At 41.5% G+C, this 144,179-nt stretch overlaps 3 protein-coding genes across 7 annotated transcripts; 2 read left to right on the plus strand and 1 right to left on the minus strand.

Annotated features, from left to right (window-relative positions):
- Window positions 1-8,806: 8,806 nt before the first annotated feature.
- SCAF4 (SR-related CTD associated factor 4) lies at window positions 8,807-69,304 on the plus strand. Of its 5 annotated transcripts, XM_060098563.1 has the most exons (21): window positions 8,807-9,291; window positions 29,627-29,710; window positions 30,616-30,660; window positions 32,182-32,343; window positions 33,476-33,611; window positions 33,936-34,075; window positions 34,700-34,876; window positions 39,245-39,441; window positions 39,797-39,905; window positions 41,677-41,841; window positions 42,376-42,461; window positions 43,143-43,333; window positions 44,270-44,370; window positions 44,819-44,932; window positions 45,781-45,937; window positions 47,522-47,679; window positions 49,008-49,173; window positions 49,263-49,349; window positions 49,506-49,697; window positions 63,525-63,989; window positions 68,013-69,304. In XM_060098563.1, the coding sequence occupies exons 1-21, from the start codon at window positions 9,262-9,264 to the stop codon at window positions 68,045-68,047; spliced, it is 2,997 nt and encodes a 998-aa protein (XP_059954546.1). In that variant the 5' UTR covers window positions 8,807-9,261; the 3' UTR covers window positions 68,048-69,304. The 5 variants fall into 5 exon arrangements, with proteins under 5 accessions (XP_059954546.1, XP_059954542.1, XP_059954545.1 ...); XM_060098559.1 differs by lacking the exon at window positions 68,013-69,304 and having other exon boundaries at window positions 63,525-64,816; XM_060098562.1 differs by lacking the exon at window positions 68,013-69,304 and having other exon boundaries at window positions 49,572-49,697; window positions 63,525-64,816.
- Window positions 67,055-74,699, minus strand: SOD1 (superoxide dismutase 1). Its single transcript, XM_060098564.1, has 5 exons — window positions 74,528-74,699; window positions 71,278-71,371; window positions 69,523-69,592; window positions 68,582-68,699; window positions 67,055-67,482 (listed from the first exon to the last, which is right to left on the minus strand). Exons 1-5 carry the CDS (start codon window positions 74,597-74,599, stop codon window positions 67,375-67,377), a joined length of 462 nt encoding a protein of 153 aa, XP_059954547.1. The 5' UTR covers window positions 74,600-74,699; the 3' UTR covers window positions 67,055-67,374.
- Window positions 72,408-103,667, plus strand: LOC132490399 (uncharacterized). The gene is made up of 4 exons (XM_060098776.1): window positions 72,408-72,439; window positions 74,344-74,982; window positions 95,018-95,128; window positions 103,369-103,667. Exons 1-4 carry the CDS (start codon window positions 72,408-72,410, stop codon window positions 103,388-103,390), a joined length of 804 nt encoding a protein of 267 aa, XP_059954759.1. The 3' UTR covers window positions 103,391-103,667.
- Window positions 103,668-144,179: the final 40,512 nt, after the last annotated feature.

Here is a 144,179-nt window from a genome sequence, read left to right on the forward strand (position 1 = left end):
GATCTTAGTTCTGGGATCAGGGATCAAACCCATGCCCCCTTCAGTGGAAGCACAGAGTCTTAACCATTGGACCACCAGGGAATTCCCTAGAGGGAAACTGAAAGTTTTAAATGCTTATACTACAAAAAAGTATGTCTCAAATCAGTGATCTAAGCTCCCACTTCGAAAAGCTAGAAGATGGGGCTTCCTTGGTGGTGCAGTGGTTGAGAGTCTGCCTGCCGATGCAGGGGACACGGGTTCGAGCCCTGGTCTGGGAGGACCCCACATGCCGTGGAGCAACTGGGCCCATAAGCCACAACTACTGAGCCTGCACGTCTGGAGCCTGTGCTCCGCAACGAGAGGCCCGCACACCGCGATGAAGAGTGGCCCCCGCTCGCCGCAACTGGAGAAAGCCCTCGCACAGAAACGAAGACCCAACACAGCCATAAATAAATAAATAAGAAGCTAGAAGAGCAAATTAAATACAAAGCTAGCAGAATAAAGAAAATAATAAAGATAAGAGTGAAAATCAATGAACAAGAAAGTATACAAACAATAGAGCTAATCAATAAAACCAAAGCTCTTTCTTCAAAAACATCAACAAGATAAGTAAACCTCTAACTACACTGAACAAGAAAATTCTAAAAAGAACATTCAAATGACCAACATCAGGATTGAAAGAGGCAATATCACCACAGGCATAAAAAGGATAATAAGAGAATATTATGAAAAACTTTATGCCAATAGATCATCAACCTTTAAATAGACCCATTTCTCAAAAAATACAAATGATCAAAACTGGCTCCAAAAAATAGAGCACACAAAGAGCCCTATATCAATTTTTAAAATTGAATTATTAATATAAAACCTTTCCATAAAGAAGACTTTAGGCCCAGATGGTTTCACTGGTGAATTCTAACAAAATCTTAAGGAAGAAATAATAGCAATTCTATGCAAACTCTTTCAGAAAATAGAGAAGGGAGGAACTACTTCTCAACACACTTGATGAGGACAGACTATTCGGACACCAAAACCATTACAAGAAAAAGAAACTATAGGGCTTCCCTGGTGGTGCAGTGGTTGAGAGTCCGCCTGCTGATGCAGGGGGACACAGGTTCGTGCCCTGATCCGGGAGGATCCCACGTGCCGTGGAGCGGCTGGGCCCGTGAGCCATGGCTGCTGAGCCTGTGCGTCCGGAGCCTGTGCTCCACAACGGGAGAGGCCACAACAGTACCGCAAAAAAAAAAAAAAGAAAAAGAAACTACAAACCAATATCACTCATAAACATAGAAGTTAATATTCTTGACGGAATATTTGCAGACTGAATCCAGCAATGTATAAAAAGGGTAATACCCCGTGACCAGTGGTATGTGTTCAGGAATGCCAGGTTGGTTTAACATTCAAAAACCAATCAATGTAATTCACCATTAAAACAGAATAAAATAGAAAAACCATACGAGCCTCTCAATAGACATGGAAACTGCATCTGACACAATATAACACCCACTCGATTTAAAAGATTTTTTTAAAAAACTCTCAAGAAACTAATAGAAAGGAACTTCCTCAACCTGTTATCTATGAAAAACCTACAGCTAACAATGTAATGGTGAAAGAATGTTTACCCCTGAGATAAGACACAGGATAAAGATGTCCACCTTTCCCTTCTTTTACTTAAAATTGCCTAGAGGGGTGGGATAGGGAGGGTGGGAGGGAGGCTCATGAGGGAGGGGATATGGGGATATATGTATACATATAGCTGTTTCACTTTTTTGTACAGCAGAAACTAACACAACATTGTAAAGCAATTATACTCCAATAAAGATGAAAAATAAAATACAATAAAATTGTACTGGAGGACTAAGTACAAACAAGAAAAATAAATAAAAGACATACAGAGTGGCTAGAAAAACATAAAACTGTCTTCCCGCAAGACATGATCATGTATAAATGGCCAATATGCATATGAAAAAATGCTCAACATCAGGGCCAGGTATTAGACTCTGGGGAAGTAGTCCATGAGGAAGGAATCTATCTGTTTGTGCACAGGCTTTCTCTAGTTACGTCGAGCGGGGGCTACGCTTCGTTGTGGTGCGCAGGCTTCTCATTGTGGTGGCTTCTCTTGTTGCAGAACACAGGCTCTAGGTGCACAGGCTTCAGTAGTTGTGGCACACGGGCTCAGTAGTTGCGGCATGCAGGCTCAGTAGTTGTGGCACACAGGCTCTAGAGAGCAGGCTCAGTAGTTATGGTGCACAGGCTTAGTTGCTCCGCGGCATGTGGGATTCTCCCAGACCAGGGATTGAACCCGTGTCCCCTGCATTGGCAGACGGATTCTTAACCACTGTGCCACCAGAGTAGTCCTGGAATGTATCCGTTTTTGCTTACTGCAGTATCCTAAATACCCAGTGCAGTGCCTGTCCATAGTAGGTGTTTGCCTTTATTTTGTGAATGAATGAATAAAAGGGCAAATGTTCGATTGGGGTAGTTCAGTCCTGAGAGGTGACATTTCACTTCAGTCAAGACAATTTTAATATTTCAATTTTGGAAAAAGAATCTTAGATCCCTATTCTTAAGTAAGACAGAATATGGCTAAAAGAAACTGTTTTCCTTTAGCAGTTACTTTTGATGGTTAATTTTCTGTGTCATCTGGCCTGGGCCACCAGATACCGAGATAAGTTATTACTGGGTGTGCCTGTGACGGTGTTTTGGATGAGATTAGCGTCTGAACTGATGGGACCACAAAAATAGAACGCCCTCTCCAATGCTGGTGGGCATCAGCCAATCCACTGAGGGTCTGAATAGAACAGAGGTGGAAAATGGAGGAATTAGCTCTTTTTTTTCCTGCCTCACTGCAAGAGGTGGGACATCTCATCTTCTCCTGCCCTTGCACTGGTTTTCAGGCCATGGCCTAGGACTGCCCACCAGTTTTCTTTCCTTTTTTTAAAAAAAATAATATTTTGTGTTTTTAAGGGCCTTAAGTTTTGTGGGGGTTTTTTTTTATGAGTTTATTTATTTTTGGCTGTGTTGGGTCTTCGTTGCTGTATGCAGGCTTTCTCTAGTTGCGGCGAGCGGGGGCAACTCTTCATTACGGTGCATGGGCTTCTCATTGTGGTGGTTTCTCTTGTTGCGGAGCACGGGCTCTAGGCGTGCAGGCTTCAGTAGTTGTGGCTCGCAGGCTCTAGAGCGCAGGCTCAGTAGCTGTGGCACACGGGCTTAGTTGCTCCGCAGCATGTGGGATCTTCCTGGACCAGGGTTTGAACCTGTGTCCCCTGCATTGGCAGGCAGATTCTTAACCACTGCACCACCAGGGAAGTTCCCCACCAGCTTTCTTGATACTCTAGATGGCAGATTTTATGTATATATGTATCTCCATATACAGTCATCCCTTGGTGTCTGAGGGAGATTAGTTCCAGGACCTGTTGTGGATACCAATACCTAGGGATGCTCAAGTCCCATAGTCTGCCGTCTGTATTCACCGATTCTGCATCCACAGATTCTACCAACTGTGGTTGATGTATTAAGTTTGCTATCCACATTTGGTTGAATTTGTGGATGCAGAACCTGAGGATATGTAGGGCCAACTATATATTTACTGAAAAAAATCTGCATATAAGGGGACCCACATAGTTCAAACCTGTATTTTTCAATGATCAACTCTATATAAAATATATATGGAGAAAAAAATATATATATTAATGGTATATATATGAGAATATATAGAGAGAATATATATTTTAATATATACGTATATATATTTATTCTAATGGTCTGTTTCTCTGGAGAACCCTAATACATTACTCATATGCTCATATGTTTACTATCATAACTAAGATTGTCTATTCAAAACACTTCAGGGTTGCTACACACTTATCTGTGTGATTTCTTTTTGTAAGGAGCTTACTCTTTATGATTACAGAGGTAATACATGCCTTCTGTACGGAGTCTAGAAAGTGCTGAAAAATTAAGAAGAAAGTGAAAATTCTCTAAAATCCCATCACCCCAACTGATATTGAGCTCTTCTTTCTTCCACTTCCTGTTTTCCTCATAGTTTGTTCCACTATTTTGGCACTAACAACATAAAGGGCATGGAGATAGAGATTGACACAAAAAGGAATCAGGTGGGTCCCTTGGGGACAGAGGGGGACGGACGTCCATGTGGAATTTTCTAGTGGGTAGCTGGAAATGCAGTTGTAAACCAGGAGGGATTTCAGATCTCTAAGTGGGGATGGAGAGGGGTCACAGAGGTGTCAGGTGAAATCTCAGGAAGGGGAGGAAGCTGGCCAGAGAAGGAAAGCAGACCAAGAAGAAAGGAAGAATCTTGTACAGTATCATTAGTTTATACTTGCTCCAGAAAGTATATGGGGTAACGCATTAGAAAGAATCTGTTTTCTCTTGGATTCTTATCTATGAATGTTCTTCTGGACTCTTCAGGAGTGAGATGCTTTCTTTCTGTATTCTCCACACCTGCAGACTGTAGCCAGCATTCCTTTCAAGAGAATGAGTTGACATGTGAAGGGCACAGAATTAACCAGATACTACTTTCGGAATGCCATCTTTTCTTTCCTCTGAATATTGATTTCATCTACTCTTTTTGAAAACAAGTTTGTTTGGAATGGCTTTTCAGAACTGTCTATTTCCACACCCACATTATGAATACAAGAATCTGTTTAAATCTATGTTCTTTGAGAGAAGGCAAGTTTGCAAGTGGATAAAATGTCTTGCTGATTCTTGTCGCATGCATTTATGATCCTCCAGTCATCTTTTTAATAGGCTGCATTCCTACTGCTTCAAGGTGTGCTCACAAAGGACAGATCTCATGAGTTTTTGTTATTAGCCCCTAATTTCCTATTGTATGATTTCACTTGTGTGCCTGGAGAGACAGAGATGGATGTCCAGCAGTAGTTCTGCAAGTGGTTGCCAGACGTCCCAAAGCAGATAGAGGTGCTGCCTGTATCTTCTGAAAAGAAAAATGGTAGAAAATGCTGCCAAGGCACCCAAAGCCTAGTCGATAACACATATTCCCCAAACAACTTGTTTAAAAGACCTCCCAAACACCACAACATATAAACCAAACAACTCTATAAAGAAAAGAACCCCCTAAATCTAAATTATGTACCTCAAACACAAGGATATTAGATGTCAAATCTTGTTCCTTATATGTTCAAATCTCAGTAGAGTGGTGCACAGGAAATGTTCTCCTCCTGGCCATCAGTCCCTCAGTTCAGAAGCCATTACAGAGCTCAATAGCTATCATGCATTGAGTCCCAAATGCAAAATGTCTGAAGCTGAACTCACCACCTTCCCCCCAGCTCAAGACTTCAAACTTCCTTAGGCAAATCCATTTCCCTGACTCACAGGAGGAAAGAAGATTGCAGATATGAGCTGGGGGGGAGAAGGAATTCCATTAGGCTTTGTGGGCCCATTTTTAAGATCTGCCACTGTTCACAGAAAGAGGGAGGGGAAGGGCAAGGGCACAGCAGACTTTTTCCGATAATAACAAGACAAGGTAAGATGTGCTATAGCCGGGTCATGGAAGCATATGGTGGGAGACGTTGAGTCTGGCTAGGAGGAGAGTGGGGAAGCTTTTCAGCACAGTGCCTGACAAAAAGTAGATGCATGATAAGTGATTAATGATTGAAAGGAGGTAATGTCTGAATATCAGCCTGATGCTAAATGGGCCTGCCTACATGGAAGAGCCGGGAGAGATTTTACTTGAGAGCAAAAAGGCAAGCTGTGTCAATTCCCAGATGTGTCCAGGAAATGACAAAACTTGGGTTGTGCCCTGGCAGTAGGCTGGCAACATGATATGGGGGTCTTGGACAGGGTTTGGTAGACAATGGAGATCCAGAAAAGCCAAAGGGTAGATCTACTAAGAACTATATTTTCTTTTTTATTGGCCATACCGCATAGCTCTCGGGATCAAACCCGTGCCCCCTACAGTGGAAGAGCGGAGTCTTAACCACTGGACCGCCAGGGAAGTCCCCAAGAACTATATTTTCTAATGCAATGTTGGTGGTCCTACGTATGACTACTCTGAGAGAAGCAAAATGGGCTTAAAAAAATATAATTGTAGTTCAGCTGAGAGATAAAAAGGGAGTGCAACGAAGTAGATGATAGATGGACCCCCGAAGAATATTTTTTTTCCTTCAACAAATAATTAAGAGTACACATCTCACATCCTAAAAGAAATAAGTATACTCTTCCTTCATCTGGCAGCTTTTCCCTGGGGCCCTCACAAACTTGCCTTCACAGTCAAGGCTGTAAAATATCTCCTGCTGCCTTCCCTTCTTTTTTTTTTTTTTTTAATATTTATTTACTTATTTGGTTGCACCGGGTCTTTTTTTTTAATTTATTTATTTTTGGCTGTGTTGGTTCTTTGTTGCTGCATGCGGGCTTTCTCTAGTTGCAGAGAGCGGGGGCTACTCTTTGTTGCAGTGGGTGTGCTTCTCACTGAGGTGGCTTCTCTTGTTGCAGAGCACGGGATCTAGGCGTGCAGGCTTCAGTAGTTGTGGCACGAGGGCTCAGTTGTTGTGGCTCGCAGGCTCAGTAGTTGTGGCGCACGGGCTTAGTTGCTCCGTGGCATGTGGGTTCTTCCCAGACCAGGGATCAAACCCGTGTCCCCTGCATTGGCAGGTGGGTTCTTAACCACTGCACCACCAGGGAAGTCCCTGCACCTGGTCTTAATTGTGGCAAGGGGGGGTCCTCAGTTGCGGCTCCATGGCTCCTCAGTTGTGGCATGAGAACTCTTAGTTGTGGCATGCATGTGGGATCTAGTTCCCGGACCAGGGATCGAATCTGGGCTCCCTGCATTGGGAGTGCGGAGTCTTATCCACTGTGCCACCAAGGAAGTCCCTGCATTCCCTTCTCGAGGGCACATCAGTTTGGCTTCGGCCCTCTCCACTCCTGCCAACGTTCCTCCTGAGGTCCCAGTTGCTAGCAGGTACTTTCTAACCTTTATCTTGCTGACTTCTACCTTCAGCACCGGACCAGGCTGACCAATTCTCCCGTGCTCTTTCTCGGCCTCTTCTCACTCTAGCTTCTTACCCCTCACATAGCTGGGTTTCCCGTTTCGTGTCCCTTTGTCAGTTTCAGCTCCTCCCAGCATGGTTTGCACTCCTGACTCCCAGATCTCCACCTCCTCTCAGCCATCTCTCCTGACTCCACACGTGTTTACCCAACTGCCTCTTAGACACCTTCACTTATTTGCGCCAGGGGCAGCTCAAACTCCCCAGGCACCAGGAGATCATCTGGCCTTGGGCATATTAGTTAACTGAATTGGGTCTCACTTCTTCAACTATAAAACAGGGGCATCACCAATAGCCACGTCATACAGAAGCCCGTTAAGATTAAATGAAATAACACAGAATAGCATGTCAGATAGACCCTGGCACATGGTAAACAATCTACAAGTGTTAAACCGTGACTGTGCCTTCACTCAAACCCATTCCTTCCTACCCATATATTCCCTAACTTATAAACCCACCACGCATGTCCTTCACCAAGCCAATACCTACAGCATCCTCCCTGATACCTCCCTCTTCCTTAACCTCATAGTTGTTCTTTCCCAACCCATCCATTCCCCTTCTTAAGTATCTGACCTTGTCTCTCCTCTAATCCATTGCCTTAAGCTCTCAGCATCCCCTGGGCTGAGGGCTAGGGCTATGCTTTCCCTGACCCCACTCTCGCTACTCTACACATTAGTCGTGAAAGAGCATATTGCCTGACACCACTCTCCTCTTAAAAGCTTTCCATGGCTTCCCACTGCCTTGGGGACAAAATCCAAACTCCTTGGAAGGACACAGAGGCTCTTCAGGACCTGGTCTCAGTCCTCCCCCTTACTCCCTAAGCTCCAGCTCGTCCTCCTTGGGTAAGGCCACAGTACTCGTCAAGCTCAGTCAGGCCACAGTGCCTTCTCCAACCACTCTTGCTGCTTCTTTCAGATGTAGCTCGGGTGCCACTTCCTCTAAAAAGCTTTCCTGGACTTCCAGTCAGATGAATATCTTTGTCCTTTGTTCCACAGAGTCTCTGCCCTAACACTTATGCTTCAGTTATTACCTGCTCACAAACCTGCCTGTCCTCTCCCACTAAATCGAGCTGCCTGCGGGAAAGAAAAGTATCTTTTAATTTCCATATTCCCAGAACCCAGCACAGTGCCCGGCAGGCAGTAGGTTGCAAGGGAAGTTAATCAGAACAAGTCTTTCCACCTAAAAGGAAACACCGTGGTTTGGGGAATCGATATTAGTGTTTAGCGCATCCACTCCTCTCGCGGCACAAGGCTGCACAGGGGTCCCTTTAGGCCTGCGTGGATATCCAGTGCCTGCACGTCCTTCTTGGGGCTTCAGCTCAGGCAGATTTAACCCTCACTATTAGGGCAGACACAGGACTGCATCGGCACAGCCTGCACGGGAGCCTGCAAATGCACGCCCAGCGAGCTGAGGTCAAATCCTGAGCCCTTTGTTCCAGGCAGCGGAGGGCAAGTGGCTCCGAGCCCGCCAGCCCTGACGGGTGCAGGGCCTGCCTGGGCAGAATGGCACACAAAAACGCACCAGGGAGCGTCGTGTCGGGCAGGGGCGCGCGTGTGCACTGGCCCTCTCCGTGCCAGACTCCTGGACCTGGGATCCCGCGCTCTCCGGCGCCCCTCTCGGGGACCCAGTCTCTGGGCTAAGCCGACTTCTCGGCCCGCGGCCGCAACGGGCGGGAAAGCGCTCGGTAGCCCGGCGTCACGCGCTAGCTGCTGGGCGGGCGGCGCGCGCGCACGCGCGGGGCGGGACGGGGCGGGGCGGGGCCAGCGTGGGCGGGGCGGGAGGGGCGGGGCTGGAGCCGGGCACAGGAAGAGCTGGGAGGCCCGAGCCGTCCCAGGGTGCCCCGCGCGGCGTGGACTCGGGCAGCTGCCGCCATCCCGCTGGCGAGGTGGAGAGAGAGGCCCGCCCGCTTGCCGGTCGGGCCAGTGTGGGCCAGTGCGTGAGGGCGCGAGGGGCCGTGTCAGCGAGACGCAGAGCGCAGCCGCCACCACCAAACGGACATGTTGGAGCCCAGGGCCGCCGCCGCCGCCTCTTTTTCCTCATCCTCCGAACGGGACTGAGAGGGGGCCCGCCACCCCGCCGCCTCTGCCTCGGCCGCCCGCCCCGCCGCCTCGGCCGCAGCCTCTTCCTGCCCGGCCTCCAGCTCCGCAGCTCATCGCCTCCGCCGGCCCCTCAGGCCCGGCCGGTTCCCCGGCCCCGCTCCGCCGCGGCGCGAGGTCTATGTGACCGGCGGGCCCGGATCAGCCGCCGCCGCAGCGCGAACATGGACGCCGTCAACGCCTTCAACCAAGAGGTGAGGGGTGCTTGGAACAGGAGGGTGCCGGGCCTGCCGGGGAGTTGGGGCGTCGTTTCTCCTGCCGCCGGAGGTTTAAAGCTTAGGTCGGGGTGGGGACGCTTCCTGTCCCGGTTCCGGGGCGGCGGGGCCTGCGCGGAGCGGCCTGTGGCCCGGGGAGGTCGCGGAGGCCGACCCCACACACCCCTCCCCCACCTCCCACTCCCGGGCGGCGACCTCGGGCTGCCCCTCTCGCCCCCTTCCGGCCTCCTCCAGCCCGCGTCGGCGCCGGCGCCTCTAACTTCGCCCCCTTTCAGGTCCGGGTGCTCTCGCTCTCTGCTCCCAGCCCCGTTATTGGCTTCGCGGTACCGGGAGCCCGCAAGGGGCTAAGAAAGAAGCGCGGGCGGGCGTAGGGGGCGGGGGGAGCCGGAGCATCTGCTGGTCGCAGGGCTGGCGGAGCGGCGGCCTCGGCTCTCCTGTTGCTCGGGCCGCGGCGCGACAGCGGCTGGACTCTGATCCCGGGTCGGGGAGGAGTTGGAGAGGGTGTTCATCCCCCTCCTCCGGGATTCCTACACTTGGGAAATGGGCTTAATAAACGGGGCTCCTTATCCTACCGGGTCGTGAACCCAACCAACCCTCTTATGGGCTCTGTGGCCCCAACGTGATACCTAAAAAGTTGAATGGGAGAGAAGAGTATTCGCTCCGCCTTAGACCGCTAGAATGCCGGCTTTGGCCTCCAGTCCCCCACCCTCGCACCCTTCTCGCGGTAGTTAATCCTCGGCTCCCTTCTTTGGGAACATTTACATGTGAAAACCTCCCAAAACCGGGAACAAAGCTGCCTGCCGCCCTAAAGCTCTCTGGTTGTATCTCCAAACATTCCAGGTGCTGTTTTTGAAGCGTAGAGTCCACACATTTCTATTTTTCAGAATCGATTTGAGGGGAGAGGTCTTGACCATTGATGATATAAAATGTAGTTACAGAATGGAAACAATTGTCATGTGTTGAGTTGGATTATCTTCCTTTTCCAAATACTAAAGATAAACCCAGCACTGAAGAAGTCAGATGTAGTAGTGTAGTGCTAGATGTCTTGGGACAGCGTTAAAAACTTGCTGCATCTCACAGTGAGATTTTTGTAGTTTCACTTGTGACAGAATTCGGGTGCAGTAACTTTCACTTTGCAGTGCTGTAATATCGTACCCTCCACTAACACTGCAGTTAACACCGTTTATTGCTTTATCAATTATCCTAGAAATGATTTGTCTTCAACTGATGGATACATAACATGTCTTAACTGCAGAAGTTGGGCAGTGTCTTGTAAAGTTCAGTATTGATTATTTTCAAAATGACGAAATAGCATTTCCTGATTTTTGATGGCTAGAGAATTTGTGATAATGCCCCAAAGGTTTCAGGGTTGACTTTGTTTCCTTAAGGCAAAATACACTGGAATGTTGGCTTCATGAGGGCAGGGAGTTTCTGTTCTTTGCTTCCTCCCCGCCCAGCATAGCACATGGTTGGCAAATACTTGTTGAATGAATGAGAATTTATACAAATGGTACAATTTTTTAGAAGATAAGTACATTTCTTTCTCAAGATAAAAACTTTTTGAATGGTTTTAACGAACAGAGAGGAGGGTTTTTAGTGTATTCTTAAGATAAGAAGTATTTAATTCTGATTGAGACATTATGGAAGTTCACATTAAGCACATTATTAAGCAAAGTGTCTTATGTTAATTCTGGAAAAATGTCATCAGTAGTTTTTACTTTGAAAACCAAAATTAGGAATGATACTGACTCCTTGAAAAAGGAAAATGGTATTTTAACCTTTTAAAATGTACAAAGTGAGAATTTTCTTATCATTGATCATTTTCCTCTTTAAATAATTTCTATTTCCATTCCTAGTCTTTATCACTTCAAATTGCATTATGTTAGGTGTATGTTACCAATTCCAACTCTCTTCTGCCAGACTTTCTTCCCAAAACACTTTTTTCTGGAGAAAATAGTCTGACTTTAAAATCCATCTCCTTGTGCCTGCCTGATTGTAGTGCTTCTCAGTTAATTCCCCCCATTCATGAAATGTTATTGATTAGTTCAAATCTGTAACTTCAAATCTCCCAAATCTTCATTTTGCAAACTTTTGAGAACCTGCTTAGCTGTAAAGCTGTGTGCTTAATACGATGGCACTACTACTGAGGATCTCTGTCCCATAGGAGCCTAAACTAATAGAGGACACAAAGCTTAGGTAAGTAGCTTTAATATGGGATAGAATGGCTTCCTTTGGGGCCCTTGTAGAGTACTGTGGGATGGCCGTGGGGAATTAGACTTGGGTGGAGAAGAAAGTGTCAGTCTCAGGATTTCCGAAGGTGTAGGAAAAGTAATTCAGAGGCTACAGTAGTGAGAAGTAAGGAACAGTAGTTTGACTCCTGAGACTACTGGAAAGTAAGAATCATTAAGGTATCAATAATTTTGGGTCTGACAAGTTTCACATCTCTAATGTGTTTGAATTCCATTTTTTTTTCCAGGCCGTGGAGTGATAATCAAAATACTGCTTGATTTGTAGTATATATTGTAGAAGGCAGAGGTTTGGAGAAATTTGGTGGGTTTGGGACTGAGGTAGGAGAAGCAAGTAGAATCTGAACTTGGCATGTCTGTAGAGGGAGTAGAGAGGAGGGGAAGGATGTGGACCAGAAGAATCCATGGACTTGACATCTGGTAGGTTTAGAAGCACCTTTTGCCCCCACATTCTGAGTGCTGGGAGAGGGGGGATGCTGTTAACACGGCAAGCAGTCATCAAAAGTTTATTTAGGGGACGGGAAAATATGCTCGACTTTGAATAGCTTAAGTTTGAGTGGAACAGTCATGTAGAAATTTTTGGCAAGCATTTGGTCATGTAGGACTCAAACTTGGAAGCAAGAGTTAGAGGGAGACATCAGGGAGTCACTCTCAGATGTGCCCTAGAGAAAATTGAGAGGGGGACACAAAGGAATTAATATTTAATAAGCATCTATATAGCATGCCAGTCACTTTATATATACATATCTAAGTTAATACTCCTACAACCTTGCGTAGACATCCATTTATAGGTGAGAAAACTGATTTTCAAAGAAGCTGAATAATAATTCTCTCAAGGGCATACTACTAGTTAATGGCAGTGCTGAGATTTGAATACAGATGGTCCCCTCTTAATTCCTGCCTGAAGATAATATTTTACATAATACCAAGGGAGTGGTCACAGGTTAAGACTTAAGTAAGAAAAACGCCACAAAATTCTTTGAGGGTAACGGAACCTGTAGTTTAAAGTTGAATGGTGATGGGAAAGAGAAGGAAATAAGAGGTAGCAGATGTAAAGTAGTTGGGGTTTTTTGTTTGTTTTTGTTGTTGTTGTTCTAGAAGCTTGATGGTGAGGTATTCCCTGGGAAAAGTGGCTTCAAGGATGAAGGGAAGGAAGAATAATTAACCGTGTAGTAGGCACTGGTGCTAGCCCTTTGGTATGTTTATATAGTGTATATATAAAGTCTTAACCTAAGTAAGTGGTGTTCAAGCCCTGGTCTCCATTAGATGGGCATAGAAGTTAAAGCATGTTGAGGGGGAGGGGATGTGCAAAAAAAAAAGCATAGTTTAAAGCAGCTAGAGGGATTGGTTAACTTAGAGCAAAATTGTGGATGAGAGGAATGGGACAGATCTGAGGCACAGGTAAAAGAGGTCAGTATATCTGTGATAAGAGAGGAAGGAAGATAAAAAAGGCAAGGTTATTAAAGGCATTTTGACAGGACTTTCATGGCGAGACACTGTTAAGTATTGTAAAAGATGGAAAGATGAGTAAAAAAAATCAGTGATAACTTAATTGTGTTCTACTATGTTTATATACACTCCTTCATATAAAGGGTTTGGTAGTTCATAAGTTTGTTGAATGGATAAAGGTTATAGATAGGATTTTTTAAATCCGTAGATTGCATTTTTAGCCTTTAATCAGTCTTCACTAAATCCAAAAGAAGAGCTCTTCCCTCTCCCTCACTTTTTTTTTTTTTTGGCAGTATCTGTGATTTTAAGATGTTTAAAGTACAAAAAAAGTGCAGAGAATATAACAAGAATCGACAGTTGTTATTATTTTATGTGTTTTTAATTTTAAAATAAAGTATTATGAAGTCCTTCTTTCCTCCCATCCTCTCTATCCCCCCGCCCCGTCAGAAGCAATCAAGTAATGAATTCAGTATAATGTCAATCTCTGTGGTCCGTAAACAATATAATATTCTATATTTTGATATACATGAGTAGTATATTGTACATATTCCTCAATGCTTTTTTTTTTTTTTTTTTTTTTTTTTTTTTTTTTTTTTTTTTTTTTGCGGTATGCGGGCCTCTCACTGTTGTGGCCTCCCCCGTTGCGGAGCACAGGCTCCGGACGCGCAGGCTCCGGACGCGCAGGCCCAGCGGCCATGGCTCACGGGCCCAGCCGCTCCGCGGCACATGGGATCCTCCCAGACCGGGGCACGAACCCGCATCCCCTGCATCGGCAGGCGGACTCTCAACCACTTGCGCCACCAGGGAGGCCCCTCAATGCTTTTTTGCTTAAACATTATTAATACTGTATATTAAGATTTAGTTCTTTCTAATTGCTGTGTAGTATGCTGTTATTTGAATAGACCATATTTTATTTATCTGGTTCCCCAGTTGATGAACATTTGTTTCTCATTTGTTACTGACAAACACTGCAGTGAACTTTCTCAAACATGTCTCTTTGTGGAAGAGTTTCTCTAGGACAGCTGTTCTCAAACTTTGGAGTTTGGCTCCTTTAAACTCTTAAAAGTTAAGGACCACAGAGAGCTTTTGTATCTATGGGTTATATCTTGATATTTACCATATCAGAAATTTAAGCTGAGAAACATTTATTAAAAATAATGTACCTATTACATGTTAACATAAATAACATTTCTAATGAAAAGTAACATTTCCAAAACAAAAAAAAATTAGTGAGAAGAGTGACATGGTTTTATATTTTTGCAAATCTCATTTAAACTTACGTTTAATAAAACTTGAATTCTTGTATCTACTTTTTCATTCAGTCTCTTGCATCAGGTAGCCTCTGGAAAACTGCTGTATACTTGAGAGAAAATGAATGAAAAGGGCAAGAAATGTCTTAGTATTGATATGAAAACAGCTTTTACCTCACAGACCACTGAAAGGAACTCAGACACCCTCTTCCCCACACCGCCCCCCACCAACCCCCAGGATCCTGGAGTTACTTTGTGAGAACTACTGTATCGAGGTGGTATGCATAAAATGCTACTTGGAAGTGCAGGAAGAAAATATGCGTGCTTTTATATTTGTGTTTATCGTTAAAATCAGACAAGTTAAATTTTATGAGTAATTTTAATACATGAATTGACTTTGCTGCTTATTCACTTGGGCTGTCAGTCTTGAATCATGTTACTCTGAAGGAAGAATGGAGTTCCACATCTCATTGGGGAGCCTGCCACTCTTCCTATTCCCACTGGAAATTGTTCTGTATGAGCTATTGTATATTTTACCTATTGATTACTGGGCATGATTGTCTTCTAGAATTTAGGTCATATGATGAGTACTGTATGTTAAGCCCTTTTTTTTAAACCTGTAATGTCAGTCTGGTTGCTTTTTGATCATTCCTTTCTTCTTTGAGAGGTCTACTTAAGAAGCGGACAAAGATTTGAAACACGGTTCTTACTGTGTGGAAGAGCTGTAGAGGAGGACCAGGGCAACAGAAGTAAAATTGGAGGTTTCTCTTGACTCATTTGATATTGGCACACTGTTAATCACAGGAGTTGGGATACTAAGAGTTATAGTTTTGTTTCTCTGCTCTTTCTTGACTCGGAGAATTGCTTATCTCTGACAACAGTAGAGGTCTGGCTTTATGGTGAGTGGAATAAAGCTGGCTCTTCAGAGCTTTCTGTAGCAGGATTTATCACTGATGTTCTTGTTGAAAATATTCCTCTCCCTAGTCTCTCATTTTGTTTAGTATTTTGTTTCAGAAAAACGTGTGGGCATATGATAAGGAACTGATTCAGAGAAAAATTGGAGTAATGGAAAAGTTGGCTTATAAACCTTGTGAAACAGAATTCAGGAGATAAAAGTACCTAATAAAAAGTTGACAAAATGGTAGTTGGTTTTTGTATGTGTATGTTTTGTTTGTTTTGTGGGGTTTTTTTTGTTTCGTTTTTCGCTGCGTTGGGTCTTTGTCGCTGCTGCACGGGCTTCTCGTTGTGGAGCACAGGCTCTAGGCGTGCGGGCTTCAGTAGTTGTGGCACACGGGCTTAGGTGCTCTGTGGCATGTGGGATCTTCCTGCAAGAGGGCTCGAACCCGTGTCCCCTGCATTAGCAGGCAGAATCTTACCCCCTGCGCCACCAGGGAAGTCCCTGTATATATATGTTTTTGTGGGAGTGTTTTTTTGCTTACCAGGTACAAATTGTAGGTTGCTGTCCTCTGACATGGAATCCAAGTGAATATAATTCACTTAATCATTACAGGAAACTTTTTTTTTGAGGCATAGTCGATTAACAATATTGTGTTCGTTTCCGGTGTGCAGCATAGATTCTGGTTATTTTGCAGATTATATTCCATTATACGTTATTATATTATTACAAAACATTGGTTATCTCTGTGCTATACAGTAAATCCTTGTTGCTTATCAATTTGTATCTGTTAATCCCATAACCCCCCCACCCCCCCCACCCCGCTTTTTGGTAACCATAAGCTTGTTTTCTGTTTCTGGGAGTCTGTTTCTGTTTTGTACATAGGTTCATTGTATTATTTTTAGATTCCATGTATAAGTGATATCATATAGTACGTGTCTTTCTCTGACTTATTTCACTAAACATTCTCTAGGTTCATCCACATTGCCGCAAATGGTAATATTTCCATTTTTATGGCTGAGTAATATTCAGTTGTGTATATATACCACATTTTCTTTATCCGTGCACCTGTTGATGGGCACTTAAGTTGCTTCTGCCTCTTGGCTATTGTACATAGTGCTGGTATCGAACGCTGGGGTGCATGTATCTTTTCGAATTAGAATTTTTGTTTTTTCTGGATATATACCCAGGAATAGAATTGCTGAATCATGTGGTAGTTCTAATTTAGTTTTTTAGGAAGCTTCCGTACTGTTTTCCATAGTGGCTGCGCCAGTTTACATTCCCACGAACAGTGTAGAAGAGTTCCCTTTTCCCCATACCCTCTCCAGCATTTATTTGTAGACTTTGATGTTGGCCGTTCTGACCCATGTGAGGTGATACCTCATTGTCATTTTGATTTGCATTTCTCTAGTAATTAGCGATGTTGAGCATCTTCTCATGTGCCTGTTAGCCATCTGTGTGTCTTTGGAAAAATGTCTATTTAAGTCTTCTGCCCATTTTTGGTTTGGGTTTGGTTTTTTTTGATGTTGAGTTGTGTGACAGGTAACTTTTCTATAGATGTCTGCCTGCATTTTTAAAACTCATTTCAGGTACACCTTGATAACATGATAGGAAAAAAGTTGTTACATAAATGATGAACTTTTAGTGTTATTGATAACATTTATTGAGATAATATGAAGAATCTTTTTTTTTAATAGAATACTTCAGAGCAACAGCATGCAAATTTAATAATAAGCCTAAAACAAGCTACTCTATTTTATCAGGTAGTATATAGGATAAGCAGCTTAGCTATTAGCAGTTGAAGTTTTGGTAGAGTTGGTAATAGTTAAATTTGTATTAGGCCATACCAAGATCTGTTGAGAGCTTAGTCTTGAAGAGACATGTCTACATTTCTGTGCCAATAGTAAGTGTAATTAAAATGTACTGTCATAATTTTTTTTTGAGAACTAGAAGATTGCTCAAACAGTATTATACTTTATTATGCTCCAATCACCTTGATCCTTTTCAATATTTGCATGGTTTGTCGATTACTTTTTATTGTGTTATAGTTAGAGCTCTTTATTGGTGCTTGTGAATTCATGGGTAAATACATAGAAACTTTGATAATACTGATGAAGCATTGTACAGGTTAGTAGTGAATTCAGCAAGAAATCCAGTGAAGCTCTGGAGTTAAGAATTAGAAGCCAAGCCACTATGGAGAACAGTATGGAGGTTCCTTTAAAAACTAAAAATAGAACTACTATACGACCCAGCAATCCCACTACTGGGCGTATACCCTGAGAAAACTATAATTCAAAGAGAGTCATATACCACAATGTTCATTGCAGCTCTATTTACAATAGCCAGGACATGGAAGCAACCTAAGTGTCCATCGACAGATGAATGGATAAAGAAGATGTGGCACATATATACAATGGAATATTTCTCAGCCATAAAAAGAAATGAAATTGAGTTATTTGTAGTGAGGTGGGTGGACCTAGAGTCTGTCATACAGAGTGAAGTAAGTCAGAAAGAGAAAAATAAATACCATATGCTAACACATGTATAGGGAATCAAAAAAAAATGGTTATGAAGAACCTAGGGGCAGGACAGGAATAAAGATGCAGACGTAGGGAACGGACTTGAGGACACGGGGAGGGGGAAGGGTAAGCTGGGACGAAGTGAAAGAGTGGCATGGACATATATACACTACCAAATGTAAAATCGATAGCTAGTGGGAAGCAGCTGCATAGCACAGGGAGATCAGCTCAGTGCTTTGTGACCACCTAGAGGGGTGGGATAGGGAAGGGGGGAGGGAGACGCAAGAAGGTGGAGATATGGGGTTATATGTATAGCTGATTCACTTTGTTATAAAGCAGAAACTAACACACCATTGTAAGCATTTATACTCCAATAAAGATGTTTAAAAAAAAAAAGTCAAGGTTTAGACTGGGGGGCAGTTGGGAGATAGCAGGGCTCAGTGAAAAGTGGAGGGCCATCCAAGTACCCCTTGAAAGTTATAATTGGTGTTTGGATAATTTGTGATTTTTGGTGTAAATTCATGTGGGTCACTTGGAAGAGATCGTAGAGCAGTAGTGTACCTAGCATATTTGACGTCCAGAGCAGGACTTTTTTCTTTTTCTTTCTTCTTCTTTTTTTTTTTTTTAACACATTCCTCTTCTACAACAAAACTATTCTCAGAAATAATCAGGAAATTGGCCAGGAAAGAAATTTGAACTTCATGCCGGTTACAAATAAATATTACAACAGAGAGAAGTTATTGATTAATATTTTTAAATTTCATTAATACTTTCTTGATAAAAGTAGAAAATTTTGTCTACATCCTGCTCTGTCACAGTAATGAATAATAATATTCCAGTTTCTTTTTAAGCCTTAACTTCTGCATATTTGTCAATGATTGTCAGTTGATTTTCACAATATTTGAGTTCAGTAGACAGTTATAGTCAAATTTAGCAATTTTATCTTCACCTGTAAGTGACTGAAAAAACACTTCTCATTAATTCTAATTACTAAAGGTTGTATGTGAAGCAACACATATACAGTAGTTGGGGCGTCTTAAACATAAGGTTTCCTTTAGCAGAAATTTAGAAAAAGCTCACTTCACAGTAAATTCTAGAAATCACAGTACTGTCCATGTCTTTTTTTTGGCATCGATTCTAGTGACTTCCAAATGTCCTCTCAGTCCAAAAAAAATTCACTAAAATATTTTCACCCAGAGTTTCAATGTAGGTCTATATTATGATTGGTGAACATCTTTGAAATTATGTGTAATTGCATTCTCCATAATTTTTGTCCATGGATCGTCAAGCTTTGTGTTTCTTTGTTCAAGACTAATTCTGGCTGGTTTTAAGTATTTACACCAGAAAAAAAGATATATCAGGAAAGAAGAATTGCAAACAGCTATCATACTTTAAACGTACGGTTTAAACATACGAATATATATACATAGGAACTACAGAATTGGAGACGTAAACTGACCTTGAGGAGAGTGCAGGCTGTCCTGAACCTCCTTGTAGTCATTCTCCAAATGAACAGGTGTAGCGAATCTGCATGTTCTATGCACTCACTGATCATATAACTGGAAGGTTTCCTAATGAAATTCCACTTAGAATAGATTGCTTATTAAAGGATACATAATAAAAATGTACAGATTTGATGCTTATGTATTAAAAACTTACCAGTTACCACAGCAGTAGTTTAAAACAAGAATCTCAGTCAACAAAATGTTTTAGGGGAAGGAATATTTTATCCCTGATATTATTTAGAATTGCTAGTATTTGGTGATAAATAAAACAATTCTCAAACAGTTTTATTATTTTATGTAGAGTTTTTATAGACAGTTCACCCACTTTTTGCCTTCCCCTGGGTGGACTTTTCCCACTGCCCCTCTCTAGGTGTGTTATTACTCTGGAGAGCAATAGTTGACTAACCCTATAGTCCGTAAATCTTTTTCTGCAGTATCCCCTAAATATCTTTATGCACTTTACCATGAGTATTCCACTTTATTACTCCTTTTGTCAGAGCTTAGTTTTAGCTGATGTAGAATTATAATATCCTGCTTAAAGGAAACCTATGATAAGGAAATTTATGGTAATATCGCTTTTAAGCTTTTAGGAAACATAAAATACTCTTTTAAACTTTAATGGTCATATATTGTCTATTTACTGTAATTAAGAGTTGCTGGATGATAAATCACCTTAGAAAGGACAGCCACATTTGGGATTCAGAGATACGTTCAAATCTTTATAAAGGCCTTAACCATTTCTGAGTAAATATAAGAGCATATTTTATAAAGTTAGGGGTTTTTTAAATATATGAAATAATCCAAAATGGGCAAATCCATAGAGATAGAAAGTAGCTTATTGGTGGTGGTATGGGGGAGGAATGGGGAGTGACTGCTAATGGGTATGGAATTTCTTTGGGGTGTAATGAAATATTCTGAAATTAAATAGTGTTGATGGTTGTATAACTCTGAATATAGCAAAAGCTACAGAGCCGTACACTTTATAGGGGTGAGTTTTATGGTATATTAATTATATCTCAAAGCTGTTTAAAGAAAAACACAAAAAAGTCAGGTTTTAACACCATTTTCATTGTTTTGTTGCTTGATCTGATTTTCTATCAGGTTGAAAACAATATCTCTTAGCTACTGAGTGGCTCTGGAAGTTATTTTGTTGATCCTGAATCCTCAGTTTGTTCAAAGGATATCTTTAGTTTTTACATGCTATTTTAAGAAGTAATCCAGTGGAGCCAGTTCAAGGGAAGGACAGGAAATGAATCCTGCATTTGCTCATTAAATACCAACCAGATGCCGGTTGGTATCTGGTACACCGGTTAGGTGTTTTATATATGCCTTTACCTTCCTTCCATTTTAGAGGTAAGAAAACTGGAGGGGTGGTGTGATTGTTGACAGAGTACTGTAAGAGGCTGCCTGAGCCCAGTCTACACCCCCACATGGCTTCTCTGAAGTTTTTTGAGCAGCTGATCTTTGTCTACTGTATTGTTTATGAAGGGAGAGGGCTCCCTAAACAACTTTTATAGATTTGCAAGGTAGCAAGGCACTGTAATATATATTTGTGGAAGGATTCGCCAAAGTTTAAGAACGATGAAGTCTGGGAGTTTTTAAGTCATCCACAGTAATGCAATAGATGCAATCAATGTTTAAAACTTAAGATATACTTTTAGGTGTTTATGTTTCATTTACTAATTTATATTCACAATTAAAATTTTAAATTAATCAGGGATTTTATGAATGTTAAAATTTTCAGTTTTAATCCCATGCTTTTGTATAGATCTAGTCATTACAACTTTGTGGGAAGAAAAATAGGTATAGATAAAATATATGAGATAATTTTTTTTCTTCTAATCAGATGATTTTATATCCTGGAACAATTTTTTTTTTCTTCGATTGAAGTCTGGAAGGAACTATTTAATTCATAAAAATGTTTTATGGCCAACTTTGGGTGGACACAAAGTTTACTTAGTGAGGCACAGTCGAAGTGATTTTGAAACCTGGCGTCTATGCTAGTAAAGTAGAGTAATGGCATGGATAAAATATTTGGCATTTCCTAAAATCACATCCTGACCTATTTCTCGAACAAGTGAGAAGGAAGTTGAGGATTGATTGCAGTTCAGTGAATCAAAATGGAGGTAAGGAATAAAAAATGACCTGTTGTAGTAAGTGGAGCTGAAGGAGTTAAAAAGCCCTGATTCGGGGGAGGGGGCCGCCTTGGTTCTAAAGTAAAAAGTTTGAGTGAAGGGTAGACCCTTGGAAGTTGTAAGGGAGTTAGTCTTAGATGAAGAATAAATTAGGGCATACTTTGAAGCAAGGTAGCAAGTGAGTTGTCAGAAATTAACTACCTAGAAAATTAGTCCTGCCAGCAGCAAATGGTAACAGAATTAGGGACTGGTGATATAATTAGGTGATGAAGTTTAAACTCCTGTTTGCTGTATTACTATATTCTATTTTCGTAAAGCACATAGAAACTTAAGTAGTTAACTTGAAAGTGGTTTCATATTTAATATTAACAGTATATATTTGAACTTACATGTGTGTATTTTGTAAAGCATTTCTCTAAATTCTGGAACCAGGAGAAAAGTTTATGTGTTTGTGGGAAAGTGTACTAAGGTAAAGAAATGTAGACCTCAGTATGAAAAATTTTGAAACTCTTTAAACTTGAGAATATTATTTGCAGGTTTGTTGTTTGTAAAAATATCTGGCTTCGAAGCTTTAGAAGTCTGAAAAGTGAATTTTATGGAGAAATAAATAGAACTATTTTGTAGTGTTTAAGTCAAAGTAAAGACCCTGCTCTGTAGGAGCAGGAGAACGTACAGTTTCTTTTTCTCATCGTCTGTTTTAAAGAGCCCTATGTAAATTGGCTCTGTTGTTAGGTATATTTTGTATGAACTCCAGACCTGTCTCTTCTCCAGGCAGTCCTCTAAGCAAGTGGAAAATTGGTTAATTATCTGCGTTTCAAAGGATTTGACTTGCTGGGAAGTAAATAAGAGTTTACATGGGAGTAAATCATACATCAGTAATTAAACGGGATGCCTTCTTTAATGCACAGATGTCAAAAATATATTTTAAGAAGTTTTTCAGATTTGGGTTTTATGTGCACAGAGGCTTCAGTTATAAAGATTTAAAATGGCAAATTTTATTTTTAAAATTTTGTTTTAACAATTTTGAAAAGTTCTATTAAAGGTTTACAAGGCATTGATTTAAACGTAACTGTTATCTACAAAGACACGATTTACTCCACGGACAAGTTGTACCTGATGATAATGATGATTCTGTATATTTATTTACAGGCAAGTTGGAGAAATGCATTTTTGTGTCTCAGACACAAAGTTTTTCATTGTTAATCCATGATTTTTAATTTTTTCATTTTAAAAATTAATGCAAATTATGGGACTTCCCTGGTGGTCCACTGGTAGAGAATCCGCCTTCCAATGCAGGGAACGTGGGTTCGATCCCCTGTCGGGGAACTAATATCCCACATGCTGTGGGGCAACTCAGCCTGCGCGCCACAGCTACTGAGCTCGCGCACCACAACGAAGATCCTGAGTGCTGCAACTAAGACCCGAAGCAGCCCCAAAAAATTAAAATAAATAAATAAATATTTTTAAGAGGAATGAGAAATCACAACAAAATAATGTTTAAAAATAAAGTTTATAAAAACAAAAAAATAAAATTAATGCAAATTAGGTAAATTTAAGCTAGAAAATAAGAAAGTATTCTACCAAATACCATTAACATTTTAGAGTATTTCAGTCTTTTTTTCCCTTCCACTTGTGTTTGAAAACTTTATATATGGTAACCAGATCTTTTTAATAACATGAATTATCTTCTAATTTTAAAAGTCATCTTGGGAAATTTGGGAACATCTGATTATTTTAGATAAATTTCTAAAAGTGGAATTGTTGGTTTAAAAGATAGGAATTTTTTAGTTCTTTGCTTCATGCTAATCTACAGTCATGTCAGTTAGATAACTGAAGAACTGTATCTCATTGTCTCAATTTATACCTTTTCAACTATTGATAAGACTGAACATTTTTTCTATATTTATTAATTAGTTTGGGGTTCTCTTTGTTAATTGAGTTACTCTTCTCTGTACAGTTTTCAGTTTTATTTTATCTCTTACTGTTTGTACGTGCTATTGATGAACTCATATGCAATATTCTGCTTTCAGGTAGAGTGGCATAATGATACTTGTCTAGCATGTGCTTGGCTTGCAGCTCCCCTTTCCCTGCGTACCCCATCTCTCTCTCCCTCCCTCTCTCTCTCCCTCTCTCTCTCCCTCTCTCTCTCCCCTCTCTCCCTCTCTCTCTCTCCCTCTCTCTCTCCCTCCCTCTCTCTCTCTCTCTCTCACACACACACACACACACACACACACAAACACACACACACACACACACACACACCTGTTCCCCCCATCACATTAAATGCCCAGTATTAACAAAGTATTAGCTTTGGTAAAGGCATAAAATGAAATGCCAGGTAAGAAGGGACTGTAAACTATCCCTTACCTAATTGTTCTAGCAGTAAATATTTTACAGAGCTATCTTCAGGCTATAATTAGATGGACAAAAAAGCATCTTTGCGGAGATGATGATTTTAAAAGATCTTTCCACTAAGTTTTGTTTTGTTAAATTTAATGTGTACTTTTATAAAATATATTTTACAAGCAAACATTTAAGTTATGTTGGCTTTAACTCTTGATTTGGTTGAAGCCAGTGTACCACATTTGATGAGTCAAATGAACGAAAGAGGAGGGAAGACTGTAGACTTGAACACTTTGATATCTTCATCTGTCAGAAGGGAGATTTGAGTACCAGCCTGTTACTGTGAGTGTATGTATTTCTTTTTGGAAGCATTCAAATTTTTTCCTTAAATTGAACTTTGTAATTAATTATTAATAACAGGAGCTTAAGCCAGAATTTGTCATCTTGGAGGTCATAATAGCAAAGGAAGGAATACTAGATATAATCAGTATAATTCATTATAAAATAAAGTTAAGGAAAGCAAATACTTAGAAGTTTAAGCGGGGCGGGGGGGAGGTGGAAGGTAGGGGTAAGTATCCCTTTGAAAGAGATTCTGTCTAGAGATATCTAGTCACTAGGAGCCAGAACAGATTCTCACAGGCCAAATTAAACATTTTTCTTTTGTAAAGTTTGTCTAGTGATGACTCTAAACCAAATATTTCAGAAAGATATTTGTCATGATTTCATCATGAATAAATTTTAAAAATACACAGATAGGATGAGAGTATTGTTAAGTGAATTTTAGCTGACTGGCAGGGCCCAAGGAATATCAGATAAGGTCATCCTACAAGTAGGTCCTGTTTTTAATTTTTAAAAAACCGTGGTGTTGGAGGAAGCCATATAAAATAGGTTTGTGAAATTTACAAACTGATTGGGCTAGCTGCTACATTGAAAACAGAAAATCATTTCCAGACTACCTAAGTAGATTGAAAGGACTGTCAGAAACCAACATAAAGTCAACATGAAGATCTAGTTTTGATAAAGATTCCAGTGAAAACAGTCTGAGGGTTTCAGTTGATTATAAATGTGAGTTAATAATGAATTAAGCACTATTTTTAAAAAATAATAAATGATCGCCCCTACCCCAGGATGTCCATGTTCTGAATCCTAGAACCTGTGAATATGTTTCCTTACCTGGCAAAAGAGACTTTGCAGATGTGATTAAGGGTTTGAGCTGAGTTAATTATCCTGCATTATCTGGATGAACCCAGTGTAACCCCAAGGGTCCTTCCTTGAGAGAGGCAGGAAAGTCAGAGAAAGTGCTCTGACAGTGGAAGCAGAGGTTAGGGAAGAGAGAAGAGGCTATGCTGCCAGTTTTGAAGATGGAAGAAGCAGCTATGAGCCAAAGGAATTTAGGCACACTTTGGCTAGAAAAGGCAAGAAATAGATTTTGACCTAGAGCGCCCAGAATGAAGGCAGCCCTGCCAACACCTTGGTTTCAGACTAGTGAGATTCTTTTTTTTAAAACAAGGTACAGTTTATTTATTTTTAAATTTATTTATTTTTGGCTGTGTTGGGTCTTTGTTGCTCCACGCAGACTTTCTCTGGTTGCGGCGAGCGGGGGCTACTCTTCCTTCTGGTGCACGGGCTTCTCATTGCGGTGGCTTCTCTTGTTGCGGAGCACGGGCTCTAGGCGTGCAGGCTTCAGTAGTTTGGGCACGCAGGCTTAGTTGCTCCGTGGCATGTGGGATCTTCCCAGACCAAGGCTTGAACCCATGTCCCCTGCATTGACAGGCAGGTGCTTAAACACTTCGTCACCAGGGAAGTCTGGAGATTCTGACTTCCAAAAGTGTTGTTTTAAGCTAATGTGTTACTACAGGAATAGGAAACTAATACAAAAGACAATCCACTAAATTCTACAGGAATATATATCCAGGCCTTGTTTATTTTGGTTTATTATACTTAAAAGGAATTAGCCAGGATAGTCGGATCTAGAAATCATATCATTTGGCTAATAGTTGAAGAAGATAAGAGAAAGGGAAACATGCTTAGTTATATTTATTTTATCACATGAGAAAGATCACTGTTCTGTGCTCCAGAGGCAAAACTAGAACAGGAGAGGGAGGGAAGGTTATCAGAAGGGAGATTTGGGGTCAGTACAAAGAGGACTGCTGTAACCATTGGGGCAGGTTAGTTATGAGTTATTAAGCCTGTGGACTAATATGGGACCTGCCAGGTGTATTGTGAAAGCAGTTCTGAATTTGGTATGAGTACTGGATTACATACTAAGGTGCTACACAGCTTTAAAACTCTTTGATATTACTGTATTTTCAGTATCGAGAAAATTTCTCTAAATTCAGTCAGCACTTGAATAGTAGATGTAATACAAAAAAGGTATTATGGTAAGCCATAACAAAAAATTAAACTCGAGGTGTGTGTCAAGATTCCCAGGGCATTATATACCTCTATTTACTGAGCCATTTATATGTCAGGTACTAGGCTAAGAGATTTATATACACTATCTCATTTAATCCTAACAGTCTTATGAGGTGAAGTGAGTACTGTTAATCCTTTTTTTCAGATTTCAGAAATCCTTGAAATTTAGAAAAGGTTAACTAAACTTGTTGAAGTTTATACTGTTAATAAATAGCAGAGTATGATGTTACTTTGACTAACCCCCAAACACTATGAATTCTACAGGTGTCATGGGCCAAATATGCTCCTTCCTTATCTTCTTTTGAAACTGCTTTATTGATATAAGGGATCATTGTGAGTGATTCTTCATAATTTTTAGAATACTTTGTAAATCAGGCACCCAGCAGAACAGTGTTCATACTTAGTATTTTCTAATAGTTATTTAGCTGGTGACAGCAAAAAGACAAACTCATATCTGTTGCTGACAAGTATTTTTTTCTTACTAAGGCTTTCTGAGGAGGTTTTGTACCTTTTGGGTCCTACTGCTGCTATTATTTTATATAAGAGAATGGCATGGTTTTCTCTGGCTGCTTTTGACGCATTTGTTTTCTTTGACAGATTACATTCATTCTGAATGCAGATCTGTAATATCAGGGAGAACACTGCACCTAGTGATGTTTATTGAGCACTTGCCCTGTTGCAGATGGTATACTAGTCGTTCCATACACAAGAACTAATTTATAGCATTTGACCTTGCCAAATACCTTTCATTTCTGTTATTTTCCTGGTGTTCCTTTGTGCAACCCCCTTCTCTGTACCATATTGAAATATTTGGTATACCCTAGTTAATTATATCATCTTTGTTCTTGTCTTACTCATCCTCATGGCTTTGATTGTGACCTTTCAGTTTCTAGCAGAACCTCTTCTTTGTTCAAGATGCATTTTCCAGTCTGCTGAAATTTCTACCTAAATATTCAGTAGGCATCCCAAATTAAATTCGGTATGTCTCATCATTATCCCTGAATCAATACAGTATACGTATAGACAGGCACAGATGCCTACTTGATATTTTGTCTGTATTCCCCATCATAGTTAATGGTCTCTGCATGTATTTAGTCAATAAGCAGCATTGTATAAGGAGATGACTATGCTATTAAGGATTGTAAGCTTTAAAATCAACAAATTATAGTCCAGACCCGTTCCCTGGGCATCATCCGAAAACAGATGTAATCCCTTTGGGTATCATCTCAAAGTACGTGTAACCATATATGTTAATTGTTAATATGATTAAAATAAGATAATGTACCACCAAAGGTAATTCTTCCTTATACATAAGCACTCAGTGTTGGTTCCCTCCTCGTTTCCTGAGTTGTGCCTTCTTTAGTGGAATAAACACCCCTCCTCTGTCTCTTAGATGGTAGCACTTGAATGCTCTCTTGCTGTTCTATTGCCTGTAGTCTGTATTTTAATTTTTTTAAATAAATTATTTAAGTATAGACTGTGGAGCGTTTCATCAGAAGATAACACTGGTCTGTCTTCTGTGCTCAGTTGTCTTTTTTGTTTTGTTTTGGTTTAATATGGGGAGTTCCCTACTGTGGAAATAATCAAGAAGTGCTATTTGGGACATTAAATGAATATTAGCTCTGGCTTAGGCTTCATTGAAATATGAGTCTCTAAGCTTTTAATGGCCAGAGAAGTAGCTCTCACTGTTGCTTATTCTTTTTTGGCTGTGTTGGGTCTTTGTTGCTGTGCATGGGCTTTTTCTAGTTGCGGCGAGCAGGGGCTACTCTTCGTTGTGGTGCTCGGGCTTCTCACTGCGGTCGTTTCTCTTGTGGAGCACGGGCTCTAGGCGCGTGGGCTTCAGTAGTTGTGGCATGTGGGCTCAGTAGTTGTGGCTCGCAGGCTCAGTAGTTGTGCATGGGCTTAATAGCTGCTCCGCGGCACGTGGGATCTTCCCACACCAGGGATTGAACCCATGTCCCCTGCACTGGCAGGCGGATTCTTAACCACTGTGCCACCAGGGAAGTCCCACTGTTGCTTATTCTTAAGATCCATGTGTAAACTTTTTTGTCTCCCCTTTCTCTGCGTTAAGGTCCAGAGAAGGAAATAGAACCACGGTAATAAACAACTGTCTTAATAACTTTTATAACTTAGAAATGGGCAGAACATGCCCTTTTATAAAATGTGTGCTCTATATTTCATGCAGTGTTGATATTTTTCAGTTTGTGTTGAAGTTGAAATGTTTTAAATCATTTCGTATTTTCTCATTGGTTTTTATAGCTTCAAAGATTACCGTCTCCTTTCTAATTGTCTTTCAATTAGTGAGCCTTTATTCTCAAGGAGAATTTTAATTATGTTGGTAAATAAAATGATAAAGAATGACCTTATTTACTTAATCCCTTTTAAAAAAATGAATTTCTGTGTTAATATTTTTGTGTTTTTCCCATTTTCTGTATCTTAGTATTATTTATGGAAAAGTTCTACCTTTCTCTGCTTAGGCATAGTATGTATCTGGTTCTTACATTGATTATATCTTTCATTGCATACTCTTTCTAAAAATTACTGTTACCGTTGTCTGTAGTCCTTTGTGTCTAGTTTTGAAAAGCTGTGAAAATTCTGTTGCCAGGGAATTTAAGGTATGTTTCCAGGTAGGGCTATTTATTCTGGGAAAGGAGACTTTTGTTCTTTAAGGTAGCCTCTTAGTAGTGGTCTAGGAAAGATGGTCTATGTCTTAGGGGTTCCATATTTGAAATACCAACATTAATTAGAAAGAAATGGAAACATGATTCATATAAGGTTGATAATGCTCAGGAAGCCCTGAAACTTATTTCAAGATGTATTATTAGAAGAGTATGTGTGTGTCTATGATTAAAACAAAACAAAAACAAGAATTTAAGAAACTAGATATAAGCTTAATGTCTTTTATCTTTGTAACCCTCTATGGGCTATCATTATATTTTGGTTGGATTTAAACTTTAGGGGGAAGGAGTATGCATGTGTGGTTAAGTCTCCTATGAGCACCTGATTGTTGGATTTACTGTAGTGAGATTTGTTAAATATGGTGTCATTTTTATTCCTAACTAAATCAAGAAATTGTGAATTCAGGCTTTATAATGGCATGTTAAATTTCTTGCCTGATGTAATACATGTGTTTCTCCAAATGAACGTTAGAATTATTTGAAGTTTTCCAAAATCTCAGTGAGGTTTGGAATGAAATATTAAATATTGAGTCACAGTATTGCCGTTTTCAGTACAGGAACATGGTGTGTTTGTTTCCATTCAAATCATTTTTGAGTTCTCCAGCAAAGTTTTGTAATTTTTTCTGTTACAGATTTTGTAAATATTTTACCTTTTTTGCTACTTCTAATATGATTTTTTCCCATTGTATTTTCGAAGTGGTGATGCCAGTATGTAGGAAAGCTCTTGTTTTTCTTTACTAGACGAATTATTAAACTTAGTTCCAAAAATTTATTATTCTTTTAGTTAATATATTACAAATATATTTGTAGAACTGAAGGATTAACCTCTAATTTTACTTGTAATTAAGACATTTTTTTCCTCTTTTTCTGTTTTTTAAGCTCTTTTCACTTATGGATATGAAACCTCCCATCTCTCGAGCCAAGATGATTCTCATCACGAAAGCTGCTATTAAAGCTATTAAGGTAAGAGTAAAAGAAATATATTTCATTTGGAAAATGTTTTTGAAATTTTGAAAATGTTATTGTTAAGTGTGAGAATTCATCTTGTGAATTAGTTCAGGCCTGAATCAAAGAACACTAACCAAGTTTTGCTGAAAGTACATAATAATACAGTATGGTGCATCTACATTGTAACATATTATTTCAAAACTTGTTTTGTTGTTAGTATTTCCCCTTTATATTTTTTAGCTTTACTGAGGTATAATTGACAAATTCAGTAATATAATGTAATAGAACACGATTTGATACACGTGTACATTGTGGAATGATTACCTCAAGCCAATTGACATGTCCATCACCTCACATAATTGCCTTTTTTGTGTGGTGCTAAAAAAAAAGTTGAACTCATTGAAGTAGAGAGTAGAATGGCAGAGGTTTTTTTTGGGTTTTTTTGTTTTGTTTTGTTTTCATTTAATTCTTATCATAAATCAGTGGAGTATTAGCTTCATTTTTATTTAAAAACCTTGGACTTCATGAAATTAAATGTCTTACCCAATCACACCTTAAATAAGTGAGTCCCTTTAAAAACTGCATTATTTACTTCCAGTTCCATTGTTCTTATCCTTCTCCTAAAGTTCCTTAATAAACTACTCTATGAAGATTTACTGATTAAAAATCTAAGAAAAGGACCTTGTGTTTGGGGGAATTTTTGTAGTTTTCTGTTTTAGTTTGTAGTTTCTTTATGATTTGTTAAGATTTTTTCAGTTGTTGACTATGGGTTGACTATGGATTATTTCCCATGTTTTTTTCAGTATTATCTTGGGAATTAATTCAAATTGTGCAAATTTCAAGATTTTTAAGTATTTTCTAATTACAGGAAATGTAGAAGTATGTAAACTGGATAATGATTTTCTTTTCATTCTTTTCAGCTTTATAAGCATGTAGTTCAAATAGTAGAAAAGTTCATCAAAAAGGTAACTATCCATTTATTTATTACCTCATTTTAGTTGTGATCAGTATTTGTAATTTACTTTGTAAATTGTAATTTGGATAATTGCTTCTAAAGCCACTCTACAGAAAAGTTGTCACTAGAAGTTCTTTTTAATCACTAGAGGTTTTTTTGTTTTTTCCTAACAAAACAAAAATTTATAGCAGTACTGTTGATTGAGCACTTACTATGAGGTAGGATTCAGCAACAGTTTCTTCTCTACTGAACAGGACTCTTCCTTGAGCCTGATGTGCCTTCTCTCCCCTTTGCCCTGCCTACTCTGTTGACATTTAACTCATCTTGGAGTACTTCAAATGAAATCACTTCGTAAAGTTTTTCCAGCTTTCCCCTGCTCCCATCATAATTAAACAGTTTTTCACTTACGATTATATGGTGTGATTAGCACACGTCTTTCTCAGTAAAGGACTGAGAACGGAGGCTTACTTAGACATCCTTGTCTTCTCCCCCAACCTGGAGCTGTGCCATGTAGTACACACTAATAAATGTGTGTGGGAGTGTCTCTGGTCCAAGGCCATTTAATACTGGCTGCGAGATAGGAGTTAGAGCTCCAACAGACCAAAAAGTATAGTCAATAGAGGTTTTTATAGTAGCAAATCAAAGTACCAGTAAATAAAACGGGAAAAAAATTAAAATTACCTATATGACACCACCCCAGTTATGATGAATATTTACTCATGATTTAGTATGTACATGTACATTTATAAAAGGAAAATGGAGACATAGGCTGATGGATAACCTGCCTTTCCCACGGAATTTATTATAAACATCTACAAGGTATTCTAACATATGATTGTTTTTCACGATTTACTAAGCCAGTTCCCGATTACTGGGCATTTCACTTCAGTGGCTAGACTTGTGGAAAAAATTCAGAGGCATCTTAATTGTTTTCCTTAGGATAAATTTCTAGAAGTAGACTTGATGGATGAAATAAGGCTTTACTTTTATTGCTAAATCATCCTTCATAAAGGTTGTACCACCAGAAATGTGTGCAGGTGTCTGTCTATTCATTTTACCTTGTCAATTTGAAAGGCCAAAAATGACCTCTCCTTTTAGTTTTTGTTTCTCTGGTACTGTACTTAATAGAATTGAAATTGATATGTTGTTAAAATGATCTCCTTGATAATTTTAAAAGGTAAAAATTATTTTTTGAGCAGGATGAATTACAGCAGAGATTTATCCATAATAAGTGGATTTGTATGGAGGTGGCTTAGGGATTGGTAAAGTAATGTTGATTCTGGGAAGTTGTGCGTGGAGAGACAGAGGGATCAGAGAAAAGTAAAATATTGGGGGTCTGAAGTATCAAGAGAATGGCAGTTCTGTACAGACCTGTGGGAAATTTGACAAGCTAGCCAGTGAGAACTAAACATTCAAGTAGTTTCTAAATAGAAGTAATTCTTGGATATATAGTTTCATAAAAATGAGATTAATGGGTGTCAAATTGTGATTTGCTTTTCCTGTATTGAATTTACATCTTTAATCTTTGTAGTGTAAACCAGAATACAAGGTTCCGGGATTATATGTAATCGACTCAATTGTGAGACAGTCTCGTCATCAGTTTGGAACTGATAAAGATGTTTTTGGGCCAAGATTCTCTAAAAACATAACTGCCACATTCCAATATTTGTATCTTTGTCCATCTGAAGATAAGGTATAGTTTATAATTTTTAAATTAAGCTTGTATTCTTGTTTTGTTTTTGTTTTTGTATCTACTTAAATGTATATTAGATATTTAAAGCCTACTGTATTAATAGAAAGATAATCATGAACTTGAAACAAAACCCGGTTTTTTCTATAGTAGTCATATCTGTTTTCTTGGGAAGTCCTTCAGGAATGTTGTACTGTTGAAATATAAAAGGAGCACAATCTTGCTTTAAGAAGACATTGTTGGAAAGATTTCTTGTGGTTGAATGGTAAAGAAATTCTGCAAGTAGAGGAGAGCAATGCTTATCTCAGATTGTTGCTTATTCCAAAAGGAAGGGACCAATAATTGATGGCTCTCCCCAGCATATAGAGCTGCTAGAGCGTAAATGGTATTCATTAGCAATCAGACTACAGTATTTAATTCCTCACATTTATAGCTGGTTTTACTATGTACTGTAAAAAGATAGAAAAACATTATAGACAGAAAACTAGACTCCAATAGGTGGGAGAAATGCACTGGTAGACTCAGAATAATGAAGACTGGAGACTACAATAAACGGGATATAAATTTGAGTGTTATGGATTCTGTATTTATATTCTTGAAGGAATGCTCTTGTGGGGAAAATACACAAGAGAAAAGAAGATCATTCCTTGAGTAGGAAATAAGAGTTACATGGATCTCCTTCATATTTACTAGTCCACAAAACAATTTACCTAACAATTACAGGCCAATAATTGTCTTAAATATTTTAACTGTTATAGTCATCCTGGAAAATTCTTCACTTCTCTGAGATAACTGGTTGTTTCTTTGTAATCATAAGTAAAATATAATGGAAACTTCAGATACATTTTTAAGTATTATAATGCATTTGTTTTGATTCTCTAGGTTAGATTTCTTTTCTCTTTCTTTCCCCCCTTCTGTTTCTTACTCTAGATTGCACTACTGAAGGAAAGGCCAGTTAGTGTAGTTTAACCAGGTTGTAATTCTGATGATAGATTTTTTTTCTGTTTATGAAACAGATACAGCATGGAAATATTAGCCTGGGGTGTTTTTTTTTTTCCTCCTCTTTTTGTAAGAGGTATATTAAATTATTTATGCAGATATTTATTGTATATTCATGTTTCCTCACACATAACAGAGTAAAATAGTTCGTGTGCTGAACCTTTGGCAAAAAAATGGAGTATTCAAAATTGAAATTATTCAACCGCTTTTGGACATGGCAGCAGGAACCAGTAATGCCGCCCCAGTAACAGAAAACGTTACTAATAATGAAGGTATGGCAGATGTATCTGTGAGCTTAGAAGATGGTATAATTTTTTGTGCATGAAGTGTTTAGAGTCTGTTTATAGTGATGGAAGTTTTCCAAAAGAAGGAAACTTGAGCTTACATCTTGGAAGGTATAGTTTTCTTCCCATAATTCTTACTTCTAATAAAAGTATTCAGTGCTTGTTACAGTATAGGCTGTATTACCATAATCTGTATTTTTTTTTACTGTATGTTAAACTGAATGGAGTATTATTTTAGTAAAGAAGCTTAATGGAGATTAAAAGGAATATTTATGAGTTAAAGTTTACTGAGGGCTTAATGATCTTTTTTAGGTTCACCTCCACCTCCAGTTAAAGTTTCTTCTGAACCCTCACAAGCCACTACAAACTCCATACCAACTGTACCACAGTTGCCCAGCTCTGATGCTTTTGCTGCTGTGGCCCAACTGTTTCAGACAACTCAAGGTCAACAGGTAAACTGCCTCTCCAAAGATTAAATTGTTTGCAGTTAGGTACTGTTGTCAGTTCTTATTTTTCATTCCTAGTTAATGAGCACATTGTGGGGAGGAAATATTTCTACTTTTCAACTAGAAAGGCCTTTACTAGGAAGGGAAGGGATACTACATAGGGATAATAGGGGAAATGTGGGAAACAAGGGAACAGCACACTGAGAAATAGCAGTACCCCTTTGCAGAGAACTGCAGAACTGCTGAGTGGTGGTATTGTTGCTCACAATTCTAGCATTTCCAGATGATTTCAAAATTATTTAGATTGGTGGAAATGATTTTTTTTTACACTTTTTTAGAAAACATATTTACCTTGTTCACAATTCAGTGTATTTTCTCTTTTCTCTTTGACCATCATTTTCTACTGTTGGGGTATCAGCATACATTTTTAACCTTAAGTGACACATCTTATATCCCTGATACATTCATTCACAATAAACTTAACCATTATTAAAAGGTTGGTTCCTTTTTCTAGTTTACTCTGTGCCTATGCTATTTTGAGTCACCGTTAAGGGTTTTTTTTAGTAAATTAACTTTTGATACTGTGATTATACTTTATTATGTGGTTTATCAGTCTTCCCATTCTTTAAGCTTCAGCAGATCCTTCAGACTTTTCAACAGCCTCCAAAACCACAGTCTCCCGCCATTGACAATGCTGTGATGGCTCAGGTTCAGGCTATCACAGCTCAGTTAAAGACAGCTCCTACACAACCACCTGAACAAAAAGCTGCTTTCCCCCAACCTGAACAAAAAACTGCATTTGACAAGGTATGCTTCTCTCACATAACCCACCCCATTGTTTACATCACTCAACTTGGAATGTGGAAGTTACCCCTTCTCTAGCTTCTCTGGCTTGTTCATTTTGTTGTTTTGTGATTTGAGGGACTTTTCCCCCTCGACATCAAAACATTGATTATTATTCCTGGTTAAAAATCTGATATATACTCATTGCACAATTTTCAATATAAAGGAAAGGTAAACAGTGTAAAGGAAAGTAAACGGGAACATTCACCATTAACCCCCATATGTGAAGGTAACTACTGTAACATTTTGCTGTGTATCTTTTCAGAATTAATTTCCTGGATATATGCTTTTCCTTTTTGGTCATTATATATGTGTGTGCATATATAAAAATACGTGTGTGTTTTTAATATATATATATACACATATATATACATACACACTGTTTCTAACTTCCTTGTTTTGATATTAATCCTCTTGTCCCTTTGTTGTTGTTAAGGTTAATAGAAGTAAATCTACCATGTACTGAGTGCTTATTAGGAGTATTCCATTACATGGACACATCACAATTTGGCCATTCCCCTAGTGATAGACATTTAAGTTGCTTTCTGTTTTCTGCTGTTAAAAACATTAGTTACCATATCTATAATATGAGCGTTTGGGTTGGTTGAGTGTCTTCCAACTTCTCTGTTGGGCCTTCGTTATGTTTAAGGAGCTGCCACTAAGGATATAGATGTGCTGAATATGCCCAGCTTAGAGCTTCTTGTTGAAATGTTAGCCCAGACAACTCCACTCTTGTCTGTTTATGTCATGTCTGTTTACTGAATTTATGACTATATACAATTTCATCTCATTTTACAAGTTGCAGTGCAAAAACCACAAAAGTTTGAAAATCCTAGAATGAAGTATCTTTTAATCATCTCTAAAATTTTTTATTCTTTCTAACATTCTAAGATACAATAACTTTATTGCTGGTAGTCCAAATTAAGAATCCATATGGTAATTACTGCTTGTTATTCTATCTTAGTGATTTATGAATGACTACTTATTCAAAGAAGGTTGGATAAAATTTTTGAGTACAGAAGAAGTACATGCTTTTAGGGAAAAAAATGCAAATAATACAGAAAATTCTAAAGTAAAAAGGGAAATCAGTTCCACTCTGCTTTGAACAGAGTTGTGTATGTTCCCATCCATATGTGAACATAAATTGTTATGTATTGTGGTTTTGTTTTTTAGTCTTCTGTGTTGTGTTGTGATTAGGAAAACTCTCTGAACTTGCATTAAAAATTCTCTTTCTTCTAGTAGTTTTATATTTTTGCTTTTCATGTTTGTCTCAATCTATCGAGAACCTATTTTAGAATATGGTTCAAGGTAGTTAAATCTTTATGTTTTGGAAATAGCCAATTCTCACAATTTTTGTCATTTAATTCCCATTTGTTTCTGTGTCTGTCTTTGGACACTGTTCTGTCCCACTAATATCTTTGTTTATTTCTGCAACATAACAGTTTAAACACTTGCAACTTGTATTTCATTTCTAGATGTGTTCTCTGCCCTTACTCTTTTTCAGGCATTCTTTGGCTGTTCTTGGGCATATGTGTTAGGGTTCTCCAGAGGAGCAGAACCAGTTATACACACAGACACACAAAGGGGAGAAAGGGAGGGATTTTCTTTAAGGAATTGGCTCACACAGTTGTTGAGGCTAGCAAATTTGAAATTTGTAGGTCAGAGTGGCAGGCTGGAAATTCAGGTAAGAGTTAATGCTGCAATCTTGAGTCTGAATTCTGCAAGGCAAGGTTTTCATGTTGCTGTCTTGAGAATGCCTTCTTTGGGAAACCTAAACCTAAGTCCTTGCTCTTAAAGCCTTTGTTTGGTTGAGGCACACCCACATTATGGAGTGTATTTCTTTATTCATAGTCTACTAATTTAAATGTTAATCACTTTTTTTTCCCTTGCTGCACCATGCAGCTTATGGGACCTTAGTACCCAACCAGGGATTGAACCCAGGCCCTGAGGACAGAGTCCTAACCACTGGACCGCCAGGGAATTCCCAATGTTTTCTTTGTTTTGTTTTGTTTGTTTGTTTTTGGCCATGCACATATCGCTTGCGGGGATCCCCGACCATGGATTGAACCTGGGCCTGTGGCAGTGAAAGTGCAGGGTCCCAACCACTGGACCACCAGGGAATTCCCTGTTAATCACATTTTTAAAATACCTTCACAGCAACATCTGTATTAATCTTTGACCAAACAACTGGGCACCATAACCTGGCCAAGTTGACACATATAATTGATCATCACAGTATACTTTACCAGATGAACTGTAGCATAAATTTTTATGAATTTATAGGTTAATTTAAGAAGTACTGATAATTTCTTATATAGAGTCTCAATTTATTAGATTTTTAATATGTCTCATACATTTCTTGTGTCATTTATTCTTAGATGTTTACTCATTTTTCATGTTTAGTGTTTCATAACACTTTTGTTTAGTTAATGATGCCATACAGGAAAACTATTGATTTTTATTTTATGTTGTAAATTATCATGGTATTAGAAGCTTAGTTTTCTAGTTGTTCTCTTAGATTTTCTAGGCTACTAAATTTGACTTTTCCCATTCAACATCTAGGCCTGTTTCTTTTTCTTTTCTTACTGTTCTGGTGGCTAGGACTTCCAAAAAAGAAATGTTGAGTAATAGCAGTGCTACTGACATGCTTATTTTGTTGTTAATTTGAATTGCAACTAATTCCTCTAGTGTTTTACCTTAAGTGGGTTGTCCAATGTTTGTTAGTTACATTAAGTTTAGAAAAAGGAATTCTGTGCTTTTCCTTTGACTATAAAGGTCTATTTTAAGCTAGTCAAACAGCTGACTGGGAACAGTTTTTCTATTTTGGCTGCTTCATAGATCTTCAGTTTCCTAAAAAGCAACAGAAATGTCTTTTTAGATGTAGAGATCTCAGTTTAATTTTTTAATTGCTTCAAATCTTCTCCCAAAGCAATAGGTATAAATCGTAAAACTTTAAGGAACATGTCTATATGCGATGAACTGCAAAGATCATAGGCTTTGTTTTTTTTTTTTTGTAGACAGTTTAGACCCAAGTTTTAATTTTGGCTCCTGTCATTGACTCTATCTTAATGTTGAGTTACAGGATTCACTGTGTACCCCTGTAAAAGAGCTATGGTAGTACCTATATTTTTTTATTGCCATGAGGGTTAAGTAAGCTAATGTGCGTAAAGCAGCAAGGTGCCTGGGCCATGTTAGATCGCTCGGTTATAATAAGAACTTTTAGTCACGTGGCCTAGAATTATGCAGAAAGAAACAGAAGTGTTGTCCAAGAAGGGGACTTTCTTTCCTAATTAGGAAATCTGTTGTCCAATAAAGTAGAGCCAGAATTTCCAGGCAGAACTATCACAGAACAATACAAATTTAGGAATTTGAGATTGGAAATCCATGAGCAGGAAGGGCACAGCCTGAGAGAAATGACTGCCTTGTTGGATGCCAGAGACTGAGGGCTTTGAGGTAGAAAAGACCATTGTCCACATCCTAATTGTACATGTATTAACTGTACAGTCTTGGTTATGTTTCTTAAATACCCGAGCCTTAGTCTCCTTGTCTGTAAGAAGAAGAAATTATATCTACATTGCATGCTTCTTTTGATGATGAAATGTTGTGTATAATCTACCCAAACACAGTAGTGGTTGTATTACTTTCATTCCTTCTTTTCTGAGTAAATGTAACCATATTTTAAACGGCTCTTCTTGTACACATGTGATCCTGTGAAGTGCACTGATTGGTTTTTTTGATTTTTTTTTTTTTTTTTTTTTTTTAATGAAAGTTTCTGGTAATCTAAGGTGGGTTGTAAAGTTTTAAGAAAGAAGCAAGTGCACAGGTAGACTTTGCAGCCCTGTCTGTGCCATTCTCTTTTTTCTTTTTCATATTCTCGATCAAGCAGCATATGGACATTTTTCTGTAGGCATTTATAATGATTGGATAAGATGGTCTTTCTTTTTGTACATTTTACAAAGCCGACTGAAAATGTGTACCCATTTTCACATGTGCAGAGTTCCAAGTTTTTAGTCTAGGAAAATGAATGTTTGAGTAAAATCTTTCTATCACTAAATTAGTTATAAAATCATATAGAAAATAGTCAAAAAGAAAACACTGTACGTAGAATTGGGGAAGGAAAACAATTTTTTTTAAAGTGTCTTTTCAAAATGGCATTTGTGTAAAAATTGTCTATGAACTAGGGTCCTAAGAGGCATGTGGGAAGGTGAAATTGTACATGACAGCATTGCGGGATTATAGATGGTGGTGAATATCTGTTCTTATAAAGTTTTTTGTTCAGTGAATCACAGTCTGAATTTTTAAATGGAATATTGACATACACACCTATTCCAGAAGCTACTTGATAGATTTGATTATGATGATGAGCCGGAAGCTGTGGAAGAATCAAAGAAAGAAGATGCCGCCGCCGCCGCCGCCGCCACGGCCACCGCCGCCACCACAGCGCCTGCTGCTGCTGTTGCGCCCCCTGCACCTGCTGCTGCTGTACCTTCTGTTGCTGCGACTGCTGCTTCTCCTCCACAGGCACCCTTGTGAGTTGCTTTCTTTTGATTCCTCAGCAGATAGATTTGGTAGTCATTATAAGGCATAATGCAAGTAACACTTAATAACGAAATCATTTTTCATATAGTCTTTTAAAATTCTTTTTTCTAATTGTGGTATTTGGGGTTTTCTTCTGAATGGAGAGGAGATCCTGTCAGATTTACAATAAAAAATGGCTTTTGGGGAAAATGCTGTATTTAAGTTAATATAGACAAATACATGATTCAATAAAGTGTTGATTATTAATAACTCCTGAACAGCATTCTTTAAGTTTCTGTAGTATAAACGTGGCTAAGATTCATGTGTTTTCGAATGGGTAAAAAGAAGACTACTCATCTTTTTTAGTGGATTTCCTGGAGATGGCATGCAGCAACCAGCATATACCCAGCACCAGAACATGGATCAGTTTCAGCCTCGAATGATGGCAATACAGCAGGATCCAGTGCACCATCAGGTAGAGGCATTTTTCTTACAGCTGAGTTTTAATAACTGAAGATCTATTCATTAGAGCATATGGGTTGCACTTCCCAGACCACTGTTACTTAGCTGTGTGCATGGCTAAATAGTACTATAGCTGCAGTTAAAGCTGTTGAGCACATAACTGATTTGAGTTGCTTTTTCCTTTAATTAAAACAAGGATGCTAAACATTACATGCTAATAATTTAATAGGCATTTTTGTTTAAATAGTTTAGAGAGAGATTGTGGTTCTATTTCAGGGAACTGGCCTGTTTAGTTATACAGCTCTTTCCCTTGTGAGAAGCCTTTTTTCTTTCTTTTTTAATGTTGCGTGATTCAGTGCTTTAGAGGGCTTTCAGCTCTTCAGCATTCAGGAATATAGTTTGAAATCTTCAGTAAAAGGAGCACAGTATACTGGAGAATTGAAGGAAATAAAGGTTTGTTCGTTGGGTTTATTTTAGTAAATCCTCTAATTCAGAGTTTTCTAAACTTGACCATGCATCTGAATTATGGGGATAAGGAGGAAAAACAAATCCTGGGCCTCTGGTGCTACAGTCAATCTAGAGAATCTTTATTTATTTTTAGTTGTGTGGCGATTCTGTTGTACAACCAGCCTTTGGGAAATACTACTTTATAGACTTATTTTAGCAAGTGTTCTAAGAAATCTCTTTAGAATATATTCACTTTCTTGTCCGTATCATGTTCAGTCCATTCTATTTACAGGCATACCTTGTTTTATTGTTCACAGATCCTGCATTTTTTACAAATTGAAGGTTTGTGGCAACCATGTGTTGTCAGATGATTGTTAGCATTTTTTAGCAATAAAGTATTTTTCAATTAAAGTATATATGTTGGGTTTTTTTAGACATAATGCTATTGCACACTTAATAAACTACAGTATAGTGTAAACATAACTTCTATATGCTCTGGAAAACCAAAAAATTCATGTGACTTGCTTTATTGCGATATTCACTTTATTGGAGTGGCCTGGAATCGAATCTGAGATGTGCCTATATTTGGTCATATGAAACTGATATTGTGATTTTAATGACTTGCTGATGAATGAAGGTTGAAAAATATTTTATAAGCCTGTTTAAAATACAGAGAAAACCTATGAACTTATTTCCAAATGTTTAACAATTACTGAAAGTTTATTAATAATTTAGAAAGAATATTTTGTGGTACTATAATGACATTACAATTATACTTTTAATTCTATTAGCATTGGAATGTCACATGTAGAAAATTGTTACACTGTGGCATAATTACTCTCATTATTATGATATTTGAAACCCTAAATATCAAACCTTAAGTATTATGTATTCAACCCTAGGCATGTTGGTTGAAACTCCCCTTGGAGTAAAATGTTTAAAATAAACCTGGAAGTCAATGCTTCTAGCCACTTTTCCTCCCCCCAAAGCTTAATTGCCTTTAAAGTTGAAGGGAGACAATTTGCGATAGAGAGTACCTCTGAGTTTAAGTTCAGTCTGTCACATTGCTTCCTCATATAAATGAAGTTATGTTTTTAAATTATAAAACCAGGTCATGTATTCATAATTTTAAAATGAGTTGTAGGATTTTTAACCTGTATTCTTGGATATATAACAATTCTTTGGATAAAGACTGTACCAGTAGGAATTGTCGGTCATGGTTGCATGTCAGTTTTTCCTTGATCAAAATTTATTGAAGGTATTTTAGTTTTATATAAAGTAAGGTTTTTTTTTCATTACTTAAAGTCTGCTCATACAATTTTTTTAAAAAACAAAAGGTTCCACTTCCTCCTAATGGACAGATGCCAGGATTTGGCCTTCTTCCTACACCTCCATTTCCTCCCATGGCTCAGTCCGTGATTCCTCCAACTCCACCCGTGCAGCAGCCTTTCCAAACTTCCTTTCAGGCACAAAGTGAACCACTTACACAAAAGGCACATCAGGTAAAACTTCATTCTCAGATTGTTGATTATCTTTATGGTTCCCTTGATTTATAAATAGATTGCTACCTGTTGGCTTGTCATCTTCCATTTTGAATATGAAGAAAGACTATTACTTTGGGCACAAATTTGCCCTCTCTGTGACCTAAGTTTTTCATTTGGAAAGTGGACATAATAATACTACAAATTTCCATACGGTTTGTGAGGATTGAGATAGAGTATAGAATGTTTAAACAGTGCCTAATTCACTGCTTTAGGTGATGGTTGGTAAACACGGTATGTAACTTTTACGAAAATACTTTACAGAAGTAGATCAGTATTTCTTCTAATCTTGTAAACCATATAAAAAAAACTTTTCCCACTCGTGGCCAGTCATTATTAAACTAGTAATTTGGTCTCAAGTAACCAAAAGAGAACTTTCAGGGCAAGAGATTTGTAATTTAGCATTTTTTTAGATTTTTGTCCTGTTTTTTTCTATTTATAGTTTCCACTTTCTCTTTTAATGATGGGTTTTGTGTTTTGTTTTTCTTTTTAAAGGAAATGGAAGTAGAACAACCTTGTATTCAAGAGGTTAAGCGGCACATGTCCGATAACAGAAAGTCAAGATCTAGATCAGCATCCAGGTAGTTTATAGAAAATGTTAATCCAAATCTGTATGTCTTAGGAGCCATAGAATTTAAAATCAAGTTGGATTGTTTTCAGATGCCCAGGACTAATAAAATAACACTTGGTATGTTTGTATGCATTTGTGGATTGGGGGTAGGAGAAGTATTAATTTAAAAAAAACTAAGTCATCTTAACCCACATATTTTCCCTTTGAGTTGCTTTAATGCCTATTTACAGGTATACATGGAATCATAAGATTTATGTATTCAGAGTTCCTTTACCAATTTATCAACCCAAAAAAGTGGGAAGAGAATAAGTAATACTGTAATCAGATTACATGTTTTAATTCCCACAGAAAAGACTTTACTGAGAAGATAGGGAATAGTAGTCAGTATATCTCGGTGATGACATTAGCTTCTTCACTATAAAGATGTCATTTAGTGTAGTACCAGAGATATCAAAGATGAGAGGTACTTTTATAAGTTAGCATCCTTATTTATCTCATTTATAATATATTTGTGCTTTCTAACTTTGAGCATACTAAAAATCTTTAAAATGAATTCCCTGCTGTCAAATTCTTACATACCCAAACATTAAATTACCTAGTTGTGTTTTTTCTTTTTCAGATTAACACATGCTCACATTTTCTTTTTTATCTCCATGTGTTAATCCATTCTCCCTCGTTCTGAAAATATTAGGTCACCAAAAAGGAGACGATCTCGATCTGGTTCTAGATCTCGAAGGTCTCGTCATCGACGTTCTCGATCTCGGTCCAGAGATAGACGCCGACATTCTCCTAGATCTCGATCCCAAGAAAGAAGGGATCGGGAAAAAGAAAGAGAGCGCCGACAAAAAGGCCTTCCTCAAATCAAACCGGAAACTGCTAGTGGTACATGAACATTTATATTCATATTTCCTGCATTTTTTTTCATGTCATGAGTTTAAAATGTTTTATAACCGTTAGCAAAATACCACTTTATCAGGTCTTACTCGTTTGTGCTTTGGCATATACCCTTGGATTTGCTTTTGTACATTAAGCCAGCTGTAAAGCAGCAATGAGGAGTGAACCAAACTAACAATGAGGAAGTGTGTCTTGAATCGAATGTACAAAATAGAGTCATTAACTAGTTCTCCTACACATGGTGGAAAGGTGGGGTTTTTTTCCCCCTAGAATAACCAGTGCCCTCTTTTATAAAGATTTATGATTTACAGAATGTATTAGCTTACATTATCTCCTGAATTTCATGATGTGTTTAGAATATGTTTAATAAGGTGTGCTAGACATATTCTTGATATAACTCTGTAGCTATTAATGAAATCTTAATTTATAGTATAAGTAGGGCATGTATAAAACTTCTGACTCCACAAGGCCTATTACCAAGGACACAACATGAAACAAAAATCATATACACTCGACAGCTGGAAAGGAACAGCTACATGCAGTGAATAAAAGCACTGAATTGGTTGGTGATCAGGCCAGTTGGGATCAAGTCTTAGCACTTGTGTTCACTTGCCAAGGGCGATCTTGGGCAAAAATACTGCTGCTCTGGCCCTAGTTTACATAGATGAAATCTTCAGATGTGTCTTCAAAAAGACCAGTTTTTTTTACCAACTCATAGGTGTACCTTTCACTATCCTGGTTCCATTTCTGGAAGTACTACCACAATTTTCTAGAATTTTTTAAATGTATATGGGGTTTTCTACTTAAACTTGTGGTATCATAATGTAACTCATGCATATCTTCTTTAATGATTTTTTTCATGTAAAGTACAGTGCTGTTCATTATCGAATGTGTATATTTTTATGATTATAATTTTATTTTAAGTTTGTAGTACTACACTCTGGGTGGGACAGCTGGACAAAAGGACTACTCAGCAGGATGTTGCCAGTCTCTTAGAAGAGTTTGGTCCAATTGAATCAATTAATGTGAGTATTAAATCAGTTAATGACAGTAGATAGATGATGTGATTAATGTTATTCTATGAAATTAAGGACTTGAAACCTAAGTTAAAATTTTCCCAGGTTTGTAGAAGATGTGGCTAGCGTTCAGGTGTTCTGAGTCCATGTTTAGCATTTAACTACATTTCTTAGATCACCAAGTTTAATCTAAAACCTTTTTCTAAAAAGGTTTTCTAAAGAAGTCTTTATATAACAAAGCTTGGGGAACTGTAGAGTTGTCGATAATTGCAAGTTGAGACCAAACTGGAACCACCAACTTAACAAATTCATTTAATCTCCTGTTATAGAACTCTGGCTCTGGAGGGTGCAGGGGGTTTGAGTTGGGCTTGTTGGAACTGATTACTTAGTATTATATCTTGTTGCTTTTTTATTTTGTTGTTGCTGTATTTTATAATATTGAAATCTTCTGGAGCAGATGATTCCTCCCAGAGGTTGTGCCTATATTGTTATGGTTCATAGGCAAGATGCTTACCGCGCCCTGCAGAAACTGAGCCGAGGAAACTATAAAGTGAACCAGAAATCCATAAAGGTACTGTTTTATAGTTTATAATTTATTTCTTTTCAAACTTAATATATAATATTATGTGACTTTTTTAAAAAAACTAATTTTGGACACTGGGGCATTCATTACATGTGCATCTTTTTTTAAAGAGGTTATCTCCTAAGAGTTAAAATAAAATTTTAAATGTTAGGTGCATGGTAGAATTTTTTTTTTTTTAAGGTAGGTAAGTTCATCAAGGTATTTACTTGGCGCTTTAAATATAATGTCATTTTGTAAAATATTTTGTCATTCAGAAAATTTTGTATTTTTCACATTTTAATTTTAAAGTTTGCCCTCTCATCTTAGAACTATGAAAAATACTCACTGAAGATAGAGGAAAAGATATAGGTACATGGGTATTCTCACTCTGAGGGGCCAGAGTCAGTGTTTCCTTAATGTTATAATACCACGTTCTACCCTTGGATTGCACCGCAAAAGGATTTTGTCTGATGTTGAGTAATTCCGAGGTACCCAAGACTTTTAAAAATGCTCCCCACTTTTTTATGCTGAGTTGTACAGGGAACTTCAGCCTGTCCCTGATAAACTTTTTCCTCTTCTCTTAAGTTTTACGCTGCCTGGATTTGGAGGGTGGAGGGTGGTTGGAAGAGTGAGTAAGGAAGTGATTGCCAGTCAGAGTTCCATCCTAGGAGGAACAAGGTGAGATGGGAGGGTAACCAGTTTCCTAGCGCCGAATAAAGTTGTGAGTGAGATCCAGGGAAAGCCAGGCCTTTGCTGACCAAGTCTGAGGGATTAGAATTGTGGGGAACAGTTAACTCTCAATTTATGACATTCTTCTCCTTTCCTTTCTTTTTATATTTTAACAAATGGTGAAATAGATTGCCTGGGCCTTAAACAAAGGAATAAAGGCAGATTTTAAGCAGTATTGGGATGTAGAACTTGGTGTTACTTATATTCCGTGGGACAAAGTCAAGCCTGAAGAACTGGAGAGTTTTTGTGAAGGAGGAATGTTGGACAGTGATACACTTAATCCAGGTAAAGCAATATTTAATTTTTTTAAAAAAAATCAACTGTTTCCTTGGTAGTGCTGTGACAAATGTTTATTCTTTGCCTTAGGATCTGATTTTTGAGATTTTTCAAATATCCACTATGTGGGTGCCAGTCTCTCCATTATAATAAACGGAGGAAACAACGGTGAATAAGACAAATGTGGTCCTTGCCCTTATGCAACTTACATTTAGTGGGAGAGATGCAGACAGAAATAATTACTGATTGTGGGCTTAATTATTAATTATAGTATTAAGTGGATCTTAGGTAGAATTTTTCACTGTAAAAACCTAACAGATCAAATGAGTCTCAAACTGAACATTGTTAGTAAAATCCACTGCTTCATAGTAATTTCTTTGAAAATGTTTAAATGTCCAGAGAAGCCATCAAAAGTAAACGTGTAAGACAAGGAGGTGCAGTTATTTGTAGGCTGAATATTAAAAATGCCGGGTTGATAGTGGAATTGCATTGGGAAAAATGGCAGCTTGTGGGGGCATGACCTGAAGATTGATAGATAGCAGGACGAAAGGAGCACAGGGTGGCCTGGCAAAGTACAGTAAATACTTAAAGCATTAAAGAACTTCAATCAGGAGTGATGATTTGAGAAGCCAAAAGGCAGTGAAACAATGCTGGACTTCCCCCATACACCACCTCCTCCCTCCTTGGTGCGTAATGCCTCCGCTTAAGGATCGGGCTAGGTTTCTGTTCAGGCAGACAGGTATTGAGGGTCTACTATGTGCCAGGCATTCTGGGAGACTCTGGTCCAGGGTAAAAAGAATCCTGCTCCTCCCTCCCAGGGTCTTTAATCCAAACAATACACTGTTGTGGTTAAGAACAGAGACTTTAGAGCCAAATATGCCTGGGCTGAATCCCATCTCTGCCACTACTAGGTATGTGACTTTGGGCAAATTGTCTTTTGTTTTCACCTCTTGAGAAATGGGAATAATAATAGTAGGACCTACTTATAGATGGTACTTATAGATGGTTATGAGAATTAAATAAATATATATATAGCTTAGAACTGTGCCTGGCACGTAAGTAAGCATTCTTTTTGCATGTTTGCTATTGTTAATTTAAATAATTAATGTTTATGAGATTATAGCCTAGGCATTTCTTTAATAATCAGAATGCTCTGTTTTTTGGGGTTTTTTTGTTTTTTTAATTTAATTTTGGCTGTGTTGGGTCTTCGTTGCTGAGCGCGGGCTTTTCTCTAGTTGTGGCAAGTGGGGGCTACTCTTCGTTGTGGTACACGGGCTTCTCATTGCAGTGGCTTCTCTTGTTGCAGAGCCACGGGCTCTAGGCACTCGGGCTTCAGTAGTTGTGGCTCACGGGCTCTAGAGCGCAGGCTCAGTAGTTGTGGCGCACGGGCTTAGTTGCTCCGTGGCACGTGGGATCTTCCCGGACCAGGGCTCGAACCCACGTCCCCTGCATTGGCAGGTGGATTCCTAACCACTGCGCCACCAGGGAAGTTCCTGCTTTCTGATTTTAATATCAACATTTTAAAAATCATTTCTGGGTTTAAAGTTATAAGCTGAAATGTAAGCTTTTGTTAAATTTCTTTAACTCTCATAGATTGGAAGGGAATTCCCAAAAAGCATGAAAATGAAGTTGCTCAAAATGGAGGGGCAGAAACCTCACACACAGAACCAGTATCACCCATACCTAAGCCTTTACCTGTGCCTGTCCCTCCTATTCCTGTTCCTGCACCTATAACAGTACCACCTCCACAGGTAAGACTATTTGGGGCATTGTTTAAACTTTTAAGTGTCTGTAAGATACCTTTCTAAATCTTACTATAGATGTATGTCTAGATTCATAGTCAAAGACATGAGTGCATATTAATTTTTTGTGTGTTGGTATGTCAGACCTATTATTTATAAATGCTTTTAAAAACCAGAATAAATTTCATATTGCCTTACATCTGTCGAGATTACTCAGTGTCTTACCTCATACCCTTTTTAACTTGAGATGTGATTTTCCTGTTACATGTTAAGAGCTAAGTAAGTAATGTTTTGGTAAAAATTATAAATACTTGACCCATACTTTTATGTATGATCCACTAGATTTTTCTTTTCTTTCAATAGTTTGTTTCCTCAATTTCTCACATTAAAACTGAATCAAATAAATCTGAGCTATCACAAAACTGGGTTGCCTAGCATCTTCATTTTTCTTGGTGTTAGGAGAAAATTACATGCTTTGATACATACTTGGCTGTGATATTTTATAAATGGAGTCCCCAAATTGGCACTCTTTAGCTGACCTTTTGGATATGCCCTTCCAGTGCAGGTTCTAAATAAGATTCAATGAATGTCAGCACTCATTTAAAGAAACTTGACTAATCTCTTAAGATTGATTGTACTTTTTTTTTTTTTTTAACAATAGCTAACATATGTTGGGTATTTAAGTGCCAGGCACTAGCACTTAATATTTATTCACTCTTTAATCCCCATAATTATGTGAGGTTGGGACTTTTCCATTTTACAGATGAGTAAACTGAGGTCTAGGGAGTGTAATGTAAGTAGCTTGCTCAGGGTCACAAAACGACTTGAAAGGGGGGGCCAGGCACTTTGACCCTAAGGACCTGTGATCTTAATCACTGTGCAGATTACCAGGTAGCCTTTTAAAAAGTATTTCTCAAACTTATTGACCTAACCGTGAGACATTTTTAAACATATTAATGTTCTAGCAGAACACCAATATAGGTGCTGGTGAATTACAGTGTGAATTTGCTGTCATAAAGTAGAGAGTAAATATGTGATTTCTGGGAATTCCTTGGTGGTCCAGTGGTTAAGACTCCGTGCTTCCACTGCAGGGGCCACAGGTTTGATCCCTGGTCGGGGAACTAAGATCCCGGATGCCGCGTGGTGCGGCCAAATAGAAAAAGGGAAAAATATGTGGTTTCTATTGTTTAGGGGTAGGTGCAGATTACCACCTGTTATCTAATAAATGTATTCACATAATAAGCACAATTTAGAGATTCCTTTTTTCTTTGTCTCTGCACACTGTGTGGGTGGGAGGGTGGCTAGATATGTGGCTTCATTTTCCCTTTTCTTTCTAGGTCCCACCACATCAGCCAGGACCTCCTGTAGTTGGTGCTCTCCAGCCACCCACTTTCACGCCTCCTTTGGGAATTCCCCCTCCAGGCTTTGGTCCTGGTGTTCCTCCTCCTCCACCTCCTCCACCATTTCTGCGCCCAGGATTCAACCCAATGCATTTACCACCAGGTACACTAAATTATTTGAGAAGACATTCTTTTTTTAGAGCCTGAAATAAAGTGACACAACTTCAATTGACATTATCTTTCTTATTCTAGGTTTTCTTCCTCCTGGACCCCCACCTCCTATAACTCCACCAGTATCCATTCCTCCTCCTCACACTCCACCAATAAACATCCCAAACTGTAAGCATGTTTTTCCTTTGTGTTCACTTGTCCTCTTGAAATTGAGAGTAGGAGGGAGAATGGACCAGTAATAGGACCTATAGTATGGCAAAAGAATGTTGACCGGGAGATAATTATTTATTCAGCTTCACATGTTGATGTAATTATATTCCTTAGCTACTATCGCTGGTATAAATGAAGACACTACAAAAGACTTATCTATTGGAAATCCCATTCCAACAGTGGTGTCTGGGGCTAGAGGAAACGCCGAGTCTGGTGACAGTGTGAAAATGTATGGTTCTGCTGTGCCACCTGCTGCACCCACGAATCTGCCCACCCCTCCTGTAACCCAGCCTGTTTCACTTCTTGGTAAGTTAAGTTTTTTATCATTAGTTTTCTTTCCCCTGCCCAAGTTAGGCTTTTTATATAAAAATGCTAATTTTGGTAAAATGTTCTCCGAGGCTATTTTTCTTTGAGGAAGATCTTTCTCTTAAATATGTGTACTTTAGTCTTTACCAAGAATATGCTCAAGAGAGAGCCTCAAAAATGAAATCATGTTTGTTTGTCTGTCTTGAATAAAAGTTTGGATTTGCACATCTTAATTTGGTATAGCAAAGTGATTAAACTAATCTCTGTAAAAAGGAGTTGGTACATAGTCCATGATTAACAAACCCCCAGACATCGCAGCTTTATAAGAGAGAGCATTTCTTTAACAATGTGGGTTTTTTCCCTGTCTGGACTAATTTTTATACATTTAAAAGCCCTGGACTTTGGTAGCATTCTCCGTGGGCTAGCAAAGGAATTATCTTTGATACATTACAATAAAATGGCTTTGTTACCTGAATGACAGTCGCACAGCCTGAGGCGATGCTTTTTCCACTGATCCCTCACTGACCCCTCATTGTTCTCCTGCAAGAGTTCATCTGTTGTATGCTTTACCCACACCTCTACTTCTGCGATCCATGGAAGTGGGGTTTAGATTGTTTACATCTTTAGGAGGCCTTACCCTTGCTTGCTTGAATTATAAGTGAATATGTCATATACTTGTTAACAGTGACCATCCTATAACAATTAAAAAATTGTTGTATTTGAAGTGGTATTGCCAAATACAATTAACACTTGATTCTCCTAATGGGTGGTTAATTCATCCTTAGTGTTAGAATATTCTAGTCCTGTGAGCCCGTTGTATTTTTCAGAGGTATGTGTGTGCAAATGTTTGCTTTCATAATCTTAGTTTTTTTAAGGAAAGAGCGTATTGGTTACTTCTGGGATGTAGGACTGTGGGACATTGGTTTGTGATGTAGGACTTTTACTTTTCACCTACAGCTTTCAGTACTGTTGGAAATTTTCACTTTGTTGCATGTACTACATTTATAATAAAAATCAATTTATTTTTAAATGGCATGCTGTCTTCTGCCCTCTCCAAGACTGAGTTTAGGCGGATAATAAACTTGATTTTTATTTCTTTTAGTACACAGACTGGGTAATGGTAAAGAGGATTTAGGGTTAAAATTTGTCACAAGTAATGTAGCAGTAGTCATCATAATGATGGAAAATGATTTGTTTAATGGGGAGGTTGCTTAAGAGGTCTGTGCCCTAATGGAAGTCATAGTAGAAGGAACAGTGAACTAGGAGCCAGGAAACCTTAATATCTTTGGATCTCAGTTTTGTTATGCTTCTCTCCCCCCCCCCCCATATATTTGTAATAAGATGGTTACACAAGCATCACAGAATCTAAGTTGGGTAGAATTTTCTGATCAGCTTCTTTCCTCCACCCCACACGCATGCCCCTGATTGTGAATTCTCTTTGAAATGAAGTTTCCTACTCTGGTATCCATGGGTATTAGGCCACCTGAGACTTTACAGAATTTCATGCATTTGTGGTTTTTTTCTGGTCTTAGTAAATTCACTGAATGAATGAAAAGATTTCATCATCTCCAAGACTTTAATAACGACTACTTTCGAACAACCTTTAAGAATAAATAACCCAGGGAGTTCCCTGGTGGCCTAGTGGTTAGGATTCTGGGCTTTCACTGCTGTGGCCCGGGTTCATTCCCTGGTCAGGAAACTGAGATCCCACAAGCCACACGGCACAGCCCCCACCCCAAAAAAGAATAAATTACCTGCCTTTTATTTAACATTTAGGTCTTGGAGACTCTGCCCTTCTGTTTCTTATCACTACTGAAATATATAATTTAAACTCTCAGCCAACATGTGAAACAAAATAAAACACAAATCAGAAGTTGGTGAGCATGAAAAATAAACTTAGTAAGCTAGTCACTGCTAGAAAATAATTAAATTTCTTAGCATTTATCATTATCTCACATACCTGTTTGGATGCCCATCTCCTCCCACCCCCAAGAGTGGAAGCTCCATGAGAGAGGACCATTATTAATGTAAGTGGATGGATGGATGGTTTTCAGTGTAGGACTGTTTATACTTCACCTCTGATGATGATCTTTGTCTGTAACTTTTAAAACAAAATTTAGAAATTGAAGGCTGTTCCAGATCTGGAAAGGTTAAAATATGACATAACATAAAAATGAAAACTGTTTTGTTAAAATAGGCACTTTTAACTAAACTGCAGTAGTTTAGTTGAATCATGAGAAAGAGAGCCTTCCATTTTCCTTCAATTAGAAATCTTGAAAAGAATATCCCATGAATTTGACCTTTTATAGAAATGAGACTTTTTAATGTATATGCAAATAAAGGAGGATTTAACCAAAAGACTAATCACAATTCCATCATTTTGATAAAGGAATATAGTAATCACATGCAATATTGTAGCACTAAAGGATCAGTAAATAGGTTGAATATTGTTGATGTTAACCAAGTAACAGAATACTAGAACTAAGATGCTTTCAAGTTTTCTCTTGGTGCTCTAATGTTTTCTCTTATGATGATAAAAAGCAATGTTATACTATACAGAAAACTTTAAGCCTAGAAGGTGATACTAAACTTGTTTCTTCAACTGTGAGAAAAGGAATGAAATGTCACACCGGGGTGTTGTGATCATTCAGTTGGGCTAACATATATAAACAACTGACATGGGGCCTGCCACAGAGTAGGCACTCAGTGAATGGTGGGTGCTTATGACAGGTAAGGAATGTCATAGACGATATTTAGCATACCTAGAGAAGAGTACTGGAAATTCTAAAATTATATTGCTTACTTGTGATTTATTTTAAACTGTTACAATTGTGAGCAGAGGAAAGCAGCCTTTTTAGGGAAGTATGTACCTTGGCATGGTTGCCTCAGATATTTCGTGGTATATTAGACCAAGAGATAAGTTCACATGTATTAAAGTTCCATCAGTTGGCTTACTGAGAAAATGTGTGTTAGTCATAGTGGCATTTCATTTAAATAGCACAATATGGTATCTGTATTCTTCCTATTAATGATACTCAAATTGTTTTCTTACAATGGAAGCTAAATGTATCCTTGAGACTTAACTGAGTTCTTGGATCCTAATTTCTGAAATGTGGCAATAATATTTTTAAAGTAGAGGGCCAAAAAAACATTTCAACAAACAGATCTTCCAAAATTCTGTTGTAGGCCCTGGTTATGAAGGAGGTGGTGGGGTGCTTTAAGGATGGTTTGGTGTAAAGAAATTTCTGAATGATCAGACTTAAGTGTGGATGTTAGTTTGGGAGTGATGACTACCTCTTTCTGGGCTGAAGTAGCCCTCGCTACCAGATTTGTAGGGAACTACCTCCATCTTTTAGAGATTTTGATTATTTTAGTAACTGACAATCTGAAAACATAAAACTATTCGATGCACAATAATAACTCATTATCACTTGATTTTAAAGGAATCTGTTCTTAGTACCTCACGCTTCAAAATAGCTAGAGCAGTGGTCATTTCATAAAAGCTAAAGAAAACAGTACAGTTGTTGACCATTTAGGAGAGAAAGAATATTAAAGGTGATAGCAATTCAGTACATTCTCTTTACTGTATAAGTGTATGTGTTTACTTTTCCAAACTTTTGTATATGTATCTCTAATACAATGTACAGCATATTTTTATTTAAAATTTCATTGTAAATGTGAAATTTGGGTTACTTTGGTGTTCCAAACAATAAAAAAGTACACAAAAAAATGTTTGTTTGTGTTACATATCTCTATTGTGTTACCAGCATATCCATAATATCTTTTCAAGGAAAAATTAAGCTAAATCGGATTCATTCCTATTGTGGAAAATTAAAGTCTCTTCTCTTGCCAGATACATTTACTCATTAATTATTATTATACAGAGATTCTCTACAGTTCTGTCACACTGCTATAGATGATGGTAAAATTTATAAGAATTGGGTATGTGTAAGATTGCTTCTTATTGATAATATTTGTTACCAAATATTTAAAGCAAAAGTCACAGATTGGTAGCCTACAGGCTGACTTGCTGGGCAGTAGTATGATGTATACTTCATGCTTGATTTTCACACATCCTTGCCTGGCCTCGATAGGCATTTGATGTTCCAAAATTTGGACACTTCAAGAATTATGTAGACAGAATTGGTTTGTGAATTAAACAGGCGTGTTTGCTTTTATGCAATAGCTATCTATGATCCTTAAGACTGCCTTGAAGATGAATAATTTTACTATTAAGTTCTGTAATGCCTTTTGACTCTTGAACAACGCGGTGATTAGGGGCGCCAACTCCCATGCAGTCAAAACTCCACACATAACTTTATAGTTGGCCCTCTATATCCGAGGTCCCACATCTGCAGATTCAACCAACTACGGATCGTGTAGTACATATTTACTGGAAAAAAAAAATCTGTGTATAAGTGGGTCCGTACAGTTCAAACCTGTGTTATTCAAGGGTCAACTGTACTTTAAAATTGATATTTGACTTGTGATTTCACTTAGCTTTAGATTTTTCTGCCTAGAATTTTATAATTAGTAATTATATAATTATAATTTTTATAACTTTTATAATTAGTAATTTTTATAATTAGTAATTTTTAACACTATAAATTAGAACATTAGAGCACCAATCTACTAGTGTGAATAACATTCAAAGGAAACCTGAAGAAAATTCTCAAAAGTTTTTTTAATGATAACACCTAATTTTTTAAACACTTTTTGCATTTTAATATTCTTCCTTATTGTAGACTTTGTTATAATATTGGTTATATTAAACTATAACCCAGAGGGGTCTACCAGATGTTTGTTTATCCTATAAAAGTGTTCTTTGAAAGCTTTAAAATATTTGAGTTGGTACTCTAAATATTGCATTATATTATTCCACTGTGTTTCCCAAATACTCATCACAGTGCCTTCAACTTTGTATATAACATTGTTCAATGAATGTTTTAATAGTGATCGATCCACAGCAGATATTTACCTTGGATATGAATTTATGCATGAATACACACTATATTTTCTCAGAAGGCGAAGCACTTCAAACAAAACATGGAGAAGGTCTTGCACGAAAACTTGAAAGCTGCTTATCACATTGTCTCCATCTCTCTCAGCACTTCCTAGGCTGCAGAACTCCAGCCTAAAGAGTCTCTTTTAAGTTTAAATCTCTCTGACATCTCTTTGGGCCTGAGGAAGGTGGGAGGGGCAGAAACTCTGGGCTCTAGATTGATTTTGGTAGACAAAGATAATGCTGTGAAGAATTTCAGGTAAGATTTTTTCCAGCTAACATTGAAAATAAAATTTCCTATGGATGATCTCATTCAGTGATGGATTACCAGTATATCCCAAGCTTCTTGACTCTAATAGTACAACTCTTAACTCTAAGTCACGGCTGTTATACTTTGCCAGTTACAATAAAATAGCAATTCATATACAAACAAATTCTTAAAAAACGACTATAAATGAGCTATAGGGAAATTGACCAAACCTTATTGTACGTTATGTTGCAAAAAATCCAGGGAGTCATTTTAAAGAGATAGTGGTCTCTGGTTCTTCATTTGAAATTATGGTTTTCATGTATTAGATTTTATCAAAACGTACCCCATGCTAAAAATAGATACACATTTTAGTCTGCCTGCGCTATTTGTTATTGAAAACTCAAATTTCTTTTAGCAATCTCTTGCTACCATTCTAAGAACGATTCTTTTTTTTGGTATAATAATGTATGATGCAATCTAAAAATGTGCTCTCATTCTTTGAAAACTAGCTCCGCATTTTTCCATTCTCCCCTTCTCCCATCACAGTACCTCCTGTAAGAATCACCTGGGAGTCTTTTCAAAGTAATTAGGGCCTAAATGTTGTTAACTGGTGAACCTAGGCGAAGGAAATACATGTATGGGTTGTACTGTTATTTCAATTTTCCAAAGGTTTGTAGTTTTAAAAAAAAAAACACTTTTAATGATTAAACAAATACATATATATATGCCTTGGGGCTCTCAGGGCACTGGTGGGAGAGATGAGATAAAAGTGGCTGGTATATCCTTTTCCTTGTATGAACAAATTTTGAGTTAGGTCCGTGCACAATGCCACAGTGACATTCATTCGTTTGGAATCAAGAAAAGGTGGAACTGCGACTAGGAGCGGAAAAGGCGATTGTGAAAGAAATTGCAGCTTTTCTCAAAATTTCAGATATTCATAGGTTTACAATGGAAAGAGACTCACCGCCCTGGGGGAGAGACCTGGACCTTGTAGCCACTGCTTTTGTCCCCGAGAGGTATCTTGTTGATGGGTTTAGTCACCCCTAATGCCACCACCATTGATTCACTCATACGTTCAACATGTATTTACGCCAGTACCTACTGTGTGCCAGGCATCCTTCTGGGTACTAGAGATCCCTGAATGACAAGACAGGGCCTGTCTTCCTGGAGCTTACATTCTAGTAGGGACTTAGATAGTAAGTAAACTAATAATTTCCCATGAAGCTATTCCTCTGAAGAGAGTAAAGCAGAGAACGGGATTGGAGGAATGTCGTGTGAGATGTACTCTTTTATATAGGATGGCCAAGGAAGGCTTCTAAGGAGGTAATACAGAGAAATAATAGAGGAAGAGCCATAGAGACACCGGGAAAACATCTCATTTGGAGAGGAGAACAGAAGGGGGGCTCGGACTGAGAACAGACTTGGCTTGTTGGAGGGACTACAGTGGGCTGTTGGGGTTGAGCAGTGTGATCGTAAGGAAGAGCAGCAGCAGGTGATCAGAGCTGGTTGTCGGGCCAGAGTACAACAGGAAGTATGGGTCTTCAACACTTTAAATCTGGTTTCCATCTTGCACAGGATTATGGATGGCTCTTCCATAGAAAGCGAACTGTAGGAGTTGGTAAGAGTGGAAAGGGGAGACTGGTTTGGATGCCATTGGAGTAGATTAGAGTGCCAACAGCTTGAACTAGGGTGGCACAGCAGAGGTAACAAGCATTTGGATTCTGAACTTACTTTGAAGATACAGCCTTCAGAATGGCCTTATTGTATATGTGAGAGAAAGGAGTCAGGAACAACTGTGTTTCTGACCTGAGCAATTTAGTTGAGTGTCATTGCCGTTCCTCAGATGGGCAGATCTCAAAGAGGAGTGGGCTTAGGATGAGGATGTCAAGTTAAATGTTGGATGTTTTAACTTTAACATTCAGGTGCAGATGACAGCTAAACAACTGATAAAGTCTAAAGATGTAAATTCTGCCGTAATCAGCAAATATAATATTTACAGCCACCAGAGTCTGTGAGATTACCTAGGGAGGGAGTGTAGTGAGAGGGATGAGCCCAGGAAAACGTCAGCGTTTAGCAGTTGAAAATACGATACAGAGAACTGAGACATGATGGGAACTCTCCTAAGGAGTTTGTATATATATCAATCCTTTAAGCCTTACAGTTCTTTGAAGTCAACACAGTTATCCCCATTTTGTAGATGGGGAATCAGAGGCATAAAGAGATGAAGTGACCTGCCCAAGGTCACAGCTCCATGTGGCAGCACCTAGAATTCAAGGTACCCTTATTCCAACACCTGTGCTTTTTAACCACTGTCCTCTACTGTTCCATCCAGCAAAGGACACTGAGAAGGTGCAGCTAGAGGGCTAGGAAGCAAAAGTAGAGGAAGGTATTCCGGAAGCCCAGTAAAGAAAGTTCCTAGGAAGGAGGGAGAGATCAACTATCAGATGCCATTTTTGGGTCAAAGAAGAGTGCTGAGACTTGCTAACGGGATTTATCAAAATGAAGCCTTCTGGATGACCTTGAGAAATGTGGTTTTATTGGAGTGGTGGGTTCAGAAGCCTATGTAAGTATATATAGATATAGGGTCAGGAGAGAATGAGAGACACAAGAAATGGATACAGTGATTTTGGACGTCTCTCTGAGGAGATGTGCTATACAGGGGAACAGTGAAACGGGGGTGAGCTGAAGGGAGATATAAGGTGAGGGCAGTTCTTTCGTGTTTATTTCTAAAAGACACCTCTAGCATGTTCATTATTGGAAAACCCAGTAGACGGGAAATTTTTGTTGCAAGAAAGAAGAGATATTTGCTAGGTTGATATTATGTAGGAGAGGGTATGGATTCAGAGTTTGAACGTGGGGCACAGGTGTTGACAGATGGAAGGCGTAGTACGGATACAGGTGCAGGTAAATCGGTAGGTTTGGTGGTAAGTAGGTGGATTTAAAAAGCCTTTCTAGATGCCTTTTTAAAAAAATACATACCAACTAGGATAAATAAAATGTGGTATTTCCATTTAACAGCACTTGATAATGAAAAGGAATGAAGTACTTAATACATGCTACAACATGGATGGGCCTTGAAAAGATACGCTAAGTGAAAGAAGCCGGTCGCAAAGGGTCACATATTGTATGAGTCCACATTTATGAAATGTCCAGAATAGGCAAGTCCATAGAGACAGAAAATAAAATGTGTGGTTGCCTGGGGGTTGGGGTGGAGTTGGGGGGAAACAGGAAATGACGGTTAATGGATACAGGGTTTCTTTTGAGGTGATGAAAACGTTCTAAAATTTATTTCGATGGTTGCCCAACTCTGAATATATTAAAAAAAAAAACATTGAATTACACCCTTTATGTGGGTGAATTGTAGGCTATGTGAATTTTACCTCCCAGAAGCTATATAAAACCAGCTAAGAATAGACAGGATTAAGGAGAAACAGGAACATGTGAAATAGATATCTAGAAACATAAGAATGTGAATTGACTAGGGAAATTAGAATTGCTGGCCAGGATTAAGGGAGCATTTGTGGTTGTAGTTATAAATAAAATGAGACCAGTCAGCATGTTGGAGGTGGTGCCCAGCCATATTCAGGTGCAGTTTAGGTAGAAGAGTTGCATTTAAAACCAGTGTTGAGGTTTTTCCAGGCAACATGGTAAGGGAGAACCGTGGACCGCAAGACAGGTAAGGAGAGTAAAGACGTGAAGGGCATTGGGGACTTGATCCTAGTGGGATTGAAGGTTGTTCTGGGAAAGAGGTCCAGAGAGTGGGGTACTTGAAAGTGAGAATTCAGAAGTGATAAAGTTACTTGTAATGAAAGGTCCAGGACTTCCTAGAGGCATTGGCTGTGGTAGAATGGAAGACAAGATGATGGGCGGAGAAGAGGTACAAGAACTGCCTTTTCTACTGATTGGCCTTTTCAGATGTTCTCTCTGCCCTTCCTCCTGCTCTCCCTTTCGTTTTTCACATAGCAAATCCTTGCTTTTTTCTTTTTTTTTTTCTTTTCCTTTTTTTGAAAGATCCAACTTAAATTTACATCCTCCATGAAAGTGTTCAACTAACATTCTCCTGCCATTCAGGGTCCACACTGGTCTCCAGTCATGATATCAGCTGTCCCCTCCTTCACCACCCCTTTAATCTTTTAACAGACCTATTCTTTATTTCCCATAATTACCAATGTCTTTGCTATAGAAAGCACTGACACCTCCCCTTTAATCTTGATTTTTACTTTTTAATTGTGCATGTGGGTTTTTTTGATTCATCATAGGAAATAGCCTTGGTTATTTGAACTTCAGTGTATTTCTTATACTTCTTGAATTTAAATAGAGACATTTGGGGCTGTCACTTTTTTGGTCTGCCTTAAAATCTTGCTGTGTTAGGAAATTTGGAGTCTTCTATCTTTAGTGTGAGTTTCCCCAGGTCTGAACTCTTCCCTTTTTTGTTTCATCCATGTTCTGGATAAGTTAACACCATGGCTCTTCTGAGCTCTGTACATTTAATCAATCACTTCAGCACATTTCCACCAGGTGTAGCCTAGGCCCCTCCAGCTCTCAGTATTAACATGTGAAATTTGTTGTCTGTCTCCAAAAATTGCTTCTCTTTCTAAATTCCTTCACTGAGTTGATGCCTTCATCCACCCACTCATTCGAAGCAGAGAGCTATGTTCCTCCATCTCTTATATTCTTCCAGTCCTGCCTACTAAAGGGCTTAAATCTGTTCATCTCTCGCACCTCGTTCATTTGTCTCTCACCTCTCTTCCCTAGATTCTTGGAATAAGAGCCTAACTACTCTTCAGTGTCCTCTGCCTCCTTGCTTTCCTGTATACTATTTGCTGGAGGGGTCTTTCAGAAATGAACATGAGGATCATCCCTGCTAAAAATTCCTCCGTGGTTTTCCCACCACTCTAGATCAAAGTCCAGGTTCCTTTTCATGGCATGTAAGACCTGGATTGCCCCGGCCTAACTGTTCAGCCTCAGAAACCTCATTTTTTTCTTTTTTAATTGATAGCAATCTGTATTCATACAGATTCTTTCTTGCTGCTTCAGTAATAAACCTCATCTTTTCTCTCCTTGATTTTCATCAAAAGACATTCTGTTGCAATTCTCAGAACAACACACTTTACTGCTTCGCTTTGCTAATAATATAATAGGCCTTTCCAGAAGCCGCTGTTCTCTTTAACCAGTGATGTCCTTCCTTAAATTGGCCTTGAATGTTCTTCCTTTCCTTTGGGACCCAATTCAGACATTCCCCTGGGACTCCTGCTCAGATTCACACACACTGACTTTGTCTGTTTCTACTAGGTTATGTCCTGTTTGAAGGAAAAGATTATTTTTTTTAATCTTCATATCCCCAGCACATTAAATATGTTAATAATGTAAAGCTTAGATGTTCAACATATGTATGAATAACTGAATTTCTTAAAGTTTTTAACTCTAGAAAACTTGTCAGGTATTTCACGTCCTACTTCCAAATAAAATGAATAATTGCTTTGAATGTCCTTTAGACTTGGGTAACTCACTGTGTATTCCACTGGTATATGCATCATGACAGCTTTCCTAATAAAAATAAAAATGAAATTCAGCTCTTATACCTACCAAGGGCTTAGGCCACCTGATATATTTTTTAATAAAATATAACTGTTATTATAAAAGCAGTACTTTTTTGTTCACTGCAAAACAACAGATGAGAAAAAAATATCTAATTCCACCACTTCTGTGCCTTGAAGGCCAACATTTGGAGCTATGGGAATTCTATTGGGGGAATCTGTAAACTTTGTTGGTCCGTAAAGGGTTAAAAGGAAATCGGCTTATTTACAAAAGAGGGAAAGAATTTGAGTGAATAATATTTTAAGTAAATCCCAAATACAAATACCCACATATATGGAATAGATGAATTAGGCTATGTTTTTCTCTTTATTAAAAATGTGCTTTGTAGGAGTTTGAAATATATGGGTACTGTAAAAGTTAACCCTGTTAAATGAACCTGTATGTACCCTCAAATGCATGTTATAAAAAACTTAGAGATGTGTTGCTAGAGATCGGTTTATATTTTATAAAGAATCATTGCCCATTTGCTCTCTTCTGTACAAGATTGAGGTTGGGCTTGCTTCCTTTGGCAGCTGTCAGATTGGTAGCCGAGGAAGCCATCATTATGGGGAAATCAGGAATAGGACCTTCCCATTGTCCTGCAAATGTCTGTTTCCTTCATCTGCACTTAATTCTTTTGTTACAATAAGATGCTTTGAACCCCTCCCTCATTTTTCTAGTGTTATTTAAAACTTGCTATTGGCCCCTTGAGCATATAGTTAGGTACTGGAATGTGCCACAGCAAGTCTTTAGCAGAGTAAACATTGACCATTTTCATCCTTGAGTAAAGCTGGTGGGAAAGTAAAGTTCGATTTGTTGAAGTGCTTCTCTATATGATGACTCTATTGAAGGAGGCTGTACATGGGTGCACACATTTTATTTTGCTTGTTTTGAGTTGAAGTCCACAAATGTTGCGGCTCTACGATTTCTTTAAAAAGTGGGAGCAAGGATATATCCTAGGTGCGTTGTTATCCCCTGTATGGTATGTACTCAATATATGTTCACTAAATGATATGAAGAATGTTAGTTTGCCATGAGTTTTGTATCAGTCTGAGATAATAGTATAAGCTCTGTAATATGTTCATTGTCTGGGATTTCCTAAGGAGAGTGTAAAGAGGCTATGGGGCCTTGGCCTTGTTCATCCAATTCATCATTTCTGGCTTTTCACTATGGTAATTAGCATTTCTCAACTTTAGGCCTGACATACGGAAGCATAATTTTTTCCCAGTTGCCAAAGTGCTTGACTCTAAACAGTGGTGAATATTGGGGGACCAGGAGAAGCCAGTAAGATCTCAATGATCAGAAAAGAAAAATGTGTTTTTGCAAAGTGAAATATTTAGTGTTAGGATACTTATCTGTCAAAATAGATGTGTAGAATAATATTTTCAGCACTTAACTGTACCAAGCTCTGAGCTCATGCTTATGTACTTTATCCCATTTAATCGCAACAAGAGGCAGGTGTATTATTATCCCCATTTCTGAGGCATGTGTCCAAGGTTGCTCCTATGTGAGATCCTTTTCACTGAATGTATTTCTCTTTAAGCATTTAAAAGAAGGTACTCTGTTTAAGTAAATACCAAAGCGGTGAGTCTTCATGTTAAGAGTTATAAACTGATGCACATACATTTTCCAGTCTACTCTATTTAGTGCCTAAGTCTCACAGAATAGTATTGGACCATATGTCCTGAGGAACAAAAACTGAAGTAGAAATTCTTGTCTATCATATTAGTATTAATTGTTAATACAGAAAATCTAGGAGCAAATAGGACTTGTTAAATGTTTGCTAAAGTGAGTGGAAGTGATTGAAACTGTAAACATAAAATAATATGATGCTGGGGACAAAAAGATGAATAAGTATTGGGTTTGCTCTCTGGTGGTTTTTCTGTCAGTGTCACACAAGCATTTTTCTCACCATTGCCAGTTTATGGTCATAACCCACAACTTGCTCAAAGGCATTTCTGCAGTACATGGGCAAATGGCACATTCTGACAATATCTGGAACATTTTCCTTTATTAGAATAACTCTTGTTGGTCATAGTATTTGCCTTGTGATGTTTATATTTGCAGAGAAATAAATTGAGAGACCACGATACCTGTTACTTAAGTTGTGAACCACAACAGACCCTCCTTTTCCATGGTATTATAAATGATGGGTTGAATTTGTTTGATTCTTAAAGCATAAGCACACTCATGTAAATGGGAAATAAAGCAAGTCATTGTCACTTTGAGCAGCAGCACTAACTTTATCAGTTTTGCCACCTTTGGGAAAGTGAATAGAAGGTGACTGGCTGGGCACTCAGCATTGTTCAGCAGGCATTTTGGCATAGCAGTTTACACGTTATGCTGTGCTTTGAAGAGGGACTTGTAAAAATAAACTCTACGTTTGTGTATGGATCTTTATTTTATAAACATTAAAGTAATGCTTACTGCATAATAACTGCACAAAGCATTTTAATGACATAGAATCAAAGAAACCTCCCTCTTCACTGGATTTTCTGGGTTATTGACCTCATTTTTTCCTAATAAAAAGTCAAATTAAGACTTAGAGTAAGAAGTTTTCTTCTAAGAGTACACCTGAAATAACCTTCAGTTGGGTCAAGTAGTTCAGTTCTTTATCTCATTAGTTCTTTTATCTCAGTGCACGTGTGTTTCTCAAGTATTTTGAGTGGTAAACAGCTACTAGTCAAGGCTGTCTAGAAGGAGATTCTGACATACTCTTTCCAGAATTTGGTATATTACAATTTCTTTTTGCAGCTTATTTTGACCTGTACCTATGTTAGGTAGATGTGTATACATAGTATGTATGTCCAGGACTGCTTGCCCTGCGTTGTTACTGGGCCGTCACATTTTTCTGCTAGGTAGACAGGCAAACAGTATGAAATTCGAAGGTTTGGGGTTGAATTTCATTTTGCTTCAAGCTCCACAGGAAATAATTGAAAATAGAATATGCTGCCTTCTATGTTATGTTATTTACACTCTAATTTTTCTTGCCTCGCAGGTACTCAAGGAGTTGCACCCGGCCCTGTAATCGGGCTCCAAGCCCCATCCACTGGTCTTCTTGGCGCCCGACCCGGCCTGATCCCACTCCAGCGCCCGCCGGGAATGCCTCCACCTCACCTGCCACGCTTTCCTTTGCTGCCGCCGCGCCCCGTGCCTCCGCATATGATGCATAGAGGCCCGCCACCAGGCCCCGGGGGCTTCGGGATGCCTCCGCCTCACGGAATGAAAGGTCCCTTTCCTCCCCACGGCCCCTTCGTCCGGCCCGGTGGAGTGCCAGGGCTCGGGGGCCCAGGGCCAGGCCCAGGGGGTCCCGAGGACAGAGATGGAAGGCAGCCGCCGCCGCAGCAGCCGCCGCCGGCACCGCAGCCGCAGCAACAGCCGCCGACGCAGCCGCCGCCGAACCAGCCGCCGCCGACGCAGCCACAGCCCTTTAGAAACGATAACAGGCAGCAGTTCACTTCAGGTAGAGACCAAGAAAGGTTTGGAAGAAGATCTTTTGGAAATAGGGTGGAAAATGACCGGGAACGGTATGGGAACCGTCATGATGATAGAGAGAATAGTAATCGTGAAAGGAGAGAGTGGGGAAGAAGGAGCCCTGACCGGGACAGGCACAGAGACTTGGAAGAGAGGAATAGACGCTCTAGTGGGCATCGAGACAGAGAGAGAGATTCTAGAGATAGAGAGTCTCGTAGAGAGAAGGAGGAAAACCGAGGCAAGGAGAAGCCCGAGGTGACAGACAGGGCAGGCGGTAACAAAACCGCTGAACCTCCCATTAGCCAAGTGGGAAATGTAGACACTGTTTCAGAACTTGATAAGGGGGAGTCTGAGTCTGCAGTTGTAAAACCTTCTGAAGAGTTACCTGCTGAGGCTACCTCATCCGTTGAACCTGAAAAGGATTCTGGCTCAGCAGCCGAGGCTCCTCGTTAGAGACTGGAATTTGTCCACATGTGACAGTGACACTTCCTGGAGTGTAGAGCTTGAAGTGTACAGATGCTGTATTATACTTGCTCCTGCTATATCACAGCCCCGCAGTAGTTGGTGGGGAATTGTAAGCAATTTGATTGCTTCCCTTCTATTTAAAAATAGCCAGAAAATAACAAAAAATACTGAAAATATGAATAAATATTACCCTTTTTGCTGTAACTTTTTAAAAGTTTTGACTTTAAAAAGTTTACAAATCGTAATTAGAAGTGCTCTCTATTTTTTTTTTTTTAATTTAAGACAAGGTAACGGTGAAAGCTCCTCAAAAACAATAGGGATGTTTTTAATAAACTCTATTTTCGTAACAAACTTTAATGTGTGCTATTCTTCCTACACTGCATTAAGGTGGAAAAGGATTGTTCACCATCAAAGTTTGAGCTGTTAATACTGTGTTGGAGTCTAAATTAGACTTGTATATTTGATGGAAATAGACATCTTTATGTAGTTATTCTCAAACACTTCCATTTGTAATATTTTTTATTTTTAGCATTTCAATCTTAAGGCAGAGGTTAGTGGTTTTAATGTTAACTGAAAATCTTGTTTTGGAATTCAGTCAAGGTCTTCTTGCCATTGGCTTTGTGGTAAATGTTGCCCTAAACAATTGTAAAAAAATTTTTTCGCTGGGGGGAAAAACTGGACCCCAACATTACCCGTTGTACTATAAATTATCTGATTGCTTGGGTATTACTTATTTAGAAAGAAGGTTGGGTGTTTTTCTTAACCATCCCATTAAATTTTTCAAAAGGGTGAAAGAAATCAAGGTTAGTATTTGCAACCTAAAAGCTTATGGTCTTATCTGTTTAAGGACTTAAATGCAACCTATTGTTTCTACAAGCCTTGCCTGTTGCCTTTCTTTACCATTTTTTTAAAGTCCCCTGCTGGGCAGAGGTAAACTGAACTTTTTGCCACTTACAAAGTACTTCTCTCTTTTCCTTAAAATTGTTGGGTTAACTAGGAAAATTAGTTGTAGGTTATCCAAGAGCTATTACATGAAGACATCCAAAGCCAAATTAAACCTATACCTGAAACAGTAGTACAGAAAAGCAGTTACATAAAGCTGCTTACCTAGTGCCAGGGAAAAGACCATTAACAAACATAATCCTAGAACTTTTGGCCTTGAAGCTTTTTTTCTTCTCAAATCACATTTCTAAACTGTCCTAGTTTCAGTGTGTGTTAACAGATGATAACTTTTCTTTACCCCAGGCGAAGCTGCTTTATTAGTTTGGTTTTGAGTTTTCTGCAGCAAGACCTTTGTTTTGATGGGGGCAAAGTGTATTTATCTAGGGCAATGTTCTCGAGTCCCTGCCTTTGGAAAGTAAGAGAAAATCCGGTTTCATATATGAAGATTTGAGTTATAAAATCTATCCTCAGTATTATGTTGGCCCACTGAGAAGTTTAAAAGTCCCAGCTGAAACTGCTTTTGGAAATAAATATAATACACCTGATTGATTGGTGTTCAGATTTCAAGGACTCGCAGCCCTGTATTTCCAATTGGAAGTATTAAGGTCACCCTATTTGCACATGACAAAACCCCTAAAGTACCACGTGGTAGTAATTACACTTGAGGCTTTAAAGGACACAAGCAAGTCCTGTATTTGCGTCTTATCCCATTTATGTAACAAAACTGTACATTATGAAATCTGTTAGTGTTTGTTTTTAAATTCCCTACCTGATGGTAGTTGTAGCCATTATTGTGAGCATACTGTTATCACCAATTTAAAAATCTGAAAACAAACCACCACTACCAACTCTTACTCTAAATTAGCTTTTCCTCTCCTAAGTGATCTTCGCTTGATAAAGTCCATCATATAATTTACGACCAACCAGAACTGTTGCTTATCTGGCTTCTCTATCAGAAGTAATATTCCATAATTTTCAATTAATAAACTATAACCCTCAGTCAAACCTGAGTTAGATCAACACTTCGCTTAAAAGCATCCTCTTGCAGATATGTATTTCCATTAAGAGAAACAGACTTGAATTCGCTAACTGGGTGTGTCAGTTCTTGTACTTAAACAGAGCCCACAATCAGACATTTCTTTGCTTCCACCTTACAGTGGCATAATGTATTTCTTTAAGGAGCTTATCTGAAAGCAGACTGTGCCAACCTCTACTTTTATTATAAACTAAACGTTCACGGTTCTACAAAAATGGGAGTATGTGCTATTATCTGACAGGTAGGTAAGTCTTCTCAGCTACCTGAGGCTCTAGCTAACTTGCCATTCACAATTTCACTGAAAGTTGTCAAAGGGCTCTCTTAAACTGTAACATCTACTTTTTAAAATAAAGGTACCACTTTAATTTCCCTAAAGCTAACATAGGATAGCCTATTTGTCTGAGATTAAAGTTCAGCTTAGTCTTAGCTAAATGTACCAGTTGCTAAAATTTTAAACATTTTCATCTCATTTAAAACAAACACTTTCAAAAAAGAGCTCTATGAAAGTTAATACCCGTCAACATATTACTAAATTTGTTCCATTCAAGCTCTGTGTATGAGTATCAGAGCTAATTCAGAATTTCAATTTAGATACTTTAATAGGCTCAAAATACAGTAGTGCCACAGAGAATGTTTATTGCAGGCTTGAGTGAGAACTGAAGAAATTCAGACAAATAATATCCATATGTGACTAAGTCTGGCAAAATACAGAGACCACTGAAACAAGACACTTTGAGTATGAGTCTTATAAAATTATACAAATCTTCAAGTGATCATAAATCCGTTCTTATTACAGGTACTTAAAGCAATTAAAAGTCACACAAAATACACTTTTAAGGTTACGGTGTTTAATGTTTATCTAGTTAAATTTCTACAACTAGCAAGATAACATATGAGTTACTAGGACTCAAGACCACCTCCTAGGGAATGTTTACTGGGCGATCCCAATTACACCACAGGCCAAACGACTTCCAGCGTTTCCTGTCTTTGTACTTTCTTCATTTCCACCTCTGCCCAAGTCATCTGGTTTTTCATGGACCTTTAAAAAAATTTTAAGAACACATTAACTTAGGGCTATCAAGCAATTACCATCTCTTCTCAACAATACCCAAAACACTTTTAAGAACCATTTAATATTAGAAAATAACATGTTAAAATAATTTTACTAGGAGGAAAGTATACTAATATTTAATCTAATAGTAAAAAGTAGAAACTACTCAAAGCTTTTTCTTGTTGATGCAAAGAAATAGTTACCCTTAAACACTAGGTAAGCAGTGCTATCTCTAAATGAAATACAAACCACCCATACAATTAGGTTACACGGCTGCCACATGCTGAATCCAACATGAGAAATTCTAGTAATCTCAGTTACAGTAGTCATTCTTTTATTGTATAAATTGCTTTGGGGGAAAAGAAAGTAAACAACAAAAAAGAACATCAAAATCATGCCTAATTACGGACCCATAAACAAGAGGTAATCCTAAAAACATCTTGACGTATTCAAGCAGTAGTATTTTAAATTTTGCTCATCAAACACTGATACGTGATTTTTCTGCTTCACAACTACAGGTGAAGAAAATTCTAAGAATAAAAGGGTCAACTGAAAGGAGGTGTCTACTGAATGTTAACTGTCCTCTGGGGCAGGCAAAAGGGAGCCTATCCTAGGTGGTGTTCTGTATGAACCAGATGCAGCTCTACGTAACTTGGGGCAACTGCTTCCCACATATTAAGCAAGTGATGATAACCTGCAGACGAATGAATATTAGTACTGAGGTCCATCCGATTTCAGACTTAAGATGCTCTGGTTAACTACAAGGGGGAAACCCAGTAGTGGCAAGAAAGTCTGGCCATTTAAAAACTAGATAAAGACCACTCCTGTTTCTGTAACACAGATCTAATTAATATGATCAAATGTAATGTACTTTATTACCGTATCTTAGCAAAACAGTGTTCTTAACTGACCTAGATCATTAATTCATCTTCACTGTAATCGTCCAATAAAATAACTGCTTTTCCTAATCTGAACTAAAAGTACAATTTATATGGATCCTTAGAAACCAGGACTAATAATCATGAAAACATATGTGACCATGTGTTAGAAGTAATTTTATGCATATGCTTATTATATGAACACTTACCACCATTGTGCGGCCAATGATGGAATGGTCTCCGCTGAGTGAGATTATAGGATCTTCAATATACACTTTGGCCACACCACTTTGGTCAGCCTTCACATTGCCCAGGTCTCCAACATGCCTAACATTGAAAAAGCATTAGAGGGATTAGGACTGGTTTCTATTTAACTTTAGTTCATGAGCTAAATTAAAAATGGACTGAGTCAGATATACAAGGGTGGGCTAAGAGGTGGATATAGTCTATATCAAATAGAACCCACTTTTCCAGACTGACAAAACCTTGAAAACATGTAAGTTTAAAAACAAGTAACTAGATGTTCTAGACACACAGCTCTTCAAACACAGGCTTCAAGTCTATAAAGCAATGCTCTGGGAAGAGTGGTGGGATGGGGTGCACCTCTAATTTCATAGGTAAAGGACCAAAGGGTAAACTCTAAGTTACTGAGTTACGCCTGTTAATTCCTGGCATGGCAGAGCTATGCCCCTAGGCCTCTGATATAAAAATAAATTAATCCTTGTCCTTTAAGTTTAATATTTTCCTGAAAGGCCCTCAGAAAACAAATACATACAAATGGGAGTCTCACTGAATTTTCAATATCAAATTTTTACCTACAAACCTTCCAGTGTTTCACGATGGTTTATTCTGCTAGTGGTTGACAGTACTGTTATTCATGACATTTCCTGTATTAGTTCCCTTTGACACTTGTATGAGCTCTATATTCAATAAATGCTACAAAACCAAATCGCTTTAAGTGTCCCTATTTGTCAATTCCTTAGCCCAAGGAGTAAGCCATTCCAGCACTTGGGGGCAAGGGGTTACATGGGGGCAGCAAAGTCAAGAGCAGAGGCGCAATTATCTTAGCACGCAATGTGCAAGTCATATATCCACACTGCCCCCCCTCAAAGCCATCGCTATCATTTCAAAAAGAGTTAAGGTCACTCACCTCTCTTCATCCTTTGGCCCACCATGCTTTTTGGACAGAGGATTAAAGTGAGGACCTGCACTGGTACAGCCTGTTTACCAAAAAAAAAAAAAAAAAAGTTAAATTATGAATCAAAATTCCAAAATAAGTTCTAAAAAGAAACTGGTCATTGCTAAAAACCTCAAATGGAGAAAGTACTGACCCACACTGTGACTTCTAGGCTAATAAAAACAGAAAGCAACACATTAAACAAAACGGGCAGGGAGTAAAGACATTCTAACTACTGGGTAACACTGGTAAAGTTAAATTAATACCCTTCTCTGGGCTTTGGTTTCTTCACTGCCCTGTAAAATGAGGCCAAGACTTGATCTTCAATGGTTCTTTTATTAAAATCCCATGATAATGATCCTAGTTCATATGAGAACAGCACACCTCAACTACAAAAAACTTATCTCCCCAGCAACATACTACCAGGCAGCTCTCCTGTTAGTGGCCTTTACTTCGTGCATGCAGAATGTAAAACGGCACCTTAATCCAAGGGCTGCTGCCCGGTACAACTCGGGGGCATTCACACTGTATTCTGTAAAAATGGCACTCCAGTGCACCAGGGAACAGCATTCACACAGAACACAACCACAACAATGGAGGAGGCTCTTTCATGACATGGTTCTTCATTCAACAGCTGACAGAAAGTTTCCCCCGTTTACAGCTTTTATCCATCCTCTACCCAGGGAGAAGACATGCAGGTCACAGAAAGTAGCACAGTAAGTCAATGCCACAGAGCAATCACCTCCCAAAGCAGAAGTAGTAAAACCAAAAAAAAACGACTCGAGGAATTTTTTTTTAATTAATAATTTATTTTGGCTGCGCCGGGTCTTCGTTGCGGCATGCAGACTCTTAGTTGCAGCATGCATGCGGGATCTAGTTCCCCAACCAGGGATCCAACCCGGGCCCCCTGCATTGGGAACGTGGAGTCTTACCCACTGGACCAGCAGGGAAGTCCCGGGACTTTTTATAATTGTTGAAATGGATCAAATCTGATCATTAAATCACTATTTACAAAAACCAAATTATGGTACATTAAAAACAAGTTCTAAGACGGAGGGGATATATGTATACATATAGCTGATTCACTTCACTGTACAGCGGAAACCAACACAACATTGTAAAGCAATTATACTCCAATACACACACACGTTCCAGCACAATGCATTAAGTTCTCATCATAAAAAGTCTAAACACTAAGTTTACTCAAATACAGCAATTTAACCCATAAGCTTTTGTTGACTTGCTTCTAAACCCAACTTGAGAAAATGAAGCACAATCCAAAGCGTGAACAGTTTACACCCCCTCATCAGTTTGTACCTTGCCCCTCCCCGCTAAGGCCCTTAGGCTAGAGGCACAGAGCTACCTCGCAGGGTTCTGCAGATAAATGCACCCTGCTTGCCACACCCGCCCTCAAGCCCCAGCTCACCAACACCTGGGAGTAAAGGGGAAGGTCAGAAAGAAGCTGTGTTGTTTTCTACTGTTTTCTTAAAACACACCTGAGACTCTTATATAATCAACCCATAATCACGATACAAACATCAACTCCTTCTTCCATTCCACACGGAACAGTCAAAAGCCACTTTTATCCCTGAGATCGACTTTAGTAGTCATATTAACTTGACTCTTAAAAAAAAATGTCGCAAGTTTTTAACGTTTGGGGGTAACTCTACTCAAGTGTATCTTATTAGGTGAAATAACTGTCAGTCACTAAACCAGCACAGCACCCACCTTGTGTATTATCTCCAAATTGATGGACATGGAATCCATGATCGCCTGCAGTCAATCCTGTAATGGATCCCGATACCACGACCGTCCCATCTTCCTTTATTCAAAGAAAAGTGCAAGAAGTTTGAGACAGCAAATGCTTCTGAACAAGGAAAACAGTTGAATTATCTTTACCACTCACAGGAAAGTGAAAAGAACATGGACTCAGGAGTCGAAAAATCTGTGTCCAAATCCCAGGTCCGCCACTTTCTAGCAGTGAACCTCCAGCAAGCTGCTAAACTACTCTATTCATACGTAATATGAATAAGTTCTTGTTTATTATGTAAATACTTCAAATAGGTCGTACTTGCGCATAGTGAGTGTATGTGTACAAATCAACCTTTTGAACCCCAATGTTAGCACATGATACACTTTTTAGCGCCCTACTTTCTTCATGCACTCTTCTATGTTAGCAATCATACAAATTTGCCTTAAAAAGAAAAAAAAAATATCCAACTTGCTACCCTAGGATCCCTGTTCTCCACTCTCCACCAGAGGGGTGTTTATCAGTTTCCAGCATGGCTATTTTTGATTTACAGCCAGAAAATATCGTACACCTCACTGCCCCTGGAGGACTGATCCTAGTGCAACCAGAAGTACGGCTTTCTCAAGTCTTTTTAGGCATTGAAACCTAGATAACCTTTCCACTACAGAGACCAAAAAGAAAGACCAATAAAACACTAAAGCAGGTGAAAAAAAAAAACACTGCAATTCAGGCAATGTTGATGGATAATGGTACCGCATGCTACATATAGAAATCAAAGAAGTTACTTCTACAGCTACCAAGAGATCTTAGGAAGTAAAATAAAATAGACACAGCATCCACACCATATAGTAGTACACGACGGTGTCTTTGTTGTTTAAAAAGCCAGGGCCAACGGTTCCAAGAGGTGTTGGCCTTGAAGACCCTACTTTCCCCTGGCTAGATACCACTGCTCAACGGAAGTAGCCTGGCAACTGCCGCCTCTTGTGTTTCTTTTTGAGAATAGATACACTATGATTCTTCTACGTACAACCTTTAATTTTGGAGAACCCCAAATGTGAACGTTATTCCCCAAAACACGCCACGTCATCAAGAGCACAGACAGACGAACATGGCAGGTTCTTCCAAGCCTCCACTTAATTGGTAATGCACAGAGCACAAGAAGTTCAACAGGAAGCTGCCTGGGTACAACCCTGCAGGGACCAGGCTATTGTCTCAAATGAGTAAAACAGGTCAGGGAAGCAGGAGTAATGTACACTGGTCCAGCACAGCGTAGCCCTGGGCTAATGAAGGCTCAGTCTGGGCAGACCTCCAGATTTTTCAAGAGAAGCTAAGAATTTGGACTTATAGGTGAAAATTTCCGATTTTTGAAACTGGAAACTAAGCCAAAATTTTAAACACTCAGTAGGCCAAGAAATACAGTTTATTGTCAATTTAATACATCTGCATATCCAAGGGTCTTTATCAGGTACAAAAAGCACCACCAAAATGAAGTTGGAACTTAAAAGAGGGGGAGCCATAGAAGCTGCTCAGGGAAGGTGGAAAAACCAGCGTGACTTCTGAATGCAACACCAGGAGCCGTTTTCTCAATGGCCACAGGGAAAGAATCCCTCAGAGGCTTCTTAGGTTCTCTAGTGGAGAGGAAAGGGGATGGACAAAACCAAGTCTTGCAAATGAAACTGCAAAATTCAGTCAAATGTCAAAGAGCCTCTTCCAGAAAATTTGGAAACCACCTAAAGGAAAAAATTAAGCTCAAATATAAGCTCTCTCTCGTCTAAATCTCACAGATGGGGGACACTTACCTAGATTCCTTTGCATGTCCTCTCACATTTCCAGAAACCACTTTAACGACTAAATCTCATTCATATTCCCTCATGATTAACAAGCCAACATAAACAACTTTCCACCCACTGGTAACCTCACTAAGATGTGGGGGGACAGTCTTATCACAAGCACCTTCCTCACAACACCTGTGTTTTGCAGTATTATCAATGAGTATGTATGTCTGTACACTTTATTTTACAAGATTTGTTCAGAGGTCTGTCCGCTACCATCTCAGTGAACAGGCCCACCGGTAGAGAAATTTCGAAGTCACTTTACCGGGAATTTGTTTAAACGAATGCTCCAAGAACAGAAGTGACAATTCCATGCAATGGAAATACTCTGGGTCTCCTAGCGCTGGACTTCCAAACCTCGTCCACTACCCTCTACCAACAGGAATTCTCAATTCTCCATGCACTGTTAAGAACGACTCTGGAAGCTTTAAAAAGAGCATCACTCAGACTGCGCCCCATCAGATTTTGATGTAACTGATCCGGAGTTGAGCCCTGGTATCTGTAGTTTAAAAAGCTCCCCAAATGAGTCTGCTGTGCACCCAGAGTTAAAAATCGCTCCTCTGGAAAACCCCCAACAAGGGAGGCTGTTAGATCTCTGGCTTTTGGAGCTCTGGCCAGGGCCGTCCTCTTCGCCCTTAGAGGAGGACCCTGACCTAGAGCAGGGATCAGCAAACTTTTCTGTAAAGGATCACTGTCGCCTACTCTTGTTTTCACGACCCTTTAAACACAAACATAATAAAAGCATAAATATACAAAAGCCACTGAGCTCGAGGGCTGTACAAACACCGCCTCGGGACAGATTAGGCCCGCGGGCCGCAGTCTGCAGACCCCCTGAACTAGAGAGCTCAAGCTGGAAAGGAAGTCCCAAACGGATACGGATGCTACGAGACCCAGACGGCCCAGCCGCATCCGCCACCCCCGGGTCTCAAGGACCGGCCAGGCCTCGGACTGCGCAGCTCAGCATCCGCGGTATCTCAGGACCCAGAAACTGAGCCCGCAAAAAGGGCCGCAGCGTCCTCAAGCACCTCAGGTCTCCGCCCGGGCCTACGGACGCCGAGGAGGCGCCAGGGCAACCGGCTTTCCTCCCACGCTTTCTTTCCCTCCGAAACTCGCGGTGGTCGGCACCCACCGGGCCGGCCGGGTGTTCCCTCCCTGCACTCCCGCCCAGGCCTCGCCACGCACAGCCGCTGCCAGGCTCGCCCGGTGACTCAGCACTCCGCGGCCGCGCGCGGCTGGCGGCTCTGAGGGCGCCGCACGGCCGAGGACCCGGGGGACGCCGACCCGCCGACCCACGCGCCGGGGGCGTGGCGAGGTAGGCCCGAGGCCCCGCCGGCCGCTCCCGGGCACAGGTGTGCGGGCCCGGCCTCGCCGCCTGTCTCCCCACGCCGGTCCTTGCCTTTTGCTCGAAGTGGATGGTACCCTGCACCGGGCCGTCGCCCTTCAGCACGCACACGGCCTTCATCACCATGACTCGCGGGGACGCGCTCCGGTCCGCTGCGAAGGCCACACGAAAAGCGGGAAACACTGCACAAGATGCCGACGCAAACAGACGACGCAGCACCACGCCGCGCCGGGGAACCTTTATATGCCGGGCCGCCGCACCCCGCCCACCCTGGCCCGGAACCAATCGCCGCCCGCGCTCTCAGCCCGCTCCCCACGGGACGCGAGTGGCCGGGAATCACGGGGGGCGGGGCCAAAGGGCCGTTTGAGGTGCCTTGTCCTCCGCGCTGCCGGCTCCCTCCGCCCGGCGCCCTTAAAACGCCCAGAAACCTGGAACGGCGGAAAAAACCAGTCCTTCTCCTCCAAAGGGTGTAGTCCGTGGATTGCAGTACACGAAATAAGGAAAATGAGGTATACGCGGCACGCCTTGAAGATCTGAAGTCCCTTTGTCTGGAAATGTAGTTAGTTATGACTGACTTTGGTCATAATATTGTCGCATTTGTTTTTTTAGAAGTTGGGACTGTCAAGCTGGGTGCTTTTGATAGCTTTTACTTTTTAATTGTCTTGTGTTTTGGGTTTCGGAGGGTATGTAAAGTCGACGCATCTCAGTCCCTGGTCTCACCTTTTCTTCCCTGCAATTTTCGTAGTCCTAAACGTATAGAGTTACTTGGTTATCAGAATTGTGTATTCTTTTCGAATATTTCCTGTTTGGCAAGGCCGCAAACGTGAAAAGACCAAAGAATGTCAGCTGATTGATTTCTCCATACCTCTGTGTTTTGTCTGCCCCAAATGTCAAGGAAAAGGGTAGAAGGGGTGAATAATTTATGATACCTCCGTACCTCAGAGTATTTCTTATCCTTCAAGGACAAGACTTCAAAAACCTGAAATGAGCAAACAGTACAAACTACTTCTGTGGGTTTTTATTTAAAAGTATAAACATATTTACTTGTGCGCTCAGAAATCTAGAAAGATGTACAAGAGACTATGGGTGGGTACCTTTGGGGAGTGCGAATTAAACTTTTACTAATGTTCTCTCAAAAAAATTTTTTACGATGGATGTGCATTTGTCTGCCACAGTTTGGCTTAGAATGAGAATTCCCCTCCCCCGCCAACACACACACATACTTGTGTTGGCAGAACAGTTTGATAAACCAGGGGCCTGGGGCAGGGAGCATCAAGAGAAGGATTTTCATCTTCCCTCCCTACGGGGCTGCCTGAATAACAAAGATGAGTGAACTGTTTTCAGAGGTGAGGTTAATTTAACCTGGAAGCATGCTTTAGACTTACCCAGAAAACTCATTAACCTGCAGGTGCTATGTTTCTGACTCAGTGAGTCTGGGGTGGGAACCTGGACTTTACATTCCTACCTTGTGCCCAGGTAGCGCTGATGCTGGCACTTTGAGGAACTCCGACTTGCAGGTGTTTTTCATGCCCAGTGAAGTATGCAAGTTGAGGGCAAGAGCTGGACCTACTTGACACAAAAGAGGAGATAGAGAAAGCATCCCGAAAAGAAACTTGGAGTCAAGGGGACCCAGACAGGGGCCAGTAAGGGACACACGTAAGGGAGAAGAGCTCTGGCTCCTGGGGATTTCTGTTTTTGTTTTGTGGGATTGCAATCCTCCCCATCTCCCCGTGAACTCCAACGCAATCTGCATTTCCCTCTAATGCTCTGTAGGGAGGATTTAGTTGTAAGGATGATGAAACACGGACACCTAGTTCAAGGCCAGAGTGAAACGAGGCAGAAGCTGATTCAGCCACGTCTTGGCTGTCCATTACTTATTTATTTAATTACACCCTTGGACTCAAAGGCATCCTCTGTCAGAGATACACAATCCACGTTTTTTTATCATCCTCTTGAAAGTATACATATTTGTAATTTTGCTTGTTGTACTTACTAGCATTTCCCAGATAGCTGACTTGTGCTACGCAATTGCATAAATGTGCAAATCCCAGCCACAGGGTCTTTGCCCGAGGCCAAAGTTTCTCTTTGGCCTCAAAGTTCCAGGAAGTTGGAATCAGATTTCAGTTGCTCGCCAATAAAGCAGCCCATATACAGAGTGGCCCTGGGATTCTGGGTCCGTCCTCTTTTGAGATATGTAGACAAAGCCTGGGTCAGTGCCAGGGCTTGTGTCCTGCAGGATTAGAGGACCCCTGGGGTTTATTCCTACTGCCGCCCTCACACCTGGGCAAGGGGGTCCCACACTTTAGAGGACCCTGTTCTGTTCCTCCTCAGGCCATATTTCCCCTGGGGGGTGTGGAGCCAAGAAAATGCTTCCACCCAGACTCTTACCCCTCCTTCTAGAACAAGGTTAAGGAATATAAATATGTGATCTTGAACAGTATTTGTTTGCTCCTAAGACAGCCTGTGCAGATGACTAAGCAGTTTACCGTGTGTCATTCTGGCATTCCTGGGGATGAAAAGCAGTGTTTGGGGACCTCTGTGGTTAAGAGGTAAACAAGAAGGTAGACCAGAACTTCGGTCTGGCGTTTCCATCCTTTTCCTCTTCCTCTCCTTCCTTTCTTAGGACTCACTCTTCTCCTTTCTCCTTTATCTCATCTCTCTCTTTCCCCAAATCATTTTTTTCTTCTGTAATCCCAAGGTGATTCCCCCTTTACACCTTCCTCATGCTCAGTAAATAAGTAGTTTTTTAATTTCCTTCACATCACACATCACAAAGGGATTATCACCAAGACCTTTGTTGATGAAAAATATGTTTTTATATGAATTGTAGGAAAATGTTAGAACTAGGGAAAATACAAAAGAAGCAAAGTACAAAGAGAGAAGCTTTTTAAAATATTTATTTATTATTTTTATTTTTGGCTGCGTTGGGTTTTCGTTGCTGCATGCGGGCTTTCTCTAGTTGCAGTGAGCGAGGGCTACTCTTCATTGCAGTGCGTGGACTTCTCACTGCGGTGGCTTCTCTTGTTGTGGAACACAGACTCTAGGCGCGCGGGCTTCAGTAGCAGCACGCAGGCTCAGTAGTTGTGGCGCATGGGCTTAGGTGCTCCGCAGCATGTGGGATCTTTCCAGATCAGGATTCGAACCTATGTCCCCTGCATTGGCAGGCGGATTCTTAACCACTGCACCACCAGGGAAGTCCCAAGACAGGCTTTTTTAAATGCTAAGAAATAAATGCGCTAATAACTAGGAAACAGGGACTTCCCTGGTGGTCCAGTGGTTAAGATTCCACGCTTCCAATGCAGTGGCTGCAGGTTCAATCCCTGGTAAGGGAACTAAGATCCCACATGCTGCGCGGTGCAGGCAAAAAATAAAAACAAAATAACTAGGAAGCAAATTAAAAACAGTTAAAGGGGGTTCCCTGGTGGTGCAGTGGTTGAGAGTCCGCCTGCCGATGCAGGGGACACGGGTTCATGCCCCAGTCCTGGAAGATCTCACATGCCGCAGAGCGGCTGGGCCCGTGAGCCATGGCCGCTGAGCCTGCGCGTCCGGAGCCTGTGCTCCGCAACGGGAGAGGCCACAACAGTGAGAGGCCCACATACCGCAAAAAGAAAAAAACAGTTAAAGGCAGTATTAGCTAGTCCTACCTGCGTATATTTAATGTTAGTAAATTCCAAAAACCGGAAGCTATTACCAGTAAACACTGAGAAGATTATATCCCAGAATCACGAAGTATCTGAGGCATTTTTGAAAGTTGGAGAGGGAAAAGTATAAAAATTAGTTTATATTGTTAGTAAACAGGAGTGAACAGCCTGGGATTAGAAATTTGCAAACTATAATTGAGAGGTAGCTGTATATTTAATAATCTTGGCTATAACCTGTCATACGCTCTCTGTTTAGCAGTTGCAGCCTGGGCTCAGGCCCACTCTGGCCCACTGTGTCATCTTGGGTAATTCTCTCTAGAACTCAACTGTAAATCAGAGGCACCTGGGTTAGGTACAGTGCTATTTACACTGGCTGCACCTCAGAACCACCTGGGAGATTTTTGAAAACAGTGTGCTTGGGCCCAATTATATTCACATCTTCAAATTGCATATATTTAAACAGTAAATGCACATTACATTGCTGTAAGATACCAACATTGGTTTTTCACTGGAAATAGGCTGCTTACCGTGGCACTTTCCATCCCATGAAGAAAATAAACTTATATTTGATTAAACAAGCATAACCAGGTTTCTGTTACATGAGGTTGAAACAGTTTCTAACTGGCAAGAGATAAGAAGCCACAAAAGGAATTTTAGCAGGAAGCAGCTTGACTGTGTTCATGGGTAAGGTCAGGGTGTGTCTGGGTGCCTGAGGAACCTCGAAGTGCTGAGCTGGAAGTGTCCTTCTGGACACAGATGTGAACCTCAGGGTCACCCCTAAGTGTAGGCTCTATATCAAACTCAACACACATGCTATTCAGATTTGTAAGGAAAACGTAGTTACTCATTCGCTTTAGGGGATATAATTGTCTTCACGATTCTCTATCACTCTGGGTAGGAAATCGGTGAGACTTAAGCATCAATGACATTTTCTCGGTGAGACTTAAGCATCAATGACATTTTCTCAAGTTCGTCTGGTTTAAACAGTCTCTTTAGAGCAGTGATTCTCAAACGTTAATATACCTAAGAATCAGCTGGAAGGCTTGTTAAAACTCAGATTGCTGGTCCCCAACCCCAGAAGTTTTTTCTTTAAAAAAAAAAAGCACGTTATTATTATATAGTTTATGTACTATAAAAAATTCACCCATTGTAAGTATACACTTAAGCGATACTTTTAGTAAATTTATGTAATTGGCAACCATTACCAAGATGCAGTTTTAGAACATTTCCATCAGCATAGGAAATTTCCTCATCTGGTTTTTGCTTAAGCCGTTCTCCCACTCCAAGCCCTAGTCAACCACTGATCTGCTTTTTTCTCTATAAATTTGCTTTATCTGGACATTTCTTATAAATGGAATCATACAGTATGTAGTGTATGATTTTGCATCTGGCTTCTTAGTGTAATGTTTTAGAGCTTAATCTATGTTGTAGCATATTTTGTTAGTTTGCTCCTTATGTCTAAGAGTATTCCATTGCCGAATATACCATAAATTGTTTTTCCAGTCACAGGTTGGTGGACATTTGTGTTGTTGAATTGTGTCCCCTCCAAAATTCATATGTTGAAGTCCTAACCACCTCGAAATGTGACCTTGTTTGGCGAAATGTGACCTTGAATGAGTTGAGAAGCCATCCATATTCAGGCTTTTCTTTGTGAGAAGATTGTTCATTACTAATTCAGTTTCTTATTAGAATTCATTTTGGATTTTCTATTTCTTCTTGATTCAGTTTTGGTAATGTATGTCTTCTAAAGAATTTGTCCACTTCATCTAAATTGTGTAATTTGTTGATATAGAGTTGGTCATAATATTTTCTTATAAATTTTAAATTTCTATAGGGTTGGTAGTAGTATCCCTGCCTTCATTACTGATTTTGGCTATTTCTTTGTCGCTGTTATTTCCTTGCCCAATCTAACTAAACAGTCGTCAGTTCTGTTAACGTTTTTCAAAGAACCAACTTTTGTTTCTGTTTTTGTGTTTTGGCCACACCGTCCGGCTTGTGGGATCTTAGTTCCCCTACCAGAGATCAACCTCTGGTGGAGTCCTAACCACTGGACCTCCAGGGAATTCCCCTCAGAGAACCAACTTTTGGTTTCATTGATTTTCTTTATTGTTCTTCTGTTTTCTATTTCACTGATTTCCAACCTAATCTTTATTATGTCTTTCCTTCTGCTTGCCTTGGGTTTATTTTGCTTTTCTTTTGTCTAGTTTCTTAAGGTGGAAGCATTGTTTATTGATTTGCATCGGCAGGCGGACTCTGAACCACTGCACCACCAGGGAAGCCCTACATTTCCTTTTTTAAATGACTGAAGTATAGTTGACTTACAGTGTTGTGTTTCTGGTGTACCGCAAAGTGATTCAGATTCTTTTCCATTATAGTTTATTACAAGATATTAAATACAGTTCTCCGTGCTGTACAGTAGGACCTCATTGTTTACCTATTTTATATATTTATATATAGTAGTTTGTATGTGCTAATCCCAAAGTCCTAACTTATCCCTGCCCCGCCCCAACCCTGGCCCTTTCCCCTGTGGCAAAACCATAGGTTTGTTTTCTATGACTATGAACCTGTTTCTGTTTTATAAATAAGTTCATTTGTATCATTTTTTAGATTCCACATATAAGTGATTCATATATTTGTCTTTTCTCTGTCTGACTTCACTTAGTATGATAATATCTAGGTCCATCCATGTTGCTGCAAATGGCATTATTTCAATTTTTATGGCTGAGTAATATTCCATTATGTATATATACATACCACATCTTCTTTACCATTCATCTGTCAATGGGCATTTAGGTTGCTTCCATGTCTTGGCTATTGTAAATAGTACTGCTGTGTACATTGGGGTGCATGTATCTTTTTCGAATTAGAGTTTTCTCTGGTTATATGCCCAGGAGTGGGATTGCTGGACCACATGGTAACTCTATTTTTAGGTTTTTAAGGAACTTCCATGCCAGTTCTCCATAGTGGCTATATCAGTTTACATTCCCACCAACAGTGTAGGCGGGTTCCCTTTTCTCCATACCCTCTCCACATTTATTATTTGTGTCTACATTTCCATTTAATTTTCTCCATTTTCTTTCATGTTTTTGAGGTTCTGGTAGTAGATACGTATATATTTATAATTGTTATACATTCCTGATATAGTGACTTTTATTATTTTGGAAGATCTCTGTCTCTAGTAATATTTCTTTGTCTTAACATCTATTTTAGCTGATATCCATATAGCTACTCCAACTCTCTTACGGTTACTGTTTTCATGGCATATCTTTTTCCATCTTTTTACTTTCAACCTATTTATGTCTCTGAATCTAAGGTGTTCTCTTGCAGACAACACATAGTTGACTCTTGCCCTTTTTGTCCAATATGCATATTCCTGCTCTTTGATTGGATTGTAGACCATTCAAATTTAATGTAATTAATAATATGTTTGGATTTACTTTTGCCATTTTGCTGTTTGTTTCCTATATGTCTCTTAACTTCTTTGTCTCTCTGTTCCTCTTTTACTGCTTTCTTTTGTGTTAAAATTTTTTTTAGAATATCATTTAAATTCCTCTGTTAATTTACTTACTATTTTAAAATTTATTTTATTAGTGGTTGCTCTATAGATTGCAAAATCTTAACTTACCAAAATCCAGTTGTGATTAATACTAATTTAATTCTGGTAAAATATAGAAACTTGGCTCCAGTATACCTCCATTCTCTTCCCTCACCTTTATCTTATTACAGTTATATGTATTACATTTATATGTAGTATAAACCCAACACTAAAGTGCTATGATTATTGCTTTACACCGTCTTATGTCTTCTAAAGAAATCAGGAGAAGAAATAAGGAAAATATATTTATAGAGTCTTTTATATTAACCCACATATTTACCATTTCCAGTGCTTTTCATTTCTTCCCGTGTGTTCACATTGCAATCTGATGTCACTTCCTTTCAGTCTGAAGGACTTTCTGTAATATGTCTTGAAAGGCAAGGCTGTCATCGCTTCCATTCACAATGCCTCTGGATGTGAGCATCACCCACTACACCCGATCAATTGAGGCCCCTTTAATCACAGCACCATAACTACCGGTTCTCACGGCCTGGCCAGCCCTGGCAGAACCTCCACACCCACTGGGCTGGAGGAGCTGGAAGCAGTACTAGGCAAGCATGCCTCGGATATCCACCATTCTTATCCAAAGTTCCGCAGTTTTCAGGCATAAACACTTCTCAGATTGTCGTATGTCTTTGGTCAATTTCCAGAGCACTTAAATGTTGTTCTTGTCCATTTGTTTTAGCTTTACAGTTGCTTTCTGGGGAGAGGATTTGCTAACCATTTCACTTGGCCATAGCCAGAAGTCTGCTTCCTCCCCATGCTTCTGATTCATTAGACCTGAAGTGTAGCTGGAGAATTTGAATTTTAATGAGTTCTCAGGTAATACTAATGCTGCTGGCCCAAGGACCACACTTTGAAACCCGCTGCTTTAGGTTAAATCAGTCTCTTTCAGATGTGAAAACAACTTTCTCAGATATGAATTCATTATGAGCACACATAAAATTTTATTTTAAACTTGCTGCAGGGGAAGAAGGCATCCAATAAAACCAGTTCAGATATTTCCTTTTGGTAGAAACTTCTGGTAGAAGTAAAGGTTACTAGATAATTTTGTGAACATTAGCTTCAAGACAGGCCTGTCGGGTGAAACACTATCTGTTCAGCACCAGCCTGATGGTCAGCAATTCGGGTGATTCATAACAAGACAGTGCCAGTAAATCTAACAGCCCCCGGGAGCTCTTAATCTCATCAAAGTCTGCAAGAAAATTGCTCAATTATTTTATCATGAACGCTAGACACTTTCCACAGGAGGTTGATTTTACCAAGCCCCTCTGTTCTTCTCCAGACTGCCCTCCTCAGACAGTGGAAGTGGTCAGTTTTCTCTCTCACGTGTAAATGCCGAGTTTCCTCCCTTTCCTGCTGTTGCACCCCAGGATGGACTCTGGGCATCTAGTTGGCAGAAGTCAGACAGCAATAGAGGAGGGCACTGCCTATCCATGTGTTGTCATCAGAATCCCCGTTGGTTTCTGCTGCACAGCAGCTGGTCCATTCTGCTTCTGGACCGGCGACAGCTATGGTGTGACTCGTCCTACCACTATCATCTGTGGTTCCGACCACTGCCATCTTGTCACCAAATCCCCACTTCTTTTGCATTACCCCCCGTCTTCTGCTGGTCCCCAGTCAACTCGGCCTTTTCATATCCCAACAAGGGGCCCCACAGGAACGTCAGGGGCTCTAGGTGCTAAGCACAGGCCACATTTTACTGCTCCAACTTTCCTATCCTGACAGCTCCCTCTACACCCCACTGCCCTGCCCTGGCGCCATGTTGAAATGTATCCACATGGACCCTCTCTTAAAACTTTGTTCCTCCTCCACCCACTGTTGTATGAATGCCACTGGCGTTCCTCAAGTTCTCAAGATCTTCCATTTCATCTGGGTGTTTCTCCCTCAGCCCTCAGCACTCACAGGGTGAGAGGAAGTGAGGACCCAAGTGGCTCACACCACTTGCTTCCTCTACAGCTCTCTCCTTTTCCCTCCCTTGCCATAATGTTGAGGGAAAAGTGTTTTACTTTCTCCACCTCAGAGGATCTCAAACTTTTGCTGCATCAGAACCCCTTGGAGGGCTTATTAAAGCACAGATGCCTCAACCCCATCCCCAGAGTTTCTGATGCAGCAGGTCTGAGATGGGGCCTGAGAATGTGCATGTCTAACACGTTCCCAGGAGATGCTGCTGGTGCTAACCACACTTTAAGAACCACTGGTCTACCTTCTACCCTGATTTCTTGCTACCCCTGATCTCAAGTAAAATCCTACTGTCTTTTCGCAAAACTTGATACTTGATTTGTTAATGGATGCTAAAGGAACTTAGAAAATCCTTTGTTCTCAACAAAAGAGTTTCAAACTATTATCTTCTAAGGTGGGGACGACTATAATTTATTGTCGACAGGGATACCTTTGATGGTTAATAATAATAATGCCAATAATAATGCTAATAATAATAAATATAATAAATAAATAAATAAAATTAATAATAATGATAATAATAATAATAATAATGCCAGAGTAGTCGGGACTGCCGTAGGCAGACCAGGATGCCTATTCACCCCATGCTACAGCCTCAAGGAAATCATCTTTGGAACTCAAAGCAATTACTTCCTTGTTCTAGGAGTAAACAAGCTCTCCTTCTCTGGGACAAAGAGGTTGGTGGCTCAGACTTGGAGATGGAAGACTGCCAGGGAATGTGATTTAAGAGGGAAACAAAACACAGTGGTTTAATATTTTCAAAACATTATCCCCGTTACTGTAAGTCCTCTACGTACGAACCAAGCTGCGAACTTTCAAAGAGGCGAACGTGCATTCCATCAACATCAGGTGTGAGTGAAATTGCAGCCCTCCGTCTCCTGTTGCTGACGACCCTTCAGCTCTACCATCTCCCACCTCCTCTCCCTCCTCCAGTCAGTAGCTCTTCTTGCCTGTTCACTCGATGCCAGCCCCTGGATGCCAGCTGTTGGACTGTACTACTGTACTTTTCGAGGTACTGTACTGTAAGATTAGGAATGTTTTCTTTTTGTGTGTGTGGTTTTTTTTATGTATTATTTCTGTGAAAAGTATTATAAACCTATTACAGTGCAGTACTATATAGCCGATTGTGTTAGTTGGGGACCTAGGCTAACTTTGTTGGACTTACGAACAAACTGGACTTAGAAACGTGCTCTCAGAAGAGAACTCGTTCATATGTAGGGGACTTCCTGTATATACATTTGGAGTTAACCGCCTATAGTACCAAAGCGCCTGACTAGCCTGTAGGCACAAAATAAAGGCAGTTTGCATTTCCTCCTGGCACAAGCCTCACCAGCGCTATTGGAAATTAGCCCTTTTCTTTATCCCCCGGTGTCCTGAGTTATTTCTGGGCATGCCCAAAGTAGCAGCTCACAAGTGCCCACAAACCAGAATGTCAGCTGCAGGCCCCGTATGGCCTTGTCCTTCCTCTTCTGCTCAGGCTTCTTGTTCCCATCCGTAGTCCACAGAGCCACCTGGAGAAGTGTCACTCCTGCAGCTTCCCATCACGGGGACCCCATTCTAGGCCAAGGGTGCTCCTCCAGATGCTCCCTCGTCTCTGGTACTAGAGCATGGCTGGGTTTTATGCAGAGCCTCTCCCCCAACTCCCTGCCACACTTTGTTTCCTGGGCCCCAAGTTGGATTTTTTTTTTTTTTTGTCCACGCCACGCAGCATGTGGGATCTTAGTTCCTCAATCAGGGATTGAATCCGCACCCCCTGCAGTGGAAGCATGGAGTCTTAACCACTGGACTGCCAGGGAAGTCCCAAGTTGGATGTAATTTGAAGGCAACACAAATAGGATTTGCTGATGGTTAGAATATTGTGTGCAAGAGGAGAGGAGTCCAGGCTGATTCCAGGGTTTGGACTCAATGAATGAGGTTGTTATTAATTAGCGTGGTTGGGAAGATTGTCGATGGAGCAGGTTTTCTTTGGAAAAGTTCAGTAGATTGATTTTGGACACAGTTTGTGATGTCTTTTCAATATCTAAGATAAGAAAGGTAATAACGGACCTTCCCTTTCAACTTCTATGCCATTACCATAGACAGAGTTGAAGTGAACTATAAAGATTATTTTCCAATTCCAGCAGGCACTGTTGAGTGCCTGCCCAACTGCCCTGTTCCCTTTATTCCACACGGGCAGAACAATGATTTTGTTCCAGTGTCTAACCTCACCTACGTGACTGGAGAAAATGCTGGTTGTCTAAACCAGCCAGGGTCACCCCATTCTGCATGTCAGTGAGAAGTAGAAGGGTAAGCCTGACACCCACTCAATTTGGGTCAATGAGACGTGGGGGGCAGTCATTTGGAGGCTTCTGGGAAATGTTCTTTCTTTAAAAAAGATTTACAAGAAGAATTGGTCTGGCTTTTTCTCCCGGATGTTGTCCTAGGGCAACCATCCTGCAAACATGATGTGAGTAAAAACAAGCTGAGGATGGTCAAGCTGAAAGATAGCATTTTCCAGCCCATTAGTTAACTAACTGGAACCATCCTCTCTCTGGATCTCTAATGCAAGATAACGCACCCCTTGATTGGTTAAGCCATTTTAAGAAGGGTTTTCTTCACTTGCCTGTTAAAGCATCCTAACTGGTACACGGAGTAAGGAGAGAAAGTCATCCTGAGGAGGAAACCACAGAAAGTTCAGGGCAGTAGATGAAGGTGCCCGTTTGTCACTGGCAAGGTCAGGCCAGTACCAGCAGCAGGGCAATTTCCAGTGCAAAGAACTGACTGGATTATGAACTTGAACTAGAAACTGTTTGTATTGTCTCTCCTTTTTCTTTGCCAGGGAGGGCCGGTGTTTTACACTGTAGGGGTATCTGTGCCCAAGGCCTTATCATCTCCTGTCAACTCCGAGCTCCGCCCTCCTACACAAGACTGTCCTTGGCACCGAGTCAAGTCCATGAATTGCTTTCACACTCCCTATTCCACTTTGTGCTCACAAGCACCTGTTAGGAGTCCAGGCATGTCCCCAATTTACAAACTGAGAATTAAGACTTTGGGGAGGTGATCACAGCCTAGAAATGGCAAAACCCCGACTCGAACCAGGGTGGATTCCAGGCCGGCACTCTTTGACTCACACCATGAAATTTGTTTTAAAATCTAAAATGACATCATTGCTCTTACTTGGTTATTCTAATTTTACATGTTAAGCATGATTAAAGTAACTAAACATTGTAAGACTCCCATGTGTCTTGATTCAAACAAAACATACACTAAATACCTGAGGTCTCTAGGGTATGTTTGGTTTTCTGTTACTCAAAGTAACAATAATTTTCTTTCATATGCCACTTGATCAAGACTGGTTTTGCCCTTACCAGTTTTCTTACAAACGTGCTTTGAGTTAACTTTTTAATGCCTTATATAACAGGGTTCAGAATCACATTAATTCTAGAAGTGACCTTTTTATTACTCTTGACAATGAACAGTTATTTAAATTTATAGCAGTCCTGTTACATATGCAGTTCGTTGTGTGTGAACCAGCATGGTATGTTTTTCTTCTCATAAAGCTCTTCATTTGCATTGGAATAAAAACTCTGCATTGGTTTGAAGTGAGAAATTTAGTCCAATTTTACCAGGAAGGCAAGTCAAACCAGTTCAGCTGGGTGGAAAAGTTCAGTTTGCTTTTGTTAATAGCCAGTTATTTCACCAGGAAAATGAGTGTATTTGGGAATAGCAGAGGAATTACAATTCAGGATGGTAAACTATGGCGAACCATAGGCAAGTCCTAAAAAAGTGGTTCTTAATAAGTTGGTTTGAGAATGAGTGTGGAATATCCCTACTGTTTATTTTTGCTTTTAAGATGAGAAATGTTCCAGAAATGTTAATGTGCTGAATTTTTCAAAGAGCAAATCATTTTTTAAATGTTCCAGGAAAGTTTGATTTTGACAAAATGTGTACAAGGTGAAAGGAAGTTTATCCTCTAATTATTCGTGTACACATTTTATAGTGAAAACACCCTTATTAACCAGGACATCTGGGGTAGAGTATTGATTCTTTTCTCTGGTGTTCTTGTATCTCAGTTTCTTCTTCTACAAAACGAGGGGTTGACAAGATGTATGAGTTTCTTGTTACTGCTATAACACATTACCACAGACTTAGTGTTTTAAAACAACACAGATTTATTCTCTTGTGTTTCTGGAGGTCAGAAGTCAGATGGGGGTCTCACTGGGCTAAAACCATGGTATTAGCAGATCCGTGTTCCCTTCTAGAGTGTCTTGGGGTGAATCAATTTCTTTGCCTTTTCCAGTATCTAGAGGCTGCCTGCATTCCTTGGCTCATGGCCACTCCCTCCATCTTCAAGGCCAGAGTCAGCAATGGCCAACTGAGTCTTTCCCACATTACATCACTCTGTCGCTGACTTTTCTGCCTCCTTCTCCCACTTGTAAGGATCCATGTGGTTACATTGAGCTCACCCTTGTGATTACATTGATCCAGCTCAGCCAGAATTATCTCTTTATTTTATTTTTTTAAATAAACAATAAATAAATTTATTTGTTTATTTATTTATTTTTTTTTGCGGTATGCAGGCCTCTCACTGTTGTGGCCTCTCCCATTGTGGAGCACAGGCTCCGGACGCACAGGCTCAGTGGCCATGGCTCACAGGCCTAGCCACTCCGCGGCATGTGGGATCTTCCGGGACCGGGGCACAAACCCGTGTCCCCTGCATCAGCAGGCGGACTCTCAACCACTGTGCCACCAGGGAAGCGCCTATTTATTTATTTTTGTCTGTGTTGGGTCTTCATTGCTGTGCACAGTCTTTCTCTAGCTGTGGCGAGCAGGGGCTACTCTTTGTTGTGGTGCACGGGCTTCTCATTGCAATGGCTTCTCTTGTTGCGGAGCAAAGGCTCTAGGCATGCGGGCTTCAGTAGTTGTGGCTCATGGGCTCAGTAGTTGTGGCTTGCAGGCTCTAGAGCACAGGCTCTGTAGTTGTGGTGCACGGGGTAAGCTGCTCTGCGGCATGTGGGATCTTCCTGGACCAGGGCTTGAACCCGTGTCCCCTGCATTGGCAGGCACATTCTCAACCACTGCACCACCAGGGAAGTCCCACCTCTTTATTTTAAGGTCAGCTGATTAGCAACCTAAATTCCACCTGCAAACAATTCCTCTTTGCCATATAACCTAATATATTCGCAGGTTCTGGAGATTAGGATGTGGACATCTTTGGGAGCCGTTATTCTGCCTACCACACTAGGCAATCTCTTAGATCTTTCCAATTCAAAATTTTATGAAAAAAAACTCAATATAATTGTCCTTCATTACTGTAACTTTAAAATGCAATAAGTAAAACCCAAACAACTAGGTTATAGGGAAAGAAGTAGAATGATATTTTATTAATTGTTTAAATTTTATTTTTATAAAAGGAACTATATTCACGTAGTTCAAAATCCAAACCATAATAAGGAATAAATTGAGGGTCTCACACCCGTCCCTAGTCATGTGTATGTATCATTATTTATTGAGCCATCCCCTACTGTATTATTTTCCTAGGGCTGCCATAACAAATTATAACTCACTGGATAGGTTAAAATAACAGAAATGTATTCTCCCGCAGTTCTGGAGGACAGATGTCCAAAATCAGGGTGTCAACAGAGTTCTGATCCCTCCAGAGACTCTAAGGAAGAAGTCTTCCTTGCCTCCTCCAGCTTCTGGAAGCTCCAGCCATTCCTTGGCTTGTGGCTATATCACTCCAATCTCTGCCTCCATGGGCACATGGCCTTCTTCCCTGTGTGTATGTGTGTGTGTCCTCTCCTCTTCTTATAAGGACACCAGACATTGGTTTAGGCTCCACCCTAATCCAGTATGACCTCATCTTAACTAATTATATCTAGAAAGATCCTATTTCTAAATAAGGTCACATTCACAGGTGCTAATTGTTAGGACTTGAACTTATCTTTGGATGGACACCTGGAAGTTTTCAGTTATTTGCTATTAGAACAGAGGCTGCATGTTTTCTTATGGACTTGTATGGGTATTCTTATGGATTTGTGAAATGCCTCTGAAATACAAATACCTAAAAGCGTAAATGCTGAGCCATAGGGTTTTTTTTCCAAATTATGCTTCAAAAAGGTTGCAGTTATTTCCATCCCCACCCTCAGTGTTTGTTTCCGTACAGCCTCATCAAACTTCCATAATACCGGTCTCTTTATCTGCCAGTCTGAGAGGTGAAAAATAAGATCTCATTTTAAATTTCCATTTATTTGATTATTCATGCAAATGAGCACACTTCCTTGTGTTTATTGACTTTCTAAGTCTGTGAATTGCTAGTTGTTTCCTATTCCCTCTTGAGCAGCTGATCTATTTTTTATTTAATCCATTTCAGGCATTTTTGGTTGCCATCTTTTCTTTGTTCTTTCTCTTAAATGGAACTTGATCTTTTACGTAAATCTAAGACAAGAGATTGTGTGAAAGTCCATACCTACAGTGAAGGGGTATTTGCTTTTCAGGGCTAACTTTCTATGATACAGCTCTGATGTGAGTAGGGAAAGTACCTAATAAGAGTACGGTATCTGTGGTGGTTGTAATTTCTTGTGAGAGAGAGGGAGAGAGGGAGGACAGTTATATCAGAAATGAGGTATGTTTGAAAGTGTGTCAGTGGGTGGGAGTTTATACAAATCTGTGAGAAGGTGAAGTCCCTTTTTCTCTTTTTTTTAAATGAGAAAGCTTCAGCTGGGTTATCAAACTGGTGATAAACATCCATGACTGCATGTTCATCCTGAGTTTCTCTTCCCAGCACAGAGTCATTTCGTTTGTAATTAAGAAAAGTGAGGAGGGTAACTCCACTTCTGGGTACACATCCAAAAGAACTGAAAGCAGGACATGATCAAGTATCTGTACACCCAGGTTCATAGTAGCATAATTCACAATAGCCAAGATGTGGGCACAACGCAAATGTCCATGGACAGATGAATAGATAAACAAAATGTGGTCTATCAATACAATGGAATATTATTCAGCCTGAAAAGGAAAGAAATTCGGACACAGACTACAACATGTGAACCCTGAGGACGTTACGCTATGCTTTTGAGTGAGACACAAAAGGACCAATACAGCTTGATTTCACTTATATGAAGTATCTAGATAGTCACACTCATAGACACAGAAAGTAGAGTGGTAGTTGCCAGGGCCTGGAAGGGGGAGGGAGTGGGAAGTTGTTTAATGGGTGCACAGTCTCAGTTTTGTGAGATGGGAAGAGTTCTGGAGATGGATGGTGGTGGTGGATACACAGTAATGTGAATGTACCTGATGCCACCGAACTGTACACTTAAAAATGGCTGAGATGGGGGCTTCCCTGGTGGCGCAGTGGTTGAGAGTCCGCCTGCCGATGCAGGGGACACGGGTTCATGCCCCGGTCCGGGAGGATCCCACATGCCGCGGAGCGGCTGGGCCCGTGAGCCATGGCCACTGAGCCTGCGCGTCTGGAGCCTGTGCTCCGCAACGGGAGAGGCCCCAACAGTGAGAGGCCCGCATACCGCAAAAAAAAAAAAAAAAAAAAGGCTGAGATGGTAAATTTTATGTTATGTGTATTTTACCACAGTTTAAAAATTTTCAATTTAAATTTAAAAATGTAAAATTTATGTTGTATATATTTTACTGCAATTATAACTAAATGGAAGGAGGGAAGGAAGGAACGGTGAAGAGTGAAGAGCGGTTGTTTTTAACCTCATTTCACAGCAGGTAATTTCCAACACAAGAGGCAACCCCGGGACAGCGGGACCTGTAACTGAATTCTACTCTCAGTCCTTTACAGCCAGGCCCCATCTCCAACCCACTGGCTTCAAGAAGTCTTCTAGAAATCAGAAATGGCTCCTTGTCTAGAACTGGCAGCGTACAGCACTGCTTAAAGATGAAAAATTGGTAGTTCACTGGGATTCCTGTGTTGCGAGGTCAGTTTTTGTTGAAGAAAAGTAGAGTATAGCATCCTTCAGGGATCCTTTGTTCATGCAGAGGCATCAGTGGTGGCTACAAATCCCTTGCATTGTAGGTGACTAAGGAAGAAAAGACTTGCACTGCCCGCCTGCCAACATGAAGCTCTTTGGTATGCAGTTAAGAATAGTGGGGTGGGGGGAGGTTTTTTGCCCTGGTTCTCACACCAGGCACTCATCCAGCCACCCCTTACCAGCTCTTCACCTGCAAGAAGGTGATGTATCCCAACCAAATGTGTGAATCAGTGTCTGGCATCCATAAGCATTTGAGAATGAGTAACTTCCATCCCTACCACAAACAGCTGGTTGGATATGTGAACCCAAGGCCTTTCTTGGGGACTGGGGACTTGTCTCACCCCTGCCGCCACCCCCCTCTGCCCAGCATGCCAGAGCCCTTGGGTCCAAGGATCTAGAATAGGCCTGAGGAGAAAGGAGAGCTGGCTAGGAGGTCCCCCTGCAGGCCCGAAGCCTAAACTTCTCCTACCAGCTCTGGGGGAAGGAGCAGTTGACTTACCTGTGATCCCTTCTGGGCCATTTGAATTTAACATGCTTGGGTACTGTGTAATCTTTTCCAAAAATATTTTATTATATATTTTTAAAATGCTTAACTATTAAAAATACTACTAAGATAAATTTTATAAGATGTAAGATTCACCTCTGGTTGAGACTGTTAAAAACAAGACAACAGGCCCCAAATGGAATCGCTTATGTTAAGCCCCGTGTCACCAAACCAAGACAACTTAATTACAGTTTCTGCTGTCCTAGAAATGGAATCTTTAACCGGTCAATCAGGAATCACCTGATTCCTAGAATCGCCTGACTCCTAGCACTAGTTAGGTAATCTGGCTGACAGACTCGAAAGGAAAGTAACCTGCTCTAACCACCTGGCTTTTTTGACTAGTATAACTTCCTTGTTTCTGCTCCCTTCTACCTATAAAAGTCTTTCATTTTGTACAGTTCCTCAGAGCTCCTTTCCATTTCCTAGATTGGATGCTGCCCGACTCAAATTAATTTTTGCTCAAACTCTTAAAACATTTAATATACCTAAGTTTATTTTTTGACAAGACAGAGGTAGAGTTTTTAGTTCTCAGAGAGTTTTTCCCTTCAGAATGAAAAATAACTGAAAGCCATCTCAGAGCAGTGCCTTTCTTCAACTTTGACCTTGCCTGTCCTGCTCATCATTAAGCCTCCAGTGCCAGTGTAGCGCTGGGCATAGAGTAAACCCTCAATAAATATTTGATGAATAAATCAATTGGTGTCAAAACAAAATGCGGGATGCTTATGGTCCCCAATTCTGCATTTTCCTAAAGAAAGGATATTTGGGTCATGGTATGGTAATGTAATTAAATATATACTTGGTCCTCGTCCATTTCTGACACAGAGCTCCTAAAATCCTTGCAATTTCCTAAGTGCCTAGAAGGATGAAGCTTCTTTTGTATGTTAATGAGATGACTTTTGGATCCCCCTAAGGGTGGGAGTTGGTTGCCAGGAGAACTGACCACGTGATGAGAGGCTGAACCTTTTGGTCCCACCCCCTCACCCCCAGGGAGGGGAGAGGGGCTGGAGGTCGATTCAGTCACCAATGGCCAATGACTTAATCAATGATGCCTATGAAATGAAGCTTCCAGAAAACCCCCAAAGATAGGGTTTGGAGAGCTTCTGAGCTGGTGAACACTTGGAGATGGGGGAGAATGGTATGCCTGGAGGGGGCATGGAGACTCCACACCCCTTCCCCATACCTTGCCTTGAGAATCTCTTCCATCTGGCTGTTCATGTCCTTTTATAATAAACCAATAATCTAGTGAATTAAATGTTTCTCTGAGTTCTGTGAGCTGCTCTAGTAAATTAATCAAACCCAAGGAGGGGGGTTGTTGGAACCTCCAGTCGACACTGTAGCTGGTTGGTCAGAAGCACAGGTGATCAGCTGGCCTTATGACTGGCTTCCGAAGCTGGGGAAGGGGGTAGGCGAGTGAGACTGAGCCCTTAACCTGTGGGATATGATGCCATCTCTGAGTAGGCAGAGTAGTCAGAATAGAGATGAATTGTGGGACACCGAGCTGGTGTCTGGAGACTTGTTGGATAGTGTTGGGAACCGCCCTGCTTGCTGCTACCAGCACCCTCCCCTCCCCTCGCACAATGGAATGGAATTGGTGCTAGAAACATTTTACATAGAAACCAGACGGGTATATAATATTCATGGTTCATTAATTGAGGTGATAGCTGAGGACCTCTGGTTTTAGGCTTGGCTGAGATTCCCAGATGCTTAAAACTGGAGAAAGAAGGAAGGTATCTAACTGGAGTTGTGGAAGCCCAAGATGCTGGGAAATCCCCTTCAGGGCTGCCAGAATGGCCGGTGCGACGGGAAGTCATATTTTGACTGAGTCACATTCACACTGAAGACACAGAGAAAGAGTCAGCCATGAACTGATGGTTGAACAGATGGTTGAACAGATCAGGTGTCTGGGATGAATCCACAGACCTCCAGATTTGGAAGACTGTAACAGACCCCCGTCTGGGAATGTCAGCTGAAGCCCCAGACCAAGGATATAATTGAGGGAGTTCCCTGATGGCCTAGCGGTTAGGATTCCGGGCTTTCACTGCCGTGGCCTGGGTTCAGTCCCTGATCAGGGAACTGAGATCCTATAAGCCACAAGGCGTGGCCAAAAAAAAAAAAAAAAGGAAAAAAGAAAGAAAACATCTGTCTGTGGCCCCGGCATCCTATCCAAGGAAGGCTGGAGGAGCATGGAAATCCTGAGAAGGACATCGGGTGGGCTGGAGGACCCTCGAGAGAAAACAAGCTCTGTCCTCCTCCTTCAGGATAGCCCAGTGTGTGGAGAAAGCCTGTGAGGTGAACCAAAAAGCTTTTTCTCCTCCCTCCCAGCCCCGATCGCCACGCCACCCCCAATCCCCTGCTCCCTCAGGTCTGAATTTGTCTTCCTTTCCTCTCCCCTCCCCCATCCCTAACTAGTAAGGCTTGGCGGCCTCCTCTCAATTGACCTTTGTCTGATTTGGAGGTGGAAGATTTTTGCAAGTGTCAACAACAGTCCCGCAGTGAATAAAGATGTGAACTTCCCCCTTTTGTACAAATTGCAAGGCAATCTTCATTGTAACATTACTTCAACTGGGAAATGTAATTCGATAGAGGTTTGTTAATCTTTTAGATTCCCTTTTTTTTTTTTTTCTTTTTAAAATTATTTGTTGCCCAGACTGAAAATTGGCACCACCTATGGGTTCTGGATGCAATCAAATCAGAAATGATACTGAGGCCAGCTGGGCCTGATGCAAGAGCCTAGTGGGGTCAAACTGACATTTTTCTTCTATATTTGATGAGTAGAGAAAAACACTGGATGTGAATTCTCAATAACCAGAGGCCACTGTACTTTTCTTGCAGACTGGCTGTTGCTGTCCGTTTCCCAGTCCTGCTGTTCAGCCGAGTGGGATTCTTCTTCATGCCAGTCACGCGGGTGCAGAGGCTGGACTCTTCCTCCAAGGTCATGAGCAGGTACCCTCACTTGTATGAATGTATCACAAGGAAAGGGCATTGTGTAATAAAGAATTTACCCTTGCCCAAAGAGAGATCTGCTCTTTGCCCTCAGCTCCCCACCCAGAGGTGATCTCTAAGCCCTTAGGCTCTCCTGCCTGATAAGAGTGCCTTTGGAACCAAATGTAGGTCCACTTGCCCACGGGCAGTAAAGCCCATCTACTGACACCAGGTTGCGGTGAAGGAAAGTGCAGCGTTTATTGTAAGGCACCAGACAAAGAGTCCAGTGCAGCTAATGCTCAAAACACTTGCGCTCAGGGAGGGGTTTTTATTTTTATTTTTATTTATTTATTTATTTATTTTTTCGGTATGCGGGCCTCTCACTGTTGTGGCCTCCCCCGTTGCGGAGCACAGGCTCCGGACGCGCAGGCTCCGGACGCGCAGGCTCAGCGGGCATGGCTCACGGGCCCAGCCGCTCCGCGGCATATGGGATCCTCCCAGACCGGGGCGCGAACCCGTATCCCCTGCATCGGCAGGCGGACTCTCAACCACTGCGCCACCAGGGAGGCCCAGGGAGGTGTTTTTAAAGGCAAAGTGAGGGAGGGGAGTCCCAGGATGTGTGATCAGCTCATGCACTGCTCTCTGGTTGATGGCGAGTGGTGGTAACTTTATGAGTCCTTAGGCGCCAGGAGGTCTAGGGGCCATGTGCTCATGGGCATCATGTAGTTCACTTTTTCCATTTGGTGGTGGTTTTAGCATCTGTAAAACAACTCAGGAAATGTGCACCAGATACTGTTATCTAGGCACTTCAGAGAAGAGCTAAAGCAGAGGACATGGGGGGAGGGGTATGTCCCCGGCAGGCCCCACAGTGTCCTGATCAGTTACATTTGTTTACCCGGACGCTGAGTAGGAGCCTCTCCCGACTGCACCGTATTTGTCTCTTCTCTTGGCTGGTTTTCACCTGTATCTTTTTGCTGTAATAAAGGGTAACTGTGAGTATCATAGCTTTCAGCAAGTTCTGAGGGTCCTTCTAGTGAGTCACTGAACTTGGCGGCGGTTGTGGGGACCCTGAGCTGGCCTCTGGTGTCAGAAGTGAGAGTAGTCTTGGGGACAGTTCCCTAACTTTGCAGGCACGGACTAGGACTCTATGCTCATGGTCTCTGGACTGGACTCTCCTCTCACTGGCTGGGTGAGCTGCTTCGTCTCTCCAAGCCCCTTTGCCTCAGCACTCAGCAGGGAGGATTATCTGTACCCTCTGGGGGAGGTTGCTGTGGAGGCCGAGATGGGAGTGAGAAGGCGGGCTGTGCAAGTTGTCCGGCTGCACGGAAATGCGCCCACTTGGTGCCGGTGGACTGAGTGCCCTCTCACGTTTGGGCACATTTGACGATGATGATGATTGTAGTGAGGACCCCATTCCTACAGTCTGACTGGCCTCATCTGTCTAGACAGGGAGGAGAGAGGGGCTGGGGCCAAGGAATAAGCACCTGGAGCCCGAATGGAAGCCATTTCTGTAAAATAAGGTCTTAGGAGCCACTTATTGGAAGTGGTGGAGGGGTGCAACCTCTCTGCACACGATGAGACACACCTAAGTGACAGTGCACCTGTCATTCATCAGAAGAGCAGAAACTCAATATCTTGACAAACCACTCTGTGGCGAGGCTGGAAGTGGGCACTACAAAATGGTCCAACCTCTGCTGATGGGAATTGAGCAATAGCTAAGAAAATTACAGAGCATTTACCCTTTGACCTAGAAATAGCACTTCTGGGTACTACCCTCAGTTACCTCTAGCAATACAAAAAAAGTTGTGATGGTTATTTATTACAGCATAATTTGTAATTCAGAATATTTTAAACAACCTAAATGTCCATAGTAAGAAATTGTTTGAATAAATTATAGCATGTCCACACAATGAAGTAGCACATGGCTATAAAAACCAACAAGGAAGAACTCTATGAACTGATACAGAGTGATATCCAGATATATAGTTACATGCAAAAAACAAACAATCAAACAAAAATCAAAGTTCACCAAGATGATTATAGATGTAATAACACCTTGAGTAAAAAAGAATCTGTGAATCAGAATGATATCGAAGAACAAATAAACAGGAAGAGTGAAGAAAGCTCTTCTTTCATTATAAGGGAAAGTAAAATGCCAACTAAAATGCCATAATAAATGTAGAGGGACTAATACAAGTAGAAAACCAAGTCACCATTTTTCACCCATCCTAGCAAATCATCGCTATAATCATTGATTCAGGCTCGAATCATAATGGATGCTAAAATTACTGGGTTACATTTTGTTGGGGAAAGGATACTTATAACATGCACGCAATCTTAAAGCTGTCCCCCCAGATTGCTTATCAGTTACATACTTACCAGAGGACACCACCTTAGTTAAGAGATTTAAATCAACATCTCCAATAATAGGACAAACTGGTGACATGCCTCCTGATGGATGCACTGAAAAGACCACAACATCACAGATACTGTTTTCCTGCCAAAAATGCACAAGCTGAACAAAATCACGAGGAGACAATTATATAGACCCAAGCTGAGGACATTCTACAAAATAAGGGCCTGTACTCTCCAAAAATGTCAATGTCATGAAAAGTAAAGAAAGGCCTGGGAAATGTTTCAGATTTTAAAATACTAAAGACTACATCCAAATTTAAAACTTTTGTGTACCAAAGGTTACTATCAACTGAGTGAAAAGGCAACCTATGGAATGGGAGAAAATATTTTCAATTTATGTATCTTATATGAGATTAATATACAGAATATATGAAGAACTCCTGCAACTCAAAAACAGCATCAAAAAACAATGTACTAGGGCTTCCCTGGTGGCGCAGTGGTTGAGAGTCCACCTGCCGATGCAGGGGACACGGGTTCGTGCCCCGGTCCGGGAAGATCCCACATGCCGCGGAGCGGCTGGGCCCGTGAGCCATGGCCGCTGAGCCTGCATGTCCGGAGCCTGTGCTCCACAATGGGAGAGGCCACAACAGTGAGAGGCCTGCGTACCGCAAAAAAACAAAACAAAACAATGCACTTAAAAAATGAGCAAAGGACTTGAAGAGACGTTTCTCCAAAGAAGTTATAAAATGGCCAACGAGCACATGAAAAGGTGCCCGACATCACTAATCACTAGGGAAATCTGAATCAAAACCACAGTACACAGCACAGGAGGTGAATCTCAAAACCATTATGCTGAGTGAAAGAAGTCAGACACAGAAATTTACATCCTGAGATGACTCCATTCAGAGGAAATTCTAGAAAAGGCAAAGCCATAGGGACAGAAAGCAGATCAGTAGTACCTGGTGGTCCAGATGGGGGCGGTGATGAGAGCAATGCGGCAGGAGGGAACTTCTAGGGGTGATGAAAGAGTTCTGAAACGAGCATAGCAGTCGCAGGACTGTGTATTTACAAAATTCATGGACCTCTCGACTAAAAATGGGAGGTATATGTATATCAGTAAAGCTATAAAATAATAATAATGAGGAGGAAGAGAAGGTCTTGAAAAAACCACATCTCAGACTGAACTCTGCCACATGCACTCGTGAGCAGGCTGACCCAGCAACCCTTAGACGCCTCTTCTGGAAGTCCATGTAGTCCGGGCTGTAGGGCCTCAGCCTCCAAACCCTCTCTCTCTGAAAGGTTCACTCAGGGCAGATGCAGTGATTACAGTTCCGGTGTCAGGTCTCGGGACTCAGGAACAGACGCCTCCAGTGAGCACCTGCACATGGGGTTGGTTCAGAATCCTAAACCCCGGGTGCCATTCAGAGAAGTTCAGGCCACAGGACTGGCTGGATTCTTATCCCCTGCTCAAACCTGGGGGACCTGCACAGGAAGCCCAGCTAATCCCCACATCTGAGCGCCATGACTACACGATGAAAACTAATTTCTACCGTGCATTAGCTAATTAGCAGAGACTCTGATGTTGATCAGAGATAAAAGTAGCTGAGGGGCTTCCCTGGTGACGCAGTGGTTAAGAATCCACCTGCCAATGCAGGGGACACAGGTTCAAATCCTGGTCTGAGAAGATCCCACACGCCGCGGAGCAGCTAAGCCTGTGCGCCACAACTACTGAGCCTGTGTGCCTAGAGCCCGCGAACCACAACTACTGAGCCTGTGTGCCACAACTACTGAAGCCCGTGTGCCTAGAGCCCGTGCTCTGCAACAAGAGAAGACACTGCAATGAGAAACTTGCACACTGCAGTGAAGAGTAGCACCTGCTTGCCACAACTAGAGAAAGCCCACGCGCAGCAACGAAGACCCAAAGCAGCCAAAAATAAATAATAAATAAAATAAATAAATTTTTTAAAAAAGTAGCTGAAGCGTTTGTAACAGCTGACTCGATGGTGGGCTTTTTAATTGCTTTTAACTTTGTATTTTGGAAAAAAGTCAAACCCACAAAAAAGTTGCAATAATAGCACAGTGAACTTCTTTATACCTTTCATCCAGATTCACCAGTTGTTAGATTTCTGTCTCATTTGCTCATGAACCCTCTCTCTCTTTCTCCCTCCATATATGTATATATTTATATATATACATCTATACAGAAATATATGTATATATTTGTGTGTAGATATATATGTATATATGTACCTGATATTTGTACCTATTTATCTATCTAATATATAAAGAGACTTTTGCTGAACCATTAAGTCTAATATGTCCCCTTCGCCTCTAAATAATACAGGGTATATCTCCTAAGAACAAAGACATTCTCTTACATAATCTCAGGAAAATCGTCAAATTCAAGAAATTAATATTAATACAATATTATTGTGTAATACATTTTCCATGTTTGGATTTTACCAGTTGTCCCAATAATATCCTTTATAAACCTTTGTTTTCAAGCTGGGCTCCAGTCACGGGTTGAGCAAGACATTTCATTGTCAACTTCTTTAATCTCCTATAATCTGGAACAGTTCCTCAGCCTTTCTTTGTCATGACATGGACATTTTTGAAGAGAAGAGGTACATAATTGTGTACAGGGTGCCTCGATTTGGGTTTATCTGATTATTTACTTGAGATTATTCTTGTTACACATTTTGCGTCTGGAGTGACTTGATCTCAGTGTGTCCTATTACTAATATTTTGAAATGTTGGACACTTGCGGTGGTCATTTACATTATGATGTCTGGGATAGTTCCCCGCTATAAAGGTATTTTTCCCTCTGTACAATTAATAACTCAGCTGTAGGCAGATACTGGGAGCCTAGGTGAATCTCCTTCTCCCAAACTAACTCACCCAAAAGAATCAGTTAGTAAACTTGGGCCTTTCAAAGAAAATGAATCTCGGGCTTCCCTGGTGGCACAGTGGTTGAGAGTCTGCCTGCCGATGCAGGGGACACGAGTTCGTGCCCCGGTCTGGGAAGATCCCACATGCCGTGGAGCAGCTGGGCCCGTGAGCCATGGCCGCTGAGCCTGCACGTCCAGAGCCTGTGCTCTCAACGGGAGAGTCCACAACAGTGAGAGGCCCGCGTACTGCAAAAAAAAAAAAAAAAAAGAAAAAGAAAATGAATCTCCCCTGAACTCAGCAAGATCCTAAAGATACAGCCATTCGTGCTATACCTACTTGCAGGGTAAGTAAGATAGCTTCACACTCATGAGGTTTTTTTTGTTTTTGTTTTTGGCTACGGGGCATGTGGGATCTTAGTTCCCCAACCAGGGATCGAACCCACACCCCCTGCAATGCAAGCACTGTAAGAGAGGAGTCTTAAACACAGGATTGCCAGGGAAGTCCCTCAATTCTTAACTGGTGTCCTCAAGGTGTCCTTGGATAGAATTCAGGGGGTCTTAAACTTAGCTGGGAGAGAAATTAGGTCAATTAGGTCATGATTTTCACCAACCTCCGACTGAAATTGAGCATCCTCTTCAATTATGAATGAGACAACAAACCAAAGCAGTACCAATGGCTTTGTAACCCATGGAAACTCCAGACATTTCATATCACATTGCATCTGATGCAGAACATTATTTATACTCATCACTCCCTTGAAATCAGAGCAGTTAATTAGATTCATCACTAGAGCTTGTTACTTAACGCATTAAGAAAAGAGCAAATATATTACATATCACAAATTTGAAGTATATTTTGTTAGTAGAGTTTCAACAATGTTTCCTTTGTAATGCTATGTATTTTATTTTATGCACCTGTCTTAGTCTGTTTGGGCTGCTATAACAAAATACCGGTAGTATCTGCTTGAATTCTGAGTAATCTTTGCTGTGCATTGATTGCCCATTTTCGTAGTCCTGATCAGCGCCTAGCTGGCTTGGCCTTTTATTTTTTTAAATTTTGGCCCTGTGGCTTGCGGGATCTCAATTCCCCGACCAGGGACTGAACCCGGGCCACAGCAGTGAAAGCGCCAAATCCTAACCACTAGACCACCAGGGAACTCCCTGGCTTGACCTTTCCTGTCTGTCTTTCCTACTGCCTTTCCTGTCTGTCTTTCCTACTGAATGAGAGGTACCATAGGATCATTCTTCATTCCAGCAGCACCTAACCCAGTGCTGGAACACTGCACATGGTTAAGAAGTGTTCGTGGAGTTGAATAGATGCTCCCGTTTTGGAGCAAGAACACTCAGGCTCACGTGAGAGGAAATAACACTTGGCAGCCCCAGGGTTAGAACCCAAGGCTTCCGGTCCCTGGTCTGATCCACTCTTGAGCACCAAGGGCCTGGCCAGTTTGCTTTCATGACCCTGAATTTCTCTCAAACAACTGTTAGTTATGTTGTCTTCCTGGACTGAGTGAACAGTCTTCCTGAAACAGGCTTAATGCAAAGAGAAGTATATCAGTAACAATTACACCCATCAATTTCTGTTTGGATGTGAGTTTTCAAATGTTAAATGATTCCTAAGACCTCTGAATTTCTTCTTCCCAGGAGCCCCACAGACCCCTTTTAACTTTTGTATATGAAGTTTTTCAAATATTCAGAAAACTATGGAGAATGACTTTAATGAACCCATCCCTTGGATTCAACAATGATCATTTTGCCCCCTTTTTGCTTCCTGTTTTGTTCTATATAATTTCCTGAAGCATTTTAAAGTCAATTACAAACATCATAGCGTCTCAACCCTAAATAAAGAGGACTAGGGCTTCCCTGGTGGCGCAGTGGTTGAGAGTCCGCCTGCTGAGGCAGGGGACACGGGTTCGTGCCCCGGTCTGGGAAGATCCCACATGCCGCGGAGCGGCTGGGCCCGTGAGCCATGGCCGCTGAGCCTGTGCGTCCGGAGCCTGTGCTCCACAACGGGAGAGGCCACAACAGTGAGAGGCCCGTGTACCGCAAAAAAAAAAAAAAAAAAAAAAGAGGACAGGGCCTTTCAGAACCATAATTCCTTTGTCACACATCAGAAAATTAACTCCCTAATGCCATTTTGTGCACAGCACATATTCGAATTTTCCCAGTTGTCCTTAAAAAACCACTTTATTACAGTTGGTTTGTTTGAGTTAATGTAGCACAATTCCCTGCTTTTCCTGCGTTAAATGCCGGTGTCTTACTGAGAAAGCCAAATCAGTTTTCCTGCAAAATGTCCCACATTTTAGATTTGGTTGGTTGCTCCCTCATGGGGTCATTTAACCTGTCTCCTTTACTTCCTGTCACCTGGAATTTAGACCTAAAGTCCTGCTCAGACTTAACAAAAATATTAAACAAAATATTAACAAAAATATTAAATATTTAAGTAAGAATACTTCAATGTAGTGTCTTGTGCTTTGCATTTCAACACATCAGGATGCTCAAAATATCCAGTTGCCCCATTACTAATGATGCTAAGATTTGGTGAGTTCTGGTGATGAGAGCCTGATCCCTCCTGGAAGAATTGTGTTTCCCTCTTTCAACCAGCAAGTATCCTCTGGCATGACACTTGACACTCTGTCCCCCATCAGTCTTTCACCCAAAGGTTTTCTCATCTATTGATTAATGTTGCCTGAATCAATTATTTTATCAGAGTTTGCAAAATGGTGATTTTATACTATGATTTTTCCACATTGGTCCTTGCCCCACCCCATGTCCTCAGCCTGCCTTTTGTCTGTGAAAAAAACTTTAGCCAAAGAATAAGTTTGATCAGAGAAGTGAGAAAATGCAGAAACAAGGGAAAACAATCCAATAAGACTAAATAATAATAATTTAGTCATTAAGCATAGTCAAGGACCATTAGTTCCTTCTCAAGGGCCATTAGTTCCTTCTCAAGGGCTATAGATGATATTCTGAGCCATATCCTGTGAGCTGTCTTATAGATACTGAAACTCCTACCAGGTGGGAGAAGTTAACTACGTGATGACCAGACTGTAGCCACGACGTAAGCTGCCACAATTCCAAGAACTGGCCTCAAGGAAATGAGAACAAACCGACCCTGGAACTGAAGATTAACTGTACTTAAAACAATCAGAATGATGCTGGTCAGACCACCAATTACCAATTTCAAGATGACCGTCAGAGCTGACTGTGCTGTTTCTGCACGTAGCCCTCTCCCTCCGTCTATGAAAGCTCTTGCCTCCTGATTGTCATTTGTAGGGGGAGTTGGCCTTTGGACAGGAGTCCGTCCCACCCCTGTTGCTGACATCCAAAATAAAGCAAACTTTCCTTTCCACCAACTTTGCCTCTTTACTGGCTTTTGAGCAGCGAGCAGCTGGACCCCACTTTCAGTTACAGTATCCTTCTGGAAAACAGAGCTCTTTCTCATCATTCAGGCCTATTTGGTCACCCTGAAATATAGTTCCTAAAGTGAAGGCAAGATAATTATTCAGTTATTTCCCTTCAATGATCATTTTTCAGAGTAAGTAAGTTACCTCCAGTGGTGACAAATGCATTCTTCTTGGGGAGGAACTTCCTCTTTTGGTTGAATATCATAATGAGTTCATGGTTTGGGGGAGCAGATGTTTTAGGTCTCATTCTAGGGTTGCAAATAAAAATAGGATTACAGTCAGACCTCTATAGCCTCAGGTTCTTCATCTGTGGATTCAAATAACCATGGACCAAAAATATTCCCCAAAAAAAGAAAATTCCAAAAAGTTCCAAAAATCAAAACTTGAATTTGCTGTGTGGCAGCAACTAGCATTTACATTGTACTTATGACTATTTACACAGTATTTACATTGTATTAAGTATTATAAGTAATCTAAAGATGATTTAAAGTATACGGGAGGGTGTGGGTAGGTTATATGCAAATACTACGCCATTTTGTATAAGGGATTTGAGCATCCTTGGATTCTAGTATCTGCTGAGGGTCCTGAAACCAATCTCCTGCAAGTACAAAGGGACAGCTGTATTTTTGTTTTGCTTTTACCTTGTTAACTCATAATTTTCTGGTTTATCCATGTTGCAATATGAAACAGTTTTATTTTAACTGGTGAGCACTACACTTTAAACTTTCGTCTACTACATTTTAATTATAAATCCCCTTGGGTTGGGCACCAAGGTTACTGCCAGTACTTTGTGTGAGGGTTAATTTATTTAAAAAAATATTTATATATATATATATATATATATATATATATATATATATATATATTTATTTATTTATTTATTTTTGGCTACGTTGTGTCTTTGTTGCTGCGCGTGGGCTTTCTCTAGTTGTGGCGAGCGGGGGCTACTCTTCGTTGCTGTGTTGGGCTTCTCATTGCGGTGGCTTCTCTTGTTGCAGAGCACAGGCTCTAGGCACGCGGACTTCAGTAGTTGTGGCACATGGGCTCAGTAGTTGTGGCTCACGGGCTCTAGAGTGCAGGCTCAGTAGTTGTGGCACACGGGCTTAGTTGCTCCGCGGCATGTGGGATCTTCCCGGACCAGGGCTCGAACCTGTGTCCCCTGCATTGGCAGGTGGATTCTTAACCATTGTGCCACCAGGGAAGCCCAGAGGGTTAATTTTATGTGTCAACCCATCTGGGCCAGAAGGTGCCCAGACATTTAGTCAAACATAATTCTGGGTTTGTCTGTGGGGTGTTTTGGATGAGATTAACATTCGAATTGGTAAACTGAGTAAAGGAGATTGCCCTCCCTAGTGTGGGTGAGCATCATCCAGTCAGTTGAAGACCTGAATAGAACAAAACGGCTGAATGAGGGGGAACTTCCCCCTGAGTGCTTGAGCTGGGACGTCGGTCTTCTGCCCTCACCTGCAGCATCCGACAGCGGCTCTCCTGGGTCTTAGGCTTTTGTCCCCATGCTGAGCCACAGCCACCCTCTGCCTCCACGGGGGACCCTTAATACCAGCAGGTAGGTCTGGCCCAGGCTCTTATGAGGCCACTGCTTTTTCCCCTGGGTCCTGGTGCACACGAGACCTTGTGTGCACCCTCCAAGAGTGGAGTCTCTGTTTCCCCCAGTCCTGCGGAATTCCTGCAATCAAGCCCGGCTGGCCTTCAAAGCCACATGCTCTGGGGGCTCCTCCTCCCGAGGCCAGACCCCAGGCTGGGAAAGCTGAGATGAGGATAAGGACTTTCACTGCTGTGGGAAAACCTCTGCAGTATAATCATTTTCCAGTCTGTGGGTCACCCACCTGGCGGGTATGGGATTTGATTTTATCGTGATTGTGCCCCTCCTACCGTCTCACTGTGGCTTTTTCTTTGTCTTTGGATATAGGATATCTTTTCTGGTAGGTTCCAGTGATTTTTTTGGTCCGTGGTTGTTCAGCAGTTGTGATTTTTTTTTTTTTTTTGCGGTACGCGGGCCTCTCACTGTTGTGGCCTCTCCCATTGTGGAGCACAGGCTCCGGACGCGCAGGCTCAGCGGCCGTGGCTCACGGGCTCAGCCGCTCCGTGGCATGTGGGATCTTCCCGGACCAGGGCACGAACCCGTGTCCCCTGCCTCAGCAGGCGGACTCTCAACCACTGCGCCACCAGGGAAGCCCCTGGTTGTGATTTTGATGTTGTCGTGGGGTGGCCTCCTGCCCTTCTGCTCCACCATCTTGTCTCCCGGGTCTTAGGCTACACCTTCCTCATCAGCTCTCCTGGGTCACCAGCTTGCTCAGTGCAGACCTTGAGACTTGTCAGCCTTCATAATCACGTGAGCCAGTTCCTTACAGTAAACACACATATACGTCTTACTGGTTCTGCTTCTCTGGAAAACTCTAATTCACTTTGCTACCAGGATGTACCTTCTCATAGGTTTTTCTCTCTGCCGCTGTACAAAATGAACTTGATATGTGATGGGGCACCTGCACACTTAACTCTTCAGTGTTCTGAGGCACTTGCCTCCAGACTGAATGAACTTGGTTACACACCCGCAGCTGTGCACAGGGGTCTCTCTGAGTCCCCACATCCTCACTGACACTTAATTTTCAGTTTTTAAATTTACAGCATCTCTTTTCTGCCCTGCAGCCTTAGTGGCTTCCTACCTCACTCAGCAGTAAGTCCACAGGAACCCACGAGTCCCACCCGCACCTTCCCACCGCCAGCTCTCTGACCCTCCACCTCTTACGCTCTGGCTGTTCCTGAGTTACATCCTTTCCTAATAAACCAGTCATCTACTAAGACTACAGATGTTTATAATTTCCAGATTCAGATCTTGCACTGAAACATATTTTTGTAATTGTACTTAGTTTTCAATATCCGGAAATGTATCCAGGCACTGAGACAACCGAAGAATAAAAGTGCAAGAAGTACAGCAATTATAAACCACAGAAATGGATATCATGCATGATTAGTTTCGTTTTGCCACCATATAACTGAGTTTTTAAAATAAAACCTTGGGGACTTCCCTGGTGGTCCAGTGGTTAAGACTCTGTTTTCCCAACACGTGGGGCATGGGTTAGATCCCTGGTTGGGGAACTAAGATTCCGCATGCCGCCTGGCGGGGCAATACATTAAAATGAAAGGAAACGAAGTGAAATGAAATGAAAAAACAAAAGTCTCTGTATTACTTATGTGTTGCTGCTGTCGACTGAAAGAAAAAAAGCACAAGCTCAAAGTTGAGAATTATGTTTTATTTGGCAGTCTTTCTCAGGACTTCAAGCCAGGGAGGCAGCTTCTCGGATAGCTCTGAGGGTCTGGTCCGAAGAGGTGAGGGAGGAGCCGGGATAGATAGGAGTTTTTGCAACAAAGACCAGTCAGTTGGAACATCAAAAGATTACTGTTAATTAAAGAAAACCAGACATCTCAAGTTAAAGCACTGAACACTTTTCTCTATATGGGAAGATGCAGGAGTCTGTGCTCACTGAAATCATTCCTTAGAGATGCACCTCAGCTATCTAGGACCAGTATCCTGTGCTTTCCCACCCTGAGTCCCCTCGGGGTGCGCCACTCGGGGGAGCTAGTGGCTGAGGGCTTGCTGGTGGGCAGCACTTCTGTCTCCATCCTGAATCCTCTCAGGGCTCACTGTAGGGGCTGCCGTAGTGGCTTGACAGCTGCAGCATCCTTTGTTGGCAGGCAACATTTTTTCATTCCCAGTGCTAACGAGTCACCTCATCTGTAATGGCTTAAAACAGCAACAGTCGTTTATTATCTCTCATGATTTCTGTGGCTCAGGATTTCAAGAGTGGCTTGTGAGGCATTTCTGGCTTAAGGTCCCTTTTAGGCTGGGCCTTGACCGGAGCTACAGGGTGTGCTTTCATGGTGGCTCCCTCACTCGGCTGCAAGGTGGAACAGCCTCGGCACCTCTGCACATGGGCCTCTACACAGGACTGCTCGAGTGTCCTCACAGCATGGCGGCTGGCTTCCCTCAGAGCCAGTGATCCAAGAGAGCAAAGCAGAGCAGCAATATATTTTATGATCTAGCCATGGAAGCCACGTACCACCATGTTCACAGTATTCTATTGATCACATAGGTTGGCCCAGGGTAGGAGGGGACTAGGACAGCAGGAGGCAAGGATCATAGGGTCCATCCTAGAAGCTGGCTACCACAGCTTCATATTAATATAAAAACGTCACCAGAGTTAAATTAGACCTCTGATGATAACTCCAGAACTACTAAAAGAAAAAAGAAAAAAAAGAAAACTTAGCTTCATACAAAGAGGTTTGAGAAGAAAACTAACAGGACATTTATCAGAATTTTCCAATCTCTTTTGGTATGCACAGAACTACACTTGAAATTTTCTTTAGACTCAAATGAGAGAAGATAAGAAGAATGAAGCTGTGTCTTCCCATTGAATACCTGTATCGTCTGTGTATTTTATGTCTCATGTGAGATGTACGTACCATAAAAACTAGATGGCTACTGGAATCATGGCCAAACTCTTTTGCCAGTGTTATGAAAATAAATAAACATTAAGGATATTATTTTTTAGTATAAGCATAATTACTTTTTCATCTCTATAAACGTTGTTTATATGCTAAAAGTAGATTCCATTTGTGATTTTTCAGTAGTATATGAAGTGATGGGGCTTCTGTTCACCAGGAGGTCAACTGTTTCATTTTCTTTATTCTTTGGAAGCATTTTAATTTAGACTGATGGTTGTAAGAGTCCAGTCTGCAGTGGTTTTTTTTCAATTTTTTTTTTTTTATATTTTTGCTTCCTTGTACATTTATTTTTTGTTGTTGTTGTTTTGCTTTTTTTTTATTTAAAAAATTTAATCAGTTATACATATACATATGTTCCCATATCCCCTCCCTTTTGCGTCTCCCTCCCGCCCTCCCTATCCCACCCCTCCAGGCGGTCACAAAGCACCGAGCTGATCTCCCTGTGCTATGCGGCTGCTTCCCACTAGCTATCTACCTTACATTTGGTAGTGTATATATGTCCATGCCGCTCTTTCGCTTTGTCACAGCTTACCCTTCCCCCTCCCCATATCCTCAAGTCCATTCTCTAGTAGATCTGTGTCTTTATTCCTATCTTACCCCTATGTTCTTCATGACATTTTTTTTCTTAAATTCCATATATATGCGGTACGCGGGCCTCTCACTGTTGTGGCCTCTCCCGTTGCGGAGCACAGGCTCCGGACGCGCAGGCTCAGCGGCCATGGCTCACAGGCCCAGCCGCTCCGCGGCATGTGGGATCTTCCCAGACCGGGGCACGAACCTGTGTCCCCTGCATCAGCAGGCGGACTCTCAACCACTGCGCCACCAGGGAAGCCCCAGTCTGCAGTTTTTAAGACAGACTTTCCATGGGTCTGCCTATGCTGGCATTTTTGTGTCAAGATTGGAGAGGTCTCTTTCACATTTCTATCCAAACTGAAATTATTGATGATTCCTTTGGGGACAGTTATAAAGAGGGCTTGTAATGCAAAATCAGGCCACTTTAATAGTGCACCATAGTCTCAGGAAATTTGTTCAGTAAATCTGACATCAGCCCAGACCATCACTCTTAATGTAAAGTCACATCCAACATACATTTACATATAACTCACATGAAATCAATTATATATGCATATTGGGGACAGGGGCAAGGAGAGAAAGAGAGACAGAGAGAATATGAATTTACATCATGAAGATTTTTGCCTGCTATTCCCATCAATAAGTTTATAGCCTAGAGTAGGAGGAAGATTGGAGATTTGAATCAAATATTCCTTCACAAGATCTCAGTTTCTAGGTAACTCTCATGGTGTGAGGATCTCACTTTGTGAATGTGATTCTACTATTTTAAGTATATATTTCTTTTGTCTATAATAAGGCCCTGAATACCCAAGCAATTACTTCAGCTGATGCTCAGTTGAAAACAAAGACACAGAAACAGCAATTTGCTCATTTCTGGGGTCAGGGCAAAGGGCTGTTTTGGACAGCCAATATATATCCCTCATTAACATACTGTGTAAAGATGGTCCCTAATTGAGAACTTAAGATTCATGAGAGTAATCTTCGCAGTGCTAAATTCCAGCCTTTTATATAGCTCTTAAAACTAAGTTCCTGAGAAAGCAGACCGCTGTTTTTATCCTGCAAAATGGGTGTATCAGTCAGAGTTCTCCAGAGACATAGAACCAATAGGATGTGTATATATGTATGTAGGTATTTATGTGTGTGTGTGGGTGTGCGTGTGTGTGTGTGATATACATAAGACAGACTGATTTTAAGAAATTGGCTTATTTGGGAGGTTATTTTTAAACATTTATTTATTTAACTTTTTATTATTTTTTTAAGGTTTTTTTCTTTTTTTTTCTTTTTTTTATCAATTTATTTTATTTATTTTTGCTGTGTTGGGTCTTCTTTCTGTGCGAGGGCCTTCTCTAGCTGTGGCAAGTGGGGGCCACTCTTCATCGCGGTGCGTGGGCCTCTCTTGTTGCGGAGCACAGTCTCCGGACGCGCAGGCTCAGTAGTTGTGGCTCATGGGCCTAGTTGCTCCACGGCATGTGGGATCCTCCCAGACCAGGGCTCGAACCCGTGTCCCCTGCATTAGCAGGCAGATTCTCAACCACTGCGCCACCAGGGAAGCCCTTTTTATTATTTTTTAATTGAAGTATAGTTGATTTACAATATCATGTTAGTTTCAGGTGTATAGCACAGTTGATTCATATATATATATATTTTTTTCAGATTCTTTTCCCTTATAGGTTATTACAAAATACTGAGTACAGTTCCCTGTGCTATACAGTTATACACTAGGTCCTTGTTGGTTATCGATTTTTTAAAATATTTATTTATTTATTTGGCTGCACTGGGTCAGTTGCAGCACGTGGGATCTTCTTTGTGGCATGTGGGATCTTTTTCTAGTTGCGGCATGGGGATCTTTAGTTGCAGCATGCAGGATCTAGTTCCCTAACCAGGGATCAAACCCGGGCCCACTGCATTGGGAAAGCAGAGTCTTAACCACTGGACCACCAGGGAAGTCCCGGTTATCTATTTTATGTATAGTAACGTGTATATGTTAATCCCAACCTCCTAATTTATCCCTCTCTCTGTCCCCCTTTCCCCTTTGGTAATCATAAGTTTGTTTTCAGTGTCTGTGAGTCTCTTTCTGTTTTGAAACAAGTCCATTTTTTTTTTTTTTTTTTAGATTTCACATATAAGTGATATCATATGATATTTGTCTTTCTCTGTCTGGCTTACTTCATTTAGTACGATACTCTCTAGGTCCATCCATATTGCTCCAAATGGCATTATTTCATTCTTTTTTATGGCAGAGTAATATTCCATTGTGTATATATACCACATCTTCTTTATCCATTCATCCATCAATGGATATTTAGGTTGCTTCCATGTCTTGGCTATTGTAAATAGTGCCACAATGAACACCGGACTACATGTATCTTTTTGAATTATGGTTTTCTCCAGACATATGACCAGAAATGGGATTGCAGGATCATATGGTAACTCTAGTTTGTTTGTTTGTTTTTTAACATCTTTATTGGAGTATAATTGCTTTACAGTGTTGTGTTACTTTCTGCTGTATAACAAAGTGAATCAGCTCTATCTATACATATATCCCCATATCCCCTCCCTCTTGCATCTCCCTCCCACCCTCCCTATCCCACCCCTCTAGGTGGTCACAAAGCACCAAGCTGATCTCCCTGTGCTATGCAGCTGCTTCCCACTAGCTATCTATTTTACATTTGGTAGTGTATATATGTCCATGCCACTCTCTCACTTTGTCCCAGCTTACCCTTCCCCCTCCCCGTGTCCTCAAGTCCATTCTCTATGTCTGCATCTTTATTCCTGTCCTGCCCCTAGGTTCATCGGAACCTGTTTTTTTTTTTTTTTTTTAGATTCCATATATATGTGTTAGCATATGGAATTGTTTTTCTCTTTCTGACTGACTTCACTCTGTATGACAGACTCTAGGTCCATGCACCTCACTACAAATAACTCAATTTTGTTTCTTTTTAAGGCTGAGTAATATTCCATTGTATATATGTGCCACGTCTTCTTTATCCATTCATCTGTCAATGGACACTTAGATTGTTTCCATGTCCTGGCTGTTGTAAATAGAGCTGCAGTGAACATTGCGCTACATGACTCTTTTTGAATTATGGTTTTCTCAGGGTGTATGCCCAGTAGTGGGATTGCTGGGTCATATGGTAGTTCTATATTTAATTTTTTAAGGAAACTCCATACTGTCCTCCATAGTGGCTGTATCAATTTACATTCCCACCAACAGTGCAAGAGGGTTCCCTTTTCTCCACACCCTCTCCAGCATTTATTGTTTGTAGATGTTTTTTAATGCTAAAAGACATTTTATTTTATTTATTTTTTAACATCTTTATTGGAGTATAATTGCTTTACAGTGGTGTGTTAGTTTCTGCTTTATAACAAAGTGAATCAGTTATACATATACATATGTCCCCATATCTCTTCCCTCTTGCATCTCCCTCCCTCCCACCCTCCCTATCCCACCCCTCTAGGTGGTCACAAAGCACAGAGCTGATCCCCCTATGCTATCCAGCTGCTTCCCTGTAGATTTTTTGATGATGGCCATTCTGACTGGTGTGAGGTGATACATCATTGTAGTTTTGATTTGCATTTCTCTAATGATTAGGGATGTTGAGCATCCTTTCATGTGTTTGTTGGCAATCTGTATGTCTTCTTTGGAGAAATGTCTTTTTATATCTTCTGCCCATTTTTGGATTGGGTTGTTTGTTTTTTTGATATTGAGCTGCATGAGCTGCTTGTATATTTTGGAGATTAATCCTTTGTCAATTGCTTCGTTTGCAAATATTTTCTCCCATTCTTGTTTGTCTTTTCGTCTTGTTTATAGTTTCCTTTGCTGTGCAAAAGGTTTTAAGTTTCATTAGGTCCCATTTGTTCATTTTTGTTTTTATTTCCATTTCTGTACAAGGTGGGTCAAAAAGGATCTTGCCGTGATTTATGTCATAGGGTGTTCTGCCTATGTTTTCTTCTAAGAGTTTTTTAGTGTCTAGCATTACATTTAGGTCTTTAATCCATTTTTAGTTTATTTTTGTGTATGGTGTTAGGAAGTGTTCTAATTTCATTCTTTTACATGTAGCTCTCCAGTTTTCCCAGCACCACTTATTGAAGAGGCTGTCTTTTCTCCATTGTATATTCTTGCCTCGTTTATCAAAGATAAGGTGACCATGTGTGTGTGGGTTTATGTCTGGGCTTTCTATCCTGTTCCATTGATCTATATTTCTGTTGTTGTGCCAGTACCATACTGTCTTGATTACTGTAGGTTGTAGTATAGTCTGAAGTCAGGGAGCCTGATTCCTCCAGCTTTGTTCTTCTTTCTCAAGATTGCTTTGTCTATTCGGGGTCTTTTGTGTTTCCATACAAATTGTGAAAGTTTTTGTTCTAGTTCTGTGAAAAATGCCATTGGTAGTTTGATAGGGATTGCACTGAATCTGTAGATTGCTTTGGGTAGTATAATCATTTTCACAATGTTGATTCTTCCAATCCAAGAACATAGTATATCTCTCCATCTATTTGTATCATCTTTAATTTCTTTCACCAGTGTCTTATAGTTTTCTGCCTAGAGGTCTTTTGTTTCCTTAGGTAGGCTTATTCCTAGGTATTTTATTCTATTTGTTGCAATGGTAAATGGGAGTGTTTCCTTAATTTCTCTTTCAGATTTTTCATCATTAGCATATAGGAATGCAAGAGATTTCTGTGCATTAATTTTGTATCCTGCTTCTTTACCAACTTCATTGATTAGCTCTAGTAGTTTTCTGGTAGCATCTTTAGGATTCTCTATGTATAGTATCATGTCATCTGCAAACAGTGACAGCTTTACTTCTTCTTTTCCGATTTAGGTCCCTTTTATTTCTTTTTCTTCTCTGATTGCTGTGGCTAAAACTTCCAAAACTATGTTCAATAATACTGGTGAGAGTGGACAACCGTGTCTTGTTCCTGATCTTAGAGGAAATGGTTTCAGTTTTTCACCATTGAGAATGATGTTGGCTGTGGGTTTGTCATATATGGCCTTTATTATGTTGAGGTAAGTTCCCTCTATGCCTACTTTCTGGAGAGTTTTTATCATAAATGCGTGTTGAATTTTGTCAAACGCTTTCTCTGCATCTATTGAGATGATCATATGGTTTTTATCCTTCAGTTTGTTAATATAGTGTATCACATTGATTGATTTGCATATATTGAAGAATCCTTGCATTCCTGGGATAAACCCCACTTGATCATGATGTATGATCCTTTGAATGTGCTGTTGGATTCTGTTTGCTAGTATTTTGTTGAGGATTTTTGCATCTATGTTCATCAGTGATATTGGCCTGTAGTTTACTTTCTTTGTGACATCCTTGTCTGGTTTTGGTATCAAGGTGATGGTGGCCTCGTAGAATGAGTTTGGGAGTGTTCCTGCCTCTGCTATATTTTGGAAGATTTTGAGAAGGATAGGTGTTAGCTCTTCTCTAAATGTCTGATAGAATTCGCCTGTGAAGCCATCTGGTCCTGGGCTTTTGTTTGTTGGAAGATTTTTAATCAATAAGATTTTTAATTTTTAATCACTGATTTTTCAATTTCAGTGCTTGTGATCAGTCTGTTTATATTTTCTGTTTCTTTCTGGTTCAGTCTCGGAAGGTTGTGCTTTTCTAAGAATTTGTCCATTTTTTCCAGGTTGTCCATTTTATTGGCATATAGTTGCTTGTAGTCATCTGTCATGATCCTTTGTATTTCTGCAGTGTCAGTTGTTACTTCTCCTTTTTCATTTCTATTTCTGTTGATTTGAGTCTTCTCCCTTTTTTTCTTGATAAGTCTGGCTAATGGTTTATCAATTTTTTTTATCTTCTCAAAGAACCAGCTTTTAGTTTTATTGATCTTGGCTACTGTTTCCTTCATTTCTTTTTCATTTATTTCTGATCTGATCTTTATGATTTCTTTCCTTCTGGTAACGTTGAGGTTTTTTTGTTCTTCTTTCTCTAATTGCTTCAGATGTAAGGTTAGGTTGTTTATTTGAGATTTGTCTTGGTTCTTGAGGTAGGATTGTACTGCTATAAACTTCCCTCTTAGAACTGCTTTTGCTGCATCCCATAGGTTTTGCATCATCATGTTTTCATTGTCATTTGTATCTAGGTATTTTTTGATTTCCTCTTTGATTTCTTCAGTGATCTCTCGGTTATTTAGTAGTGTATTGTTTAGCCTCCATGTGTTTGTATTTTTTACAGTTTGTTTCCTGTAATTGATATCTAGTCTCATAGCGTTATGGTCGGAAAAGTTACTTGATACGATTTCAATTTTCTTAAATTTACCAAGGCTTGATTTGTGACCCAAGATATGATCTATCCTGGAGAATGTTCCATGAGCACTTGAGAAGAAGGTGTATTCTGTTGTTTTTGATGGAATGTCCTATAAATAATAAGTCCATCTTATCTAATGTGTCATTTAAAGCTTGTGTTTCCTTATTTATTTTCATTTTGGATGATCTGTCCATTGGTGAAAGTGGGGTGTTAAAATCCCCTACTATGATTGTGTTACTGTCAATTTCTCCTTTTATGGCTGTTAGCATTTGCCTTATGTGTTGAGGTGCTCCTATGTTGGGTGCATAAATATTTACAATTGTTATATCTTCTTCTTGGATTGATCCCTTGATCATTATGTAGTGTCCTTCTTTGTCTCTTGTAATAGTCTTTATTTTAAAGTCTATTTTGTCTGATATGAGAATTGCTACTCCACCTTTCTTTTGATTTCCATTTGCATGGAATATCTTTTTCCATCCCGTCACTTTCAGTCTGTATGTGTCCCTAGGTCTGAAGTGGGTCTCTTGTAGACAGCATATATATGGGTGTTGTTTTTGTATCCATTCAGCCAATCTGTGTCTTTTAGTTGGAGCATTTAATCCATTTACATTTTAGGTAATTATCGATACCTATGTTCCTATTACCATTTTCTTAATTGTTTTGGGTTTGTTTTTGTGGGTCTTTTCCTTCTCTTGTGTTTCCTGCCTAGAGAAGTTCCTTTAGCATTTGTTGTAAAGCTGGTTTGCTGGCGCTGAATTCTCTTAGCTTTTGCTTGTCTGTAAAGGTTTTAATTTCTCCATCGAATCTGAATGAGATCCTTGCTGGGTAGAGTAATCTTGGTTGTAGGTTATTCCCTTTCATCACTTTAAATATGTCCTGCCACTCCCTTCTGGCTTGCAGAGTTTCTGCTGAAAGATCAGCTGTTAACCTTATGGCAAATCCCTTGTATGTTATTTGTTGTTTTTCCCTTGCTGCTTTTAATATTTGTTCTTTGTATTTAATTTTTGATAGTTTGATTAATATATGTCTTGGCATGTTTCTCTTTGGATTTATCCTGTGTGGGACTCTGTGCACTTCCTGAACTTGGTTGACTATTTCCTTTCCCATGTTAGGGAAGTTTTCAACTATAATCTCTTCAAATATTTTCTCAGACCCTTTCTTTTTCTCTTCTTCTTCTGGGACCCCTATGATTCGAATGTTGGTGGGTTTAATGTTGTCCCAGAGGTCTCTGAGACTGTCCTCAGTTCTTTTCATTCTTTTTTCTTTCTTCTGCTCTGCAGTAGTTATTTCCACTATTTTATCTTCCAGGTCACTTATCCATTCTTTTGCCTCAGTTATTCTGCTATTGATTCCTTCTAGAGAATTTTTAATTTCATTTATTGTGTTGTTCATCATTGTTTGCTCTTTAGTTCTTCTAGGTCCTTGTTAAACATTTCTTGTATTTTCTCTATTCTATTTCCAAGATTTTGGGTCATCTTTACTATCATTATTCTGAATTCTTTTTCAGGTAGACTGCCTATTTCCTCTTCATTTGTTAGTTATGGTGGGTTTTTACCTTGGTCCTTCATCTGCTGTGTGTTTTTCTGTCTTCTCATTTTGCTTATCTTACTGTGTTTGGGGTCTCCTTTTTGCAGGCTGCAGGTTCATAATTCCAGTTGTTTTTTGTGTCTGCCCCCAGTGGGTGAGGTTGGTTCAGTGGCTTGTGTAGGCTTCCTGGTGGAGGGGACTGGTGCCTGTGTTCTGGTGGGTGGGGCTGGATCTTGTCTTTCTCGTGGGCAGGGCTGTGTCCGGTGGTGTGTTTTCAGGTATCTGTGAACTTATTATGATTGTAGGCAGCCTCTCTGCAAATGGGTAGGGTTGTGTTCCTGTCTTGCTAGTTGATTGGCCTGAGGCGTCCAGCACTGTAGCTTGCTGACTGTTGGGTGGAGCTGGGTCTTAGCATTGAGACCGAGGTCTCTGGGAGAGCTCTCGCTGATTGATACTACATGGGGCTGGGAGGTCTCTGGTGGTCCAATGTCCTGAGCTTGGCTCTCTCACCTCAGGGACTCAGGCCTGACACCAGGCTGGGGCACCAAGGCCCTGTCAGCCACATGGCTCAAAAGAAAAGGTAGAAAAAAAGAAAGAAAAAAACATTTAAAAAGTTTTTTAAATTATTAAAATTTAAGAAAATAATAATAATAATAATAAAAAGAAGGGAGCAACCAAAGCAATAAACAAATCGACCAATGATAACAAGCACTAAAAACTATACTAAGATAAACAGAAAAATCAGAAACAAATCAGTCACTGACAGCAAACCCCAAGTCTACAGTTGCTCCCAAAGTCCACTGCCTCAATTTTGGGATGATTCCTTGTCTATTCAGGTATTCCAGAGATGCAGGGTACATCAAGTTGTTTGTGGAGGTTTAATCTGCTCCTGAGGCTGCTGGGAGAGATTTCCCTTTCTCTTCTTTGTTTGCACAGCTCCTGGGGTTCAGCTGTGGTTTTGGTCCCGTCTCTGCATAGTCACCCTCAGGCATCTGTTCCCCACCCAGACAGGAGGGGCTTAAAGCAATGGCTGATTAGAGGGCTCTGGCTCACTCAGGCCTGGGGGAGGGAGGGGTACAGATGCGGGGTGAACCTGCGGCGGCAGAGGCCGGCGTGACGTTGCACCAGTCTGGGGCGCGCCGTGCGTTCTCCCGGGGAAGTTGTCCCTGGATCACGGGACCCTGGCAGTGGCAGGCTGCACAGGCTCCTGGGAGGGGAGGTGTGGATAGTGACCTGTGCTTGCACACAGGCTTCTTGGTGGCGGCAGCAGCAGCCTTAGTGTTTCATGCCCGTCTCTCGGGTCCTCGCCGATAGCCACGGCTCGCGCCCGTCTTTGGAGCTCGTTTAGGTGGTGCTCCGCCTTCTGTGGGCACACAGGGAAGGAATCCCCTCTCCTCACGCATCCCAAAACAATGGTCTCTTGCCTCTTTGGCAGGTCCAGACTTTTTCCCGGACTCTCTCCCGGCCAGCCGTGGAGCACTAGCCCCCTTCAGGCTGTGTTCACCCACCCAACGCCAGTCCTCTCCCTGGGATCTAGCCTCCGAAGCCCGAGCCTCAGCTCCCAGCCCCCCGCCCACCCCGGCGGTTGAGCAGACAAGCCTCTCGGGCTGGTGAGTGCCAGTCGGCACCGATCCTCTGTGCGGGAATCTATCCGCTTTGCCCTCTGCACCCTTGTTGCTGCGCTCTCCTCCGTGGCCCCGAAGCTTTCCCCCTCCGCCACCTGCAGTCTCCACCCGCGAAGGGGTTTCCTAGTGTGTGGAAACCTTTCCTCCTTCACGGCTCCCTCCCAGAGGTGCAGGTCCCATCCCTATTCTTTTGTCTCTGTTTTTTCTTTTTTCTTTTGCCCTACCCAGGTACGTGGGGAGTTTCTTGCCTTTTGGGAAGTCTGAGGTCTTCTGCCAGCATTCAGTAGGTGTTCTGTAGGAGTTGTTCCACATGTAGATGTATTTTTTATGTATTTGTGGGGAGGAAGGTGATCTCCACATCTTACTCTCTGCCATCTTGAAGGCCCCCTCTCTGTGTTTAGTTTTTTAAGAAACCTCCATACTGTTCTCCATAGTGGCTGTACCAATTTACATTCCCACCAGCAGTGTAGGAGGGTTCCCTTTTGTCCACACCCTCTCCAGCATTTGTTATTTGTAGACTTTTTGATGATGGCCATTCTGACTAGTGTGAGGTGATACCTCATTGTAGTTTTGATTTGCATTTCTCTAATAATTAGTGATGTTGAGCATCTCTTCATGTAACTTTTGGCCAGCAATTGGCTCATTTGATTATGGGGGCTGGCAAGTCCTAAATACACAGGGCAGGCTGGCAGGCTAAAGACCCAGGAAAGAGTTAATGCTGCAGCCTTGAGTCTGAAATCAGGTTAGAGGCAGAATTCCTTCCTCTTCTGGGGACCTCGGTCTTTTCTCTTAAGCTCTTCGACTGGTTGATTGAGGGTCATCCACTTGTGCAGGGTAATGTATTTTACTGAAAGTCTACTGATTTAAATATTAATCACATCTAAAAAAAAATACCTTCACAGCAACATCTAGACTGGTGGTTGACCAAACAAGTGGTACCACAGCCAAGCTGACACATGAAATTAACCATCACAATGCCTCGAAGGAAATCCAGTGAATGAACAAAATCCTAATTAATCCATTCATTGACTTCATTCCATTGTCTTTGTCATCAAGAGCAATAATTCCTTTTTGACATATAAAACTGGAATCCAGAAGATGGAGGAAAAATACCAATTCCTTTCCCTTAGAGTCATCAAGACATAGTCCTTGGAACTCTGCATGGACAATAGCTGTACCTTTAGAAGTGGGAGCAGAAGTGGAATTGGAAGAAGCCCCCAGGAGAATTCTCAACAGAACCAAAGGATGCGATGTTTGCTGACACTTCCTTACACAAGTTGACGTTTCTGGGCTGCAGAGTCAGAAAGCCCCAGGGAAGGAGCTTCTGCCAAACAGGCCAGGGAGCACCTCCTGAGGAGGGGCTCCTGAGTCCATCCTGCGTGGAGCCTTCCGGGGAGGGAGCGAAGGGGCTGCTGAGAAACCCCATAATCAACCCTATTAAACAAATTTGATCCTTTGAAGAATGGAAAATGTAGGGAGAACTGTATTGTCTATTTATAAATTACCAACAACATCTGAGCAGAATGTGGAGCATATGGGCACTAAACAAATCAAATTTGTTTATTTATTGAATATATTACTAATTTATATAAATATATTTATTTAACTTCCTTAAGTTGCTGTGATATCATGGTGGAATCAGCCTGGCCACACTTTCTAGATCACAAGTACTTCACACCAAGCCAGGAGGAACTCTCAGCAACAAATAAAAGGTTGATTCCACCTTTGTCCTAACATCAGAGGAATTTATCTCATGTTAATGTATTTCCCCTCCATACTCACCATCTTCCTCTGAATCCATCTCCTGTTGTGCTGGCAGATGGAGAGAAGAGTGAATGCATGGCGTAGGCACACGCAGAGTCAGGCCCCCTCTCAGATCCACAGGGATCCATTTTCTCTCCTGGAAGGTATTGGCATCAACAATATTACAGCATATTAATAAGTAGTAAAAGGCAGAGAAATGATACCACCATTCTGTGACTCTTTCCAGCCCTTGCGCAGGGGCAGAGCTTTCTTACGTGGTCATAATTCTGGATGTCTGTCTAGTCGGAGTCCCAGCAGGTAACTGAAGATACGTGGAATTCTGGAAAGAAGTCAACAAAGCATTGGTTTCCCCAGTAGCTGCAGGGTTATTAGATACAAAGATGGGTGGAGGAACCTTAGAGACCAGTAACAGTAGTAGAGGCAAGGGAAAGAAACAGTGTTACTGAGCCTTGTGAGAGTTGGAGCCAGAGAGGAGAAGCCAGAACTGCTGCAGGAATTGGGGCTGGGGAGGGGAGGTGGGGCAGGAAGTACAGGGAAGAAATACCCTGGCCTCTGTCTCCTCCCGCTCTCTGATCTCTCTTCTTTTTTCTCTTTTTGGCCGCACTACCTGGCTTACATACGGGATCTTAGTTCCCTGACCAGGGATCGAACTTGGGCCCCGGTGGTGAAAGCCCCGAGTCCTAAGCCCTGGACTGCCAGGGAGTTCCCTCTGATCTCTTCTTGATACCTCGCATTGGCCAAGCCCACAGGAAGCCAGAGGGGACGGAAACTCAGATAGTATATCCACCAGGGTCAGCCCCCAGGGCACAGACAGGGGCTGAGAAGGGCAGAGAATGGGGATGGGTCTAGAGGGGCAGTTGGAGAATAACCCACACAGCCTTGGAATTGTATCACATGCTTCAAGCCCCTACAATTAGTGTCTTAGGAAGCATCCCTCCTTCCCCCAGCAAATCTGGTTAAAGTGGGTTGTCACCTGCACTTACTAACCAAGAAACACCAGTATTTCCTGAGAAGGTGTTAATCTCCCAGCGTCAGTGTCCTTGAAGAGATAGGTTTGTGAGGGGTAGGGGGTGGACCTGTGCCTTGGGGGCCACTAAGAAGAGCCGTGGTCGTGCTTCTTTATTCTACCTACACACCACAATCACTCATGCAGCCTTCACGAGGAGAGGCTCTCAGGAGAAGGGGAGAGGGAAAAATAGGTTGGGGAAAGAGAGAGAGTAACTAAGCAAGGAATTCACCACCTCCTTGAAGTGTGCGTGGCCTGGAGAGCTCAGAAACCTCCCCACGGGGAACAGTGAGTGTCCTTGAGGGTGTGGAGAAACTGGAACCCTTGCACATTGCTGATGCAGGTGTAAAATGGAGCAGCTCCTGTGGAAAACAGTTTAACACAGAATTACCATATGATCCAGCAGTTCTGACACACGAGGGGAAGGGGGCAGGGCACAACCTTTAAAAGAATGACGTAGCCATAGGACATGACAAAAACCGGTTAGAACCCACTGGGTCCAAGATGGCGGAAGGCTTGACTTCCAGTGGACCTTGAGCCTCATTGTATGCTCATTTTAATACATTAGCTAAATGACATACCCACCAGCGCCACGACAGTGCTGAGGCTAACCATGAAAGGCCAAAAAGCGGGTGGTGGCCCAATTCCCGGAAATCTCCACCCCTTCCCCCAAATAGTTGGAATAATCCTCCTGCTCATTAGCCTATGAAATTACCCAGGCCATAAAACCTAACCACACCGGGACTTCCCTGATGGTCCAGCGGTTTAGACTCCATGCTCCCAATGTAAGGGGCCCGGGTTCGATCCCTGGTCAGGAACTAGATCCTGCATGCATGCTGCAACTAAAAGATACCACATGCCGCAACTAAAAGATACCGCATGCCGCAGCTAAAGATCCCACACGCAGCGACGAAGATCCTGCATGATGCAACTAAGACCTGGCACAGCCAAATACATAAATATTAAAAAAAAAGAAAAGCAGCTAACCATGCCATATTTCGGGGGCCATCTCGCCTTCTGAGATGGCCCACACTCTGTCTGTGGAGTGTGTTTTGCTCTAAATAAATCTACTTCTGACTTATCACTTCATCCCTGAATTCTTTCGTGAGGAGGCAAGAACCTTAAATTCACTGGGAACAGTCCCACTCCTGGGTGTGTACCCAAAGGAACTGAAAGCAAGGGCTCAAACGGATGCTTGTACCCCAGTGTTCATAGCAACGCTATTCACAATAGCTGAAGGTAGGAACAACCCATATGTCCATCAGCAGATGAATCAGCAGGTGAATGGATAGAAAAACAGATGCTGTATCCATACAATGGATTATCAGTCAACCTTAAAAAGGAAGAAAATCTTGATACATGCTATGTTGTGTCGGTCCCAGCCTACTGAGGGTAATGCTCTGGGCTAGGAATGCATGCAGGCACTCGCCCCACAAACACTTCCCCACTGGGACCAAAGCCAGAATTTATTACTCACAGGTCCTAGAGGGTTCACGGCATACCGTAGCCCATACAGCAAGCTCGTGGGCTGAGAGAGAGCGAGAGAGCATGCGTGCAGACGTGGGGCTCTGCCTTTATTGGGGTCTGAGGATGGGGTGTCTAGGGTTTTGCAGGTTCACTCATTGTTGGTTAATTTTTTTAAAAAATAAATTTATTTATTTATTTATTTTTGGCTGCGCTGGGTCTTCGTTGCTGCTTGCGGGCTTTCTCTAGTTGTGATGAGGGGGCTACTCTTTGTTGTGGTGTGTGGGCTTCTCATTGTGGTGGTTCCTCTTTGTTGCGGAGCACGGTCTCTAGGCACGAGGGCTTCAGTAGTTGCGGCATGCGGGCTCAGTAGTTGTGGTTCGCGGGCTCCAGGGCACAGGCTCAGTAGTTGTGGCGCACAGGCTTAGTTGCTCCGCGGCATGTGGGATCCCCCTGGACCAGGGCTCGAACCCGTGTCCCCTGCATTGGCAGGCGGATTCTTAACCACTGTGCCACCAGGCAAGTCCCTTGTTGGTTAATTTGAAGCATTAGAGCAGGAATCAGGACCTGGGAACATGGAGGCAGGTCACCAAAGCAGTCAGTTACCTAGGTTGTCCAGGGCTTTCTCAAAGGGGACCTGCATGGGTGGGGGAGGCCTAGTTCCTTATCTGGTTGTTTAGCTAATAGCTGTGTCACACAGCGGGCAATGTGCTTATTCAAAATGATGTCTTTTAAAGTTGATCCCTCAACAATCAAAAGCTTAATGTGGGTTTTACACTACATGCTACAACATTGATGAGCCTTGAAGGCATTATGCTAAGTGAATTGAGCCAGTCACAAAGGGACAAAAACTGTCTGAGGCCACTTATACATGGTACCTAGAATGAGCAAATTCATAGACACAGAAAGTAAAACAGAGATTACTGGGGGCTGAGGGGACAGGTGATTGGGGAGTTATCATTTAATGAGTATAGAGTTTCAGTTTAGGATGATGAAAAGTTCTAGAGATGGATGGTGGTGATGGTTGTACAACAAAATGAATGTATTTAATGCCATTAAATTGTACACTTAAAAATTGTTAAAATAGGGCTTCCCTGGTGGTGCAGTGGTTGAGAGTCTGCCTGCCGATGCAGGGGACGCGGGTTCATGTCCCGGTCTGGGAAGATCCCACATGCTGTGGAGCGGCTGGGCCCGTGAGCCATGGCCGCTGAGCTTGCGCATCTGGAGGCTGTGCTCCGCAACGGGAGAGGCCACAACAGTGAGAGGCCCGCGTACCGCACAAAAAAAAAAAAAAAAAAAATTGTTAAAATAAAAAAAAAAAAGGAACTTCCCTGCTGGGCCAGTGATTAGGACTCCACCTTCCAATGCAGGGGACGCGGGTTCAATACCTGGTCGGGGAACTATGATCCCACATGCCACGGGGCAACTAAGAAGCCTGCGTGCTCTAGAGCCCACACGCACCACAACTAGAGAGCCCACGTGCCGCAACTAGAAAGCCTGTGTGCCACAACTAGAGAGAAGCCCATGCACCACAACTAAGACCCGATGCAGCCAAATAAATAAGTTTTTAAAAAAATTTGTTAAAATGGTAAATTTTATAAAATGGATATTTTACCACATACACATAAAAAATTAAAACGAAACCTCCCCAGATGCTTCCACAGTGGATGTGCAGCCAAGTCCTGTCTTTGGGGCAGGAGCTGCCCCAGAGTGGGCCTTGCCTTGCTCCAGCGCCCCGGCTCCCACGTGGGGCCTCTGCCTTGGACCCCTGGTCCCAATCATTGAACCTGGCTTCCCTCTGTGGTCCCCAGATTGACCATCCCCCTGAAGCCCTTTGTTCTCTTGCATTCCTGGCCCCTGGCTTTCCCTTCTTCCCAGCCTCCCCTCCTCCCTCTCCTCCACTTGGGTCCTCACTATGCCAACCCAGTTGCGCAACTGGCGTTTCATCCCACAGGCTGGAGCAGGGCTGCAGAAGCCTGAGCTGAGATTTTGGCAGTGCCTCTGCCCCTCCCAGTTGGGGCTGTGCCTTCCAGCTCACCCTGATGCCCTCTGCCCAAAACTCAGTGGCCACCAAGCCTGGGCCACGCTCTTCCAGTTCCCCTGCCATCATCAAGGTGGGCAATACAGCATGGAGGGTCAGAGTGCCAACTTTAGAGCCACATGGCCTGGGCTCCACTACTTTACCAGCTGTGCAACTTTGGGCAATAGTTTAACCTCTCTGTGCCTCAACATTCTCACGTGTGACACAGCGCTAACAAATGTGCCGCTCAGAGGATCACTGTCAGCAAGTTGAGGGTGACTGTGTTACATGATCCTCTCTGCCTATCAGCAGACCCTCCTTTCTACTCCTTGGAGTCTCTCATATGCATGGACGCCCCTGGCCCCCGTCCATCTCCTGTCAGAGTTCCACCAATTAAGTATAAACTGCGAGAAAGCGCTGACCCCATCACCCATCTTTTCTTCTCTCTTCTCTATCATCCAGAGCTTTCCCTACCCTTGGAATGACAGCTCAAGTTCCATTTTTTTTTCCCAGAACCTTCTCCGGGCCCTCTAACTGGCCTGCTGAGCTCTCTGTCTCTGAGGCCACTCTGCCTTGAGGGTCAGGAGTGCTCCGTGGGAGAACTATTTCTCCTTTCATTTTGCCCAAGTGGAAATGAACTTCCTATATGGAATACAGGACCTCGTCATTATTTATCTTTATTCCTGCGCCCTCAGGAAAAATAAAGACGGGAACTGTACAGATGCCGCTGAGCTCCTGCCCGGATTCCCTTGACTAGGGCAGTCGTGCTGTGAGTGTTGATCACGGTTCATAGCTACCCCTTCTCCAGAGAAGTGCCCTCCAGGCACAGGAGCACAGGGCATGGGAAGCTATGCTCCCTCAGCCCACCCCTGCAGCCCACAGCCGGTGACCCCCTGAACAAGCAGATGCAAGGCCAGCCCCCCTGCTCTAAGTGGACCCAGCTCTGTGGGGCCGCTCCTGCCAGAGCTTCCTGTGGGATCAACGTGAGGTTAGTCCCCAGCTACAGCCGCACCTTTGCTTAGTCCACTGTCTTCCTACCCCATCCTGCTTCCCCCATCCCCTTCCCCTGAGAGCCACCCCCCCAATAAAACCTAGAGCAAGAATCCCTCTTAGGCTCTGCTGCTGAGGAACCTGACCTAGGACACTAGTTAACCTGTACTTGCTTTGTACTAGACACTATTCTAAGCATTTTTCTGATATTAGTACGTTCAAAGCACATCCATTAATAATGAACATGACTATGACTTTCATATTTCTGTAACCCCTGCAACTCAGTGAATTCCTGCTGGCTGACAGGTGATACAACAGCCTTCTGTCATTCTGGCTCCTCTCTTGTCCATACTCTCTTCTGGTAGAATTCTGATCTTCCTCAACTCCTTCACTCTCCCTGCCTGTGGATTGAGTGGGGCGGACCCATTCCTCAGGTTCAGAGATGGGCACATGACCCAGATCTTGCCAATCAGGGCATTCCATTTCTATGGCCACAGTCATTGGCTCAAGGATGGGCACATGATCCAAGCCAGGCCAGTAAAACTCAATTCCTGTCATTTCACTGGACCTATTGGGAAAGAGAAGCTTTCTTCCCACCAGGGTTGCTTAATTGGGAGGATGGGAGTCCAGGGCTACCTGCAGCCATCTTGCCACCGTGAGGAATACCTGCCCCCAAACAAAACCATCAGGGAAGAAAGTAGAGCCAGAACACCTAGAGAGACATGGATTCCTGTTACCAACCAAGCATATGGATCCAGCCATCCCACCCTTTTAGTTTTAGGCCAATAAATTCTCTTCTCTGCTTAGTCCAGTGTGAGTCAGATTTTGGTTACTCTCACTGAAATTATCCTGACTAGTTTGGATTGATTTCCTAACAGGATACCAATGAACATTTACGGGAACACTATTATGTAACAGGGCCACCCTGTTCATGTTATGTTCATTTCATTACCTCATAAATTTTCAAAATCGCTTTGCCAAAATCACTTAAGAATGGTAGTGAATGAACACCACATATGTCACAGAAGAATTTTCAAAAAGTGGTGTTCCCCCGTATGCTTTTTAGTTTTAACATTTAAAAAATCATTTTTCATGCTAAGTTTAAGTTGTTGCAAAGGACGTAATTACTCCCGTACTGTAGGTATTGACATTTTCAAATAAAACTTGTACATCACTTCTTCAGTTATGAAGTTCCACTTATGCAAGATGAATACACTCTGGAGACCTGCCTGCCCTGCAACATTGTGCTTATGGTTAACTGTTCTGTGTTGTACACATAAAAATTTGTTAAGAGGGTAGATCTCATGATAAGTGTTCTTACCGCAAACAAACAAATACAATCTCTCAGATCACTTTTTAAAAAAAATCTCAGATCACTTTTAAATGCATATTGTGGAACTTTAATACCCCAGTGATTTAATACCCATCATGATCCACTTACAAAATAGTGAACAAACCCTTTTAACAGTCAGAAATTTTGCATCATTCCTTTCCTCCTTCAACTTGTGTTTCTGATCCATATCCCCTATGGAGTTCTACCCAAATATATGTTTGAAGAGCTTTTGTTGATCACCCATCATTTCTCTCCAACAAAATTGTATAAATTTAAACATTTTCAGTTTCCTATGATCATAAGCCTGTAAGGTTTAAATTTTCTTTAATTTGTATTACTGTACAATTACAATGATCAGTAGTATACAATCAATTAAAACAACAAAGATACTGACAATTATAAAACATAAAAAGTAAGTTTATTAGAAATATGTATCTTAATGACATGGATGATTTTTTGATGACACTGAGTTTATCTTCTTGGTAACAAAAATTACTGCTAGAATGAATCAGGCTTTGGCATCAATTCTATCCCCACTTTTCATGTAGAAAACTACTGTGGAAAACTACTCAGCAATAAAAAAAATTGATTCATGGAACAACTTGGATGAATTTCAAGGGCATTATGACTAAAAAAAAGCCAATCTCAAAAAGTCAGATACTGTATAATGCCATTTATATAACACTCTTCAAAGGGCAATATTCAGAGATGGAGAACAAATTAGTTGTTACCAGGGGGTAGCGATGGTGGGGGGGAGGGGTGGATGTGAGAATAAAGGAGCAGCACCAGGAAGATCTTTGTGGTGATGGCATAGTTCTATACTTTGATTGTAGTGGTGGTTCTGTGAACCTACACACGTGATAAAATGATATAAGCTATTCACACACACACTGCACCAGTGTCAGTTTCCTGGCTTTGATATTGTACTGCAGTTACAGAAGATTAACCATTGGGGGAAGCTGGTTGAAGGGTATGTTGGACCTCTGTATTATCTTTGCAACCTCCTGTAAATCTATAATTATCTAATACTTTTTATTTTTTAAATTTTGTTTATTCATTCATTCATTCATTCATTCATTCATTTTTTTTGGCTGTGCGGCCCAGCTTGCAGGATCTTAGTTCCCCGACCAGGGATTGAACCTGGGCCCACAACGGTGAAAGCACAGTGTCCTAACCACTGGACTGCCAGGAAATTCCCTCTAGTAGTTTTTTAAAAAAAGATACATGCTCAGAGAAACTGGCTTCACATAAATCAGAAGATGGTCTGGAGGAGTTTTGTTACAGCCATGTCTTTCAATTCTTTAAATTTCTTCAGCATAATATGCCAGAAATCATTTAGTCATCTTTCATCAAATTTAATTTTAATGCTGTATTAATGGGCAATTCAATTAGGTCCTCCTGTAATTTTGTTTAAAACAATGCATGAGAAACGACCTGATTCATCAGGACTCGTGACTCAGTCATCAGTTACTTCTCTTGCGTCCACAGAGATACTGCCATTTCCCTTTTTTTTTTTAAATCTTTATTGGAGTATAATTGCTTTACAATGGTGTGTTAGTTTCTGATTTATAACAAAGTGGATCAGTTATACATATACATATGTTCCCATATCTCCTCCCTCTTGCATCTCCCTCCCTCCCTCCCTCCCTATCCCACCCCTCTAGGTGGTCACAAAGCACTGAGCTGATCTCCCTGTGCTATGTGGCTGCTTCCCACTAGCTATCTACCTTACGTTTGGTAGTGTATATATGTCCATGCCACTCTCTCGCTTTGTCACAGCTTACCCTTCCCCCTCCCCCTATCCTCAAGTCCATTCTCTAGTAGGGCTGTGTCTTTATTCCTGTCTTACCCCTAGGTTCTTCATGACATTTTTTGTTTTCTTAAATTCCATATATATGTGTTAGCCTACGGTATTTGTCTTTCTCTTTCTGACATACTTCACTCTGTATGACAGACTCTAGGTCCATCCACCTCATTACAAATAGCTCAATTTCGTTTCTTTTTATGGCTGAGTAATATTCCATTGTATATATGTGCCACATCTTCTTTATCCATTCATCCGATGATGGACACTTAGGTTGTTTCCATCTCCGGGCTATTGTAAATAGAGCTGCAATGAACATTTTGGTACATGACTTTTTTTTTTTTTTTTTTTTTTTTTTTTTTTTTGCAGTACGCGGGCCTCTCACTGCCGCGACCTCTCCCGTTGCAGAGCACAGGCTCCGGACGCGCAGGCCCAGCGGCCATGGCCCACGGGCCCAGCCGCTCTGCGGCACGCGGGATGTTCCTGGACCGGGGCACGAACCCGCGTCCCCTGCACCGGCAGGCTGACTCCCAACCACTGCGCCACCAGGGAAGCCCCCCATGTCTCTCTTTTTTTTTTTTTATGTCTCTTTTTGAATTATGGTTTGTTTGGTGCCCCAGGACACCAAAAATGTGCCGAAGGACGGGACACTTTAGTGAGACAGGGATGCTTCCTCTGTAAAGTGGGAGAAGATTAATTATAAAGAGGGAGGGAGACTGAAAACCAGCTTGACTCTGCATCCACTCTAGTTGTCAGGCAGATCAACCTTGGAAAAGACAGTAAATGCAAGTTGAGGATCTGGAAACTGTCTCTTCCTTTGGAAAGTTATCAAGACACGCCATCACCCCGGGGTGAAGCCAGACCGCATTCAAAGACCCTATTAATAGTTCAGTTTTTATATCAGAGGAAAGCTAAGAGCAGTTAAGTCATTCACCTGACAGCACCCAGCAAGCCAATGAACTGGAATTGGCTTGAACTCAGGTGACTAACTCCATTTTCTTTCAACCACACTGTCTTATGCAAATAAGGTTTCTGTATTTTCCCTAGTTATCACATGGGTAAGTGCAAAATCAGGCATTTGTGGGCTTCAGAATTTGCCTTGTATATTACAGTTTTGAACACTGTTAATACTACCTGCTGAGCACACAGTTCTGGAAAAGATCGGTTGTACAAGAATACAAAGAAAACATGAATCATTAATTTCCTCCTTACCGCCCCCCACCAAGAAATCCAGCTTCAATTGTCACAGAATTGTTGCATTGTGACCAGCAGGTGGCACCACCACCTCACAGTTGTCTTGGTGACCTAGTTGATTGCTGACTCATTGATTTGGGGAAAATTCCATTTTGTCCTCAGCTGTAGATTAAGGTGAAATGGAAACAGTTTGCAGCTCTTTCCTTCTCTCCCACTTTGGTTTCTTCATGTTTTTTCCCCTCAAATATGGGCAGCATCAACATCTAGCTCTAACTGATTTGGTTTCCTTGGAATTTCATGTCTTTGGTGCCAAAGAGGAGTTTAGCTTGTAGTTTTGGCTATGACTAGGTGAAGAATAAATATATTGTAACAACTCACTGAGCACCTTGCTTGGATCGCCTCATTTAGTCCTTGTAGTACGACGAGGAGGCAAGTTCTGTTTTGATAACAGTGGTTCAGGCCTGGGACACCTGGATTCTGTTTTACTGTTTTGGGAAATGTTCATAAAATGTTACATCATCAGTTTTTCTCATTGGAAGTTTATTATTTACAAACCCTTACTGGATAATGTGGTCTATTCTGGGTGACTACAATAAAATGGGACGAAAATCAAATGATCCATAACTATATATATGATAATTTCATTTATAACTATTAAACACACATATAATATTTATATTTATTATATAAATATATACGTGTATGTATGTGGTATTCACTGTGTGCGAGGCCAGTGGGTACCAATCCTCACCAACTCACCTGGCTTAAAGGAGATGTGTACATGGCTCCTTCCCAGATGAAATGCTGTTGCTAAATATCACTATATGGCAAAAGATTACCAAACCCAGTAATTAGATTAATTCGGTGTTACCCAGCTAAACCCCTTACCATGCAAATAAAGATATCATGATCCAAAGAAGTGGTGATTCACTTAAGACACATAGTAGCAGCAGTGGCAAAGCCCTTATTCCCTGTCCCTATAGCAGAGTTCCTTCCAGATATACAGCTCTGACCTGTGGATTTAAAAAAAAAATTCTGAATATAGGCTTCTCATTTATCTCTCATTTATTTCTTGATAAATGTCATCTTCTTGATTTGGGCTTTGTGACGGTTTAAATTTCCTTTTAAATATTAAATCTGTCATCTAATTGATAATCTATCAAATGTTGTGCATTTACAACTTTGATAATGTCTTCTATGTTCTCTTCTACGTGGCCAAGTTTGAGGACAGATCATTCACAAATTTCATTTAGGGTCATACTGACTCATTAAACCCAGGACTGGCTACATAATTTGTGGGGTCCAGTGCAAAATGAAAATACAGGGCCTCTTGTTCAAAAATTCAGAATTTCAAGACAGAGACAAGAGAGCATTAAAGTGTGGGCCCTTCTGAGTGTGAGACCCTGCAAGACTACACATCACACAGTCATGAAACCAGCTCTGATTAAGCTTCTTTGGTTTTAATCATCCAGCATGCTACAAATTGGCTTCTTTAAAGTATGTCCATTGGAATTGCTTCCAGCTGTGAATAACAAAAATCCCCACAAACAATGGCTTAAGCAAGTAAGATTTTCCTTTTTCCATGTGATGAAAGATCCAGAGGCAGATAAAGGACTTCTACCCTTCTCTCTTCCTTTCCCACTCTCTTTACAGGCCAGCTTTGTCCTCCTGACACAGGAGAGCTGCAGAATCTCAAACCATCATATCCGCATTCCCGCTGGGAAGAATGAGGCATGGCACAAAGGCTTCTCCTCTTCAGCGTTTGCCTTTTTAATTCAGGAAGTGAAAACCCCTTCAGGGGTTTCTGCCTACATCTCCTTGACCAAAACTCTCACGTGGCCACTTAGATGCAAGGGAGCCTTGGAATTAGTGTCCCACTGTCCAGCCTCAAGTCGAGAAAGGGGTGGAGAAAACCACCCCCACTCCACTCCCACCCCTCCCCCTTGGCAACCACCAGTCTGTTCTCTGTGTCTATGTGTGTCTGTTTCTGCTTCATAGATAAGTTCATTTCTGTCCTATTTTCGATTCCACATATAAGTGATATCATATGGTATTTGTCTTTCTCTTTCTGACTCACTTCACTGCTAAGTCACTTCAAAGAGAATCCCTCTCCCTTGATACCTGATCAAGTTCCTCGTCTCCAAACTTTCATGTGTAAGTCCTCGCCCTACCTTTAGCAAGAACGCTGTTCGGTCAGTTTAGCAAGGATCCCTCTACCCCGATGTTTCCTCTCAGTAATTTTCCACACACTGTCCTGGTCACCCTGCTCCTTGGCTATAAATCCCCGCTTTGTCCTTGTACTTGGAGTTGAACCCCATCTGTCTCCCCTGTGGCTCCTCATTGGAGTAATTTTTCCTTTAACACCTTCTTAAATCCAGGTGTCATCCATGGTGTTAGCCGATCTCTGCTTCTCTCTCTCGTCTTACTCATAAGCATTGAAATCCCAATTTTTTCTTCTTCTCCTCAAGGCCCACTGCTTAAACTTGGTGTTGTTAAAAAAAAAAAAAAATCCTAGTGTTTCTCAGCCTATTTTAGCCAGTCTTATACCTGGAAACCTGCAAGGGCCCTGAAGGAGAGGGAGAGAAATCAGCTTCCACCCCAGGCCGGCCGTCTGTCCCCCAACATCCCCGCTGACAGCCTCATTGCACGAACACATGCACACACGCACACGCACACGCACACACACACACACACACCCCTTGCCTACTCTCCTGATAAATGCCCTGCACAGAGGGGTGAGGAACGTGGGCCACCCCAGCTCTCTCAGGATTCCCTCAGAGACTGAGCTTCTATTTTACCGCAAAGCCGTTGGTGACCCCACAATATCTTCTGCACTTTACTAGGTTCCCCATTTCACACTTTATTGTGTTAAACGCCAGAGACCTTACTGAGGCTCTGTTCTGTATGAGGCCCTTTGTGCAGGTGCCCTGGTGAATGAAAAAGGATGACAACACAAGAAGATAATTCATCACGTAGTAAAAGAAGGAACAGCAAATCTTTCTCCCTTCAAACGACCACGTGAAATGTTCAAAACCAAACAAGCAGTTCACGGTCTAGGGGGGGTGCGGGGAACCTTCTGCCCTAAAATACGAGTCCCAGGGAGACTGAGGTCTCTAGGAGAACACGGTGTGATTTGGGGGCCTGAGGGGACTTGGCTGAGCCTGGCTGGTGGGGGACAGGAGAGCACCCCTGTGTGAGTGAACAGCTTGAATCAGTGTGTGGAGACCCGGCTCTCCTCCCTCCCGCCCACCCCCAGCCTGTTCTTCCCCTGTATCCCACATTGTATTAGTTTGCTGGGGCTGCTACAGACTGGATGCCTTCAACTACTTACTTTCTCACAGTTCTGGAGACTAAAGTCCAAGATCAAGGTGTCGGCAGGTTTGGTTTCTTCTGAAGTCTCTCCCCTTGGCTTGTAGATGGCCTCCTTGCTGTGTCCCCACATGGTCTTTCTTTTGAACACATGCATCCCAGGTGCTTCTCAGTGTGTCTGTGTGTCCTAATCTCCTCTTCTTGTAAGGACACGAGTCATCTTGGGTCAGGGCTCCACACATATGACCTCCTTTTACCTTAATCGCCTCTTTAACGGCTCCTTCTCCATAGACGGTCACATCCTGAGGCACCAGGGGTTAGAACTCCAGCCTGTGAATGTTGAGGGGACACAGTTCAGCCCATAACACCTGTCTTGGTCAGTGCTGTCACCATTCAAGACCACGAGGCAACAAACATGAGAAAAGTTGAAAAAACCTGGATCCTTGAAGACACCAGGGTCCTCGTTAGATGGACAATACATGTACTTGTGGTTTAAGTCACTGCCAGCCCGGTGTTTTGCCACTTGAAGGAAAGCATTCCTGCCTGGTACATTTCTCCTGCATCTAGCACAGTACCTGGCCTACAGCAAGCACTCAATAAGTGCGTGGCAACAAAGGAACTCTCCGGCTTCAGAGCCTTCAGGAGCGCTGCATCCCCTTTTATGAGGCTGAAACTCCTTAGCAGATCATATGAGACTTGCTTCCTGCTCAACGTCTGGTCTCATCCCACGTCTCCAGCTTCCACTCCCTCTCCACCCCTCCGCTGGGCAGAGTCAATCTTTTTGCTGCGTATAATTAATCAAGAGGGGTGCAGGGAGAACCAACGAGAGCAGAGGGCCGAGTGCATTCCCAGGGCTTGGGGAGGCAGAGAGAGATACCTGTGAATGACTCGGAGGCGATGCAGCCCTAGAGCAGGAGGGGACTCTCTTAGCAGACAAGAGTGGAGAGGTCTTCAAAGCAGGGCTGGAAGGACCAAAGCTTGGGTGAGCGATTAGGAGGTCCTTGAAGAGACACAGGAAGAAGGAAACACAAGGTTCAGGAAAGATTACTTTTCACAAAACCAGGAACCATGGTGAACTGGGCTGCCATAACAAAGTACCACAAACTTGGTGGATTCAAACAAACATTTATTCTCTTGCAGTTCTGGAGGCCAGAAGTCCAAAATCAAGGTGTCATTTGAGCGAGCTGATTCCTTCTTGGAGGCTCAAAGGCAACTCTGTTCCATGTCTCTCTCGTAGCTTACGGTAGTTGCCAGAAATCCTTGGCGTTCCTAGGCTTTTAGCTACATAATTCCAATCTCCGCCCCCACTGCCACATACAGTCTACCTACTATGTGCTTCCATCTCTGTGTGTCTTCTGTTCTTCTCATGAGGACATCAGTCATGTTGGATTAAGGATCAACCCCACTCTATTATGACCTCATCTTAATTTACATCTTTTCTTTTTTTGGCCTGCAGCTTGTGGAATCTTAGTTCCCTGACCTGGGCCCCTGGCAGTGAAAGCAACGAGTCCTAATCACTGGACCACCAGAGAATTCCCTTAATTTATATCTGAGTTACACAGGCAAAGACTGCATTTTCAAATAACGTCACGTTCACCCGTGCCAAAATCTGTGTTGATTTGCTAGAGCCACCATAACAAAGCACCATAAATTGTGTGGCTTAAACAGCAGAAGTTTATTGTCCTTAGAGTTCTGGAGGCTAGAAGTCCAAAATCAAGATGTCAGCAGCGTTGGTTCCTCCTGAGGGCCGTGAGGGACCAGCTGCTCCATGGCTCCGTCCTCCGCTTGTAGATGGCCGTCTTCTCTCTGTGTCTCTCCACATCCTCTTCCCTCCATGCTTGTCAGGATCCAACATAGCCTTTTGTGGGACACAATTCGACCTTCAGCAGTCCTTTGGCGTGGACTTTCATGCTAAGGGGACGTTCCGAATGCTAGTAGCTGACCACCTGAGAGCTCTGTGAAGGCGAGGGTGGGGATATATCATTACATTTTTTTTAAACATCTTTTTTTTTTTTTTTTTTTTGGTACGCGGGCCTCTCACTGTTGTGGCCTCTCCCGTTGCGGAGCACAGGCTCCGGACGCGCAGGCTCAGCGGCCATGGCTCACGGGCCCAGCCGCTCCGCGGCATGTGGGATCTTTCCGGACCGGGGCACGAACCCGTGTCCCCTGCATCGGCAGGCGGACTCTCAACCACTGCACCACCAGGGAAGCCCTGCTGTTCCTTTCTTTACTACGTAATGAGCTATCTTCTTGTGTCTTAGTTTTTGTTCTCCACAGCACCTGACCAGTCCATCAAATGGAACAGGGTCTCAGTAAAGGTCCATGGAATGTAATGGGTTTTATTTTCTGTGTACCCCGGGCAGCAGGGCCAGTGCCTGGCGATTATAGCAGAGGATATGGTACAGGCTGGTCATTGGGAGGCTAGACTTTCATATTGGACAGACTGGGTGCAAATCCCAGCTTTGCCTTGTTTTGGCTCTGTGGCCCTGGATATTAACCCCCCTAAGCCTCTATTTGCTCATCTGTAGAATGGGAACCATAAGAATATTTACCCCATGTGGTTGTTTTGAGGAAAAAAATTATTTAGTGCAGATATTCAGCACGGTGCATGGCTCATGGCAAGTGCTTACTAAGTGCTGACCCCTGGTGGGCACACATGAAAGTGTATTGACTTGAACTGTGTAGCAGCGCAATATTCCCAGTCCAGAATACCTTTCAGCATTTCAGCGTGCATCGTAGAACATGGGGCACTGCCTGGCTTTTCTTCTGCCGAGTCCAGCCCTAACACAACTTGCCTAGCCATAAGGCACGCTAGATAACTTTCCCACAATGGCTGTGAGCGTGAACATCAGAGGAAGCTCCTGGGCTTTATTCATCTGAAGGCAGTGATCATCTAATGCAAAGGTTCATTTCCATGGTTACGAACTTTGCTTTGGTTTGTTTGATCTTGGGATCCAGGTCCTTTGTTACTGCATCCGTTTCACAATTCAACTTAAAGAGAAAAAACGTCAGAGGGAGAGAGGGAGAGCTGCTTGGCAGGAGACACGCAATAGAGTGAGTGGGTGGGGCCTTGTCTACCTAACAGCCCCAAAGAGTGGGTGGAGAACCTTTGTTCTGCATCCTTGGCAAGTCAGAACACAGAGAGGAATGATGTGAGTCCGTGGCAGGATTCCACGGCAGGATTCCACTGGCTGTGGCAAACAGAGGGCAGAGGGAGGTCACAGATGAGCCATTTACGTTCCCAACAGAGGCTGAGCAGATGCGTCACCTGCTCCCCCCGCCCCCGCCCAAACTTTGCAGGACTCTGATGAGCCTGGGTACACAGAACGCCTGCCGGATAGTCTTAGGGTCAACCCCAGATCAAAATGGACCTTGGCTCCCAAAAGGCAAAAGATGAAAAAGGCTGGCTAAAGGGCTTTTTCCCTTGCAAAAGGGTGTGGCTCCAGACCCTACACCGGCACCTAAAGACATCCTCATCACCTCCCGGTAGAAGAAAGTGATTGGAGCTTGTGGAGGAGGGTCTTTGCTACACGGGGTTGACTCTGAGATTTCCCGGAAGTGTGGCGGACAGTGGGGAGAGGAGTAAAGGTTGATGGGGTAAAATACAGCTAGTTGGTTACAATCCCCTCACTATTTATTTATTTATTTGTTTGTTTATTTATTTATTGGCCGCAGGATCCTAGTTTCCTGACGAGGGACCGAACCTGGGACCCTGGCAGTGAGAGCGCCAAGTCCCAACCACTGGACCGCCAGGGAATCCCCACAATCCTCTCACTTTTTAAATTATGATGAGTTACCAGGACTTCCTGGTGGTCCAGTGGTAAAGAATCCACCTTCCAATGCCGGGGACGTGGGTTCGATCCCTGGTCAGGGAACTAAGATCCCACATGCCTCGGGGCAGCTAAGCCTTTGCGCCACAACTACAGAGCCCAAGCACCCTGGAGCCTGCACGCCACAACTAGAGAGAAGCCCTCACGCCACAACTAGAGAGAAGCCCTCGTGCTGCAACAAAAGATCCCGCATGCCTCAACTAAGACCTGACGCAGCCAGCAATAAATAAAATAAATGAATAATAAATAAATCTTAAAAAACAATAAAGAGTTATCATTTCTGACATTTGCTTTATGTCAGGCCCCAAATGAGGTGATTTCCTTATGTTATTTCCAGTCCTTACAACTCTCAAGGTGGACCACATGGGTCCATTTATCTATGACTGTGAAATAAACCAACCCAAAGTAAGTGATGTAAAACCACACCCACTTTATTATGCTTGCAGATTCTCTGGGTCAGGGTTTGGAAAGAGCGGCCTGGGGACAGCTTGTCTTTGTTCTACGATGTCTGGGGCCTTAGCTGACATGTTCCAGCACCAATCCTCCGATACCAAGTGGTGTCCTAAAATACAGTTCAGTTCTGACACTAACTACCTGGGGTGAGCACGGACACCACAAGTTAAGAGCAAAGTCCTTCACAAGAGTGTCCCCACTTCATCAGACACCAGCCATAAACCCACCTGCACTTCTGTTGAGCCAGTTACAAATTCGATGCTTCCCACAATGCCCACAGGTTTGATAATTAATTAGAATGATTCACCGAACTCAGGAAAGTGCTATATTGACAATTACCATTTTATTATAAAGGATACAAATGAACAACCAGATGAAGAGGTGCACAGGGCGAGGTCTGGGTGGGTCCTGAGCACAGGAACTTCTGTCCCCCTGGAGTCAGGGTGCACCACCCTCCCAGTAGATAAGAGATGGTCACCACCCTGGATGCTTTCCCCAGCCTCGATGTCCAGAGTTTTTATCCAGGTTTAATTATGTAGTCTTGATTGATGAAGTCATTGGCCTGTGAGTGCACTCAACCTCCAGCCCCCCTTCACTCCCTGGAGGATGGTGGGTGAGGCTGAAAGTCCTAGCCCTCTAATCACTTAGTCTTTCTGGTGAGCAGCCACTCCAGGGATTTATGAAATCTGAGCCAGGAACTATGGACAAAGACCAAATATATTTCTTAGTACATGACAGAGTCATTGAATCTCTGGGTCTGAGTAACCTATTTTTTAAAAACTTTATTTTATTGAAGTCTAGTTGACTTACAATGGTATGTTCATTTCTGCTGTACAGCAAAGTGATTCAGTTATACATATATATACACATTGTTTTTCATATTTTTTTCTCTTATGGTTTACCACAGGATATTGAATATAGTTCTGTGCACTCTACAGTTTATCCATTCTATATATAACAGTTTGCGGACTTCCCTGATAGCGCAGTGGTTAAGAATCCTCCTGCCAATGCAGGGGACACGGGTTTGAGCCCTGGTCCAGGAAGATCCCACATGCCACGGAGCAACTAAGCCCGTGCGCCACAACTACTGAGCCTGAGCTCTAGAGCCTGTGAGCCACAACTACTGAGCCCACATGCCACAACTACTGAAGCCCATGCGCCTAGAGCCCATGCTCCACAACAAAGAGAAGCCACGGTAGTGAGAAGACTGTGCACCACAACGAAGGGTAGCCCCACCTCGCTGCAATGAGAGAAAGCCCACACCCAGCAACGAAGACCCAATGCAGCCAAAAATAAATTAATTAATTAATTTAAAATAATAGTTTTCATCTGCTCACCCCAAACTCCCACTCCACCCCTCCTCCCCCTCCCCTCCCTCTTGGGAACCACAAGTCTGTTCTCTATGTCTATGTCTGTTTCTGTTCTATAGATAAGTTCATTTGTGTATATTCTAGATTCCTCATGTAAATGATATCATATGATATTTGTTTTTCTCTTTCTGACTTACTTCACTTAGTACGATAATCTCTAGGTCCATTCATGTTGCTGCAGATGGCATTATTTCATTCTTTTATGGCTGAGTAGCATTCCAGTGTATATATGTACCATATCTTCTTTAACCATTCATCTGTCGATGGGCATTTAGGTTGTTTTCATGTCTTGGTTATTGTGAATAATGCTGCTACGAACATAGGGGTGCATATCTTTTTTTGAATTATAGGTTTGTTCCGATATATGCCCAAGAGTGGGCTGGATCATATTGTATGAGTTACCTTCTATTTGAGTGAAGTGTTGTGGCAGAGGAATTTTCCAAAGATGACCTCAATAATGTCTCCCATTCCACATGCTCTTCTTACAATGAGCCTTTAACCCTCTTACCATCAAGAGGTGAACTTGAATCTTGGCAAGGGCAGAAGAGACACTATGTGACTTCCATGTCTATAAAAGGCAATACAGTTTCCTCCTGGCTCCCTCTCTTGGGATATTTGCCCTTGGGACTTGCCATGCTGTAAGGAAGCCCAAACACATGAAGAGGCCTCATGGAGGTATCCCACTGACAGCCCCAGCTGAGGTCCCCCAGACAGTATCAACACTAGGCAGGAGAGTGATCAGTCTCCAGATGATTCTGGCCCCAGCCATTGAGACTTCCCAGCTGTGGTATAATAATAAATATTGTATATGGTCTTTATCCCCATTCTTGGCACAGAACTTCAAAAACCCTTGGAATTTCCTAAGTGATATGAGTTTCTTTTTTATTCAGTTGACTGACCCATTGTTGCCTCTAGCTAGCTTCGAGAAGGCAGTCACCAGAAAGACCAATCATGTAAAATTTTTAGCCGCCCGTTCTCCAGGGAGAGAAGAGCTCTGTTAAAAACTCTTGAGGGACTTCCCTGGTGGTCCAGTGGTTAAGTCTCTGTGCTTCCACTGCATGGGGCATGGGTTCGATCTTTAGCTGGGGAACTAAAGATCCCACATGCTGCGCGGCACGGCCAAAGTAAAATAAGATAAAATAAAATAATAAAAACTCTTGAACCACAAGATGTGGAGAACTTCCAGATTGCATCCACATGTCAGGAGGGTAACACTCCAGCTCCACAGGTCCTTCACTTGGACCCTTCTTGACTTAGTACCTCTTCATCTGGCTGTTCATTTTCATCCTTTACAATAAGCCAGCAAACATAAGTAAAGTGTTTTCCCGAGTTCTGTGAGTCAATCTAGCAAATTACCAAATCTGGAGAGGGGGGCCATGAGAACCCGAAGTCTGTAGTTGGCCAGGCAGAAGTGTGGGTAGCCTGGACTCCCCATTTACAGCTGGGTCTAAAGTGAGGGCAGTCTTGTGGGCTGAGCCCTTTAGCTTGCAGGTAAATGGTATCAGCCCTTTAACTCCAGGCGGACAGTATCAGCATTAAATTGAATTGTTGGTTGCACAGTTGATGCCAGTGAGTTGGTTGTTGATGTGGGAAAAACTTCACACAGACTCCCCTGGGCCATAAGCTTCTAAGTGCTGGCTCTGAGATCTAAATCCAATCTACCTGGGTTCAAGGCACTCTAACCACATAATTGCACTGTGATACCAAAACCCCTAAAGTAAAATCCCTTTGTATATCAACTTCTTCTCTCCTCTAGTGGCCAGCTAACCGTCATTGGACCTGCCATGATACCCCTGATGCTCCTTGATCCTCTTTTATCATCCTTTAAACCATTTATTCTCAAATTTTATTTCTGCCAAGAGACTAAGGACAGATGTGTTCCCATGAATAGCACGCTCCCTTTGGGGCCCCAGTTCACAGGCTGGGGCACAGATGAGGGAGCTCCAGGGATGTTCTATGGCACTAATAATTAATCGCACACTTTTTTCTTCACTCTAAAGCACACTGAGAGGGCAAGTGGGGAGAGGGGATGCGTTATTGGGATGACATTGCAATCCACCATAAAACGTATAAAAAATGAATCCTTGGGCTTCCCTGGTGGCACAGTGGTTGAGAGTCCACCTGCTGATGCAGGGGACGCAGGTTCGTGCCCCAGTCCGGGAAGATCCCACATGCCGGCGGAGTGGCTGGGCCCGTGAGCCATGGCCGCTGAGCCTGCGTGTCCGGAGCCTGTGCTCCGCGACGGGAGAGGCCACAACAGTGAGAGGCCCGCGTACCGAAAAAAAAAAAAAAAAAAAAGAATCCTTTGCCACATTTGGTACTTAAATATTTTTCCTAATAATCACCAACCAGCCAGCTTTGCCACTGGCAGAGGCATCATGGTTCGGGTCCACAGCTTCACTGTGGATGTGGTAGAACTGCCATGTCAACAGGTAAATTTTCTTTCTACAAATCCAACTTGCAACCATCCCTATATTGGTTGTTTTATTGTTCACTCACTTTACATGTTTTCCTTAAAACCTGAAGGTCTTTTTATCATATGCAATGTGTTTCTAACCTCCTTCTGTTCAACAGTTTTTGTTCGGTATTTATTTATTTAATTTTTTGGCCGCACTGTGCGGCTTGCGGGATCTTAGTTCCCCAACCAGGGATTGAACCCGGGGCCACAACTCAACTCAGGAGCCTAATCATCTTAGTCTTCTAGGGATGCCATAACAAAATACATTGATGGGGTGGCTTAAACAACAGAAACTTATTTTCTCACAGTTCTGGAGGCTGGAATCCTGTTTTGGTTCTTGGTGAGGGCCCTCTTCCTGGCTTGCAGACAGCTGCCTTCTTGCTGCATGCTCACGCGGGGGAGAGAGAGAGCAAGCTCTCCTGTATCTCTTATAAGGATGCTAATCCCATCATGGGGCCCCACCCTCTCATGACCTCATCTAAATCTAATCAATTCCCAAAGGCCCCACCTCCAGATGCCACCACATTGGGAGTTAGGGCTTCAAATACAAATTTTGGGAAGACACAGTGTTGTCCATAGTACTGATGTATGCATGGTAGAAGCTGACAAAGCTTTTAAGCTGGAGCAACATCTCCCCCAGGGCTAGCTGGCAGTGCAAATGGGGAAACACAGTCAATTGTTCCAAAGAGCTTTCTATTCAGATTTCCCAGTTTCCCATTTCTCTCATGCAACGTAGAACAGAAGGGCTTGGAAGATAGGCTACCTGGGGTTTGAATCGTAGGGTCTCTGCTTACTAGCTGTGTGACCTTGGGCATGTAGCTTAACCTCTCTGTGCCAATAATGATACCTACCTTATAGTATATTTGAGGTGGGGGTGCATTATATGACATATGAAGGTAATGTGCTCAGCACTTACTGAGCCTTTTAAAAAATGTTAGCTATTATTCTTCCCATCTAATAGTAGAAGTAAGCTTTTTGAAAAAGTATAAAATGTAGTCTCTTGTTGAAAGAGTATAAAATGTATAAAAGGAAAGAGAAAGGGAAAGATAAGAGTGGGAGGGGGCTTCCCTGGTGGCGCAGCGGTTGAGAGTCCGCCTGCCGATGCAGGGGACACGGGTTCGCGCCCCGGTCCGGGAAGATCCCACATGCCATGGAGCAGCTGGGCCCGTGAGCCATGGCCGCTAAGCCTGCACGTCCGGAGCCTGTGCTCCACAACGGGAGAGGCCACAACAGTGAGAGGCCCGCGTACTGCAAAAAAAAAAAAAGAGTGGGAGGGAAAAACTGGGGTGGAGAGGCAGTTAGGACAAGTCTCTGGCAGGATTTACCCACTGCCCTGAAGCAGTGCTATCCAATAGAAATGTAATGCAACCCACACATGTGAGCATGAATCAAAACACACATGTATAATAATTTTAATTTTTCTAGTAGACACATTAAAAAAGTAAAAAGAGGGAATTCCCTGGTCATCCAGTGGTCAGGACTCAGTGCTTTCAACTACCAGGGCCCAGGTGCAATCCCTGGTCAGGGAACTAAGATCCCACAAGCTGCACAGAGTGGCCAAACAAACAAAAACACAAACAATAACAAAAAAATGTAGAGACTGGTGAAATTAATTTTAATATCTTTTATTAAACCCAATTTATTTAACTCAATATATAATAATATATTTTATGCAACCCGATATTTAACACAATATATTGACTACTGTATGAAATCAATCTAAAAATATTAATGTGATATTTTACATTCTTTATTCATACTGTCTTTGAAATCCAGGGTGTATTTCATGCTTACAGTACATCCTTTTTTTTTTTTTTTTTCATGATTGTACCATAGTGTATTTGCATATTTTGAGCCGCTTCAATTATTTTGCCATGATGGGTGGTGAACATATGGATATCCTTGCACATAAATTGGTCTGTTAATTTCCATAGAAGTGGAATTCCCAGGTCAAAGAGTGGAACATTCTTAGAATCTTTTAGACTTGATGTATTTTGCAAGCTGCTTTCCAGAAAAATTTTCCATGTTTGTATTCCCATCAGCTATGAATGATTACTATCAAAAAACAAAAACTTTGTTGAATTGTAGTAAACAGTTTTTAAAATTTGCCTTAATGTAATTTATTTCTTTAACACGTTTATTTATTTATTTATTTATTTATTTATGGCTGAGTTAGGTCTTTGCTGCTGTGCACAGGCTTTCTCTAGTTGCGGCGAGCGGGGGCTACTCTTCGTTGCAGTGTGCGGGCTTCTCATTGTGGTGACTTCTCTTGTTGCAGAGCGCAGGCTCTAGGCACGCGGGCTTCAGTAGTTGTGGCACTTGGGCTCAGTAGTTGTGGCACACAGGCTTAGTTGCTCCACGGCATGTGGGATCTTCCCAGACCAGGGCTTGAACCCTTGTCTCCTGCAGCTTGCGGGATCTTAGTTTCTGGGGGTCGAACCCAGGCCCCCAGCAGTGAAAGCATGGAGTCACTGAGTCCTAACCACTGGACCACCAGGGAATTCCCAATTATATCTAAATAAAAATACATTTTTCAAAAAATAATGTTTGTGAAAGTACCTAGCAGAGTATCTGGCATAAATATAATTTATTTTCCTTTTTTAAATTAATATTTGTCCAAAAAAAGCTAAAGCTTTTAATTTTTTTAAAAAGGTCTCATTTTCTTGGTGATTACTTCTGTCATTCATATTCTTAGACACTCGGGGGCCATCTGAAGGTCACCTAGATTTTCTATATTTGCCCTTGCTTTTTTTTTTTTTTTTTTTTTTTTTTGCGGTACGCGGGCCTCTCACTGTTGTGGCCTCTCCTGTTGCGGAGCACAGGCTCCGGACGCGCAGGCTCAGTGGCCATGGCTCACGGGCCCAGCCGCTCCGCGGCACGTGGGATCCTCCCGGACCGGGGCACGAACCCGTGTCCGCTGCATCGGC

This window comes from Mesoplodon densirostris, chromosome 5 (genome assembly GCF_025265405.1).
Source record: "Mesoplodon densirostris isolate mMesDen1 chromosome 5, mMesDen1 primary haplotype, whole genome shotgun sequence".
NCBI lineage: Eukaryota > Metazoa > Chordata > Mammalia > Artiodactyla > Ziphiidae > Mesoplodon > Mesoplodon densirostris.

Bases quoted from the DNA above. Each gene is read 5' to 3' on its own strand.
- SCAF4 (XM_060098559.1), top strand. From the start codon at position 9,262: ATGGACGCCGTCAACGCCTTCAACCAAGAG. The intron at 30,661-32,181 runs GTAACTATCCAT...TAATCTTTGTAG, and splicing joins TAGAAAAGTTCATCAAAAAG to TGTAAACCAGAATACAAGGT. The intron at 39,906-41,676 runs GTAGAGGCATTT...AAAAAACAAAAG, and splicing joins AGGATCCAGTGCACCATCAG to GTTCCACTTCCTCCTAATGG.
- SOD1 (XM_060098564.1), bottom strand. From the start codon at position 74,599: ATGGTGATGAAGGCCGTGTGCGTGCTGAAGGGCGACGGCCCGGTGCAG. The intron at 69,593-71,277 runs GTGGGTGCTGTG...TTTGGTAAACAG, and splicing joins ATTTGGAGATAATACACAAG to GCTGTACCAGTGCAGGTCCT. The intron at 68,700-69,522 runs GTGAGTGACCTT...TTTCAATGTTAG, and splicing joins GGGCCAAAGGATGAAGAGAG to GCATGTTGGAGACCTGGGCA.
- LOC132490399 (XM_060098776.1), top strand. From the start codon at position 72,408: ATGGCAGGTTCTTCCAAGCCTCCACTTAATTG. The intron at 72,440-74,343 runs GTAATGCACAGA...CCGGTGACTCAG, and splicing joins TCCAAGCCTCCACTTAATTG to CACTCCGCGGCCGCGCGCGG. The intron at 95,129-103,368 runs GTACCCTCACTT...AACTCCTACCAG, and splicing joins TCCTCCAAGGTCATGAGCAG to GTGGGAGAAGTTAACTACGT.